We start from the raw sequence: 128,624 nt of genomic DNA, 5'->3' as shown, positions 1-128,624 counted from the left end.
TCCCGACCCGAAACGTCAGCTTTCCTGCTCCTCTGATGCTGCCTGGCCTGCTGTGTTCATCCAGCTCTACACCTTGTTATGTCAGACTGGATGGGCAGTTCCTACTATCTCTTAGAGACAATGTTGCTACCAGTCTTAATTTCTATTCTATTCAAGATGCTTTCTAGTATTTGTGATGAAGGGTGAACCACAAATAAATTCTGGAAGAAGTAGCTCTTATCTTAGATAACATGATAAGGTTTAATACATCTGTACAGTTATGTAATACTGATGGTTATATGAAGAGTAGAAGACGTGACTATCTCCAAATAACTGCCCAAAACTACTTAAAATTCGTCTGAACACTCCTTAATAATTCTTAAAGTCCACCTCCCTCTCCCGAGTGCCTGTGGCACATGTCAGGGTGGGCAGAACTTCATCTAGTTTCTGTATTAACCCTTTCTTAACCAATGTCTGAGAAGACAAGGGAGTTCCAAACAATTCAGTGGTAACTAAACAGAACATTCGAATGGCTTAGTTCCTTTCTCCTTTTCCTCTCTCCCAAATGGGTTAGGATAATGATTGCAGTATAACTTAGCTCAGTTGAGGGATTGATGATCAGGAACTAAAGGAATCCAAGGGACCACCCGATGTCCCACCACTGATCAGCTTGATTTGGTAATCGGCTGCACATTCACACTATCCTTGCTCCGGGTGCCTCAGATATTGCTCACTCCTACATCCTTTGACGTATATGTGCCAATCTGCTTCATGGGTAAGCAAGGTGCTGCTCATTCCATTGGAGAAGTAGAGGACACGTTCACTTGTTCACTTGCTCTCCAGAGTAGATGATGCCAATGGGCTCCAAATTACAGTGATCGCTGCTCCGAATATGTGTCACTATTCCTTCTAGCTGGGGAGTAGACTCGGCAATGAAGCAGGTAAAGTGATTTGGTTCTGCCTGATGGGTACACACCTTCTCCAACCAGAGAGATAAAAGCCCAGGCTTGGAACTGCTCCTCCCAACCAGCTGGGCACATGTTAATACATGCAAGCAGTTATGGTTGCATTGGTGTCAGAAGATTCTAGCACATCTTGTGTACCAGAATATTAGGTTATGTAAAGCTCAGGTTGGATAACATCATTCAGTGCTGAGCTCTGTATGTCACTAAGGATATTTGGCCTTGGAGGGTGTGTGGTACCAATTCCCCAGAAGTGGAAAGTTATGAGGGCTAAATAGACTTGTATTCCCTTGAGTAAGGAAATTTTAAAAACAATATTCTGGACAATACCATGTAAGAAGTAATCCCAATGAGTTGTTTATGATAATTAAAGGATTCAGTAGAGTGGATTTAAAAAAAAATCTATTTTCTCTGGTGGAGGAGGCCCCATCAAGTGACATAATCTTAAAGTTAGGATGAGGCTAGTTGAAGGTGATGTCAGGTAGAGATGGTAAATTAAAAACTGAAAGGACTGTGGATGCTGTAATTCAGGGACAAAAATAGAAATTGCTGGAAAAGTTTAGCAATTCTGGCAGCATTTGTGGAGAAAAATCAAAGTTAATGTTTCAGGTCAAGTGACCCTTGCTCAGAACTGTCCTGAGGAAGGGTCACTCGACCTGAAACATTAACTCTGTTTTCTCTCCACAGATGCTGCCGTACCTGCTGAGCTTTTCCAGCATTTCTATTTTTCCACATACAAATGGTAGTGGAAATCTGAAATTCTGTTCTTCAAGAAACTATTCAAACTGGAGGTGAATCACATATTGCAAAACCTGAGATAGGTAGATTTACATTGAGTGAGTATATTAAAGGATATAAATTGAGTTAACATTTAAATTATTCATCACTCAGTTGAATGCAGAACAGGGTCGGGGGTTGAATGGTACCCTGTCAACGAATCACTTCTGTAGTGCAGATTTTGTATCATGATATTCAGGAAAGCATTTTTCTGTGCAATTGTTTCAGGAGAACTAAATGGCAGCAAACACCTGACTTTAATTAATGCAAAACATTTGAAATATGTTGAAAAAATCCTTTCAGTCTTGGTAAGAATAATATAACGCAAACCATTTCCATTTCTTTTCTGAGTTATAGTTCAAGTCAATATTTCTGTAGCTCTTCCAACCAATTTATTCATTTGAATATTATTACAAAATATATACAGTGAGCTAAATATATTTTAATTACATTGCAGATTGGAGAATGTGATGAATGTCTTTCTTCTCAGCTAGATGATACAAAGTGAAATCCAGGTTGAAAAGAGCAGCTGTGTGTATGAATTATACATTCATTTACATTTCAGTGTTGAATTTTCAGAGAAGAGTGCAATATTACACCATGAAATTAAGTATTTGATTTATGAAGATTGGCACTTTGAAATGGATGAATGAGCAATGTTTTCTCCAGTTTTTACTTCTTGTGTTTTCTTAATTAATGAGTCCATCTGCAATGGGCATCAATGATCATTACATGAGTGAATCAGTTTATGAGTCTAATAAGGAGATTTGTAGCTAGACTGGGAACTGCACATGACCATTTAGATGAAGGTGTATTTGTGAACAGGAACCACCTTTGGTATCCATCCCTGCTATATTTGTTTGTCTCCTCTAATCAGCAGTTTTAACCTTGGCTCAGCACCTTTCCCATTTCTGTTTTTGAAGGCTTTGGGTTCAAATCCCACTCCAAGACAAAATTCAAGGTTAGTACTCCTACCAATGGAGTCCCGTGTTGTCCTTCCAGTAGCTGTTAAGACCCTTGTAGTCCTCTAAAGTAATTTATCTCATGGCTGTTTCATTGAAAGTGCACTGATTAGTATTTATTCTTCATTCAACATTGTCACACTACTGTACGTGTGAACTTGCTGAGTACAAATTGGTTGCTGCATTTGTTAGATTACAAAAGGGACCACACTTCGAAGTAAGTCCCATTGTAAGGAAATGTTCTATGCAAGTGCAAGTCTTTTTCAATCCTAATTCTGTACACTATTTAACTTGAAGATTGCATAAATACAAAACCAGTTTGAATTTGAAATGGATTTTGGAAGAAATATCACTTATGTAGAAATTAAAAGTCGCATCATTTGGAAGACAAGGGCTAGGTGCTTATATTATCATAGGAATTAAAGGGGTCTTCCCAATTTAGGAACGCCTGATTTATGAACGAGATCCTATACATGGGTGTAATTTTAAAGATCTGACATATGAACATTTCCAGTACTTACTGGCAGCTGCCTGATATTGTCCTGCAGTGTGTTCCAACAGGCGTACAAATTGACTTGCAAATGAAATCAAGAATGGAACCAATTTGCAACCCAGGGACTGCCTGCAAATTTCAATAAATTTGTTCAGAACAGTTTTCCTATGTTCTATAGGAATTCCCATTAATAATTAATACTTCCTATTAATTTTGCATTAATTTTGCCACTAGCTTTCAAATTAGCCTCATTAACTATCAATAAATAAGATATTCATATTTCAACTCTTGGATTTCAGCTTCTTAGAGGATGTTTTCCTTGGTTGGTAAGATCTAGAACCGGGAGTCATAGTCTCAGGATGTGGGATGAATCATTCAGGACATAGATGTGGAATGATTTCTTCACTCAAAGGTAGTGAACCCGTGGAATTCTTTACCACAGAAGGCTGTGGAGGCCATGTCACTGAATATATTCAAGAAAGAGATTTTTTTCAAGATTTTAAAGGTATCAAGGAGTATGGGAAGGAAGTGGAAATATGGCATTCCAATAGAGGATCAGCTACAATCACATTGAATGGCAGAGCAGGCATGAAGGACTGAATGGCCTATTCCTGCCCATAGTTTTGACATTTCCCTATTATGAGTTCTGTTCCTTGGTTGCCCAATGAGAAAGTGATATTCAAAATGCAGGAAAGACATCTTGTCCAATTAGTTCTTTTTTTTAACAAATCATGTTTCTCTGAACCAAGGCTTCCAAATCCTGTCCTTTTTTTTTGATTTCCTGGGCTACTTATGGAACTTCAGAAGCCTTATGGAAATTCTAAATCAAATGTTAGTGGAGTTATCCAAACCTCTAGCAGCTAGATCTCCAGAAGCCTCCTTGAACACTGGAATCCTCCAAAACCTCTGTTTCTCTAATTCTGGTCTCTTCTGCAACTCCAATTTCCTTCATAGAACATAGAACCTTACAGCACAGTACAGGCCCTTCGGCCCACGATGTTGTGCCGAACTTTTACCCTAAACCTAAGGTCTATCTAACCTCCACCACTACCTTATACTATCATCCGTATGCCTATCTAATAGCCGCTTAAATGCCCCTAATGAGGCCGACTCCACTAGCCTCTCCGGCAATGCATTCCACGCCCCTACCACTCTCTGAGTAAAGAACCTGCCTCTGATGTCTCCCCGATATCTACCTCCTTTCACTGTATAACTATGTCCCCTCGAAAAAGCTACCTCCACCCTAGGAAAAAGTCTCTGGCTGTCTACTCTATCTATACTTCTGATCATTTTGTACACCTCTATCAAGTCACCTCTCATCCTCCATTGTTCTAAAGAGAAAAGTCTTCGCTCTCTCAACCTTTCCTCGTAAGACCTTCCCTCCATTCCAGGCAACATCCTGGTAAATCTCCTCTGCACGTTTTCTAACGCTTCCACATCTTTCCTGTAATGAGGTGACTAGAACTGGACACAATATTCCAGATGTGGCCGAACCACGCTTTTATATAGCTGGAGCATAACTTCACGGCTCTTGAACTCAATCCCTCTATTAATGAAAGCTAACGCACCATACGCCTTCTTAACAACTCTATCCACCTGGGTGGCAGCTTTCAGGGAACTGTGAATATGAACCCCAAGATCCCGCTGCTCCTCCACACTGCCAAGAATCTTTCCGTTAACCCTGTATTCTGCTTTCAAGTTTGTCCTTCCAAAATGAATCACCTCACACTTTTCAGGGTTAAACTCCATCTGCCACTTCTCAGCCCAGCTCTGCATTCTATCAATGTCGCTTTGTAACCTAGAACAGCCCTCCGCACTGTCCACAATGTGACCCACCTTCGTATCATCCGCGAACTTGCTAATCCACCCTTCCACTCCTTCATCCAAATCATTTACAAAAATCACAAATAGTAGAGGACCCAGAACAGATCCTTGTGGTACACCACTCGTAACTGAGCACCATGTTGAATATTTTCCATCCACTACCACCCTTTGTCTTCTAAGGGTCAGCCAATTCTGAATCAAATCTGCCACATTTCCCCCTAGCCCATGCCTCCTTACCTTCTGCATGAACCTACCATGGGGAACCTCATCAAACGCCTTACTTAAATCCATGTATACCACATCCACTGCTCTACCTTCATCCACGTGTTTGGTCACCTCTTCAAAGAATTCAATAAGGTTTGTGAGGCATGATCTACCCCTCACAAATCCATGCTGACGATAAAGCTTCACTTCATTATTGGTGGCAGTACCTTTAGCTAGAATTCTCTAAGTCTCTTCATCTTGCTTGTCATTCTATTAAACCTAGCTCTTTAAACACAATTTTGGTCAGCTGTTCTTGTACATCTTTCTGTAACTTGGTGTGCAGTAATAATTTTGTGAAGTGCCTTGGGCCGCTTTGCTACGTTAAAGAGGCAACATAAAGGCGAGATTCGTTTTTCATCCTTGGTGTCCAATTTTAGAGTTATCTTAAGGCAACAGTACTGTACCGAAAATAGCCCTTTGCAAATCTCTGAGGTCCATGATATTTAGTCAGAAACAGGACAATCCAATGTGTAAACTTCATGAGCTGGATTGTCCAGGTTGATGGGTAAATATTGGCTGAACACATGTGTTTGAGCCCTGCAATCACAGCCATGAACTGTTATGGTGACAGATGGTAGTCCTCAAACCTTTACGGACATATTGAATTTTAAAGTAAGACAGGTTGTTTTGTTTTGTACTAAAAAAGGACATCCAAGTCAGAAATGATTGAAAGTGCAGTTGAGCGAATGAAAAATGTTGATTGAACCCAACATTGAGAGAGACTATGGAATGTCACACCTGGGAGGTGTGTCAAGGAATTTCAAGGAATCACTTCAAAGAAAGAGATGCAATGTAAAGTCCCAAACCATTTCCCATTAGTTATAATACCAGACTGTCAACATTACGTGAAGTATAAGAAAGCGGTCTAGGTAAAAAAAAACATGTCTTTGTGTCCCCCTGCCATGAATACACAAGAAAAGGGGTTAAATAGCATTCTATGTGTGTGTGCATGCTAGTCTAATGTTTGAGTGCTGCTGGGATAGAGTGTACTGTCATGTTTTACAGCTGAGAACATCTACTAGACATCACTGTACTTGTAGATAAAGGATAGAAAATCTCACTCTTTCTCTTTCATCCTGATTGCTGGAAACAATTCTCCAGTCAAAGGACACAGTTGAACAGAAAACCAGACAACTCCATTCAGCCAAACTGCAGAACCCAGAATTGTAAACCTACTGCTCAACAGCCAGCATCAAAATTGCCAGAATCATGCAAATTACCATCTGCAATTTTTCACTATCTAAAATAGCAGTAAAATACTATGTGTATACAGGAAACCTGAAATAAAAACAGAAAGTGTTAGAGAAAATTTGGCACAGCAGACTTGCTGATTTTTTTTTTCTTTTTACCAAACAAGACTAATTTATACATGTTTTTTAAATTATTATCTTTTTACACACTTCTCATTTCTAATATGTGTGGCTGTGTGCTGCATTTTACTTTTTGTTTTGCTTTAGGACCTAATAAACCTTTTCTTTAACTCAAGAAAGCCTATTTAAATTGGCTTCTTTTAAAACATAAGTGCATTGGAATTTGGAAAGCTATCTGAGTGGCATGGTGGCTCACGGTTGCATCACAGCACCAGGGACCAGTATTTGATTCCAGCCTTGGGTGACTGTGTGGGATTAGCATGCTCTCCCCATGTCTGTGTGTGTTTCCAAAAGGTGCTCTGGTTTCCTCCTGCAGTCAAAAGATGTGCGGGTTAGGTGAATTAGACATGGTGAATGTGGAGTTACAGGAAAAGGGTGGGATGCTCTTCATAGGGTCATTGCAGACTTGATGGGCTGAATGGCCTCTTTCTGCACTGTGGGGATTCTGTATCCTTGAGGGGTGGGATTTTTTTAAAATTTAGCTTTTCTGCCACCAACAGAGGGAGGAGCGATCGAATAAAGGAGTCTATTCCTTCCTTGTCACTCGGGAAACTAATGAATCCCTGCTCATTCATGTAAATAAATAACATTACTGTTGGTATTTCAGCTTATATGTCAGCAATTTATACTCTTGACCATGTCTTGGATCACCGGTCTTTCTACTCCCTTCGTACTCCATTTCATTTGTCACATTTCCCCTGAGCTATTTATTTGAGTCAACATTTTTGGTATAGGTTCTACTTTAACTGGTTTCCAGCTGTATCTTATTGATGTTCTTCATAAAGACATGCTTCATAACGATAGATATTGGATTAGATGGGTTGTGTCTGCTACATCATAACTGTGGATAATGAAGTGTAAAACTTATCTTGTTGCCAGCAGCCTCTGTTGCATCCACTTCTTCACTGACCAACTACCTTTCTCAATCCAAACTGAGCAGCAGCATTCAAATAATGCCCTCTTTTTAAATCTGTCTACTCCCACCGAGAATTAAAATTAGTCTTTGGATATGAATAATGTGCTTTGCAAATAGAATTCTGTGGAGTATTTTAAAACATACTTCCTTCAAAGCTATGCTTAGAGCATGTCTAATTCGGGAAAGGGCTCATCATTTCTTGTAACTCCCATCTTCCTCAATGACCTTGTTCGGAAATGAGGAATAGCTAAATTCCATGTCAGAATGCAGAGCTAGCAGAATCAGGGCTAGTTTTTCATTTCCCAGTTCCAATATTCTAGAAATACCATTTTTGAGAAGCGTGGGTGTAAATTCCAAATGAAAATAGATCTTGACCTTAGATTTCCCAACTGAGATATGTTGCTAATTGACAATATCCCATCACTAAAAACATGAAATTGTACTATCAACTGTTTTCTGTCGATAACGGCATCTGACCATTACTATTTCATGATTTAGGATCCAAAACACAACATTTTTGCTATGCTAAATTGTGCCTGTTATGTATTTCTAGCTGTGTCTAACTTTCATTTATAGTGTTTGATTCTTTTGTTACAAGTCAGTATCACTGGTGATGAGATTTGAACCCATCTCCACAAATCACTAGCTTGAGTTCCTGCACTACTAATTTATATTAGCATTCATGTTTTGAGTATTGCTGAAAAAACACAGATTTTGTTGAACGCTTTCATTTTTCACTCATCTGGACAATTCACAAGAATACCAAATCAAGGGGATAACCAAGTTTTATACTGCATGAGAGGAGGATGCTGATTCGTTGGGAAGTGAACTCTGAATGGTAGCGGTGTTGCCATGGAAAATGCAGCAAATAATGATTGACAGTAAACTGCCAAGTTTTGTTTAAATATTAAACCTGGTAGATATTTCATATTTTGTTTCTTTACGGTCATTTTTTTGGAATGCAATTTTACAGGTATCCAGAGTAACTTCAAGCAATGAATTTCAGTACCAATTTCCCCTTTCTGTGAGAAAAGGGAAGAGAAATCCAGTGACAATAAAGATTTATGGCTTCGGATTTTTTTTAAATGGATATGGAGCAGGAATAAGATTGCTTGTGGCTATGCATAAAATAAAAATGTAAAACTTGAGAACTCTGGGTGGAATTAATGCTAAATCACAACTTTCAAAATATAATTAACTTGATGAACAGTCTATGCTAGTAGAAGCACCAAGTGGATCAATTATATCATTGTGAATCCAATTAACTTCAATGAAGCTGAATGGTGTATCGTCATAGCACTACAAGCCACTTTTGGGCTAAGCTTTCTGAATGCCAACAAGCTAAAATCACAATGGTCCCATCATCTTTTTAACAAAGTACAGAATTCACCATTGCAAGAGGAAACATCATATATTAATACTGATGATATCTTTTTTCTGCATGATATGATGTATGTGTGCAACAGAGCTCCAAGTTTATAATGTTGAACTGATCTAATCAATATTGAATTCTCTAAAAAATCAAACACAATGATCAATTACTTCTTCTGCATGACAACTGTATAGAATAAACTACTGCAAGTGCCAGTCATAAAGGATAATTCATATAGATCAAGTAGAGTACAGAAACATTTTCATGCGCTTTCATGACTTTGCAACAGAACTTAACATTGTGACCAATGCTTTTTGCCACTTTTACTGTGAAGGTAAACTGTTGGAAATCATGTAATAAGGCTTACCAAGCATTTAGGATTCTGTGGAAAATACTGTCTATTTCATCCAGAATTTCGAATTTTTTTAGTAACAATGTCATTTGGCCAATGAAATGTTTTTGTTTTTCATTTTGCACCATGGTAATTTGGCTTCAATGTAATAATTGAATGTTCTGGCCAATCTTGGGATGTACTTGACATATTTAGATCAATTCCAGGAGCTCTGCGGAATCATCAAAATTTTATTGACTTGAGGTGGCATCAAGATCCAAGCCTTTTCCATCCAATAGTTGGGTGCAGAAACACTTTTTGGACAAAGAAGACTTTATGAGGAATTGTTTGACCCAAACAAGGAACTTTACATTTTTAAAATTGTGATCATTTTTGAAATCTGACTTTTTTCTCTGTTTCCTACATTTATGTGGCTCAGTTAGTTTGTTTCCACTTGTTGAGGCAGCAAATTTGGATAATTTCCACTAAAAAGTAACTGTTGACTAAGATCTCAGAGTTTGGAAGACACAACACATTACTTTGGGATGCCTGTCTTTTAAGTTTAAGCATTTTTGTCTTTGTTGACAGAATAGCTACAACTTATTACTGCTGCGAGAGATAATCTGGGAAATGACAGGCCAATGATCCTTACAACAGTGGTAAGGAAATTATTGGAGAAGATTCTTAGGGACAGGATTTACTCACATTTGGAAAAATATGGACTTATTAGTGATAGGCAGCATGGATTTGTGCAGGGAAGGTCTCACAACTTGATTAAGTTTTTTGAGGAAGTGGCAAAGATATTTGATGAGGTCAGGGCAGTAGATGTTCTCTATATGCACTTCAGCAAAGCCTTTGACAATGTTCCTCATGGCAGGCTGATACAAAAGGTGAGGTCACCTGGGATTCATGGTGAGCTAGCAAGATAGGTGCAGAACTGGCTTTGCCATAGAAGACAGAGAGTAGCAATGGAAGGGTGTTTTTCTGACCAGTGGTGTTCCACAGGGATCAGTGCTGGGACTCCTGTTTTTTGCTATATATAAATGATTTGGAGGAGAATGTAAGTGGCCTGATTAGTGTGTTTCATTCATATGTTTTTTCACTGACCCACTGCCCTTTCCGAATCTGTGCTTGAGCGGTGAAGAAATGCCACACACTGCCATAAAAATATCTGAAGTATAATAAAATACCCCCCCAAACCAATGAAATTATATAGATTAATTGGAATATAATTTCAGGGAGTAAATTCATTGCATCAGATTATCTTAATTTGTCAAAGTTTCCTCCAACTTAAATGAACTGGGCTGCTTTCTATTCATATTTCTTTCTGAAAATTCTTCTTGGAATTTTTCCAGATGTGGATTTTCAGGCCCTGATATCCTTCAGTACCCCACTCTCAATTTTTTTCGTAAAAGGATTAATTCTCAGGAGATGGTCATCACTGATAAAACTAGCATTTATTATTTATTCCTTTGAGGAGTGGGTACATTTAGGTGGCTTCTTGAACCTATGCTTATCTATGCTCATTCAAATATTCTTGATATGGAAAGCTGGAAATGAGTGTCAACAAACTTCCCAACTCTGGAGGACTCTTTAGCTTCACCCAACACTAACAGCATTCCAGGTTCCAGCCAAAAAGAAAATCCTTGAGTCAGCAATGGGAATCCTTGAAGCTATTTTTCCATTCCAGAGGAAGGATACTGAGACTTCTTTTTTGTTACTTATTCATAGGATGTAGGCATCGCTGGCAGGACCAGCAATTATCACTCATCCCTAATTGCCCGAGTGAAGGTGGAGTGAGCTGCCTTTTTCAATCATTACAGCCTATGTTGAATAGGTCCATCCACTGTATCCTCAGGAATGGAAATCAAAGATTTTGACCTTGTGACAGTGAAGGAACAGTGATATAATTCTGAGTCATTATGCTGAGTGGCTTGGAGGGCAACTTGCAGGGTGTGATGTTCCCATGCGTTTAATGCCCTTGTCCATCTAGGTGGTAGAGGCCTTGGGTTTGGAACGCGACATCAGAGGAACTTTGATAAGATACTGCAATGCATCTTGTAAATGGTACACAGTTGGCACTGTGTGTCGGTGGTGAAGGGGCAAACATTGAAAACAGTGGCTAGGGTGCCAATCAAGCGGGCTGCTTTGTCCTGGTTGGTGTCTAGCTTCTTGAGTGACTTTGGAGCTGCACTCATCCAGGCCAGTGGGGAGTATTCCATCACACTCCTGACTTGTGCCTTATAGATGGTGGACAGGCTTTGGAGAGTCCAGAGGTGAATTGCTTGCTGCAGGATTCCTAGCCTCTGACTTGCTGTTGTGGCCAGATTATTTATATGGCTGATCCAGTTTTGTTTCTGGTCAATGGTAACACTCAGGATGTTGATGTATTGTAGTCAACCAACTTCTGACACCAAACTATCACAACTTATGACACTCCAAGGTTCTCTATCTCTTCTGCATATGTGAAATGAACATGTTGAAACTTACATCTTTAATTTGACTTGATTCAATTGCAGTTTGGTTTGGTTTACATCCCAAAAAGCCTTATGCTATTCCCAGCTTCAATGCATTATCTTTAATAAGATATAAATAAATACTGACCAGACTTAGTTGCAGTTGTCCTAAGTGAACACTAATTCTCGGTTTTGAATCCTTGATTTGAAAAAAAAACTGCCCCAGACAACTAGTCCATAATAATTCAAATAATAAAGTTCACCTTTTTCATCCAATATTAAATTCAGTAATTACATTCAAATATAACTCTTTATAACCTGCTATATTGGATCACTATTTCTCATTGGTCTCACTGAGAGGGGAGGTTCATGATTCCTCAAGTTAATGCTCTTGAGTGGACGAGATAAAGATGTCCTTAAGAGTCTGATGGTGGCAATCATTTTTGTTTTCTAGTTGCCTGTCCAAAGCTCACCTGTCCACTGTGCTACCAGGTAGCCTCATTCACTGACCTTAAGGCAGTGTTTGGCAGTCATGGGAATAGTAATTACATGGAAATTTCTAGCCATGTGGATGGACTTATGTTACATCATGCTATTGACTCTCAGTTTTGAATGGACAGATGACATCAGTTGTAAAGAGGGATAAAGTCCCTTAATATCTTCAATGATTCAATTTTATTTTCCATGTTCTTTTTCCAATCCACAATGGCACATAGTATAGATATGGCTCTTTTGTAGAGAAGAGCAATACAAAGTGTGACATTGGTGAAAAAAGCCATCTCTGTACACCTCCATGGTGCAGCTTTGAAGAAATGTGGCACAACTACATCCTTTGGGCAAATTCTTCAGCAGTGGAGGATTTTGATGAAAGCTTTTCTGAACTCCACATTGAAGGTAGTGTAAATGATTGGGTTCACAGCACTATTGACATATCCCAACCAGGTGACAGCACTGTACATTGCTGGAGAGATTAAGCATTTTGTGCAATGCATGTTGAGGATATGGGTGATGAAGAATGGCAACCAACATATAACAAATACACCTAGAAACAAGAGAAGCAGAGATTAATATTCAACATTGACAGCAAACTACATTTGAAGTCCAATGACACATTTGCGGGAACTTTATTTTTCAGACTCAATTCTAATGTTTTCCTGAGCAGTCTCCCACTGTCCCGTCCCCATGAACTGAACTCAGCCAAAACTCTTTTGCCCATTTTCTAACCAAGTTCTGTTTAACTATGATGTGGAGGTGCCAGTGTTGGAATGGGGTAGATAAGGTCAGAAGTCACGCAACACTAGGTTATAATCCAACAGGTTTACTTGAAATCACAAGCTTTCAAAGTACAGCTCCTTCATTGTCTCATCCCTCCATTTCCCTGTAACCTCCTCCAACCTCTACAACATTCCACAAACTTTTTGCTGCACTAGTTTTGGCCTCTTGTGTTTCCACAATTTCATTCACCGAATTGCAGGGAGCAATGTCTTCAGCACCTACGTTTTAAAATTTGGCATTTTATCCTTAAATCTCCACCTGTCTTTTTTTACAAAGACAGTCTCTTTTGTCTTGATGGGTCTACACACAAAGCAATTCAATTTTAAAACTGCACGAGGATTAATAGAGACCCTGTGTAAATTTCCCTGTGTAAATTTATTTAGATAATGAATTAGATTGTAAGAAGGGACAGCTCTTGGATATGATGTCTGAAGGATGAATGGAAGGTAAAAGATCCAGAGGGAGGGAAAAAGGATGCTTTCAGACTACCTGAGGAATTGTCACCAATTAAAAAGCAAGACTTGTATGAGAAATGTTCAGATAATTTAGTCTTGACAAGAAAGTTGCTTTTAGCAACCACTACTGATCAGAATACACACAATAACATAGTGTTTTGAAAATGAATAGCGAGCATCATCTAAGTGCCTCAATATACCTTCACTATGCGTCTGACTTTGCTATCATTTAGTTTTTGTTCCATCAGACGATATATGAGTTGCTGGCAGGGTGAGCATTTGTTACCCATTCCTGATTGAACTGCTATGGTTCATCCTATTACAGTTTGTTACAATTGAGTGGCTTCTCAGGCCGTTTCAGGGACTAGATAAGAATCAACGACATTGCTATGGGTCTGAAAGACATTAGTGACCTACATAGTTTGTTTTTAATGACAATCAATTGATAGTTTCACTTTTACAGAAACCAGCTTTCAATTCCAGCATTAATAATTCATTGAATTTGAACTCCACTAGCTGCCAGGGTGGAATTTGAGCCCATGTCCTGTGACCCAGTGGATTATCAGTCCAGTGGCATTACCACTGTGCAACCTTCACCAACACAACTTGGGTAGTCTTAGCAAACCCTGAATTTAATGATGAATTTAATAATTTAACCCATGATGCATAAGTTAGAGGGCTTTGGTGCCCATAACTGCTCTGGTAAAGGTCTCTGGTGAGGATTGAAAGTGGCAAGTGTTTTCTTAAGTTTGACTTTCCGATTTTAATCTTAAAGCTCCAATCTTTTAACCCATTGAATCAGCTGGTTCATTTTGTGGACAAAGCTTAAAAGTTTTCCTGTGTCTGAAAAATGTTATGATTGGTTTTGTACCTCTGAATCTGTCAGAAGCAAGGAACAAATTGTAATGCAGTTTATTTAATACCTGTGGTTTCTCACTTACAAAGACAATATGAAATTGCTCATTCAATTTTTATGATGTGACTGAGTACATCTTCATAGTCATGAATAACAGTCATTTATGTTTGATCTCCTCTATCTGAAACCTGAGTCTAATTGAAATAGAGAGAGAGTCTGTGCAGAGAAAGTAAGGACAGGAACTCATTATGGAGTCTCTATTAGAATCACTGGTACATAATGGAGTGTTCCAGTGCCAAATTTCATGTGACAGTTAACCAGTTGAACTATATGTTTAGTTTCTACCACTTGGAGAAGACCTTTCTGAGATGTTCCACATCCTCAAACTGTCACAAATTACTGCCTGAGCATTGAATTGCTTCTGAAATTCAATCTCCGTCATTTTGTAGAAAGTGACAACAGCCGATTTTACTTGCAGATGCCACAAGCAGTCAGGTATCTAAAGAAGGGTCCCGACCTGAAACGTCAACTTTCCTGCCCCTCTGATGCTGCCTGGCCTGTTGTGTTCCTCCAGCTCCACACTGTGTTATCTCTGACTCCAGCATCGGCAGTTCTTATTATCTCTGGGTATCTGAATAGTCGATGTGTTTGGTGTTCATGGCTGAGGGATAAATATCAGCAAGGACACCATGGACAACTCTTCCTAAAGCTACGGTGAGTGTGCTGAACCAAGCTGAGGGCTTAAAGAAAACAAAATACCGAAATAACTGCAGATTCTGGAAATCAGAAGCAAAAGCAGAAATTGTTGGAAAAGCACAGCAGACCTGGCAGCATCTGTGGAGAGAAATCAGAGTTAACGTTTTGGGTCCAGTGACCCTTCTTCAGAACTGACAGTAGCTAGAAAAAGGTTGGTTTTTATGCAGAAGGTACGGTGCGGGGAGGGGTTAAGGAATAAATGATAGGTGGAGATAGAGCCCAATGAGAGACAAGAACAGTTGGACAGACAAAGGAGTGGATAATGGTCAGCCGAGGAGAATGAATAGCGGCGAGTGGGCACAATTAGTGGCTAACGATGATTGGTGTGTAATAGCAGACCATGCGATAACAAGGCCTGGTGTGTGGGGGTTTGGGGTAAGGACATGGGAGAAGGTGCTTCAAGCTCTAAAATTGTTAAACTTGGTAATGAGTCCAGAAGGCTGTGGAGATCCCAAGTGGAAAATGAGGTGCTGTTCTTCCAGCTTGCGCCGAGCTTCGCTGGAGCACTGCAGCAAGTCTGAGACAGAGATGTTGGCCAGGGAACAAAGTGGTGTGTTGAAGTGGCAGGCAACTAGAAGCTCAGGGTCTTTTTTGTGGAAAGAATTCAAGTGTTCTGCAAAGCAGTCACCCAGTCTATGCTTTGTTTCCCCAATGTAGAGGAGACCACATTGTGAGCAGTGAATGCAGTAGACTAGATTGTGTGAACTACAGGTAAAGTGCAGCTTCACTTGGAAGGTGTGTTTGGGTTGGATACTGAGGAGGAAACAGGGTCGTCCCAGAGGGAACGGTCCTTGCAGAAGAGCGACAACGGAGCTTACTTTCTTCACATTCTCACTTTCTCTAACTTTGTCTCTCACTTCCTTCAGGTCAGAAGAGTGGTGATGGGTACCTGCATGGGCCCCAGTTATGCCTGTTCTGATGATACCAATTTCAACAAGGAAGCCTCTGAAATGTCGACTCAACCAAGGATTTGCCAGCACCATGGTTGACAGATCCTTCAGCCGGGTCTGACCTCCTTCCCGCCCTCACCCCCTCCCTTCCTTCCCACAACAGCAATAAGGCCCTCCTTTCCTCACCTACCATCTCACTAGGATCCACATCCAGAGGATCATTTGCTGCCATTTCCGCCACCTCCAGCAGGATAACACCATCAGACACATATTCCCCTCCCCTACCTCGTCAGCCTTCCACAGGGACTGTTCTCTCTGGTATACTCCTTCTTCACTTCCAATGTCCTTACTCCAACACCACCATCCCCAACACCAAGTCTTGTTATCAAATGGTCTGCTTTTACACACAAACCATTGTTAAGCCACTAACAAACACCAACATCAGCTATCCATTATACTCGGCTTTCTGTAATCCATTCCTTTGTCTGTCTAACTGATCTTCTTTCTCTTTCATCCTCACTAATTATTTGCTCCTTACACCCTCCCCCCACCCTATCTTCTGCATAAAAACCAATTGTTTCCTAACTACCATCAGTTCTGAGTCTCAAAATATTGACTCTGATTTCTGTCCGCAGATGCTGCCAGGTCTGCTGGCTTTTTCCAGCTATTTCTGTTTTTGTTTGAGGACTTAAGGGGTGATGTAATGTTAATGTTGTGAAGGGGTTTGGTAGAGTTGGCAAAGGAAGTGTTTCAATGTGGACAAAATTAAGGGCCATAAATATGAAATCGTCATTAATAATCTAAAGAAGAAGTTTAGAGAAATCCCTTTTATCCAAGCAGTGATGTTTTGAGCTCAAGTTATTGTACAAAGGCTCTTGTGGTGCAGTGGTACTGTCTCTACCTCTGGACAAGGAGGCCTTGGTTCAAGTCCCACCTGCTTTAGAGGTGTGCCATCTCTGATCAGGCTGATTAAAATGATTTACCCAGGCAATCATTTGAATCTTGGGCGTGCTACCGCAAGAAGGATTTAGATAAATATTACCTTGAAAGGGGAATGTAATTAAGCATGTGAGGGAGAAAAGAATAGATGGATGTTCTGATTGGGCATGATGAAATAAGCTGAGGCAACTTTCACGCAGTGAAATGCAAAAGACACTGACATAGACCATAGGCCAGTTTCTGTCTAGCCATTTCTACATAAATGTGAGTTTTTTTAAATGACTGACTTAATTTGAACTTTAAAACCATGTTGCCTTGTTTTGGATTCCTCTACTCAACATAAATCACTTCCTAATTTCCTTATCAATTTATTGCATCATTTTAGCACCACAGTCAAATGATTTTTTTTAACCTCCTCATCCATGGAGAGTGATTAGAGCTAAGATCCATTACTGAATCATTTTTGTGAGACCCATGCCACATTTTGTTGGAAAATAGACTGGTCACAGGGAACAGGAGTATCTTTTAATCCCAATCCAAAATCTGTTAGTTTTAAATTCTTCTATATAGGTTGCAACATTAAATAGGTACATGGAAACATGGAAACATAGAAAATAGGAACAGGAGTAGGCCATTTGGCCCTTCAAGCCTCCTGTACCATTCAATAATAATGGCTGGCCATCCAACTCCGTAACTTGTTCCTGTTTTCTCCGCAGACACTTTGATCCTTTTCAGCCCCAAGTACTATATTTAACTCTTTCTTGAAAACATTCAATGTTTTAGCCTCAATTGTTTTCTGTGGTAGTGAATTCCACAGACTCTCCTCTCTCTGGCTGAAGAAGTTTCTCCTCATCTCAGTCCTAAATAATCTACTCTACATCCTTAGAATGTGGTTTCAGAGATAGTAGGAACTGCAGATGCTGGAGAATCTGAGATAACAAGGTGTAGAGCTGGATGAACACAGCAGGCCAAGCAGCATCAGAGGAGCAGGAAGGCTGATGTTTCGGGCCTAGACCCTTCTTCAGAAATGGGGGAGGGGAATGGGGGTACTGAAATAAATAGGGAAAGAGTGGGAGGCGGATAGAAGATGGATAGAGGAGAAGATAGGTGGAGAGGAGACAGACAGGTCAAAGAGGCGGGGATGGAGCCAGTAAAGGTGAGTGTAGGTGGGGAGTTAGGGAGGAGATAGGTCAGTCCAAGGAGGACGGACAGGTCAAGGGGGCAGGATGAGGTTAGTAGGTAGGAGATGGGGGTGGGGCTTGAGGTGGGAGGAGGGGATAGGTGGGAGGAAGGACAGGTTAGGGAGGCGGGGACAAGCTGGGCTGGTTTTGGGATGCGGTAGGGGGAGGGGAGATTTTGAAGCTTGTGAAGTCCACATTGATACCATTGGGCTGCAGGGTTCCCAAGCAGAATATGAGTTGTTGTTCCTGCAACGTTCGGGTGGCATCATTGTGACACTGCAGGAGGCCCAGGATGGACATGTCGTCTGCGGAATGGGAGGGGGAGTTGAAATGGTTCGCAACTGGGAGGTGCAGTTGTTTATTGCGAACCGAGCGTAGGTGTTCTGCAAAGCGGTCCCCAAGCCTCCGCTTGGTTTCCCCGATGTAGAGGAGGCCACAACGGGAACAGCGGATGCAGTATACCACATTAGCAGATGTGCAGGTGAACATCTGCTTGATGTGGAAAGTCTTCTTGGGTCCTGGGATGGGGGTGAGGGGGGAGGTGTAGGGACAGGTGTAGCACTTCTGGCGGTTGCAGGGAAAAGTGCCGGGTGTGGTGGGGCTGGAGGGGAGTGTGGAGCGGACAAGGGAGTCATGGAGAGAGTGATCCCTCCGGAAAGCAGATAAGGGTGGGGAGGGAAAAATGTCTTTGGTGGTGGGGTCGGATTGCAGATGGCGGAAGTGTCGGAGGATGATGCGTTGGATCCGGAGGTTGGTGGGGTGGTACGTGAGGATGAGGGGGATTCTGTTTTGGTTGTTATTGCGGGGAGGGTGTGTGAGGGATGAGTTGTGGGAAATGCGGGAGACACGGTCAAGGGCGTTCTCAACCACTAAGGGGGGGAAGTTGCGGTCCTTGAAAAACGAGGACATCTGAGATGTACGGGAGTGGAATGCCTCATCCTGGGAGCAGATGCGGAGGCAAAGGAATTGGGAATAGGGGATGGCATTTTTGCAGGAAGATGGGTGGGAGGAGGTGTATTCTAGGTAGCCGTGGGAGTTGATGGGCTTGAAATGGATATTGGTTTCTAGGTGGTTGCCAGAGATGGAAACAGAGAAGTCCAGGAAGGAGAGAGAGGTGTTAGAGATGGTCCAGATGAATTTAAGGTTGGGGTGGAAGGTGTTGGTGAAGTGGATGAACTGTTCGAGCTCCTCGTGGGAGCATGAGGCGGCGCCGATACAGTCATCAATGTAGTGGAGGAAGAGGTGGGGGTTCAGGGCTGGTGTAAATACGGAAGAGAGATTGTTCCACGTAACCTACAAAGAGGCAGGCATAGCTTGGGCCCATGCAGGTACCCATGGCCACCCCTTTTGTCTGTAGGAAGTGGGAGGAATTGAAAGAGAAGTTGTTGAGGGTGAGGACGAGTTCAGCTAAGTGGATGAGGGTGTCAGTGGAGGGGGACTGGGTGAGCCTGTGGGACAGGAAGAAGCGGAGAGCCTTTAGGCCATCTGTATGGGGAATGCAGGTGTATAGGGACTGGACGTCCATGGTAAAGATGAGGTGTTAGGGACCAGGGAATTGGAAGTTCTGGAGAAGGAGGAGGGCGTGGGTGGTGTCACGGACGTAGGTAGGGAGTTCCTGGACCATGGGGGAGAAAATGGAGTCAAGATAGGTGGAGATAAGTTCGGTGGGGCAGGAGCAGGCAGAGACAATGGGTCAACGAGGGCAGTCAGGTTTGTGGATTTTGGGAAGGAGATAGAAGCGGGTGGTGCGGGGTTGGGGAACGATGAGGTTGGAGACTGTGGGTGGGAGGTCACCTGAGGTGATGAGGTTGTGGATGGTTTGGGAGATGATGGTTTGGTGCTCAGGGGTGGGGTCATGATCAAGGGGGCGGTACGAGGAGGTGTCTGAGAGTTGGCGTCTGGCCTCGGCGATGTAGAGGTCAGTGCGCCATACTACAACTGTGCCTCCCTTGTCCGCGGGTTTTATGGTGAAGTTGGGATTGGAGCGGAGGGAGCGGATGGCTGCACGTTCTGCGGGGGAGAGGTTGGAGTGGGTGAGAGGGGTGGAGAGGTTGAGGCGATTGATGTCTCATCAGCAGTTGGAGATGAAGAGGTCAAGGGAGGGTAGGAGGCCTTGGGGTGGTGTTCAGGAGGAGGGGGTGTGTTGGAGGCAGGAGAAGGGGTCAGTAGAGGGAGGGTTAGGCTCAAGGTTGAAGAAGTAAGCGCGGAGGCGGAGGAGGCGGAAAAACTGTTCAACGTCCAAGCATGACCAGTATTCGTTGATGTATGCGTGGAGGGGGACAAAGGTGAGCCCTTTACTGAGGACTGACCAGAGGGACCACTCTCTCCATGACTCCCTTGTCCGCTCCACACTCCCCCCCCAGCCCCACCACACTCAGCACTTTTCCCTGCAACCGCAGGAAGTGCTACACCTGCCCCTACACCTCCCCCCTCACCCCCATCCCAGGACCCAAGAAGACTTTCCACATCAAGCAGATGTTCACCTGCACATCTGCTAATGTGGTATACTGCATCCGCTGTTCCCGTTGTGGCCTCCTCTACATCGGGGAAACCAAGCGAAGGCTTGGGGACCGCTTTGCAGAACACCTACGCTCGGTTCGCAATAAACAACTGCACCTCCCAGTTGCGAACCATTTCAACTCCCCCTCCCATTCCTCAGATGACATGTCCATCCTGGGCCTCTTGCAGTGCCACAACGATGCCACCCGAACGTTGCAGGAACAGCAACTCATATTCCGCTTGGGAACCCTGCAGCCCAATGGTATCAATGTGGACTTCACAAGCTTCAAAATCTCCCCTCCCCTACCGCATCCCAAAACCAGCCCAGGTCATCCCCGCCTCCCTAACCTGTCCTTCCTCCCACCTATCCCCTCCTCCTACCTCAACCCCCACCCCATCTCCTACCTACTAACCTCATCCCGCCCCCTTGACCTGTCCATCCTCCCTGGACTGACCTATCTCCTCCCTAACTACCCACCTACACTCACCTTTACTGGCTCCATCCCCACCTCTTTGACCTCTCTGTCTCCTCTCCACCTATCTTCTCCTCTATCCATCTTCTATCCGCCTCCCCCTCTCTCCCTATTTATTTCAGAACCCCCTTCCCCTCCCCCATTTCTGAAGAAGGGTCTAAGCCCGAAGTGTCAGCCTTCCTGCTCCTCTGATGCTGCTTGGCCTGCTGTGTTCATCAGCTCTACAACTTGTTATCCTTAGAATGTGGCACTGGTTCTGAACTCCCTGGTCATTGGGAACATTCGTCTTGCTTTTACCCTGTCTAGTGATGTTAGAATTTTATAAGTTTCCGTGAGATTCTCCCGCATTCTTCCCAAATCCAAAGAAAAGGTCATTTAACTCTGTTCCAACATTACACTGTAGCCCTAATGACCTGAGCAACCACCATTCCTCCCTCCCTGCCCCATCTACTGCTACAGCTGTTTAATTTATCCATTTAGTACGTTAGTCACATAACACTTCTGGTTGAGACTGGCAACCTAGTTCCAAGTAGTAAATACTCCCTATCATGTAAGTGTTTCATTCAGACTTTCCAATCCAATTTTGCACTGGGCATTTACAGTGGGGGAGGGAGATGTTACCGTAACCTCTATTTTGCTGGTGGGGGTCTGCCTTAGTAAATTTCATGAAATGATTTCTTCTCTCTCGAGTCAGTCAAGAATTGACCTGAGTTGAACTATCTCCCCATTCACAGAATGTGTTTGCCAATGGCTGGGTCAGCATTTACTGCCCATCCCTAATTGCCCAGAGAGCAGTTAAGCATCAACTACATTGCTGGAGTCACATGCAGGCTCGGCCAGGTAATGTTGGTAGTTTCCTTCCCTAGAGAGCATTAACAAACTAGACGGATTTTTCCAACAAACAACAGTGGATTCACGGTCATCTTAGACTCGTAATTCGAGATTTTGTTCTTTTATTATTGAATTCAAATTCCACCATCTGCCACTGAGGGATTTGAATTCAGGATGCCAGAACATTAACTGGGACTCTGAATTAATAGCCTAACAATAATACCACCAGGCATTGCCTCCCCAATTCTAATTTAGAAAAACACAAGGTGCCAGTAAACGGTCGGCAAGGAAAATGAGAGATCACACTTTGCATCAACCCCTGCTAAAATAAATGAGAGAAGCAAGGCCAGTACTAACCAAGGACAATGGCCAACATCTGAGTTGCCTTTTTCTCCTTTTGCTGGGACAGCTTCCTTTTGCTCAAGCTCTTCAGTGAAGTTCTTGTTTTGCCATTTGGCAACGACTGGATTTCGAAAGCTTTGGGCGCTTTGGTTATGTCTTTGGGGTGTCCATTCTTCTCACCTTTTACCGGGCTGCCTCCGGGCATTGGCATGCTCGAGCTGGCACCTTGGTTAGATGGAGTAGGCACCGTTAGTTGCCGGTTGACCATCGCTAATTTGTGCTTGGCCTTCTCCAGTGGTGGGCTGGCTGATGACATCATGTCCATCTCCATATCATCCTGGTGGTTGACCGCTTCCTGGACCAGGATCAAATATCCAGAAACAAAATCAAATAAATATGCAATGTGCATGTTGGGCTGCTGAAAATGAGTCTCAGTGTGAAAGGACCCAGTAAGGATATTGATTAGCAAACCTCTGCCAGAATAACACACTGTTTCTTTTAAACACGTAACAGGATTATGCCATTCAATCCTTTGTGCTACACTAGCGTTCAGTTATGTCAATGCTGATCTGAGCCTCACTTATAAATCCTTTGATAGAGGGTCTTGTGTTACAGTGGTAGTGTACCTACCTCTAACCCCAGGAGTTCCAGGTTCCAGTTCCACCTGCTTCAGAAGTGTGTAATAACACCTTTGAACAGGTTGATCAGAAAATGTGAAAAAAAATCCTTTGATATCATCTTGTAAGAAAACTTGACTGACCTCAGTGTATAAAGTGTTAGCAGAACTCCTGTGGTGCACTGGTAGTGTCCCTAATTCTGATTTTCCCTCTAAAATGGATTAGTTCTAATATTCACTGAATGTCCCTTCCTTCTTGATCCATGCAACAGTGAAGTAATTTCTCTGTATTTATATTATCGTAGGAACACAGGACTTAGGAGCAGGATTAGACCATTCAGACTCTCGAGCCTGCTCTGCAAATTCAATAAGAACATAGTTGGTCTGGTTGTGGTATCAGCTCCACTTTTTTGTTTAGATCTCATGACCCCTGACTCACATTTATTGAAAACCTATCTAACTTAGCCTTGAATAAATTCAATGATGCAGCCTCTACTGCTTTCTGGGGAAGAGAATTATACAGACTAATGATTCCTTGAGAGAAATTGGCTTTTTTATAATCATTTTAAACATGTCAATCAGATCATCCCTCTGACTTCTATCTTGAAGGAAATACAAACTCAGTTTATACAGCCTCTTCCCATCACTTAACCCTTTAAGACTTGGTATCCACCTGGTGAATCTGCACTGAACCTTCTCCAAGGCTGATACATCCTTCATCAAATGCGGATTGTTTTGGGAAGTCTTAGACCTGGAAAATGATTTTCATGGAAACTGCCACAAACAACACTGGATGATAAAGTACAACAGAGATTAATGCCTCTGATTTTCCTTTGCTGACTTACATGCTGGATCCTAGTTCTAGAAACTTCTCACATGACATTTGCTTTAAAATTCATTCATGTGATGTGGGCACCTCTGGCTAGGCCAACATTTGTTGCCCATCCCTAAATACCCAGAGGGCAGTTGAGAGTCAACCATATTGCTGTGGGTCTGGAGGCACATGTAGGCCAGACTAGGTGAGGATGGTAGATTTCCATCCCAAAAGGACACTAATGAACCAGATGGGTTTTTACACCAATCGGTAGTGGTTACATGGTCACCACTAGATATTTTAAGAAAATGTGAATTCACATTTCACCATCTGCTGCTGTGGGATTCAAACCTATGTCCCCAGAGCATTAGGCCAAGGGTTCTAGATTACTAATCCAGTGACATTAACAATATATCAACCTAATCTCTCTTCATAGCTGGCATGCACAGAACTAGGCAGCATTCTGGTGAATCTTTTCTGCACCCTCTCCAATATAATCACATTCTTCCCATGACAACCAGAACTACGCACAGTACTCCAGCTTGTGAGGCAATGAACAAATGTACCCATTTACAGTTCATTGCAGTAACATCTACAAATATCGCATGATCAATATTGCATAATTAAAACCTTCAAGCACAGATTTAATTTGAGTTGCCTGAAATATAATGCATAAAAAGAGAAAGCAGCACCTCAGAACTGATCTAATCAAAGCTCCACATAATTTAAGTATAACTTTTTAAAAAATCATTTTTAAGAAATTCTTTATTTCTACAGTTTCTCACTGACCTTTCCTGAGCTCATTTATGGCTGATATTTGGATAGACAAAAGTGTACACTTACAGGTGTATCTTGTATTTTCCAACATGTATGTCACACTGGTCTACTATTCATAGCTGAGGTATTACTGCAACAAGTCAACACGATGATACGATTATTGACACTCACCACTTTCTTTTTATTGACTGGGAAACTTCCATTTGATTTCACAATTACTGTGCACAGCTTCACATCCTCCGGATGGGTACATTTATCCTAAGTATACATAAGGAACATTTATTTTGACTCAGAAAGATTTCTACACATTTTATTTCCTCATTCTGCACAGTCTTCTCCACATTCCACCACTTTATTGATAAGTTTCTATGACATCATAAAAAGCTTAAAATACAAAATCATATTCAACATGATGGGAATGATGAGCAACATTTGCTAAAATGCACAACCACCCTTCAAAATGGCTCGTGCAAAATGTATTACTGAGGCGTGCAGTGTTGTTATTGAGGTCAGGCCTTCGCAAAATGGCAAGCGGGATCATGAGCCGAGATTTTGCCTCCACAAGCTTTGAGGCATCAATTTCTGCTGCAGATCACACCATAGTTAACAGAGCTCCAGCAGGATCCTTGCTCTCTCAGCCCCTACTCCCTGCTCTCTCCCTGTTCTCACTGAGGGGTCGTGACAATTTTCAAATCAGGGTCACGAGAAATGCTTGGGAAACAGTGGTGTCAGCAAATGAGACAGCAATTTCTGAAAAGTAATAGCTCAGTTACTTGTTTTTGATAAAGTTGGTTGAGGGAGGAATGTAAATAATGGTTGCACTTTGTGATTGTTCTGAAAGAGTTAATATTGAAGATGTATTAAATTCCACCCAATCTGATGTCACACAGAGTTTGGGTGGAGGAGAGGCAGTCTATCGTGAGATCCCGATGGAGACAAATATGTCATCTCTGACGTCTGATCATCTTTGGAATCATGCCCAACTGGTCAACATAACTTAGAGTCTCGGAGGCTTATGCAAAGAAAGAGGCCCTTTGGCCCATTGTGTCCATGCCAGTCATCAAGTGCCTAATTAGTCTAGTCCCATTTTCCAGCACTTTACCCATAAGCTTGTATGAAATAGCTTTTCAAATGGCCATCTAAATACTTCATAAATGTTATGACAATTCCCTCCTCTACCATCCTTTTAGACAGTGAGTCCCAGATACCACCACCCTCTGGGTGAAAAGACTTTTTCTTTAAACCCCCTCTAAATCTCCTGCTCTCTGGTTATTGACCCCTTTACTATGGGGAAACATTTCTTCCTGTCAACTCTCATAACTGTGTACAGATCAATCAGATCCCCCCCACCCCCGACTTCTGTGTTGTAAGGAAAACAACCCCAGTCAGTCAAGTCTCTCTTTACAGCTGAATAACTCCAGCCCAAGCAAGATATTGATGAATCTCTTCTGCACCTTCTCCAGTGCAATCACATTCGTCCTAGACTGCTGTGACCTAAACTGCATACAGTACTCCAATTTGTTGCCTCCCTAACATTATATGCAGCACCATCATAATCTGCCGCTCTTATATTCAGCGCCTTGACTAATAGGGATAAGTATCTCATTTGGCTTCTTAACATCCTTACCTACATGTCCTGTTGCCTTCAAACATCTATGGACAATCACACCAAGGGTCTTTCTGATTCATTGTACTTCTCATGGTCCTACCATTCATCATGTGTCCCCATGTCTTGTTAGTTCTCCCTAAATACATCAACTCTCAATTTTTCAGATTATATTCCATCTGCCACTGTTTTGCGGCTCTGATCAGCCATCGATATTGTCTTGTATTCTATTGCTTTCCTCCTTGCTACTTAGCACACTGCTAATTTCCATGTCATCTCTGAATGTGTTGATCAAACCCCCAACATTTCTGTCCAGATCGTTGATGAGCACAATGAACAACAAGCAACCCAGCACCAAACTCTGCATTACACCACTGGGTGCAGGCTTCCAGTCACAAGAGCAACATTCAATCATTATTCTCTGCCTCTTGCCATGAAGTCAATTTTGGATCCAATTTGCTAAATTGCCCTGAATCCTATGGCTTTTACTTTCTTGACCAGACTCGCATGTGAAACCTTACTGAACTCCATGTAGACTAGATCAACTACACTATGCTCATTTACATATCTAGACACCTCCTTGAAAAACTGAATCAAACCTGTCAGACATGACACCCCCTCAACAAAGGCATGCTGACCACCCTTGATCAAGTAGAGATTAATTTTATCCATCATAATATTTTCCAGACGTTTCCTCACCACCGATGTTAGACACAGTGTTTTATGATTCCTTGGTTTATCCCTACACACTTCTTGAATAACGGTTGCTTATCAGCTCTTCTGGCACGTCTTCTGTGATCAAAATTAATGTCAAAGTCCCTGCAATCACGTCCATTGCCTCTCACAGCATGCTGGGATAGATGTCATTTGGCCCTGGGATCTTACTTGATTTTAGTCCCATTTAAGTCACTAACACCTCCTTTTACAAAACCTGTAGCTGTTACTTTTCGGGCACTAAGGTTCAGCTTATTGTTAAAACAGTGCCTCTTCTCATAAGGAGTCAATAGTGGTTTATCCTCAGCCACTGCTAATTAGATAAGCCTTTAGACTCTGTATGAAAGAGATGATCCGTTGGGATTGGGGTACATCATCATCCCTGACAACAATATTTTTGAATTAATTTTGATAAGTTTCCATTGATCTCCTGATTTTTTGTTACAATGTTTCAAGGGGTTATCTGACTTGGTCACCATTCATTTAAAAGATTAGAAAGGAGGACTGCAGCAGTGAACTACCCCAACCACAGGCTACCATTGACATACAACAGAAAGCAGGATAATTCTCTGATCTTCAAATAATGCCACAGGGTCCATTTAACATACAGTAGACCCATGGGAACATGAAGTCAGCATTTTGACTTAATATCCTGTCAGAATTATGTTACTTCTATCATCATAGCTCTTATTAAATACTACTCTGGAGTGTCAACCTTAAAGTTGAGCCTAAATCCTTGGAAGGAGTTTGAACACAAAACTGTGCATTCGATATACAAGAAATCTGGACAAAATGCAATCGTCATGTTGCCACAGCAATTTACCTTTAATGGTGCCTGGATTTCAGAATCAAACCTACTGCTTCTCTTCGTGTTCACCCGCTTCCTCCTTTTCCGCAGCACTACATAAATCTGGATATACACCAGCAGCGTGACAATGAAAGGGATGTAAAATGAGAAAATGGACGAGTAGACAACAAAGTCTGGATTGATAATGGTGCAGATGGTGTCATCCCTAGTGTCTGTAATTTAGAAATAATTGAAAGGTTATTTTCACTGTCATAGAATAGCACAGTTGGATAATTTTGCACTAAGTTTGGCTCCTTTGTGAAAATGTAACATGTGAGACCACCATTGCTAGACTTGTTCATTATATTCTAAACCAAGAATCCTCTTAGTTTTGAACACTGTTGCATCCGTTCAGCATCTGCTCCCTTCATTCACTTCAGAAGCAAAATTGACAGGACAATAATTTTTTTTTGTATTTTTCATTAAAATCATCAATGTGAGGACGTTCAATTCTCCAACCATGAAATGTATTCATACAGCACTTTTCACAACCTCGGCATGCCCAGAGTACTTTATATCAATTAAATATTTCTGCAGACCCTGTTGTAACGTGAGGAAACACGGCAGCAAATTTGCAACAACAACAATAATGATCAAGTAATTGATTTATTTCAGCATTTTTTGAGGGATAGATATTGATGAGGACATGCTGGAATTAACTCCCCTTTCTCTGCTTTAAAATGGTTCCATGGTATATATTGTATATATTGAAAAGGGCAGACAGGGACTTAGTTTAAAGTTTCATCCGAAAGGTGGCTCCTCTGACAAAGCATCATTTCCTCAGTACTACACTGGCACATTAGCTTGAATCCTGTTTTCAGGTGTTTGGATTAAGAACTGAATCCACAAGCTTCAGACTGGGAAATAACAGTGCCACATGGCTAGCCCATAGCTGACGCTACAGTAGGACCTGGTGAATTGGAACTAACACTGTTGTATCTTCAGGCAAAGTGAACTGAGATATCCAAGATCACTGGACCATTTCCATTTGTAGGAAATTATTTTGCACAATCTTAGCAGCTGTTTATTTTACATGGATTCAAGCAGAATTAAAATATATGAATTTTTGTTTAGCACTCATGGAACATGGCCATCCCTGGCTGGCCCAGCATTTATTGCCCATCCCTAGTAGCCCCTTGGTGGTGAGCTGCCTTTTTGAACTGCTGCAGTCCATGTGCTGTAGGCAGACCCTCAATTCTCGTAGTGAGGGAATTCCAGTTATTTTGACCCGGTATCAGTGAAGGAACAGGGATATATTTCCAAGTCAGAGTAATGAGTGGCTTGGAGGGAAACTTGCAGATGATGGTGTTCTTATGTGTCTACTGCCCATGTCGTTCTAGATGGAAGTGGCTGTGGGTTTGCAGGGTGCAGTCTTAGGAGACTTGGAGAAGATCTTGTAGATGGTACATGAAGTGATTGTAACAAAGTCAGCGAGCTGGACCTCATAGAATATGAGTTGCCTGATTCAGGCTGTTAATCTGGTCTAATCAGGGAGCCCTGGCTGATGGATAAAAAAAAAGGAGTGTCAGAGATTCTGGCACTCTGAAACTGACTCTGAAGAAGCATTACTAGAGTCAAGGACTCTCCATGTGGAAATACAGGGTGACTTGGTGACAGGATACTGGCTTCTGTGGAGTTATTTCAGTACACACTGCTGCTACTGACTGCCAGTGGTAAGGGAAGTGGATGCTTGTGGATGTGGTGTCAATCAAGCAGTCTGCTTTATCCTAGTTGGCGTCAAACTTCTTGAGCGTTGTTGGAGCTGCACCCATCCAGGCAAGTGGGGAGTATTCTGTCACACTCCTGACATGTGCTCGTAGATGATGAATAGTCTTTGGGGAATCAGGAGATTACTTGGTGCAGGATTCTTAGCCTCTGACCTACTCTTGAAGGCAGTTTATTTAGTGAGGATTTCGTAAGGGCTTTTGTAAGGGCTATATATTTATTACCTTGCTATCAGGGAGATTTAAAAGTCATAAAGTAATGAATTGAGAGGCTTTAAGTTGCATGTGATAATCTAACATCATCATAACTTGAGCAAGTGAAATTATCAAATTAAAATCAGCTATAGGTTGTTTGTTTCCTCTTAAGAAACACTTGACCTCCCATTTTGCAACTTTCCCCAGTGATATAATTGAAAGAGATTTTAAGTATCATTTGTTTGGGCATTGCTATCACGGCAGCATTTATTGCTCATCCCTGCTGGGTCTTGAGAAAGTGGCAATGAACCACCTTCTCAAACTGCTGCAGTCTATGAGATGATGGTATCACTTGGTGAATAGGAAGTTCTGTGATTTTGATTCAGTGCCAATGAAGAACAGTGATGTAGTTCCAAATAGGGAGTGGGTATGACTTGGAGAGGAACTTGCGGGTAGTGGTGTTCTAGGTGGTAGAGGTCGTGGTTTGGAAGGTGCTATCAAAGTGATGAGTTGCTGTGGATGATGCTATGTTGAGTGTAGGTTATTGTGGGTTTTATAGGCTCATGGAAATCACTGTCCAGCAAGATGACATTTAGCCCATGTCAGCAGTGCCAATACTAGCACTTTAGCTGATGCTCTATTATCTAACCTCATTTCACACCTTGCCTTTTACAAACCTCCTGCTCAGATACTTCAAATTAATCCTTGCTACATAATTTGAAGATGAACATCTTAGTGCACTCCCTGCAGGAATAGAATAATGTTCCAAAATATGAAAACAAGAACTTGCATTTTTCAATTAAAGCATGTTGCTACCTGAGTCATTCAGTCCAAATAATAATGGGCAGGATATGGCAAAGGACAAAGCCCAGACAATGGAGATCATAACGGTGACTCTTCTCTTCGAGCTATACCGGGTATTATAAAGCATTGGCATGGCAACAGCAGTGTACCTGCAAAATGAAACCGTACAGGGGAGTCGGTAATGAAATATTTAAAAACATCATGTACAACAAGTACCTGACTCCCTGCCCTATTTTGGTTGTGCTGTTTTATGTCAAGACTTTTTAAGTTGTAAATATTTGACTGCTTGGAATTCAAGTTTTACCTTATGTTCCAATTATAAATTAATATTTAAACATAAGTGCTATCATTCTTCACTTATGAAGCGATATACAGAATGAGAGAGAGAGGTAGAGAAGGCAAAACATGCGCAGAGAGTGACTAAGACATACAAATATACAAAAGAAAAGCACACAGGCAGAGCCAATTTGTCAATATCCACAAGGAAACAAAGTCATTCAAATATTTGAGACAGAGAAACAATTGGTTATGTGTGACTTGAAGAGCATCATTCTGTAAGCATGGGGCAAGGGAGGTAAGCAGGCCTTCATAAATTATCAATAGCTAATACAGGAACTCAAACCATACCATTGTCATCATTCAGCATCACAGGCTAGCCATTAGCCAACTGAGCTAACCAACACAGATAAAGACACAGCCATTGACATGCAAACTGAAGAACAGTGAGACAGCAGGATAGATTGAAACATGCACAACTCAATGGACATCTAGGGTCAATTTCCACCTTCACCCCTTGGACAGTGTCTGTCTGAACAGATCACCCATCTGTTAAGGACCCCATCAGATTTGGAAGGACAGAGGGAGGACGATTCAATCTCTCATGCTTGTCCCAATGAATTGGGTCAAACTGATCTATATTTCAATTCCAGTTATCCACCTGAAGTCCATTACCCTGAATTCGCTTTCCTGACCAAAAAAAAATCTCAATTTTTAAATTTTCAATTCATCTTCAGCTTCAACATTCTGTGTTGGAAATCTAAGGTTTTCAACACATTTTATGCAAAAGTCTGCTTCCTGGCACCTTCCTTTAAATGGCCTATTTCAAATTTAAAGGACGTTCCCCTTGTTTTGGAAACCTCTCTCTTCTCTCCTCTTCCCCTCACCAGTGGAAATGATTTCTCTTTACCTCCCCTATCAATTGAATCATTTCAAACACCCCAGAGAGATCAATAAGTTACAAGTCAGCTGGATTGTAACATGAGCAGATGCATCGCTCCAACATGCTACTGCCAATGTGGTGGAAGTGAAATTAACCGCCTTGAGCTTGAAAGTTGCATTCTCATCAATGATTCGCCAGTCACTGTTTGTTCGATAATTGAAAAATAATAGGACTCATACTGTTTGGAGTCAGTGATATGTTATACCCATTTTGTTACTACTGGGGATTCCTCAATTAATGCTAACACAAAATATAAACTTATAAATGCCATTTTGCAGATGGCAGTTAGGACCTGATTGGTTTAAGTGAAAATACAAGATAAGATCTGCCATAACTGCCTCCAGTACATGTCAGTGATTTTCCTTAATGTTAACAGCCTGCAGCTAATTTCAGCCCTAATGTCTCACAAGAAACTACCATGTATCTTAGATGCAAAGTCACCGGCTGCTCTACTATTCAATCAAAACCATTACAAGTTGAGGTGAGTATGGGCATCCTTCCTCACTTGGTGTCAATGACTCGATTAATGCCAATAAGATGGATTAGTGGTGGTGAATCTATCCAAGACATCCTAGATCATAATCACCATTATAACATAGTGACAGCAGTGAGGAGTTTGCCGATTTTGAGACCATTTATCTGAAGTGGTTTTGGTCTGTGATAGTCCCCTTTCAATTCCAGGTTTCTGTGAGATCTAAATCATGTGAGTTCTTAAACCTGTGGGTAATTGCAATGTCTGGTGTTGTCCACTGGGGATCCTCTCATCGCTGGTATAACCAGGAATTAACCAAACTCAAAACTTAACAACATCTGCATGTTAATTTAAATAGATTAAATTTGGAAATCCGTAATACATTAACAGTGTTGAAAACTTTATTCATTTATAGGATGAGGGTGTCACTGACTAGGCAGCATTTATTGCCCATCCCTAATTGCTCAGAGAGTAGTTAAGAGTCAACCACATTGCCGTGGGACTGGAGTCACATGTAGGCCAGACCAGGTAAGAATGGCAGTTTCCTTCCCTAAGAGACATTAGTGAACCAGAAGGGTTTTTCCCCAACAATTGACAATGGATTCACGGGCATCATTAGATCCTTAATTCCAGATATTTATTGAATTCAAATTCCACCAACTGCTGTGGTAGGCTTCAAACCCAGGTCCCCAGAACATTATCTGGGTCTCTGGATTAACAGTCTAGCGATAATACCACTAGGCCACCACCTCCCCTTGAATGTGGCTTGAGAATCTGAATTGAATTTTAAAAATCCGGAAATAAAGAAATAAAGTAATGGTGATCCTTGAGATTATGGTAAAATCTGAATTTCACCAAATTTAGGGAAGAAAATTCTTTAACAGTCAACCCAACTCCAGACCCACTCCAAAGTGGTTGACTGTTAAATGTCCTATAAAATAGCCTATCAAACCATTCAGTTTTATCAAACCTTAATCAACAATTTAAGAAAACAACATTCTCAGGAGAACCAGAGATAGGTAAGACATGCTGGTTTGCTTGCGACAGTTGCACCTTCAGAATGACTCAAAGATTTATTTGCAAACCAGCTGCACAGTCATACCTGTCACTGCACTCAGCAGCCACTGGATTGTGTTTATTGTAAGCTGCAAAACCCAATCTGCACTGTAACTTTATATTGTAAATGTCTACATTACCTGTCGATGCTAATTGCACAAAGGTTAAGGATACTCGCTGTGCACATCATGACATCCAGAGTTACGAAAATATCACAATGGATCCTGCTGAATCTCCACTCCCCCACCACCTTGGAACATACAAAATAAATTCATATCTCAGTAGAAATGAAGCAGAGGCATTAATTAAAAGTATTTCATTTTATTTTGCATCTCATCAAATTCAGGTGCTTTGAACAATACAAGTGTAAATCCTCTTTGTGTTGGCAAACACAGCAGCCATTTTGGTCCCAACAATGCCCTTCACACCACATTGAATCAAGTCTGCCCTGGTGGTGCTGTTCTCCTTCAAATAACCACCACTTAACCACTCGAATCAGCTAACAGGGCCCTTTGATTTAGTGGCTTGTGAGAAAGGTATCAATTCTGGAACTGTGGAAACCCTCCATGAAAAGAAAGGCTTGCTTTTCTAGAGTGAACTTTTATGACTGTAGGATGAACCATGACCCTTTACAACCAATGAAGTAGTTCTGTAACATTGTCATGGCTGTGAAGTAGGAACAACAGCATTGAATTGGTGCACAGCAAGACCCCTCAGAAATAATGAAGTAATCATTGTACACTTGTTTTAATTGTGCTATTTGAAGGATAAATTATAGTCAGGATACACAGGGTGAACACCTTTGGTCTTCTTCAAAGTAAGCCCATGGGAACTTTTCTATTGAGCTAAGAGGGTGGGAAGGATTAGCACCTAATCCAAAAGGCTGCACCTCTGACAGTACAGCATCGGAGCATCAGTGAGTTATAAATTCACAACCTTGCTGCACAGGGGTGAAGGTGCTACCATTGGGACTCTAATGAGAGTGCTGGAATCTCTGGATTATGAAGTCAAAGCCTTGCACTGCATTAGGCAGGATATCATAGATTGTATGATCTTATGATCTGAATCTGAAACAAATTGGTGTGTTTTTTTTTCCTTTATTTGGTCATGAGGTGAGGGTGTCACTGCTAGGCAGCATTTATTGCCCATCCCTAATTGCCCAGAGGGCAATTGCTGTGGGTCTGGAGTCACATGTAGGCCAGACCAGGTAAGGAAGGCAGTTTCCTTCCCTAAAGGACATTAGTGAATCAGATGGGCTTTTCCCCCAACAATTGACAATGGTTTCACATCCAAATATTTATTGAATTCAAATTCCACCATCTGCCATGGCAGGATTCGAACCCGGGTCCCCAGAACATTATCTGGGTCTCTGATAATACCACTAGGCCATCACCTCCCCTGCTGCAATTGAGTAAAAGTGGCAAGATATTCAAAACTCTTTGATTTGACATGAAAGGTACAAGACTAGAATCCTTGTCACTCCGCTGAAGCTTAGAGACAGGTACTGGGAAACAAAACTGTGTTTGAACGTGGTCCTTTCAACTGTGAGATTTAATGATTGCTGAGGGACGTTCTGTAGAATTGGCTGCATAATTCATTCTCTTTCTTCATGTTTTATGCCCTTTATATTTTTGGCTTTCATTTGTACAAAGTTGTAAGACAATGAGCAATAAAATTAGTTTCCAGTTTGACTTTTGGAATGAGCAATGGCCCAAGTATTAAACATTTCTCCTAGTTCTTATTTTCACTGAAGTTGATGGGAGAAATCTATAATGGACAGAAGATCTAATATAACTTGATGTAAACTTATGCTCAAAGTCAAGGCTTTTACACAGGTGAATTCAGTCATAGAGTCATACTGCATGGAAACAGACCCTTTGGTCTAACCAGTCCACGCTGACCATGTTCCCAAACTAAACTAGTCCCACCTGGTTGCACTTGTCCCATATCCCTCCAAAACTTCTGTATTCATGAACTTAACCAAATGTCTCTTCAACATTGTAACTGTACCTGGATCCATCACTTTCTCAGCCAGTTCATTCCACACATGAAGCACTCTCTGTGCAAGAAAGTTGCCCCTCATGCCTTTTTAAATCTTTCTTCTCTCACGTTGAAATATGCCCCCAGTTTTGAACTCTCAAACACTAGGGAAAAATCCTTTGTCATTCACCTTGTCTTTGTCCCTCATGATTTTATAAACCTCAATAAAGTTACCCCTCAACCTCCCACGCTCCAGTGAAAAAAGGTCCCAGCCTTTCCAGTCTATTTTAATATCTCAAACCTTCCATTCCTGGCAACGTCCTGGTAAATCTTTTCTGAACCCTCTCCAGTTTAATAATACCCTTCCTAAAACAGGGAGAACCAGAACTGCATATTGTACTCCAGAAGAGGCCTCACCAATGTCCTGAACTACCTCAACATGACATCCCAACTCCTATACTCAAAGGTCTGAGCAATTGAATGAAGGAGGCAGGTGGCATGGTGGCTCAGTGGTTAGCATTGCTGCCTCACAGGGTCAGGAACCCACGTTTGCATCCAGCCTCAGGCAACTGTCTGTGTGGAGTGTGCGTGTTCTCCCCGTGTGTGTGCATGGGTTTTTGCCGGGTGCTTCAGTTTCCTCCCACAGTCCAAAGCTGTGCAGGCTACGTGAATTGGCCATGCTAAATTGTCCCAATGTGTTCAGGGATGTCTAGCGTAGGTGTGTTAGCGATGGGAAATGCAGGGTTACAGGGAAAGTGTAGAGGAATGGTTCTGGGTGGTTTGCTCTTCGGAGGGTCAGTGTGGACTTATTGGGCCAAATAGTCTGTTTCTGCACTGTAGGGATTCTATGACATGACTGTGAGTAATTTGGAATTATATTCCACACTCCCACGGGATAAACTTACTACCTGGCAGCATGGGAACTTACATGCCCCCATAAATTCTATCTTCTTATTGATTCCTATCACAGGTTTCTTTCCTCCTGTTCACAGTGTCATGTTCAAATGACTTTATGTTATTCAGTCTCTAGCTATACATCAGTGAAGGAATCACTATGGATCAAGTTGCTTTATCTTGAATTAAGTTACATTCTTGTGTGTAGGACTTCAAAGTAAATTAGTGTGTTATCTCTCTCTCTCGTTGCTACCGTCTTGGCTTTGTTCCTTCTCTTTTATCTCTCCTTGTCAAATGCTCAGACATGGATATGATGGGAAACCACAAGAGGAAGATAACAATTGACCTGGGTCTGGAAGCCCCGTCTGGTTGGAAGGGACGGTTGAACCTGGGTGCAACTGAGGGCCAGAGATGCAATCCTGAAATGTTGTGTTTGGGGAGAGTGAAATTTTGAGGGATGGTGGAAACAAGCGGGTGGAAAATGAGGTATATTTAGTTGCTCTATTGAATGCCTTCATATTTTCTTCCCCAATTTCCTTTCTTATTCAGGAATATGTGTCATCTTAGGAACACTTGTAGCAGAGTGGTTGTGTCCCTAGCTTTGAGCCAGGAGTGAATTGAATCGCTGCACTCACTGAGGTTACTACGAAGGATTCTCTTTCTCAGCTCTTCCCTCACCTGAGGCATGGTGACCCTCAGATTATATCATCACCAGTCATCTCTCTCTCAGTGCGATTACGGTGACGTTACATTTATCTTCACATTTCAAAAGTATCTCATTTGTTGCTTTGGAGTTGAATCACTGAGGATGATGTTTGGCCTTTCAACTCTCCCCCAGCAGTTAGGTCAATGTCCTGAAGTTATTCTGTGGATCGATGTAACATTAGGCTACTTGCTAGTTCAATATCTGTTCCTAAAAGCTGAATCCTACTCATTAATGAATAAAAATGTCTTATCCTTGTGGCATGTTCTCATATTGTTGAAAAATATGATGTTAGATGGCTTAGAGTTGGTGGCATGTTTGTCTCCATGAAGGGCTATTGGATGTGAGAAATATTTCTGTATTGGTGTGCTGTGAGGTGTTTATATGGTGTTGCATAAATGCAACCATTGCTTTCATTCATACTATCACTCAAGGGACATCAACAATAAGGAGTCATCTCAGGGTGGTAAATGAGACTGTGAATTTAGACTCACTTCAACACTGATATAGAGCCATTGAAGTTCAGCAGTACATTCTATCAACTGAGATGTTTCCCCATCAATTTCATTGTGGATTGAGGAGGCATAGCTAAACAAACAAATGGACTGGACTGTTGCCATCAATGCTTGAGTAAGGAAATTTTCCAATTTGGCAGACCTGCCTCCACAGTGTATGTCCCCTGCACACACAATCTTCATTCCTAGGAGGTGGGGTGGGGTTGATTGGGATCTGTCAACATTGATGAAATCCATGATGAAATTGAACGAAAAATATCTCAGGTGATAGAATGTCAACATTGGAACCAGTTGGTGAATGAATGCCAAAGTGGGCTGGTTAAAGGACAACTTAGTTCTCTGGGACTTCATCCCAATTCTTGTCAAAGGTGGTCAGAGGCACAGTCCTCACCTCTCAGTCTCCATTAATACCCTCCAGCACAGTTCTCCAAGTTACGTCCATGCCCTCCTTGCCACCTCCATGATACTTCCATAACTCCCTGCTTTCCCATGCCCACTTGGCCAACATGCACTGTAGAGGCAAGGAACCATATAACAACAAGGCTGAGTTTTGAAATGCATTCAAAAAGCACCTATTCTTTGCTACTTTTACAACTCCATTAAAGCGTCAATCAGATTACATCAAAATCAGAAGTTGTGCCTGACTTTATACATTCAAATAAGAATGCTAGAGAGGTTCTCAGTGAATATCTTGATTTAGGTTAGATTATTTGAAGCTGAGTTAGTTGAATTTAAATTAACAATTTTTACAAAGCCCAAATAAACATACAGACATTGGAAAAAAAAGTCAAAGGAATAGTAAATTATCACAAAAAAAACCCCAAAAGAATTGTGGATGCTGTAAATCAGAAACAGAAGCAGAAATTTCTGGAAAAGCTCAGTAGGTCAGGTAGCATATGTGGAGAGAAATCAGAGTTAACATTTCCAGTCAGTTCTGAGGAAGGGTCACTTGACCCGAAATGTTAACTTTGATTTCTCTCCGCAGATGCTGCCAGACCTGCTGGGCTTTTCCAGCAACTTCTGTTTTTATTAGTAGCTTAACGACAACTTAATAAAGATGTCAATCAATCAAAGCAAACACATCACTTCCACTAGTGAAAATAGAATTCAGCTGAGTTAATTCAATAGTGTGTTTTGGAGTCCACGCAAGCATTCATAATAACTCTTCCGATGACTGTATCAACATAAACAGATGACATGGAAAAGGTATGAAGAGTACATGGAAGAGGCTCGGTAAGTTATTTGAAACATACCTTTCTGAGGGCTATGAGATATGAACTATATTTCACAACATCTCTGAGGGGCTGTAAACCATGTAGCCATAGGGAGGCCACCCCTACTTCATGAAAATTGCAATTGGTGCTCCTGGGAATGCAGGTCAGGAATTAGGTCCCAGCTGACTCTGTGATTTTCCATTATATCACAGTTGTAAAAGTAGTTTTCTTTCAATAGGCAGTGAAGATGTGCATTGAACAAAGAAAAAACTTCTTCCATACCCTCCATTGAACTTTGCAGATCCTAATTTGCTGAAGCTGGAGATTATCATGTTTCACCTAAAGGGGAGGCAATACTCTAGTGGCATTATCCCTAGGCTATTAATCCAGGGGCCCATATTGTGTTCTGGGGACCTGGGGTCAAAACCCACCATGATAGATAGTGGAGTTTGAATTCAATGCAAATTTGGGATTAATCGCTTAGTGATGACCATGAAACTATTTCACAGAATCCCTACAGTGGAAGCAGGCCATTTAGCCGATTGAGTCCACACCACCGCTCTGAAGAGCATCCCACCCCCACACTGTCCCTGTGACCCGGCATTTCCCATGGCTAATCCACCTAGCCTGCACATCCCTGGACACTATGGGCAATTTAGCAAGGCCAATATACCTAACTGGCACATCTTTGGACTGTGGGAGGAAACCAGAGCACCCATGGAAAACCTACACAGACATGGGGAAATTATGCAAACTCCACACAGAAATCAGGCGAGGCTGAAATTGAACCCCAGTCCCTGGCGCTGTGAGACAGCAGCGCTAGCTAATTATCAGGGGAAAAGCCCATCTAGTTCACTAATGTCCTTTAGAGAAGGAAACTGCTTCATCCACATGACTCCAGAGGTACAACAATATGGCTGACCCTTCAACTGCCCTCTAAGCAATTAGGAACTCCACATTCTGTGAATGAATTTTAAGAAAAAACCTGCTTTAAAACAGAAGGTTTCTTATTTTCTTAACAATTAAGTGTGAAACTGAAAGAAAGTACTCATCTGGGAAAAGTGGTTATCCATGAGAGGTTCTCAGTGAATATTTTAATTTGGTTTGGATTATCTGAAGCTGAGTTAGTTGAATTTAAATTAACAATTTCCACAGAGTTTAGATAGTTTGGATGGAGTAAGAGAGAGTTGTAGACCACTGATTGAAATTGTTTTTATATGACAGGAAGCCTGAAAGAAGCAAAATTAGCTCACTCTGATTGGAACATTTTCACTAATTATATTTCAAAATCTTAAGGTTCTGATAGCTGCCTTAAGTCAGTAGTTCTGTGTATTTCCTGCGTAATGTTACGGCTCCCTTTAAATTGCAAAACTACCTCTCCATGAAGTGATTCTGTAAAAACTTGGGTTCCTGGTTCTGTAAAATTCATTGCAATTACATAGTGACATTTAAGAAATGTACTTTCCAGCTCCAAACCCTACTTAAGAGAAGTATCTTTCATGCAAGAAAAGTGCCATGAACCCACTGCATTCCAACCCCTAAATGTCCCAATATTAAAAGAAAAGTCTTCACAAGCCAGAATTGTTAAATTTATATCTCAGGCCTGTATGAGCGTTTTGGAAATTTGCAGAGAATAGGTAAATTAGCACCTTGAACATCCACTCTGAAAATTAGAGCTTTGAAGGGATACGGGAAGTCGGTTTTAAATGGATCACCGCATCACCAGCTGAATTTTCTTGCAGTTACCAGTAAAACAAATTGTCTAGCAAGATGTCCAAGGATATTGCTGCTTTGGTGAACAGTTTTGTGATATGATCTTCACAACACCGGTGTCCCAGATGTCATGTCAAAGACAGTGGTAATTATCGGGAACTCAAAGAGATTTTAGTGACTCTTTTTATTCTCAGTACACTTCACAGAACGCATAGTGAAGTTGGAAAGGCTGTTCGGAATTACACGTTGCTTTTCAGATGCAGTAATGTTTAAAGAGCAAATAAAATTGTTTGAATCTTGCGGCACCAGATTCTAATTTTGCCTTTCAATAACCATTCTTTGTTGAGTTGTTATTACATATAGTGACTGACCCTGTCTAACTAACTACGCTGAGGCCTCGGTCTACACCACAACATGCCTCCTGCAATCAGTGACTCTTTATGACAGAAGCTTCAGGCCTGTGAACATTTGGGATTGCAACCCTGGATTCTAATTACACCGTGTCATTTTCCATGAGACTTCACTTTACTACAGGCTAATCAAGGCAGACGGTGAGGTGGGGGTGGGTGTTAGATCAGGGAGCACTTACCATGTACAGTGACTGCTCCAGAGCTGAGAAGAGTCAAAAGTAAAATTAATTGTGGAGGAATGTTCTATCAACTCGATAGTGTTGCTTTTAAATCTTTTGGAAGCGTCCCAATTTTTTGCCTCAAATTAGCTTGGTAAATATTCATTTTGTGACATGCAAAGGTGCAATGGCACAGATTGACATAGAATTTGCAACTCAGAAACAAGCCTTTGGCCCGATTAATCTATTTTCATGTTTATACTCCATGCCAGCCTCCTCTTTTAAAATGCATCTGGATCAGTATATAAATAGGGAGGGTTTAGCAGGATATGAGCCAAATGCTGGCAAATGGGGATAGGTTAATTTAGGATATCTGGTTGGTACAGTCAAGTTGGACCGAAGGGTTTGGTTCTGTTCTGTACAACTCTATGGCTTAATGACTCTCAGCCTGTATCATCTCGCCCATTCAGCACATCCTTGCCCTTCCTTATTCCGGGTATGTTAATTGAGCCTCCCCTAAAATGTATCCATGGTATTGATCCGAACCATTTCTTGTGGTAGCTGGTTCCACATTCCCACTATTTCTCTAACAAAGTTTCATAGAAACATAGACGATAGGAGCAGGAGGAGGCCATTCGGCCCTTGAAGCCTGCTCCGCCATTTATCATGATCATGGCTGATCATCCAACTCAATTACCTGATCCTGCTTTCTCCGTATAATCTTTGATCCCATTCACCCCAAGTGCTATATCAAGACGCCTCTTGAATACATTCAATGTTTTGGCATCAACTACTTCCTGTGGTAATGAATTCCTCAGGCTCACCATTCTTTGGGTGAAGAAATGTCTCCTTACCTTGGTCTTAAATGGTCTACTCCGAATCCTCAGACTGTGATCCCCCACCATCGGGAACATCCTCCCTGCATCTACCCTGTCTAGTCCTATTAGAATTTTATAAGTCTTTATGAGATCCCCCCTCATTCTCCAGCGAAAGCAATCTTAACCTGGTCAATTTCTCCTCATACGTTAGTCCCACCATCCCTGGAATCAGCCTGGTAAACCTTCCCTGTATTCCCTCGAGAGCAAGAGCATCCTTCCTCAGAAAAGGAACCAAAACTGCACACAGTATTCCAGGCTTTATGAATGACTTGCCTTATATTTATAGTTCTTAATTTTAAACGATCCGATAAACTCCGCCAAAATGTCAGCTGGTGGAAAATAAACTCTATTAATACATCTGCAATATGAAGTTAGTTTCAGTAATGCTGACAGCTGTCATTGATTGTTGTAAAAACTCATCTCGTTCACTAATGGCCTTCAGTGAAGGAAATCTGCCATCTTCACCCAGTCTGGTTTATCTGCCATTTCAGATCCACAGCAATGTGGTTGAATCTCAAATAGAAGCCAAATACTGTGGATGCTGGAAATCTGAAACCAAAACAGAAAGTGCTGGAGAAATTCTGCAGGTTTGGCGGCATCTGTGGAGAGAGAAGCAGACTTAATGTTTCAAATCTGGTGTGACAGAAGAACTGAAGAGGAGTCATATCAGATTTGAAATGTTAACTATGTTTCTTGTTCCACAGATGCTATTTTCTGTTTTGGTTCATGACTGAATCTCAACTGCCCTCTGAAATGGCCCTCTTGAACTCTCAGTTCAAGAGTAATTAGGAATAGGCAAGAAAATAGAGTCATAGATTTGTACAGCATGGAAACGGACCCTTCGGTTCAATTCGTCCATACCGAACAGGTATCCTAAATTAATCTAGTCCCGTTTGCCACCATTTGGCCCATATCCCTCTAAACCCTTCCTAATCATATACCTGTCCAGATGCCTTTTTAATGTTGTAATTATACCCCCCTCCACCACTGACTCTGGCAGCTCATTCCATAGACACACAACCCTCTATGTGAAAAAAATGCTCCTTAGATCCCTTTTAAATCTTTCCCATCTCACTTGCACTCCCCTACCCTGGGAAAAAGACTTTGACAATTCACCCTATCTCTGGCCTTGCCAATGCTGTTCAAATCCCATGAAAGAATTAAGAAGAAAGATGTTGAAACATCTTTTCTACATCTACTCAATTGAACCTTTTCGTTGCTTAAAGACCCTAATCACATCTATCCCCAGTCTATTCAAACCTTCCTGAACAGTATTATCATTATCCCTCTCTGCGTGGGATAGATTGTGAGGGGGACACCACCATCAGCAAATTCCCCTCTATGCCAGTCACCAGCCTGACCTGGAAATATATCAGTGTTCCTTAGTGTCGCTGGGACAAACTTCTGGAACTCCCTCCCTAGCCTACAACAAATGGATCGCAGTGATTCAAGACGGAAGCTCACTACTACCTTCTCGACAGTAGCTAGGTATGGGCAATAAATCTTTGTCCAGCCAGCTACTCCCACAACGTATGACTGAATGAAATAAATATTACTTTTTGTATCTCCTGCAGTATGCCAGCAATTTTTTTGATAATTTGGAAAATGGAAATATGCACATCATACCAAGTGGTTCAGCAACATTCCAAGTAAAATTAATTTAATTTTCTTGCCTTTGCATTCTATTCCAGGATACACTTCCCTGTCAATGTTGAAACTTCCTTAAGCAATAACAACATCTTAAATTTACATAGCACCTCTTACATTATTTAACATCCTAATGTGATTCACAGGAGGGAAGTTTGATTCCTGGGTAGATATTTGGATACATGCCCAACGGCTTGGTTGAAGGGGTGAGTTTTATAGAACATCCTAAAAGAGGAGAAAAAGATGCAGAAGTTTAGGGAGATAATTCCAGAGTTCAGGCCTTTGGCATAGCCAGTACTTGCTCTAAGCTGCGAGGCTACGTAGTCACTGTGAGGTTTTGTCCATGCCGATTGGCAGTGATCAGTGAGCCAAAGGATTGTCTTCTGGTTTCAAAAGTTGTTGCCAATTATGTATCTCAGAGGTCCATGCATCAAAGCAAATATAAGAGGGAGTGTTGGAATGGTGGAATAATTAAAATTGGAGATGATTAAGAGGCTGTAAGAGAGTTCAGGTATCCAGGTAGGCTGTGTAGCTACTTGAGGAGAGTGCAAAAATAGTGGGGAACTGAGACTATGGAGGAATTTAAAAAGGTGAATATTTTAAACTTGGCACATCAGAGCTAGTGTAAGTCAATGAGCTCAGTAGTATTGGGTCAATAAGATTGGATGTGAATGAAGAAAATGGCTGCAAGAGATTAATCTGACTTCTGCTTTGTGTAATGTAGGCTGCAGAAGGCTGGCTGGGAGTACACTGGAAGAATTAATAGTTAACGTAAGTTAGAATGAAGGGTTCAGCAGCAGATGAGCTGAGGCATGGAATAGAGTTGGATGGGTTTACAGGATGTTATGAGTTTGCTGGTACCTATAGGAGTAATTGTAGAACATCAATTAATTCAGACCAGACCACTGAACTTCAGACCTCTGGACCACATTCCACTATATCACAGTCAAAGCCACATCCAGTATGGTGAACCTTCTCGTGGTAGATATTTTGTAATCAACCTGTTCAGAGATACTATTACACACCTCTGGAGCAAGTATGATTCAAATCCAGACCTCCCGGCATCACAATAGCCCTAATTTGTTAGAGTATGTAGTTTCTAATTAACTAGTTCATAGATGCTATGACACACATCTGGAACAGGTGGGACTTGAGCCCAGGGCTCCTGGCTCAAAGGTAGAACCACTACCACTGGACCAAAAGTGCCCTAAGCCTTTACACATATTCATAAAGTCCCAACAGTGTGGAAGCAGGCCATTCACTCCTTTAAGTCCACACCAACCCTTTGAGGAGCATCCTACCCAGACCCAAGCCCCCTGCCCTATCCTATCCCTGTAACCTTACATTTCCCATGGTTAAACCCCCTAGCCTACATGTCCCTAGACACCAAGGGGCAATTTAGCATGGCCAATCCACCTAATCTGTACATCCTTGTCCTGTGGGAGGAAACCAGAGCAGCAGGAGGAAACCCATGCAGACATGAAGAGAATATGGAAACTCCACACAGGCAGTTGCCCGAGGGTCAAATGAAACCCAGGTCCTCGGCACTGTGAGTCAGCAGTACTAACCACTGAGCCACCATGCCACTCTAGTTGAAGTCGTGTTAAAGTTCCTGTTTTAAGTTTGAACTGTTGTGTGACATAATGGAGGTAAACATTTTACATGATGTATATAAGAACCATTTCACGTTTCCTTAAGTATTTATGAAGTTGGGTAGCGTATGTGCCTCTAGGCCAGAACTTTTGGGTTTGAGTCCCACTCCAGGACTTTTGGCCAAAGAAGCTGTGCTTATAACATGGCCAGAAAGGTTGAGTATCAATCTGGAAATCCTTCTAACAAACACACCAGTGGCTGTGGAGCTAGTCTCCATGTGATGATCAGAAAACTGAAGGCTCTTCCATCATTATTTTTAACGCTAGACTACAACAACAAAGGGTGCATATCTTGAGAGCAACTTGGACTCCCTGAGTCAACTTAAACCCATTAAGTGTCTGCGCTACCATTTACTATGGGCACATCTGCATTGAAATCTACTGATGCTGAACTGATCGACACACTATGTTCTTTCTTCATTTTCACTTCAGACTATTTCAAATTTCACCTCTCATTTGTCTTCCATCCATGTATTGATTGACTTCAGAAAGATGCAAATCTATCTTGTAGCTCTCCAATTGTTCAGTACCTACAGGGTTAATGCTTTAGCCAAGGTAGCATCTGGATCATTCTCTCCCTGAGCTTTACAATAGGAAATAACTGAGCAAGCAGGCTTATATACAAACAATGGAGTGAGAGGGGGGGGGAGAGAGAGAGAAAGACGGAGAAAATCTGTGAAGGCAATAATCAAACAATTTTATACACAATCTTTGCACCTCTTTAATTGGATAGCATTTTATGACAGGAAGTATTCAAGTGGCAAGATAAAGCACCATAATTTGTTAAAATCGAGGCAATCTTGTCTGAAATTCCTGTCTTTTGTAACACAGTTGAATCCATTAGTGGTTGATGAAGCTGTCAAATGTAAATCTGCTCATTCTTTCCAGTGAGAACATAGATCCATCACTCAGGAAACAGCAAGCTTAGTACCTACATCCTGCTGTGAGAAAACGTGATTCAAGTCTAGGTTTTGAGCCTTTTTCTTTTGTTAAATGTTTTCTGCATGGCCTTGTGCTGTACAATTTGAGTAATAGTTCAGAGCTTTGGTGTTCGATTACCACAACAGACTTTCTTTTCTGGCACTTAGCCACCATCTCCTGATTTTTATTTGCCTATTTTCAATTCTGAAGCAACTGGTTTGGTTAACTTAAAATTTCCAGCTCCCCTTCAGAAGTACACTGTCACTGAAATTAAAATAAGCAAATAACAAGTTGCCTGGTTGAAGTCATTTGGAATGGAGAAAGCTACTTTCTTATGATTATTGAGTTGGAGTTTGGCCTGTTTACCCTGTCTTCTGCTCCAAGTGTTGAATGAATGTGCTACTAACAGCTGTTTAGTACCGTGAGCATTTGCCTCAGTGGGAAGTGTACTGGAAACAAAAAATGCTGGAAATCACAGCAGGTCAGTCAGCATTCATGGAGAGAGAGCAAGCTAATGTTTTGAGTCTAGATGACTTTTCATCAGAGCTTCCTTAGTGGGAGGTGATGGCCTAGGGTAAACTGAAGGATTAGTAATCCAGAACACCAAGCCAAAACCCTGGCGATATGAATTTGGATTGCTCCATGGTAGGTGGTGAAATCTGAATTCAGGTTTCAGAACAAAAAGTCTAGAATTAATTGATTATCATAAAAAGCCAGCTGGCGAAATCTGCAAAACCTTACCTGGTTTGACCTACATGTGATTCCAGACCCACAGCAATGTGGTTGACTCTTAAATGCCCTCTGGGTAATTAAGGATGGGCAATAAATGTTTGCCCAGCCAGTAATGCCTACATCCCATGAACATTTATAAGAAAGCTGTTCTGAAGAAGTGTCACTGGACTCAAAATGTTAAATCTATTTTTCTCTCTACAGATGCTGCCACACCTGCCAAGTTTCTCCTGCAGTTTCTGTTTTTGCTTCAGATCTTCAGCACCTGCAGTTCTTTATTTTGTTCCTTTTAAAGAAGCACCTTTATACATGATGCCAGTCAGTGTGGAAAGATGGGGGTGAGTCTGAGAATGCTCCTGTGCTTTCTCTTTCAAAGTCTGGTCAAAGTGGTACTTCATAGCTCCATGATGAGCACATCCTCTCTTGAGCATGATATCATCTGTGCTTGTGTGACTGTCGAAAGGCTTGAGGTCTTCTATGACTTGTGGGCAACACAGGATGGAGAGCTCCTGACAGATAAGCAGAAGGAGATGAGGTGGAATAATGGCAGTATCTTTGGGCTTGTAATCTACAACTCAGGCTTGTGTCCTGGATCATGGTTTAAATCTCAGGTACAATTTAAGTTCAATGAAGAGCAACTCTAATGATTATTATGTGACCACGGTACAATAATGCCCTTTAAGGAAGTTATTGGCTTGGCCTACATGTAATTCTAGACCCATAGTGATACATGGATGGCACTGTAGCTTAGTGGTTAGCACTGCTGTTTCACAACATCAGATGTATGGGTTTGATTCCAGCCTCAGGCAACTGTCCGTGTGGAGTTTGCACATTCTCCCCGTCACTATGATGGGGCTCTGGTTTCTTCTGACACAGTCCAAAGATGTGCAGGCTAGGTGGATTGGTCACGCTGAGTTCCCCATTGTGTTCATGGGTGTGCAAGCTAGGTGGATTACCGGGAAATGCAGAGTTATAGGGATAGGATAAGGCAGTGGGTCTGGGTGGGATGCTCTTCGGAGGATCAGTGTGGACTGAATGGGCCAAATGGCCTGCTTCCACTCTGTGGGGATTCTATGATTTGACTCTTAACTGCCCTTAAAGCAATTAGGGATGGGTAATAAATGCAAGCCTAGACAGGGATGCCAAAATCCCATGAACAAAATAAATAAACATCATTGAGTTTTGTCAGCTTCCTTTCACTTTTCAATTCAATTCTATTCAATGCACATCTTTGAAACAAATGACCATGCAAATACATGTTATTGCAGTAGATCCTGCCTGATTCTTACATAATTGTTGGGCTAAGGTATAACAGGGTCTGGAATAAGTGGAAGAAGCATCTCATCCCTCCCGAGATCACTCAGTGATTGGGGAGAGGGTTGATTCCAATCTGAGATCAGCTAGCTGATCAAGCTCATCTCATATCAAGGTAGAATTCGTTCAGTAGAATACACTTAATATCTGAACAATGAATTTCTGAAATGAGCTCTGCTTCTCTCTCTCTGGGTGACGTGTTTGCTGGGTGACATTGAAACTGTGTCAATGTGCAGGAGCTGAAAGTTTATGAACCCACTTAGCCCAGTGAACTAAACCTGCCAACAGTCAAAGCATCATGCTCAATAAATTAGATTTATTGACATCAAATGGTTCTTTGCATTAACAGATGATAGTAAATCATGAAAACTGGCCGATAAACAAAATGGGTGGATTTGGTCTGTGGCAGATCTCAGTCATGTTAGTTTCCTAGGCTCTTGGATTTACAAGTAACTGAGAGGTGCATTGGAGAAAATCACCTTTGTAGGTACAATACAACAGTCCTCTGGTTTTGTCAATTTGTAATTCAGGTTCATGATTAGCCTTGTAGAAAACTCAACTCAAATCCCATCATGACAACTTTAATAAAAATGAAAATCAGGCAGTGTGTAACTAGGCTGTCTGTATATTTTCACCCATTTTACACTGCCAGTCAAAATGAATTTCTAACGATCTCCTGATCTCTGTTCCCTGAGAATTTATAATTCTCTCTTTATTAGAGTGTGGAATTAAATTTTAATATTCAAATCCTCCTCTCTAAATCCCTCCAAGGCCTTGGCCTTTTTTTTTGTCTCCTCTAGCCCACACATTTCCAAAATGTCATTTCTGGCTTCCTACACGTGCCAGACTTGCAGGGCAATCAGTAACTATTGGTTGTGTCTTCACATGATGAAGCCTTGTGTCTGGGATTCCTCTTCTAAACCTATCTTCCAAACTTCTTCTTCAAAGCCCACCTTACCTTTCCTAATGTTGCCTCATGCAGCTGTGTGTGAGATTTCCTTTGATACTCATTCCCGTGAAGTGCTGTGGGATGTCTCTCTATATTGAAGGTGCTATACAAATGCAAGTTGTTCTAAGTAGGACTTTTTCTAAAATATTTAAGCCTTTTGCAAAGGGATTCATTCTGGATATATCAACTAAACATGGACAATAAAGACTGCCTTGATCATAGAATCCCTACGGTGTGAAAACAGGCCTCTCGGCCCAACAAGTCCACACTGACCCTCAGACCCATCCCTTATAAGCCACCTAATCTACACATCCTTGAACACTATGGGCAATTTAGCATGGCCAATCCACCTAGCCTGCACATCTTTGGACTGTGGGAGGTAACCCACACAGACACAGGGAGAATGTTCAAACTCCACAGAAACAGTGACCCGAGGGTGGAATCCAACCTGGGTCACTGGCGCTGTAAGGCAGCAGTGCTAACCACTGAGCCACTGTGCTGCCCTAATGGATGACTTCCAGTTGTTCCCAATATACTATTGGCCACCTTGCTATGCACTGTGAGGTAAATGATTAACATGGGACTGAATTGTTTTTGGCTAAATGCTGGTTGCATCAGGTTTTTTGGAAGGTTATTCACTGCAAAGTCCCAGAAGTTTTCTTGCTGTATTGCTCTCATTAATGACCTATCCTAGGGTCCCTATTGTTGGATTCTAGCCTGATCTTACCATGTTCAATTCCTCAAACAACCTGCCACTGCTGGGATATCCTGGAATTGACAAGAATCTCTGGTGCTGGCATGGTCTTTGAAAGGCTCAAGCACTGGTAGTCTGGAGCTACCTTGCACGGTTTGTGACGCTACGCCAGGGCATGACAGAAAAGGAAAAATTGGCACCATGCATTGCAGGCAGGGACCTGCAGATCCTGCTGCGTGGGATGGTACACAGGAAGGATGCCCACTTCGTCCAGGATCAGCAGAGAAGGCCACAATTCAAGATCATGCCAGTATGGTCTATGGTTGCCACCAGGGTAAATGCAATCTCACTTGTTCGGAGGAATGCACAGCAATTTAGGAAGAAGGTCAATGCTCTTCTCCACTCCTCCAGTGTAACTGCCAGCATACTCTCTCTGTTCCTTCACACTCACTCTATTCCTGCTGCTGTGCCCACCTCCAACCAAGGCTCATGTTCTATCACTCTCAGTATTACCTGCAATGTCTTCCCTTACTCACTCTCACCCACCCCAACCCTCGACACCATTAACTCTGCAAGCCCTTTGTGCTGCCTATTCACTTTCGTGGGTCAGCTCTTTATTGCAGCAACAAAATTATCAGCTGTGCCACCAAATTTCACCTTTCTTAATACCGGCTTCTCTCTCATTCCAGGAGTAAAAGACCCCACAATAAGGCAGAAAGTGTCATGTCGGGGGATGGGCTGACAGATATTCAGTTCTGTACCTCTGATGTGGTGTCTCCTGACTCTTCCTGCCCTGAGCAGCAAACTGATCAGATCCAACCTCATATAAATGACTTCCCTCGACATGCCCCCACCCCACCCCCCTGGAACAAAGGCTATCCCCCTTGACTTGACTGAGGACTGTCTCAGACAAGATCCCTGGCTTTGGGTCTCTGCTAAATGCATGGCAATACAGCAATACAGTGAGCCGTGTATCTCTGGCTGAGGAGGAAATGCGCAAAAGTGCAAGATAAGGCAGGGATTTAACGAGCATCCATGTAGTTTCAGAGCAAGTGATTGCTATTACAGCAAGTGAAAAGGTCGGAGATGCAGCCTAGTCCAGTCCATGAGCTGGGTGTATGTCCCTGAGTACACAGTGTGCTTGCAGTAGCACTACAGTGAGAGGTGCTGGTGCAGCACTGAAGTGCTGAAGGGTGCTATGAGTCGATTGGAGATGCACCAAGAGGGTTCTTGAGCCTGGCACATGTCAGATCTCCAAGCCCCTGGATGTGGGAGTCGGAGTGTATGGCCAGTGCCCACGGAGTATGCCCTGAGGTGTTCGTGCTTGATGTCCAAAATGGAGATTCTTTGGAGCAAGTAGCAAGTTAAAGTCACCAGGTACCCACCCTGAACTCCATGTTGAGATTTCTCAATGTCTAGCTTGTTTGATGCATTTGGTAAGATTGGAAGCTGAATGTTAAATAGGCAAGTTAGAGGTACACAGTCAGAGAATTTTACAGCATGGAAGGAGGCCTATCGGTCTATTGTGTCTATATTGGTCAGTGAGCACCTATCTCTTCCCATCCCATTTTCCAGTACTTGGTCAGTAACTTTATATGCTATCATGCTTCAAATGATTACCTAAATACTTCTTATATGTTGTAATGGTTTCTGCCTCTACTGACCTTTCAGAGAGTAAGTTCCAAATGCACGTCAGAAAATATTTCTTCCTTTAATACCCTCTAAATCTCTTCCCTTTTATCCTTCCTCTATACCCCCTAGTTATTCATCCCTCTAGTCGCAGAAAATATTTCTTCTTATCTACCCAGTCTATGTCACTCATAATATTGTACATCACAACTGGGTCTCCCCTCAGCCTTCTCTGCTCTCGGGGGAACAACACCAACCTACATACTTTCTCTTCAGAGCTGAATCACTCCAGCCAAGGCAACATCCTGATGAATCTCCTCTGCACCCTGTCTAGTGCAATCATATCCTTCCCAGTGGAAGGGTGACCAGAACTGCACAAAGTGTTCCAACTGGGGCTGAGCTAACATCTCATACAGGTCCACAATAAAGTCCCTGATTGTGCATTCAGAGCCTTGATTAGTAATTGCAAGCATCCTCTAAGCCTTCTTAACTACCTTATCCATCTGTCCTGTTGCTTTATTGGATCTGTGGACATGTGAACCAAACTATGCCATTCCATTTACCATTGCTCTGCCCATCTGACCGGTCTGTCAATATGTCTGCAATCTCAGTTGTGGTGTTAATAAGGTGTTTTTAAGCTATAATTGTTAACATGCTGCTGCCTAGTGAGAAACATGCCTTGCTGCTCAGCGCATGCATAAAAGATGCAGCGAATTACTCTAAATGTCAGAATAGTCCTCGCTGAACCTTTTCTTTGATTGCCCCACAAATCTAGGCATACTCCAAGTCATTCAGCCCCTTATAACATTCCACCCATGGTTTAAATCCAAATTGCAATCCTGAAAAGGTTGCATCCATAGTGTGCTGGTTATACGTCTTGGGTGACTATTATGCCTCATTTGCTAAGTTAACAATCTTTGTAATCTTCAAGATGTCGTATCATTCTTAACTATATGGGATGCTTAAAGAAAACTATCTATCTATATTAAAAGTGATAGTTGGTGATTTATCACTGCAGAGTTTGCTGGGTTGAACAAGTATCATTAAGACAAACATACTCTGTCGTTTGCTGTATATTTTACAAATACTGCCTCTCAGAACATTGTGAAAGCATTTATTAAGCTGTAAAAGAAAATCATTGCATTTTGCCTCTTGATGAGGTAGAGATTCAGCTATTGTGCATTAGTGGGTTTTTATGGTTCCTCATCTTTCAATGAAGTTATCTCAGATCCTCTTCTTCATGGTTTTCTACTTTACAATAGTGACAATACATCAAAAGTACTTCATTGGCTGTAAAGTGCTTTGGGACATCATAAGGTCATGAAAAGCGCCAAATAAATGTAAGTTGTTCTTTCTTTCTTTAACTCTGTTGTGCTGACCAATTTGAGTTCAGCTTTGTGAAAATCTTTCCAGCTCTTTTATTTGCCTGGTGTATCTTTTGAGGGCAATAAACAGATATGCCCGAAAATGTCTCACCATCACGATCACAGAAAACAACTGGGGGAGTCCAATTAGCCAATTCCAGTGCTAACGCTCTACCTGAACCTGCATTCATTCCCCTTCATCTCACTTTATCAGCACATCCTTTGTAAAGATTTTTCTAAACATCATCAGAATATTACATTGGGATTTTAAACAGGAGGGGATGGAAGTTGATTGTTGTTAAGTTGGCACAGATTTAAGACAATTCATAGAATCCCTACAGTGTGAAAACAGGCCATTCGGCCCAACAAGTCTACACTGAACCTCAGAGCATCCCACCCAGGCCCATCCCCCTATAGCCTACCTAATCCACATATCCTTGAACACTATGGGCAATTTATCATGGCCAATTCACCTAACCTGCACATCTTTGGACCGTGGGAAGAAACCGGAGCACCTGGAGAAAACCCATACAGACACGGGGAGAAGGTGCAAACTCCACACAGACAGTCGCCTGAGGCAGGAATTGAACCCGGGTTGCTGGCGCAATTGCTGAAATAAGAAAGTGGCATATAAAGGAGAATTTCTTTGATAGGATCCCTATGGTGCAGAAAGAGGCCATTTGGCCCACTGAGTCTGCAACAATTTTCTGAAGAGCATCCCACCCAATCCCTGCAAATTCACATTTTCTACCATGACCAATCCACCCAACCTGCAAATCTTTGGACTGTGGGAGGAATCTGAAGCACCTGGAGGAAAGCCCTGCAGACACAGGGAGAATGTGCAAACTCCACATGTGGTTGGCCTGATGGTGGGATTGAACTTAGGACCCTTGTGGTGGGAGGTAGCAGTGCTAACCACTGAGCCACCGTGCCACCCAAATGCAGCTGGTGAATTCAATGAGTTGTGCTAAGGAAAGCAATCCCTGAATGCATGCGGTAGATTCGATAGTTGCTTTCAAAATGGTTAGATACTTTGAAGGGAAACAGCTGCAGGGCAATGAGGAAAGTACAGGGGAGTGAGAATAATTGGTGAGAGCTTTTTCGATGGATATGGCACTGATAACATGGGCCAAAAGGCCTCTTTCTGTGCTGTAAGATTCCATAAACAGGAACCCATGGCAGTTGAGGGAATTGGAATATCCATTACAGTAAAAAAAGTGGAAAGTTTTGTGTGCCTCAAAGGCACTTTTATTGGTACTTTTGTCTCTTAGATCGCTTCTAACCTTCCAAACCCGAGCAAATAGAGCCTAGTCTTTCCAGCCTTTCCTGATTAGACAACCCACCTCTTCCAGGTTTTGGCTATGAAACATTCTCTGAACTGCTCCCAATGTACTTACATTGTTCCTTTAATGGGGAGACTAAATCTGTACACAGTACATCTGGTGTGGTCTGACCAGTGCCCTGTATAACTGCAGTATTGCCAATCTACTCTTGTATTTGTTTTTCCTCGCATTAACTGATAATAATCTCCTTTGCAGCAGCCATGGGTAAAATGGCATACTTTTGTCACAAGGATAAATTCAGTGATGCCATAAGACATAGAAGCATAAGTAGACCATTCAGCCCATTGAGTCTGCTCTTCCATTCAATAAGACTGCGGCTGATCTGATAATTTTCAACTCCACTTACCTGCTTTGTCCTTATAATCCTTGATTCCCTTAATGATTAAAAATCTGTCCATATCAGCCTTGAATCTACATAACATACCAGCCTCTACAGCTTTCAGCAGTAAAGAATTTCACAGATTCACCATCATTCGAGTGAAGAAAATCTTCTTCATCTCTGTCCTAAATGAGCAACCCCTTATTCTGAGATTAAGTCCTCTGGTCCTACACTCTCCCACAAGGGGAAACAATCTTTCCACATCTACCCTGTTAATTCGACAAAGAATCTTGTATGTTTCAATAAGATTTCCTCTCATTCTTTTTAACCCAGTGCTCTGTGCTGATGCTTTATTGTCAATGTAGAGTTTTTCTACACCTGAAAGTAAATAGTTCCTTCCCTGGAAAGCAGAAGAGTCTGAGTCATTGAATATATTCAAGGGCAAATTTAGCAGATATTTGATCCATAAGGTAGCTGATGGTTTTGGAGTCTACCATCAGGAAAGCAGTCAGATCAGACATGATCTTATTGAATGGACCATGACTGCCCTTATTTCTTATGATGTTACCTTATAATTTTACCATTCTGTGGGGCAGGATTCCATGTCGGAGCTGCGCCATCACTGAATTTATCCTGTCATTCCACAGCAAACTCTAGGCAGTCACATAAACATTGGGAACATAGAACATTAGGGCTGATCTCATTAGCTGGCCAGAAACTTCATCTATCAACAAATTGGAAATTTGTCAAACAAATCCCACAGTCATGATTTTCCTTATCAGTGATAGGTAAAGCATAGTTAGCACTTCCGGGATTTTCTGGTAGACATTGCTGATGGGCATATCTCTCCATCAATCAAGAAGATCTACCCTCTTGGTGGACTTCAGCAGAAACCTCACTTTCACATCTCTGCATAAAAAATAATACTGGATAAAAACGTGAACCTTACCTCCACATAGACAACCCATGGCATTACCAAAGTGGCCACAAGAAGGTCTGCCACCGCTAAACTGACAATCAGATAGTTGGTGGTGGTCTGTAGGGCTTTTTCCCTGGATACAGCTATGCACACCAGCACATTGCCAAATACAATCACAAAGATGAGAAGTGTCAGGAGCATGGCATAATAGTTGTACTGATATTTTTGCTCGGCCTCTGTGCCATTGATCGATCCAGTCCAGTTCCCTTCGTAGGTTTCATTGGACCCAATCATACTAAAAGGATCCATGGATGATGTGTAGATCCACCCTTGGGCCTGGAATAGAAACAGGAGAATCAATTTAGTGGACCAAGAAAGCTCTGTAACCAGGTGAAGTGAAGTCACTCCAGTGTTATGATTTTATTTTGGGAGGAAAATAGGTTCATTTTCAAAATGCAATGTGATTATATTTAATCATATTGAAAAATGGTCCTTTCTCTCAAAAAGACAATTGATTCTTTTTTTCACTTTTCCTTCAAAGCTACTGAAATGATAAAACCAGAATGGACTGTTTTTGGAACCTGTGCTAAATAATTTCTTCCTGTGCAGTGGACCCAGGTTTGTCTCTCATTGCATTGTGTCAATAAAGTCATGAGGCATTATCATTATTGTTGTTGATTAGTCCTATTGTCTCTTTTAATAATGCTGACATTTTGCCAAAGTCACATGATGTGAAGAATGAGCATCATGGCATAATAGTCCATTGATCAGATCTCCATTAGAAATAAGCCTCGTCCAATTGACCAGTCTTCTGCAGAAATTCCATAAATGTCACCCATCAACAACAGTGGGTGTTCACCCAAACTTAGGGATTAAAAGGATCGGATGAAGCAGAATAGACCACAAGACAATAAAATGTTGGAGAAGAAAAAGGCCGTTCAGCCCATTGAGTCTGCTCCGGCAATCAATGAGTTCAAGGTTGTGTAGAGTTTTGGTTTGCAATTAGTTAATTCCTGATTTTTAAATGGTTTGAACCACTCCCAGGCCCCTGGTTCTGGACACTGGACTTACTTAGGGAAAGTGAAGTGAAGAGGCAGTAGACAGGTATTTCAGGGCAAAAGAATATGCTTATTTAAATACAAAAGTTAAGTATAATACAAGGAAAATAGGTAAATGCAATAAACAAGGAAATTAATACAATCAATATACAGGAGAACAGTAGTACTTTAAGTACACTATTAACTAGATTACTGGAACACTATCCTAATGACACAAAGAAAACAACAGTGGTCAACTTCAGACTCTTTAATTGGAATTCCTACCCTTGGGGTCCCAATGCACTGACAGCACCCACGTTCCCCTCCTTGCTAGCTAGGTCAGAATTTTGGGTTCTCGGGAGTTTATGCTCATCACTCAAAACGCAGTTTTGAAGTACGCCTGGTTGCTGAGGTTCTTGCTGTCATTTCTCTTGGTTCACAACACGCTCGTGTCTGGTAGCTCTTGTTTGGGAAGCTCCGATTGGCATCCCCCTTTTGGATACATTTTGTTCCGAAGGAGCCCTTGGTTTAGCTTCCCCGTTCTTTGTTCTCAGTTCAGCCTCTGTGGTTCTCGGTTCCAAAGCTGCTTCTTGGGGGTGGAAGCCTGTGAGGAAACTGTTCATGCAGAACCTTATTGTTGAGAAAAGCTCTCTCCTCTGGTGCGATCGGGGCTCGCAGTTATACTGACCATGTGCCCCGTTATCTCCCCTCAAATCTGGAGTTTGTCTATTGTGTTTCTGGAGTTTCCTTCTGAAATCTATTGGTTTTCCAATCATTAAGAGTATGTGTGAATGGATTTCGAGTGAAGTTGAATGTCCAGCATCTCTGTGAATGGATTTCAATTGAAGTTGAATGACCGGTATCACTGTAGGCCCTATACTGTCTGTGCTGAGTAGCCTGAGGTATAAAAGCTATCTTGGGCCAGAGTCTGTTTCAGTTGATTGGCCTTTTAGAGTCGAGATGTAAATTGAAATTCCAGACTGAACAATAGTCCCCATTTTGATGCCTCTGTCGTGTGCTTGCTGCAGCCTCAGTTTAGGGTTTTGAAGAGTATTTTAGATATTGGAAAAGTCCAGGGTCTTGTCCAGTATTTCAGATGATGGAGATTTTTGCTCGATCCTACTGTTGATCTTATAATATTCAACTCCTCTTTCCTGCCTTTTCATCACAAACGCTGATTCTTTTACTGATTAATAATCTATCTCAACCTTGAATGTACCTAATGACCCAGCCTTGACAGCCCTCTGTGATAAAGAATTCCACAGATTCACAACCATCAGAGGAGAAATTCCTCCTCATTTCTGTCCTTACTGGATGACCTTTTACTCTGAGATTATGCCGAGACTCTCCTAGAAGGGGAACAATATTTTCACATTTACTATACAAACCCACTGAGAATCTTATATATTTTATAACATTCACCTCTCATTCTTCCAAACTCCAATGAGTTCAGGCCCAATCTACTTAACATCTCCTCATAAGAAAAATTCCTCCATACCTAGCATCAGAGGGTACATCTTCTTTGGACTGCCCCCAGTGCCAGTATATCTTTCCTTAGAAAAGAAGACAAAACTGTTCAAAGTATTTTGGGTGCAGTCTGACTAGTGTCAAAGAAAGCACTGCAAATGCTGGAGATTGGAAATAGGAGAAACATAAATTGCTGGAGAAACTCAGCAGGTCTAGGCAGCAGCTGTGGAGAGAAAACAGCATTAACATTTTGAGTCCAGTGACCCTTCTTCAGATGCTTCCATATTTTAGGCACCATTTCCTTTGAAGTAAAGGCCAACATTCCATCTGCCTTCCCTATTAGAAAATACATCTATTCTGTAGCTGGTCTGAATTTGTCCTGAGGCGCTTTGTAATGCTTCTGTTAACTGTGAAGTGAAAATATCCTCTGCATGTCCCAAAGGATCATAGACTGCTCTCTCATTAGAGAGAGATGACTGGTGATGTGTCTAACCTGAGGGTCACCTAAGTAGAGACTGTTAACATTCACCAATACAGGCATCTTTGGAAATGGGAGGAGAAGTAGGCCTATCAAAACTGATCCACCATTCAAGTGGATCATGATTGCTGCTCTACCTCGACATCATTTTCCTGCATTATCTCCATTTGCCTTTAATACTAAGAAATATACCAATCCCTGCCTTGAACATAATGAATGATTGATCCTGCACTGAGCTATGGGTTACAGAATTTCAAACATTCATAACCCAATGAGTGAAGAAATCCCTCCACATCTCAGCCCAAAACAGCCTACCCCTTAGCCTGAGACTGGATGCCTTGCTTCTAGGGACACAGTAGTCAGGAGCAACATCCTTCTGTGTCTATCCTGAAGAATCCTGTAAAAATTTTGCATGTTTCAAGGTGGTTGCCTCTTATTCTTCTGTGCTGTAGAGAATGCAGGGCCAGTGCTCTTAATCTCTCCTCAAAAGACTATTTTGCCATCCCAAGTTTGAACATACAATGAAGAAAGAAGAGAATAATGCGCATTTATAAATGTTTTTCAAGACAATTGGGCATCGCAAAATGCTTTACAGCCAATTGAATACTTCTTAATGTTATTACTGTAATATAGGAAACACAGCCAGTTTGCACAGGAAGTTCCCACAATCAGTGACATGGTCATAATCAGAGAATCTGTTCTTGTAACATTAGAACAGTGGTGACAACTCCCCAACTCCTTTTCCAGATAATTCCATCGGAATGCTTACTTCCACCTGACAGGTTAAGCAGGATCTCAGTTCAATATCTCAGCTGAAAGTTGGCCCACTGATATTTCTCAGTACTGCACTGATGGACAAGTTTGAATTTTGTACTTAAGTCTCTGGCATAAGATTTGAATCCGCTCTCTTCTGATTCAGAGGTATCAGTGCAACCAACTGAACTACGGTGCATATTACAGAGCCCAGTGGCAAATAGCCCAATTAATCACTGAATGCATGACCATAAAATTCAGAGAGAGCAACGTTTACATTTAACTCATTGTTAGTATTTGTAGTGTATCTTTAATCATAGAATCCCTATCATGTGGAAGCAGGCCATTCAGACCATCAAGTCCACACTGACTCTCTGAAGAGCATCCCACCCACCTATCCCTGTAACCCCACATTTCTCTTGGCTAATCCACTTGTCCTGCACATCGCTAGACACTATGGGACAATTTAGCATGGGCAAACAACCTAGCCTGCATATCATTGGACTGTGGCAGGAAACCCACACAGACACGGGGAGAATGTGCAAGCTCCACATGGACAGTTGCCAAACCCAGGTCCCTTGTGTTATGAGACAGCAATGTTAACTACTGTGTCACCCTGCAACTCCTTTTAACTCCTGCAAGAAAGGGTTATATTGGGCTGAATCTTACATATTCTTGGCTAAGTGCTAGTTGTGTTGCATATTTTGGAGGGTTTTTTGCAGTGGGGCCAATTGAGATATCGTGCAACACCTTAACAAAATCAGCTCATTAACTACCCATCCCAACTTCAAGGGGTTGCTCTCATCTGATTCTAGCCCCATCTTGCTATGCCACACTCCCAGATCAACTCACCATTTAAGAGACTTCTGCTGAAAAACAACACCACCTGGCACCCACCTTATCTTTAAAAAGCTGCTGTACAATATATTATTGCCCCCTTACTGGTAATGTAATGGTAAGGCAGCAACAAAGTGGACTTTACATGCTTCAAAATCTCCCCACCCCAACCTAATCCAAGACCAGCCCTTCTTGTCCCCACCTCCTTGACCTGTCCATCTTTTCTCTCACCTATCCGCTCCTCCCACCTTACTGAACAACCCCCACTCCCACTTCCTACCATCTAGCCTTATCCCTGCCTCCTTGATCTGTCCATCTTCCCTCCCACCTACATGCCCTTCTCTCCTCACTGACCAACCCCCATCCCAACTCCCTACCTACACTCATCTGTACTGGCTTCATCCCCGCCTCCTTGACCTGTCCGTCTTCTCTCCACCTATCTGCTCCTCTATCCACCTTGTATCATTGTCTCCCCCTCTCTCTATTTATTTCAGAGACCCTTTCCCCTCCCCCATTTCTGAAGAAGGGTCCAGACCCAAAATGTCAGCTTTCCTGCTCCTCTGATGCTGCCTGGCCTGCTGTGTTCATCCAGCTCTGCACCTTATTATCTCAGACTCCAGCATCGGCAGTTCCTACTATCTCTGAGCAACAAAGTCATGCTTTCTTGTCACATGGCTGACTCTCCCTCACACATACCACCTGATTCTCCCACCCTCATCACTGTTAAACCACGGGACATACAGTTTACCTGTCCTTAGCTATGACCCATCTGAAGACCCTGTCTATTCTTCACTAGTCTGTACCCTGTGCCCACTGGTCTTCTGCAACTTGTCATTGTCCAGTGCGGAAGCATCACATACGGGCTAGTGATTCCAAAGATGAGATTTTATTTGCAGACAGCAAAACTGAACACTAATACAATGAGTAGAGGCTAAAAGTTCACCTCCAGAATGCAAACCAATGGCTGACATGATCACAAATAAATATTTACTGTCCACAGTGATCTGCTTCACCCAGCTCTCATTGACCGGAACCGTATATCAATCAGGTTCTGTCTGGCTTGGTGTGCCCAATGCAGTTGAGCTCTGTCCCACAAGGAGACGCTGACTCTGTCCACCTCGGGAGGTTGGCCCAACCATTTTCCATGTGCATTTTCAGTCTAAACAGTAACAGGGAATGTAGCTCACAGTGGATACCATCAGCACTGGGCTACCCCTGGTTGCCAGGTAACAACTCCATCAAATGCCTCCCCCTCTTCAGGCTACCCTGGCAGCCTATTTCTCCCCATGCCCTCCATGTGGTGCAGTGGCTCAACGGCTAGCACTGCTGCCTCATAGCGTTGGGGACCTGGGTTCGATCCCAGTCCTTGGGCAACTGTCTGTGTGGAGTTTGCACTTTCTCCCTGTGTCTATGTGGGTTTCCTCCAGGTGCTCTGCATTTTCCTCCCACAGTCCAAAGATGAGCAGGTTATGAGGATTAGCCATGGGAAATACAGCGTTACAAGTAAATTGGGGGGAGGAGGTGGAACTGGGTAGGATGCTGTTCAGATGATTGGTGTGGGCTTGATGGGCCAAACTGCCTGCTCGACACTGTAGGGATTCTGTGATTCTATGTGGAGACATGCCACATTTAACTTTGCCTCAAACTGTCTTCCTTGCCTCCTGAACCCTGAGATTACACATTAATGATGTGCACTCTGCTCCTCTAGGCTCCCCCTGTGGATGTCAGCATGGTGGTCATTGCCAATATCCTTGCCTACCATGCCCTACAATGTTGTCCCATCTGCCTCCCACACAACATGGGATTCCACCTTTCACTGTCCTTGTCTTCACCTCTACACATGCCTCTTCTTTAACTCCCACATAATGTCCCCACCCCATCTCCCCAGATCCCAGCCTTGACTTCTCCATTCCTTTGGCAGTGAATCTGCAATATGCGAGACAAAACATGAATGCTGTAAGCATGCAGGTAGTCACAAAGGGAGTGATGCTAGGAGAGCAAGCAAGCAGTTCCGAGATATAGCCAGATCCAATCCTTGAGCTGGGTATCTGTCCCTGCATGCCAAGTAACCCTGCGACTGAGATTTAATTGAGATTGCACTCATCAGATATTTCACGAGAAATGCAGATGTAAACAGAGAACAACATTAATACCATTAGCTGAGGAGATTGCTGATTGGCAAGTGAACTCTTATTAATTCAGTTGTGGTCATGGAGAATGCACCAGTGAGATGATGATTTACTTCCAGATTTGTTTAACTTTTAATCAAGGCAGGTTCACTGCAATTGGACAAGTCATTACCCTGAGAAATGAACCAGTGAATGGTTGTCACCTAATTTGTTGATTTGAAAGGGGTGCAGTGTGTGCATGATTGCTTCTGCCCGAAATGAGCAGGGACCTGTTTATTAATTACATATATCTTCGATTATTCTAACATGCACTACACTGTGAGGCTGATTGATAATCCTGTATCGGTAGTCAGCATAATTTGTCAGCATTTGACATTATTTAACAAACGTCGTCCAATCACAGAATCACATCTAATGTTCAACACTGTTTTGAGTTTTCCTTTCAGGGCTGGTTGGCCTATGAATCTGGATTTGCAAGTGAATTTCAGTCATGGTGACCATGATAACTAACATCAATTGCTGCAAAAAACCCATCAGTTCCTTCCTTAAGGGAACAAATGTTTTGAGGAAGGGTCAGCAGACCCAAAACATTAAGTCTGTTTTTTCCTTCACAGATGCTGCCAGACCTTCTGAGCTTTTCCAACAACTTTGTTTTTGTTCCTGTCATTCTTACTGGTCTGGCCTATATAGACCCCAGACCCACAGTAATATTGCCCACTGCAATTTCACATTATACTACTCAGTTCAGGGTATTTTAGAATTGGCAACTAATACAGGTCTCTCCAGCAATTTTCACAGCCCTTGGACAAGTAAATTGTCCTGGCTGATGTCCCTCCACCCAGCAAAGGAGCTAACTATAAATTCTCAATTAATGCTCTGGCAAACTTTAGATAATACTTCACAAATCCAGACCTGAACCTGGGGATTACTGGTCTGTTGGATCCGTTCTATGATTTGCTTATGAACTGACAGGTACTTCTATCCAAAACAAAAACAGAAAATGCTGGAGAAATTCAGAACTGAAGAAACAGAGTTCTGAAGAAGAGTCACACTGGATCTGAAATATTAACTCTGTTTCTCTCTCCGCAGATGCTGCCAGACCTGCTGAATTTCTCTAGCATTCCCTGAGTTTGTTTCAGATTTCCAACATCCACAGTATTTTGCTTTACTTTGGGTACTTTTATTCATTCATCTTAACCCAAACTCTGACAGTAACTTGTTTGTCACTGGATGTAACATTCTATTAATAATTGATTAACATTGAAATTATACTATTTAAATTAAACTGATTTGAGCAAACACCGAATTAGAAAAGTTAAAGTAAGATTTAGAAACATAAAATAATTTGAAATCAAAGGAGATGATGACATTGTGAATGAATCATTGACTACTTAGAGAATGCCCTTTGAGTTTTCAAATACTAAATGTGAAGGTAACATAAGCCAACATGTATAATTCCTTCAGTTAAACTAGTTATTTCCCAACAACTATATAGCAAAGTAACAAATCCAGTCAGTGAAGGACACTCAACCAAGTTCATATTGAAGGGATAATATTGAGAAGTAGTTTTAATACACATATTTGAAAGGAAGGTATTTTGAATAACACATTATATGCACTGTCAGAAAATGATTTTCATTCTTTATTGCCATATGCCCCAGGAAAAGAAACCCGATTGTAAAAACATGTGACATTTCAAAACATTATACCTCAAGAGGGGGCTTCATCTGCTGAGTTGCTGCATAATTTGAAATGTCATGAGGGGAAGATGCTGATTCATTTACAATGTTTTGTCATCACTCCTTGTTGTCCTGCTTCCAGTATTAATTATTGGCCAAGGACATGGAAGCAGAAAACTCTTGTGTCAAACAATACATCGTGTGGGATTCTAAAGCTCTGCTTCAGTGGCATTTGGAAAGTCTTATTTGTGAAGCCGTTGGAGGAGAATGTCAAGAAGTCACAACGTGTGAAGCTCTACTTATAAAGTCTGTCCCTCAGGTCCATGAGGTGGTGTCTGCAGCAGTGAACTTGTAATTTTGCCTGTATCTCGGTTCCTGTGGTGTGCAATACTCCACTGAATTGCAGCCCAAATTGTTTGGGATTGTGATAACAATCCAGAACCTCACTTGATGGAAAAACGGATTGATTGGTGATCCCAGTCACCTTGCTGAATTTTCCGTTGTTAATTTCAATTACTGGAGAATCGGAAATGAGCCATTTTAGATGCTGGCATCTGTTCCCGACTCACTAATGCCAATTGCCTATTGAATATAAGTTCGCACTGGGAGTTGAATCTCAGAACACCTATGCAGAAAGCCTAATTATTTCCTTAATATTAACTTGCATGCCATTGCAACAAGTCTGGTTTATCACTTTCAGTCTGACAGAATTACCTACTCCCCCATTCTCATTCATTCTATAGAAACATAGAAAATTGGAGCAGGAACTTCAAGACTACTCTGCCATTCAGTATGATCATGCCTGATCATCCAACTCAGTAATTACAACATTTAAAAGGCATCTGGATGGATATATGAATAGGAAGGCTTTTGAGGGATATGGGCCAAATACTGGCAAATGGGACTAGATTTATATAGGATATCTAGTTGGCACGGATAAGTTGGGCCAAAGGGTTTGTTTCTGAGCTGTATATCTCTATGATTCTATGACTCTATGGCTCTATAACTTGCTCTCAATTTCTTCTCATATGCTTTGATCCCTTTATCCCTAAAAACTATATCGAACTCCTTCCTGAAGACATTCAATGTTTTGGCCTCAACTGTTTTTTTTGTGACAGAGACCCCTCTTTCTGGGTTCTCTGGTCATCGGAATGTCCTTCCTACAATTAACTTATCTAGCCCTGTTAGAATTTTACTGGTTTCTATGTGATCCCTTCTCATTCTTCTAAACTCCAGTGAATGAAGTCCTATTCAATCCATTCTCTCTTCATACATCAGTTCTGCCATCCTCCGAATCAGTCTGGTAAACCTTCATTGAACTCCTTCTGTAGCCAGAACACCCTCCATAACTTGAGCTGAGATTTACAAAACAAACACAGCACCGGATCAATGTTAGGACTCAGTTTCTTTATCGTTCTCCGTTTGTCAAGGAGAACTTAGCTTTTTCTTCATACACTCCACACAGGCAAAATTCCTCAGGACAGTGAATTGCACACCAAGGTCCACTTCATGGTTTTAAAGACAGTGGCTTCTTGGCGATTTTAAGTCCTCACTACATTTCTTCGTGTGCTCTTCAGATTTTGTTTTTAGCATCAAAATCTGGGAGAAGCCTGAGGAGAAATTTGAACCTAAAATATTCAGGTAAATTCAGGGATTAACTTTTGTTTGAACCCCACTGAACTTCTGAGATATAAGCAATAAACCAAAAAAAGCACAAGTTTGGTTAAACAGCAATGCAAAATTTCTTTTGCAGTTCATAGACACCAATATACTACTTTAATAAGCAATTTCAAGGTAATGTAACATATGTTTTCATGATCATAAAATTGTGTCAAGTTTCTTTAGCTCTACATAGACTGAGAGCTTTGTGAGTGTCTTTGAGCTGTGAACTATCTGATACTCCACCACTATTGTATCGTGAGGCACAAACATTCCAATATTGTAACTGAAACACACAATAGTTGATTCCAAAGATTAATTTTACAGAATTACAGTAAATCATCTGTATCTGTAAAATCATGAATCGTGAATTCACCTATCCAGGCCAAAAATTACGTAATAAAAATAGCATCTGTGGGAAAAAATTGCGTGTCCAAAATTTTTAACCTCTTTTTAAACAAGCTCCACACTCACAAATTTCATCATTTGTGGCTGTACATTATGTGCATTTTGAACATTACTTTCAGATGCTGGGTGATATTCATGTAGCGCTGGCCGCTCTGGATATTAACTGTCAATGATATAATGTGGCACTGAAGCTACTTGTACGCCAATTTCAAGAAGTTAGTTCACTTTCTTGAAGGGCATTAGTGAATGATTTGAGTTTTTAAAATAGGATGGTAGTTTTCTTAGAACTATTTCCTCTAGAGGTTCACTGTGTTATCAATTCATATTTAGAGATTTCTTGTTGAATAATCAAATCTGAGTTGACATAAGAACATAAGAAATTGGAATGGAATAGGCCACATAACTTCTCAAGTCTGTTCTATCATCAATAAGTTAATAATTTAAATTTTATGTCAACTTCACTTTCCAAACTTTGCAGCACCTGTTTAAATGTAAGCACATCATTTCTTAAGTAAGAAGGACAGGTAAAGTGCCACCAAAGCACTTCATAACTTCTTATTGTAGTTGTCAATGGCTGAATATGACAAAATGGCTTTTAGGGGTTTACTTTTTATCTGACACAGACAATCAAAGGAAACTGTGGCTGATGTATCATTTCCTATCGCTCATACCATGGCCTTCACATTCAGATAACAAAATGCCCCTGAGTCTCAGTAAAATGGGACTAGAATGCAAACAGTAAGACACTGATAAGGTAGTTCGGTTGAAAACCATCTTATTTGAGATTTCTGACATTTATATGAAATGGAAAGGGAAAGCTGATCTACCTGATGAGGCTTGTTAAATAATTATAATTACATATTAGATGCATATTCATACAAGAATATAAATTTAAATTTATTAAATATTGGGAGCTAAATTTCTGAAGGCAGTTAGCCTTAGATGCAGAGACTAGTTTTGATAAACATCTTGAAGAAAGTTTCTTCTGTCAGCAAGAAGATGAGAACAACAAAAAGGTGTAAACAAGGTAACGTCATAAGAGTACCAAGAGACAAATAATGTAGCAAAGAGGCTAGAAACAATTTTGAAACAGGATCACGATGGCCTCGAGAGAATAAACAACTGCCATTTTGCAAGTTGGATAAAAGGAAAGCTGCTTTCGAAATTGTTGGCTTTGTTACACAATCATAGTATTAGGCTTTACTATGTATAACTTTATAAATAACTTTATATTAGAGCTGATATTACAAATATGATAACAATTGGTAGAAATTAACATTGTCTTTAATCTTCTGCACTAAGATCAGCAAGGGATATGAATTGCATATACATTTGAAAATTCATTCATAATAAACACGTAAATGATGCGGCTGGCAAAACTCGAGGAAGGGGACATAACAATCGCTGTTAGAATGTGGCCAATAATCTTAAGAGCCCAAGGACAGCTGATGGAGGGCTGGCAAACATCATGTGATGATGGGAAGACCTAATGTGGACCATGAAGTTGCCCATCATTGGTCGTGTATTCACAGGATTGGATGTGTAGTTTAGAGGGGATGTGGCAAGCCTTGATGTCAATGTTGCATGTAACCATTGTAATGCGGTATCTGTAAATATCCTCTACTTAATTGGGAAGGGTAGAGTGTCATTGACCTCTGATCTGAGCAGTGATTAAGAGGGCAACTGGACCCCACATGAAAGCCAGATTCTGATTAGTCTTTGGCCTCTCCCACACGTGTGGTAAAGGAGCTCCAAATAAAGATTGATTTGTGCTATTGAACACAGGACCCAGACTCCTCTTTAAAATTCCTCTCCAACAATTCTTTAACCCCTACGCAATAAAAGCTAGCATAACAATTACATTCATAATACTATTCCCTCACCTATAAAAAGTAATGATTTTTCATCCTTCCTATCAAAATTGTAAATTGCATATTTGTCTACCTTCTACACCATTTGTCACTGCCTTGCCCAATCACTTAACCTTTCTTTGCAATCTCTTTATGCTCACCTCACAGCTTACCTTTCATCCTAGCTTTGTCATCAACATTGGATTTATTGCACTCTGTTCCTTTCTCTACATCCTTGACAAAATCTAAAAGCAGCTAAGGCCCATGCGCTGATCCTTGGAGTATTTCACTAGTTACACCCTGCAGTACTGAAAGATAACCTGTTTGGTCTTCAAAGTTGCCCTTTAGCACACTTATATATCTTTCCCCTCTCATCTTTAACCTATGCCCTCCAGTTTTGGACTCCCCTACCTTGAGGAAAAGACCTTGACTATTCACCCTATCCATGCTCTTCATGATTTGATAAACCCCTATGAGGTCACTACTCAACCTCTGACACTCCAGGGAAAATGGCCCCAGCCTATTCAGCCTCTACCCACAGCTCAAACCCTCCAACCCTCACAACATGCTTGAAAATCTTTTCTGAACTCCTTCAAGTTTAACAATCTCTTTCCTATAGCAGGGAGACCAGAATTGCCACAGTATACCAATAGTGACCTAACCAATGTCCTGTACAGGACCTCCCTACATGACCTTCCAACTCCTCTACTCAATGCACTGACCAAAATAGGTAAGCGTACCAAACGTCTTCTTCACTATCCTCTCTACCTGTGACTCCACTTTCAAGGAAGTATGAACCTGCACTTCAAGGTTTTTTTCTTTGTCAATAGGAACAGGACCTTACCATTGAGTGAATAAGTCCTGCCCTGATTTGCCCTACCAAAAAGTAGCACGTCACATTTATTTAAATTAAACTCCATCTACCACTCCTCAGCCCATTGGCGCATCTGATCAAGGTCCAGTTGTATTCTGAGGTCACCTTTTGTCATGTCTACTACACCACCAATTCTGGTGTCATCTGCAAACTTACTAACCATACGTCCCTCGTTCACATCCAAATTATTCATATAAATGACAAAAGCCATAGAACCAGCACCTATTCTTGTGGCTCACCGCTGGTCACAGGACTCCAGTCCCAAAAGCAACCCTCCACCACCACCCTCTAGTTCTCCCTGTATTCCATGTGATCTAACCTTGTTAACCAGCCCACATGTGGAATCTTGTCAAATGCCTTACTGAAGTCCATATAGACAACGTCGACTGATCTACCTTCATCAATCCTCTTTGTCACTTTTTCAAAAACTCAATCAAGTTAGTGAGAAATGATTTCCCATGCACAAAGCCATGTTGACCATCCCTAATCAGTCCTTGTCTTTCCAATACACGTAAAACCTATCCCTCAGTATCCCCTCCAACCATCTTGCCTACTGCTAATATCAGGCTCACTGGTCCATAGTTCCTTGCCTTTTCCTCACAGCCTTTCTTAAATGGTGGCACCAGTTACAAAGAGAATTGAACCTCTGGCAACCTAAGTGAGCAGCTGGAAAGCTGTACTGGTGGGGCATAATGTTCCACCTTTGAGTAGATTGAACAGAGTGAAGACAGAGGGTATAATTTCTGTTAATGGTCATGTTGCCAATGGTCTTAGCCACAGTAGTAATTGAAGCCATGGTATCAGTTATCATCGATATTCTCACACTTGGTTTTTATTCTGTGAAAATCCAGTGTCTGTTGAAATTGGATAAGATGAGGACCATTCTCAACTGTGATGCTTCTTACAAACTACTTCTTGACATTTAGCATATAACAGAGAGACATCAAATGATTACTTGTCGTCTGTACTGTGCCTCAGCAGAGGAGGTAGCTACTGTGGAAAAACTGCATGTTCTCCTAAGTGCAGTGAAAAAAATATTAATTGTAGCAGCATACAATGTCATTGTGATTTTCCTGAACAGATATAACATCTCCATGAATCAGAGCAATGACATTATGAAATTCACAAACAATTGTGTATTTTGCTATGAGCACCAGAACAAAATTACTGCTGTGAACTCTCTCTATCGCATTCTAACACATTTATCAAAGATAATTCATTTGACAGTTTTAGAAATTTCATCACAGCCTCTCCTCTTATGGAATTTGGAATTTCCATAAGTACCTTTAACGGTAAAATTTATATATCAGTTTCCCATATCTACTCCACCTACCTTAACTTCAATACTCTTTGCTTGGCATTTAAGCACATGCAAGTATCTGCATTTACAATTTATGGCACGCTCAATAATTTCTCCTCCCCAGAATATTTGTGCAAGCATATGTGAATAAAAATAGGAAACATGGTTTTGGAAATGTTTTATTGCAAATCAAGACATTGTTCTCAAACAATGAATTACAAAATTTAAGTTTATTTCATATTTGGTCACATAAGCCAACTTTTAAAGGGCTGGCCCAGCATCTTATCTCATGAATAATTTTTACTTATAGGAGGAGTGAATTGAGAAAATGGGCTAAAAACATGGCTTAGTAAGTAATAATTTGTCTTCCATTAATTAACCCTTTATTTGCTCTATTTATCCATACAATTAATGTTACAGTAATCGATTGTAGATGTAAAATGGGAAACCCCTACAAGTTGGTTAATGTGAGAGGTTAAAGTCAGCAATTTCCCTTTCAACATTCTCCCCTCCTCCTTCCATCTACTTGATTGTGCAAAGAGTTTAAAATATCTCAATCGTATTTCAAGTGGTAACAAGACCAACCATAATTGGATATAATTGGCCAATTTCACTCAGAGAGGCCAAAATTACACACTTTTCCTTTTGCAGAGCCTAGAATAACATCTGTTAGTGTCATATGGATATTCAGTTGAGTGGGTGGTACTCTTCTGAGATTAACATTAAGTGAAACATATTTGAAGATCACTGTCGAGCAGTATCATACCACCACTTAAGACAATCCTGAGATAAAAGTGTTGTAATTCATCTTTGCTGGTGTATGGTCAATTGGAAAGAGAATTTGAGATGTAGAATGAATGCTTAGAAACAGAGCTGCAACATGCCTGTCTGTTCTCAACGTATTTTTCAATCAAGAAAACCTTTTGCTATAAGCCACAAGCTGTCAATTAAACAAGACTGAGGACTAAAACAAAGATCCAAATCAGCTATAAGGAACAATGATTAGTTTGAACATTTATTAAACAGGCAAGCAACAACATCATTAATCAAATTACAAACTCATTTAGCTGTCCAATCATTATACATTATTATATTTTAATGGTTATGTTGATTTTTCCCTGATTGCTTTGATCATCTTTCAAGAGGCTCACTATGCATGATGTTAGAGGTGTTGTCTATCATCCACAATAAGACACAAAGCTTGCTGTTTAAAAATTGGAGTACCTTGTTGAAAGATTAGGTAAGGGCAACTGTGAAATATGTGAAAGTTAAAATAAGGGAAGGAGGAAACATAGTAGAGATAACAAAGCAGTATCAAAGTGAAGTCAGGCTTGGAAAGTTAAAGAATGAAAATAGTAAGTTCTGAAATTGTGGTAATTTTTCTAACACAGTATGCCTATGAACACATGAAACTTTGCATTTATATAGTGCCTTTAAATCAATTGTATATTCCAAGACACTTCACAGGAAAGTAGTCAGACCAAAACTGACATGGACCAAAGTAGAAGGTGTTAAGACAGGTGACTAAATGTTTCCTGAAGAGATAGATTTAAAATAGTGCTTTAAGAGAGGAGAGAGGGGTAGAGTGTCTCAGAGAACTTTGAGACTTACTTCAGCTTAGATTCCGAAGGTCGGCACATTTCTGACATTACATCCTGGCACTGGAAGAACAAAAGGAGCCAAACAGGCAATGCGAGGAAAGGTGAGGTTTGAATTCAAGGGTTACACTGCAAACCCAGCAGGAGCAAGATACCAGAAGGACATCCAGAGGCTCAGTCATGGTGTGGAAATGGTTTGAAGTGAATTGCAGTCTTGACCCACATGTGTCATTCATGCAGTTACAGATCAGAAGTGCAATGAGATTGGTAAAAAAAAATACATCGGGAAAAATGCTGTGAAAAATTGAAAGTAATGTAACTACAAAGCACAGAATGGGCTGAATCTTACTGTTTTGGCTAAGTGTCAGTTTCATGGAGGGTTTCTCCCACAAGCCCCAGTGAAAACTCCTGTTTCATCTTACCAAACGTGCCTCATCAACTACATACCCACCTCTGTGCCACTCCTCTCACCTTATTCTAGTTCTATTGTACCGCTTGCCATTCCCAGAACAACTTGTCCCCAAACCTGATCCTTGGTGTTCACATCATCTTCCTGATGAGTTCCAATTCAAGCTTTGGAAACTCTGTGCTATCCTTCCCTGGCAACTTAATGGCAAAACAACCACAAAATCCCACAGCTCACAGCTCATAGCCAGCATGGCTGACTCTCCCCTAAACAAACAACGCCATCATCACAGACAACAAGGTGCAGGGCTGGATGAACACAGCAGGCCAAGCAGCATCATAGGAGCAGAGAGGCTGATGTTTCGGGCCTAGACCCTTCATCAGAAAAGGGGGAGGGGAAGGGGGCTCCGAAATAAATAGGGAGAGAGTGGGAGGCGGATAGAAGATGGATAGAGGAGAGGATAGGTGGAGAGGAAACAAACAGGTCGAAGAGGCAGGGATGGGGCCAGTAAAGGTGAGTGTAGGTGGGGAGTTAGGGAGGGGATAGGTCAGTCCAGGGAGGATGGACAGGTCAAGGGGGCGGGATGAGGTTAGTCGGTAGGAGATGGAGGTGCGGCTTGAGGTGGGAGGAGGGGATAGGTGGGAGGAAGACAGCGTAGTCACTGTTTAATTACCAAGCTACATTGTTTACCTGGCCTTACCAATACCTGCCTAACTACCCTTTCTAAGTCAAAGTTACTCTGTCACCAACACTAACTGGATACCTGCACTTTGTCATTGTCCATTAGGGAGAGTCACAGATATGCAAGCAATTGGACCATTGTGATGATGAGCTTTCACTTACAGACAGGAAAGCTGAACACAAACAAAACAAGCAGAGGCTGCATTTCACCTCCACAATGCAAGTCAAGTAGTAAAATGACTATTTTACAGTCGACAAATGCCCGCAGCTCTGATCTACAAGAACAGGGTATCTGTCAGATTCTGTCTGGCTGTTGCACCCAATGCAGCTGCACTCTTTCATGCACAAGGAGAGCTCCCTCCTCCCCATTGCTCTGCAGCCCCATCATCTGCTCCACCACAGCCCTGGTCAAAGCATGGGCAGCATTATATCTGTGCTCCACATTCGTCACAGAGATATGCAATGGTGCCATCAGTCATGGTCACAGAGGGTACCCCTGGTCCTCCTATAACCAACCTTATCAGGCACCTGGATCCTCATCCACAGTGAGCACAAGAGAGTGTTCCAGGATGTATAATGATGCCAGGATAGTGGGCACACATCTCCAGGAAGTGGTCGTGGAGATCACCTGGGCATTAATGAAATGGAATTCCTTCCTGTTGATGAATTCTGCAGCATTGTGATGTGGATCTTTCAATGCCACATGTGTACAATCAATGCCAGCCTGCACCTTGGGAGAGCAAGCTATGTTTCTGAATCTTCCTGCTTAGGCTGCAGCACTGACCTTGTCATGGGGAAATAAAATGAACCAGTGTGACTTTGCACAGATGGCATTGGTCAGTGACCTGATACATTATGTGGGTGTATGACTGATAGCCGCAATATCCTTAACCTTCAGCTACATCTGCATCCTGGTCTGGAACCTGGGCACATTCTATTGGGTAGGTAAATAGATTCAGGCAGAATTCCATCTTGTTATATCTACTGACACAAGAAGTTGTCAGCAGCTGGCTTATTTAACATGATACAGTGATTATATGCACAAATATTTTACAAAGGCAAACTCAAGCTATCTGTCAGGCTCTCAATGCAACCCACTAGTTTTTGAATTCAAATGACTCTGTCTTGTGGACTCTGCTGTAAAACAAAATGGGATAACTGGTTAAAACCCAGCTACTGATAGAAATCATTGGAAAGCACAAAAGTAGCATAAATATAGCCAGTGCTTAGAACTCCAATGCCAGCACAGGAGCAAACAGCTTAAACTAAAACATGTGAAGTGTGACTTCCAATTTTGTTTCAGGTATTAGTGTTAGTGCTGCAGAATCTACCAATTTCATGGAGTGTCTGATTTGGAGAAGTGATGTGTGGCCGCAACAAATGAAACTGAGATGGAAGTGGTCACCACCTGCTCCAGAATGGATGAAGGGCCAGGAAGTCTGTTTCCATTTTACCGTGGATTTCTAGTCCAATAATCTGTTGGACTGGAATGCCATTAGGTGTGTTCAATGTAAACACAGGGCCCACATTATCAATCTCTGTGTTCAGTATAGGCTATCTCCATGCTATTAATCTGTGGATATAGGTGTGGTCTGCTCTCTTACTCTCTGCATTCAGCTTAGTTGATATCTGTACTCTAAATCTGTGTGCAATATAGTTGGGATCTGTAGTGTAAATCTGTGTTTGGCAATGGTGATCTGTGCTGTTTATCTCCCCGTGTTTAGTGCTTTGTAGTTGGACAGTTTGCAGCCTCTTTGCAAAATATAATTACCGTGATTGCATCATAAAATTGCAAAGAAACATTGTGTCTCATATTTTGCTACCTTTTTGATTTGTGCTTACAGTCGTCAAACAATGTGTTTCTTTGATATCAATGAAAGAACTGGAACAAAAGAAGGTTAATGGAAGAAATGATGCTGCTCTACAAAACATCTTGCAGTCCTAAATAGACAGCACTGCATACATGCAGATGATATTTTGAAAAGGCAAATAGTTTGAGTCCTTATTTTTAGTGCTGTTTGACTCCTTGTTCTTCCTCAGATAGCTGTCCTTTTTCTTTTATTTTGTGCGTTGTTATTGCCAAATTGACAATTTGCTTTTCCTAATCATCCACAATGATGGAAAATTATTTATGTTAGGGGGTGGAGAAAGAGATCTTAGAGGGTTGTAGGGCTGGGCAACACAATAGAGTTAGGGAGGAGAGAGGCTGTGAAGGAATTTTGAACACGGACAAAGTTCTTAAATTTCAGGTGTTGGCAGACTAGGGGTAGGTGGCATCAATTTAAGCCAGCGAACATGTGCAGTCTAGGATATATCAGCAACAGAGCTCAAGGTTATGTGAGCTTGGGTTGAGCTCAAGTCTATGAATGGTGAAAAATGGGCAGTTGGCTGGAAGTGATGAAAGCTTCAGTACAGTTGTTATGTAAATCAGTTTTGTAAATAGTGATAAAGATTAGAGGAATGTGGCTAGCCTTTGATATGATATAATGTGGTATCTGTGAGTTATAAATGGCTACTTCTGCCATCCTGGGTCACATGTCCCCACATGGTTTTCTGTAGATGGACTGGTGGAATTTTTACATTAGCAAGGTAGTCATTTCTGATGAGATGATACTTAAGTTAGCTCCTGTAACATTAGAATAAGACACAGTATTGGAGTGCTGAAAGATTCAATAAACTTTTATTACAGCTTCTGGTATCTACAGATATTACATGCAAAGGCACTTGCCTGTCTGGGTTAAAGGTAAGGGAAAAGTCACTGCGGTCTCTCATTTGAGACCGTAAGAGACAGCTGGTGGTGGTTTAATTTGAGGGTCACCATGCCTCAGGTGAGGGGAAAGATTGAGAAGGAGAGTCTTTGATGGTAACCTCAGAGAATTGAACTCGTGCTGTCGGCATCACACTGCATTGCAAATCAGCCATCCATAACTGAGATATAAACTGTAGCACACTTCCCTCAACATGTCATGTTGCAGGAGGACACAGTAAGATGGAGACTGAGACTTGTATATCATCAGGTCACATGCCGTGATTCAGTGATGATATCATGAGAACATCCCCTAAAAGTACATTGTATATTTTATGTAACACAGAACACGGTATTGTCCTTTCATCCAAAGAAAAAATAAATTCTAAACAGAAAAATATTATTGTACGTTGGCACTTCTTGTCAATTCAATAATTATACAAACAGGTAGAACAGAGTTAACAAGATTAGCCATTGAAACTTTAACATAATGTTTTGGAAGTTTGACGACTCATCCCGATCTAGTAATCAAGTACCTGTCTGGAGAGCAATGTGTTATTCTCAGTTAGTCTTGCTTGACTGCTTGCTGTCACTCAGCATCATTGCACAGTCAGCTGAGTTTTCTTCCTCATTATCTATGTATATGATTAGCGTGTCGCGCATTGGCCTGAGCTGCCTTTGCAAAGCAGTAATGACTTCATATGACCTGGGCTGGTTTCATATTTTACGAACTTTTACTGGTGTCTGGATATTTGTGACTGGTTTCCTGGCCCACATTCTCTGCCCAGTGCACAGCATTTGTAGTGTATCCCTCTTATTATCCCCTGTTTTTGAATGGAAAGTCCCGCTCCTCTTTTCTTCTCACGAGCAGGGGGTGTGGTTTCAATCTCATGATTGGTTAATGTTGCAAAGCAAAGGTTGACCACCTCCTCTGATAACTAAAACCGAAACACCCAGAGAAGCTCACCTCACTTCGTAATCTATTAAAGGAAATGTGAAAAATAGAATAGCCTGCCTCTCACCCCCAAGCCGTTGTAAAGGAGCGATTAAAAAAAAGAAATCCCTGATACTCACTTTATAATCAGCAAGAAACAATTTATGTATCTAACTTTAACAGTAAACAAATTAATAGAACTACAAATAAACCAAACAATTCCCTCTTAGCTACTAACTATTCCTAAATAAAACAAAATTCTAATGGTATGCTGTTCCAGTCCCACGTATATAAACCAAAGTAATAAGAAAAATAAATTAAACTTAGCCTCTCAAAACTACAGCCAGGCTAAGTCTTCCGGAATTTTCTTTGCCTTCTCCGCTGTTGTCCAGTTGGGAACGCCTTTCTCCATTGAATTCCTCTGTCAGGAACATTAGCTTAGAGTGCCGCTGTACTTTTCATTTAGATGATGGTTTTCTGAGAGCTTAGAGAATTCTGTGAGAGCCAGTGATTCTTTCTTTTATAGTTGAGAGCTGTTCTCTTGGCAGATGACAGTTGATTCTCACACTGATTTTCAAATGTCCTCTTCTTTTATACCCTTGATGACCTATTAATTTCTTATAATAAGATTGATCCTCGGTTGTGAAAACCATCAGAGTTAAATTTAATTGGGTTTTGGTATCCATGTCCTGGTTTAAATTAATTCGCTAAATTCAAAAACTTGTTGTCTTGGTAAAAATGTTGCTTTGTCTGCTAACACTATAGCCTTTGGATACAATCTTTCATTTTCAAGAACTCTGTACATCTGCTGCTGCCTGCAGACTTTTTAAAATCTTCCTAGCCTAAAAAAACACATCATCTTTTAAAGAGACCACTCCCTCTAGACCGCCCCCCCACCACTGCCCCTATCATTTTACAAACATCAAATTCTAACATCCTGCCTTCCAATCCACAAACACTCTACCCAACTTTACAACATTACTATGCTGAGATTGGTGCATACTGCTAGTCCTGTCACTGCTGGATCATTGGTGGAAGATCTCACAAATCCAGGCTGAGCTTGTGTTTTGACGCTGCAATGCTTGGGTCTAGGAATGGAATTAGTGATCTTTTCTCTGTTGTAAGATGGTGTCTTTTAAGTTGTATCTCAATGTGCCGGTTGTTAAGGTAGGTACCTTTTAAGATATGTAATGGTAATATGTTGGCACGAGCTCCTGTGTCAGTTCTGGTTTTTCAGGATGTGTCAACCTGCCTCTGGGGGACAAACAATACTGATGGCCATCAAAGCTTCGATTACCTTTCACCACAACATGGGGTGTGTGAGGTTCACAAATGAAAAGCTTGCTCATCTTCCAACATTTGCTTTTCACAATGGATACTTTGTTGGTAATTCTTTGAGTCCGAGCATATTTTTTAATACTTTCCTTGGCACCAACATTGTACTGTCCAGTTGGTCACATGGATCCTGTTCTAGAGTGTGAGTTGGCTTTTTCTGCATAATGTCCTTTGCTGCCACAGGATTTGCAGGTATGAAGGAATGCCAGACAACCTTTGGATAGATGCGACAAACTGGATCTTGCTTGTTTCGCTGCACTGAGCTGACTACAGCAACAATGTTGATACATATCAAATCCTGTCTGACATTTGAGATTGTGTCCTGTGAAATGTTCTGGGACCTTTACCATGTTATATGGACTATATAAATACAGGTGTTGTTGTTAATTAAAAATATCTGTGAGATTTGATTAAAAGCAACCACATACATGATGATGATATGAAATACTGTCATACCTTAGCAAGTTTCTGATTCTTCACTCCTGACTTGGAAGTTTTTGGCTCTTATCTGCTTTTGAATGTTTTCTGCTAGAGATAGGGTGCAGTGTTAGATAAGAAAACTGTCCTTTCAGCTCTGGGACTTGGGTTTGTAAATGATGGGGAAAGGTGGAATTCTCATCTGCTCTCCTTCATGGTTGACATTCTGTTCGAACCTGAACATTGCAAGCCCAATTCTGAATCCAGTGATTGCAGTGAATTGTCCGTGAGTCAGCACCGTTTAGCACAGATTGCACTGAGAGAGCAGATAGATGGCTGCTGAAGGAGATCAATAATGTTGCTTTTGTGTGATTTGCAGTGGTGATTTGGTCTGGCTGCAGGTGAGGTATATTCCTTTCAAAGCGCTGAGGCACCTAGCACTGAGAAGGACATGGAGAGTAATAGGGAAAAGAACATCCATGTCCTGTCATTATGTCAACAGCACAATATTATCCAGATTGTTATGTTACAGCTGAGCTAAATTCATTTATTGCTAGTTGATCCATTTACATCTAGACAGGGGCTAGCTCAATCCCACAGCCTTTTATAACCCAGTGTTAATTTGAGATTTATCTCAATGTCTCTCTTTCTGTTTTTAACCCCTGGCATTGGCCTATTTTTTGACCCTGGTTCTTTCACCTCAAGTTTCTCAGTCAAAATGCAAAAAATAAACAGGAAACATTCCCCGGAAACAATTTAATCAACCTACAAACAGTTAAGATACATGGAAACAATTGGCAGTAGGTTAAAATCCACACATGGTCCCTGACAGAAGAAATTAATTGTTTTCACTTCTCCAGTGGGATTTTTTCTGTTCTGCCTTGTTGCACAGCACCTGCTGGAACGAGTTGCTGGTAAAATTCCCATGGAAATTAGCACACACTACAAGACTCTCTCACGCAATGATGACATTACATCGTTCAGACTCTGCTCCAGCCATCACTGGTGTCACTTCCAAGCAACGTTTCTATGTTATTTTCCCAGATGGCCACTCCTCATCCTGTTTGCAATCTTCCACTAGCATGTGGTCTTGGGGAAGGGTTGTTTGGGATAATCCACTGCAGCTAATCATCCTTTTGTTCTTTGCCTTGTCTTGTGCATATCTAGTGATTAAAGGATACATTGAGTATAAGACCATAAGACATAAGAAATAGGCCATTGAGCCTACTGAGTATGTTCTTCCATTCAATGAGATCGTGGATGATTAGTCTGACCTTGGTCATTGGTAAGATTTTAGAGTCCATGATTAAGTATGAGATTGTAGCGTACTTGGAAGTGTATGGTCAAATAGGACTAAGTCAGCATGGCTTCATCAAGGGGAGATCATCCCTGATTAATCTCTTAGAATTTTTTGAGGAGATAACAAGCAGGTTAGATGAGGGAGAACCAATGGATGTGATGTGTTTGGATTTCCAGAGGGCCTTTGACAAGGTGCTGTAAAAGGAGGCTGCTAAGTAAGAGACCATGGTGTTAGGGGCAAGGCATTGGCATTAATAGAAGATTAGCTGACTGTTAGAGAATATGAATAAAGGAATCTTTTTCAGGATGACAGCTAGTGACTAGTGGAGTTCTGTAGGGGTCTGCATTGAAACCATACTATTCACATTATACGTTAACGATTTAGATAAAGGAACTGAGGGCATTGTTGCTAAGTTTGCAGATGACACAAAGATAGGTGGAGGGACAAGTGTTTTGAGGAAGCAGGGACATTGCAGAAGGACTTGGACAGGCTAGGACAGTGGGCAAAGAAGTGGCAGATGGAATACAATGTACGAAAGTGTGAGATTATGCACATGAGTAGGAAGAATAGAAGCGTAGACTATTGTCTAAACTGAGAAAGACTTTGGGAATCTGAAGCACAAAGGGACTTGGGAACCCTAGTTCAGGATTCTCTTAAGATTAACATGCAGGTTCAGTTGGCAGTTAGGATGGCAAATGTAATGTTAACATTCATTTCAAGAGGGCTAGAATACAAGAGCAGGGATGTATCTGCTAGGGCTGGATAAGGCTCTGGTCAGACTGCATTTGTAATATTGTGAGTAATTCTGGGAAGGATGTGCTGGCATTGGAGAGGCCCAGATGAGGTTTACAAAAATGATCCCAGGGATGAAGGACTTGTCATATAAAGAGCGGTTAAGGACTCTAGGTCTATAATTGATGGAGTTTAGAAGGATGAGGTGGTTTTGATTGAAACTTACAGGATACTGAGATGCCTGGGTAGTGTGGATGTGGAGAGTCAAGGACCTGAAGACAGTGTCTCAGAGTGAAGGACGACCACTTAGAACTGAGACAAGGAGGAATTTCTTCAGCCAGAGGATGATAAATCTGTGAAGGACTATGGAAGCCAATCATTGAGTATATTTAAGATAGAGATGGATAAGTTCTTGATTAGTAAGGAGATCAAGAGTTATGGGAGAAGACAGGAGAATGCGATTGAGAAACATATCAGCCATGATCAAATGGTGGAGCAGATTGGATGGGCTGAAAGGCCTAATTCTTCTCTTATGCCTTATGGTCTTATCATAATCCTCAACTTCATTTTCTTGCCTTTTCCCCATTACCCCTGATTCCCTTACTGATTAAAAATCTTTCCATCTCAGCCTTGAGTATACTTGATGACAGAACCTTGACAGCCCTCTGCAGTAAAGAAATTCCTCCTCATCTCTGTCTTGCAGACCTCTTATCCATAGAAGAAGTATTGTTTTTAGATAACAAAAAGGTTTATTGATGATGACAATAAGTACAACTACATTTGGTGAGACATAAATACAAGATGTTTAGGGACCTGACACAGTCACATCTGTTCCATCTGAAAGCTACAGTAGGACTCCTTGTGTCCACCTTCAGACTGTGTGATCACAATAGAATGGCTGGAGCTAATGTAACATGAATATAATCCAGTTGTGTTTAAGGTTAATGCTCCCAGTAGATGGAGAAGCGAACACACATGAGCAGAATTTGAGCATTTCATTAGGTTGCGAGACAAATCAGGGCAGGACTTATGCACCTAATTGTAGAGCCTTGGGGAGTGTTGCTGAATAAAGAGACGTTGGGTGCAGGTTCATAGCTCCTTGAAGGTGGAGTCACAGGGAGACAAGGGAGTGAAGAAAGTATTTAGTACACTTGCCTTTATTGGTCAGTGCATTGAGTATAGAGGTTGGGAGGTCATGTTGAGCTGTACAGGACATTGGTTAGGCCACTTTTGGAATACTGTATTCAATTCTGATCTCCCTGCTATAGAAAGTTGCCAAGGTTGGAGGATTTTAGCTAAAGGGAGATGCTGAATAGGCAGTTTCCCTGGCGTGCCAGAGGCTGAGGGGGTAACTTTTATAGAGATATATAAAATCATGAGGGACATGGATAGGGTGAATACCCAAGTTCTTTTTCCAAGGGTGGGGGAGTCCAAAACTAGAGGGCATAGGTTTCTATGGGGAAAGATATAAAAGGGACCTAAGGGACAACTTTTTCACGCAGAGGGTGGGATGTGCATGTAATGAGGTATCAGAGGAAGTGGTGGAGGTGGGTACAATTTAAACGTTTAAAAGGCATCTGGATGGGTACATGAATAGGAAGGGTTTACAGGGATATAGGCCAAATGCTGGCAAATGGGACCAGATTAATTTAGAATATGAGCATGGACGAATTGGGCCAAAGGGTCTGTTTCCACGCTGTACTCTATTAGAGCTGCAAGCAAAGGAAATATCTTGCATTGAACGTAAAGTGTTTCAATTCTAATCTGGAATTTATGATGCCTTTTAATACACAAATTTCCATATTTTTTGAGTTGTACAAATTGCAATGTCCCACAAACAGTCTGGTCATGTACCTAGCACTTACTTGGCCAACAACATTCAGTCCATTGGCTTCAAGGTTCAGAGATCACCTTGAGTGAGAAACCACAAATGAGGCTACAATATGGAAGCAGGGGAGTGATGCTGAATGTTTCTGAAATGCTGATCAAACCCCAGCTGGAGTACGATTGCTCCTCCACGTACTCAGGGTCATACCGTCAACTTCACACAATGTGCAAGCAGCTCCAACTGGTCATCTTGAACTCTGCCGTTGGGAACACACACTCCATCTTCAGAATGTTATATAAAAGTTCCCACAAAATGAAAAACAACAAGAAGATTGCAGGCTTTGATAATCTGCTGGTGCCCTGATGTTTTCATTTGATCTGCATGAACGGACTCTTGGCTGATAAGCAACTGAGACAAGAGAAGTCAAAATGGCTTTGTTTGTGATTGAGAGCACCCAGTGAGACTGAATATTCCCTTTCAGCTCAAGACTTAGTATTACAGACTTCTTAGTGCTGATAGCTCCCTACAATAAAACTCGGTGAACTTAGTCAAAACTTCTCCAATTTAAAAAAAAACATTCTGCAGTATTGCGGTCAGTTACAGAAAAACTACCTTTGAACAAAGCTAACAGATGCATCAAACTATCATGTAGGTAGCACCTGACAGTTTATTCAGGTGCACAATAATAACTTCCAACTCCATCTCCTCTTTGTCTCAGCTGAATCATGCTGGCTTCCAGATGCACCACAATTACAGCTGCTGCCTGCAACCACAGCAAAATAGTCAATCTTTATGAGGTGGTCTGGGCAGTGATGATTAAAGACAGAAAGTTTTGCATTTATATACCACTCCATCTGGGACATTAACATGTTGCAAAGTGCTTCACAGTCAATGGAAAATGATATAATATAGAAAACATGTCAATTTACACACAGGAAATTCCCTCCCACCGTAATTCCACAACCACAAAATGATTTGATGTCGTAGTGATGTTGATTTGGGAGGGAGGGGTGAGGGGGGTGGGCATGTTAATTGTTGCCCAGGATGCCTAGGGGAACACTGCTGCTGTTATGCAGAACACAACCTTTTTTTTAAGGCCATCTGAGAGAGCAGGCAGATCCCCAGTTTAAAGCTCTCAAAAGTCTCTATGACTGTGAGGTGGCTCTGACTGAAGTGTGTAACATTGTGAGGGGCATGGGCAGGGTGAATAGGAGGCAGCTGTGCCCCTTAATTGAAGGGTCAATACCCATCAAGTCCTTCCTGCACAGCTGGTCTATCTGCACCACCACATTCTGCCGTCGATGTGGCTGTGGTGAGGAAGAGACTGTCTTAGGCCGTCTTCTGGAATATTCCTTTGCATAGAAGGTCTGGAAAGAAATGTTTTTGTCGAGTTCATTCCCAGCAACTCTGTGATGCAGGACTCTGTGGTCTACAGGCTGTTCCTCCAGGTGCAAACTGAAGCAAATATTGACTGTTCCTGGAGAACCATCAACTCAGTGAAAGACACCCTTTAGTCTGCCCAAAGCCTGTTGGTCTTCCAGAGCAAACAGCCGGCCTCAAACGAGTGTTGCAGACTGGCACATTGCAAGGTCCAGGTCTACATGTTGAGAGACACTCTAAAGCTTGGGCCAGCTGCTGGGAAGGTGTACTAGTGATAGCTGCCTAAGGTCCTTCTGCCAAAATGTAATGAGCGTCCGTTATGTTTCAAGATACCCTCATAGCTTTAATTGGAATGTGAATCATTTCCTATCACGTTTAGAAAATGCCTTTTTGCTGCAACTGGATTGAAGCTCTGATGAGGAACGTCAGAATTCCATTGATTTGTGCAAAGTCTGTACAGACATGTTTTGTACTTGGTGTATTTACTTATAGATAATGTATGAAAATAGAATATTTTTGAAATAAAAATGTCAATAACCAGGAAGCGTCATTTTATAGTGAAGGGCACAAGGTTTAGAGGGGATTTAAGGAAAAGAAATTTCACCCAGAGGGTGTTGGGTGTCTGGAATGCACTGCTTGGAAGGGTAGTTGAGGGAGAAAAGCTCTCGACTTTTAAAAAGTGTTTGGATCAACATTTGAAATGTCATAACATTCAAAGCTATGGTCCAAATGCTGAAAAGTGACATTAGAGTAGAAAGATTGCCACAGACTCGATGGGCTGAAGGGCCTTTTCTGTGCTATATGACTCAATGATCTCACTCTCTTTCTATAACTCCATGTAGTCAAGTCCAATCCTTCTACTTCTGCTTTCTTGTTTTCACTGGCTTTAGTAGGAGACTGAATCCTGCCTGATTTTAGTGGGCTATAAAGAAGACTTTCGGTAAGGTCTTTGACAAAGTCCCTCAAGGCAGATTGGTGCAAAAGGTGAAGTTATATGGTATCAGGGGTGAGCTGGCAAGATGGATACTGAACTGGCTTAGTCATAGGAGACAGAGGGTAGCGGTGGAAGGATGCTTTTCGGAATGGAGGACTATGACTAGTGGTGTTCCACAGGGATCAGTGCTGGGACCTCTGCTGTTCATGGTCCGCATAAATGATTTAGTGGAAGACGTGGCTGGTCTAATTAGTAAGTTTGCGGATGATACAAATATTGGTGGAGTTGCTGATAGTGAGGAGGATTGTCAGAGGATGTAGCAGGATATAGATCAGTTGGAGGCATGAGCACAACAAAAGGCAGATGCAGTTTAGTCCCGACATTTGTGAAGTGATGCATTTTGGAAGGTCAAGTACGGGTGGTAATTATACAATAAATGGCAGAACCCTAAAGAGTATTGCTATGCAGAGGGATCTGGGTCTGCAGGTCCACAGATCATTGAAGGCGGCAGCACAGCTAGATAAGGTAGTGAAACCGGCCAATGGCATGCTTGTCTTCATTAGAAGGGGCATTAAGTATAAGGATAGGCAAGTTATGCTGCAGCTTTATACAACTTTAATTAGGTCATACTTGGAATATTGCATACAGTTCTGGTCACCACACTATCAGAGGGATGCAGATGCTTTTGAGAGGTTACAGAAAAGATTTACCAGGATGTTGCCTGGTATGGGGGATTTTAGCTACGAAGAAAGGTTAGATAGACTGGGTTTGTTTTCACTGGAACGCAGGTTGAGGGGTGACCTGATAGAAAGTTTATAAGATTGTGAATGGCTTGGATAGTTTGGAGGCTTTTTCCCAGGGTGGAGGGGTCAATTACTAGGGGACACATGTTCAAAGCATATGGGGGGAAGTTTAAAAGAGATGTGCGAGGCATATTTTTCACAGAAAGGGTGGTGAGTGCCTGGAATGCATTGCCAGAGATTGTGGTGAGGAAGCAGACACAATAGCAACATTCAAGAAGCACCTGGATGAACACATGAATGGGAAGGGAGTAGAGGGATACACATCCTGTAAGTGAAGGCAGTTTTAGTATGGAAGGATAAAATGTGTCAGTGCAGGCTTGGAGCGCTGAAGGGCCTGTTCCTGTGCTGTATTATTCTTTGTTCTAAATCTTACTTTAGCAGGAAGCAAATTTAAGAGATATCTAAGACTTTTAACAGGACCCTTGCTACTCTGAAAGGCTCATTTCTGCACCAGGGAATGAATACTGTTCTAAATTTGAATTGTGAAACGATCATCCAACTGTTGACACTACAAAATCTCAAGCAGAAACTCAGCTCAAAATGGGCATTGTCAGTGGATGAAAGCACCAAAATTAGTGGTATGCGCTTTCAGCAGCTCTCTAATTGCATTGATCTGCATCTCACCAAGAGTATGACTGGTTTGTTGCCAAGCGCTTAGAAGGTAATTCACAGAGACTAGTTAGAAATGATCAATTCTGAACCCATTCAATAATTAACATAATTAACATAACATAATTGAGCTGCAAACAACTGTTAAATTTTTCACAAAATAGTCAAATTCTACAATATGCAAGATTTTATGTTGAAAGATTTGCATTTATATAATACCTTTATAGATGCCAACGTATCCTAAAGTGCTTTGCAGTCTTGCAGTGTACTTTCTTGTACTGTAAAAATCAAAAGAGCTGTGGATGCTGTAAATCAGCAAAAAAACAGAAATTGCTGGAAAAGCTCAGCAGGTCTGGTAGCATCTGTGGAGAGAGTTCAGAATTAATGTTTTGGGTTGAGTGACCCTTCCTCAGAACTCTGAGAAAGGATCACTCAACCTGAAATGTTAACTCTGATTTTGCTCCACAGATGCTGCCAGACCTGCTGAGCTTTTTCAAGCAATTTTTGTTTTTACTTTCTGAAGTGTAGTCGCTATTGCAATGAGAAGTATTACAGCCAATTTACACACAGCAGGTTTCTGCAAATGTAATATAGTAATAGCCATCTAATTTTTTTTGAAATAATCTTCATTGAGGGATTAATACTAGCCCAGGAGACTGGTGAGAAATCTGCTCTTCTCAATGCCCTGGGATCTTTTACAACCACCTGAGAACAAGTATTGGTCTTGATTTCACTTGAAAGCCAACACCTCTGGCAGTGTAGCTCTGCCACAACTCTGAATTGTCTGCCTAGATTTTGTGTTCAAAAGCCTGCAATGGAAATTGAACCCATTATCCTCTGACTTCAATGTAAAAGTGCCTCCACTGAACAATGACAGAAACTCATTAATGATCTGCCTACCATGTTATGGGTGAGCTCATTGTGCAGAGGTAGTTAGGACTGTACTCCATTATGACTTCAAGGGCTTGCTCGTTTTTTTTTTTAGACAGTGCTGAATATGATATTGGTGTCACTGGTCGGGCCAGCATTTATTGCCCATTTATAATTGCCCTTGAGAAAGTGATGTTGAAACACCCTTTTGAACACCTGAACCCACGAGGGATGAGTACTGTTACGGAATTGCAGGATTTTGACTCAAAGTGAAGGAACATGGATATAGCTCCAAATCAGGATGATGTGTGAATTGGGATGGATCTTGTCGGGCATGGTGTTACTGATCCCTTTATAGGATCAAACAGAGCTGAAGAGATTGTTCAGCTGGTTGAACTGGCACCTGCTCTTTGGAAGAGCAATGCACACAGTTCTACACATCTAAAATTTCTCCAGATCCCTTCTTTTCTCAAGTATTCATTCAACTACCTTTTGATGATTACTACCTCAGCCTGAAGTCCAAAGATGTGCAGGTTAGGGGGTGTGTCTTGGTGGGATGCTCTTTGGAAGGTCAGTGCAGGCTTGATGGGCTGAAAGGTCTCCATCTGCACTGTAGGGATTCTTCTGTTCCTAAAAAGCTTTGTCAAACTACTCTATGTATGATAGATGTCAATCTGAGGTGGGAGTTGTGGTTTACTTTGGAATGATCTTTCAAATGACAAGTTCTTGAATGTAATATGCAAATATTTCACTTAGAACATCAGCAACCTCCATTTGTATAGTGCCTTTTAGGTAGTGAAATGTTCCAAGGTACTTCACAAGAATGTTATCTGACAACACTTGATACTGAGCCAATAAGGTAATATTAAGCCATGTGACTGAAAAGGGTCTAGGCCCGAAACGTCAGCCTCTCTGCTCCTATGATGCTGCTTGGCCTGCTGTGTTCATCCAGCCCTGCACCTTGTTGTCTCGGATTCTCCAGCATCTGCAGTTCCTACTATCTCTGACTGAAAATCTCCTTATTTGGTGAGCTAGTGTGTGGAAGATAGAAAGTATTGGTGTAGTTGGGTCTGAAGTTAATAGAAACTTGGATGAGTGTTTGAGGAGCAGATGGGTTTAGCAGCACAGATTATAAAGAAGCTCAGGAGACAATCTGTGGGTTCAGAGGCTGAGTTCAGAAAAAAGAACCAAGGTATAACATCATAAGGAAATGGTTAGGTGAGTATTTCCTGGTTTTTAAAACTGAACCAAGGAATAGACTTGTGAGATTTCAGTATTCTTTGATAGGATGTGGGCATCATTGGCAAGGCTATCATTTTATGTCCCCAAGAAATACATAGAACATTTCAGAGGGAAGTAAGGAGTCCATTACATTGCTCTGGAGTCACTTGTAGGCCAGATCTGATAAGGATGGCAGACTTCCCTTCCATGCAAGTTCTTAATGTTGACGAATGATAAATTCATGGTCACCATTGCTGGGACCAGCTTTCAATTCACTGACTGTTATTATCACCTACTGTAGTGAGATTTGAATCCATTTACCCCCAAATGGTCAATCTGGACCTCTGCATTACTAGTCCTGTGATGTTGCCACTATAACACCATCTCCTTCTGTTTTGAAAGTAAGGCTTACTACTATTGGAAAAGTCATATTAAGCATTAATAGGGTTTATCAGTGTTAGTAATGTTTATTAATATTGATACAGTTAATTAGTAGTTGTAGTTTTACTGGTAGTGGTAAAGATTAATTATCAGATTATTGATTATTAGAGAAATAACAGGAACAAAAAGAGAAATTGTTGGAAAAACTCAGCTGGTCTAGCAGCATCTATGGAGAGAAAGAAGAGTTAATGTTTCGGGTCCAGTGACCCTTCTTCACAACTGAAGAACCCATTCTGAAGAAGGGTCACCAGACCCAAAACATGAACTTTGTTTGACTCTCCATAGATGCTACCAGACTTGCTGAGTTTTACCAGCAAGTTTTGTTTTTAGTTCTGATTTCAAGCATGCACAGTTCTTTGGGTCTTTTCTTAAGAGAAGTGGCAGGTCTGCTCAAACCTCTCAAGTTGTAGGAACTCTAGGATAACTATTTGTTAACCATTTGCAGGAATCGTCATCAGTTACAACAACCTGAGTTGTGGATTTCAAAACCTGAGTAACAGCTGACATCTTTGTGTTGCATCTGAGCAGCTAAAGTGAATGCAGGGAGAGAGGCATTTGTTTAACAAGAGATAGTTTATTGCTTGATAGCAACAGGTAAAAGAGGTGTTAGTAAGCCTAAAATTGAATACTTTCCCAAGCCCAGGTGAGATGTATCCAAGGCTGGGGAGAGTGAGAGAGAGTGAGACCAACACAGAGGAGAGTGAGCCCAGCAGGGGTGGGGGTGAACGCGTTTGAGCTCAGCATGGTGGCAATAGAGATCCCTCAGCATCCATGGCAGCGGTGGAAGCAGGCAGCCCAAGGTCGCCCGGTAACTGTGGCAACGTCAATCACAGGGGAGATTGAGCCCAACGCAGAGGAGATCGAGCTCAGCACAGAGCAGGTTGAGCCCTTGTGGGGAGTGGAAGCCCAGCATTGCTAAGCACTTAAGATAAATAGCAATGTTGAACTTTTAGCTTTATTTTTCTACTTTATACTAAGAAGGACTTTAATGTTGAACTTTCAACTATATTTCCTTATTTTTCTATTTTGTACCTAAGATTTTGTACCTTGGTACCGTTCCACCTCAGGTGGCTCTGGGAATGGCAACATTGTACACTTTTCACTGTATTCCTGCATTCCTGTACCTGAGTACATGTGACAATAAAACCTAATTCTAATTGGTTGAGGCATTGAATACAAGAACAGGGAAGTTATGATGGAATTGTATAAAGTTATCTGGGCCACAGCTAAAGTATTATGTACAGTTCTGGTTGCCAGGCTTTTGGAAGGATGCGATTGTACCACAGAGAGTGCAAAGGAGATTGAACCAGGATATTGCCCGTGCTACATCATACATAGAATGGGGGTGTTTTCCTTAGAACAGAAATGCTGAGGAGGGACCTGACTGAGATGTATAAAATTGAGTGGCATAAATATTGTAGAGAGGAATAAACGTTTCCCATGAGTAGATGGATATACAACCAGGGGTTATAGACTTAATGTAAAGTGCAAAAGATTTAGAAGGAGTTTAAGGAAAAGCTTTTGTTTTTTTACCCAGAGGGCTGTATCTGGAATTCACTGCCTGAAAAGGGAGCAGAGGTGGAACATTTTAAAGTATTTTGGTGAACACTTGAAATTCCATAACGCACAAGGCTATGGACTAAGTGCTGGAAAACTGGATTAGAATAGTTGGGTGCTTGATAACCAGCAGATATGAAGTGCCAAACGGCATCTTTTTAATGCAGTAAAACTCAATGACCTCCAACTGTGCAGCTCTCCCTTGGAACTGCACTGACAAGGCAACCTAGGTTCAGACCTAGGTGCTTGAACTGGGGTTTGAACCGCTAAGATTTTGCCTTTAAGGTTAGAGTGTAGCCACGGAAGTAACATTGATACACACTCAAAAGTCCCTGGTTCTGTCAAGGATCCATGATGAGGCTTTGAATGGAGATATTGGCAAAAGAGGAAGGGAGAGATAAGGATAGTGTATTTCCTTGTGTTTATTTAAGGCTGAGATGGATGGATTTTTGATCAATTGGGGAATTAGGGTTTATAGGGAAAGGAAGGAAAGTGGATATAAGTACCACATTAAATCAGTCATGATGCTATTGGATGGTGGAGAAAGCTCGACAGGCTAAACACCCTACTCCTGTTCCTATTTCTTATGGTCTTGTTGTCTTGCGGTGAGTTGATTTTTATACAGCAAATTATTAGGATCTGGAAAACACTGTCTGAGTGGCAGCAGATTCAGTAATTTCCTTTCAAAAGAAGTTGGGTAATTACTTGAAGTGAAAAGGATCACAGGCCTAAGGAAGGAGAACAGGGTAGTGGAAATAATTAGTGGCTTTTCCAAAGAGCTAGTACAGACACTATGAGCTGAATGGCCTCCTTAGGTGTTTATGATTCTATGATTGAGAGCTGCAACATCAGTCATTTTAAGCCAAATTAAGTGGAGAAACAAAATCTAAATGGATCCACTTTACAGCAATAGCAGGCAATGAATCCCCAGCAAAGGGCATTCTGCAGTGGACAGAAACTCACATCAAAATCTAACAGAGCAGAGAGAGAGAGAGCTGATTTTACTGAAATACCCGACTTCTGAAAGTGCAGCAAGTGACTATAAAGAAATCATTCCGCTGTTGAAAGTGTGTCAGAAAGATAATGTCAGAGACGTAGATTCCTGACGGTGTGGTATGGCATGGCTCATTTGAAGGATATGTATTGTCTCCCTTATGATGGATTGGGAAGAGTGAATAGCTCAAACTTTGCAAGTAGCGTGACAAACTTTAACACATGTCAAGCATCAACTGCCTTGGGCTCTAGGAAACTAAAGAAGCAAAACAGTCTGAGGCATTTTCACAATCTGATTTCCAACTCCACTATCTCTTCAAATCACACACTAGTGTACCATTGTACAAATGTGCCCATCTGAAACTCCTACCCAACCTCTTCTAGCAGAGATGATGAACAATTATTTTAAATGGTATGAGGAATTCCAGGTGCCTGCTTTAAGTGTTCTTATCCCCAATATAATCATTGTTCCCCAAAGAATGCTCTCTCATTAGAGAGATGATTGGTGGTGAGTTTAAGCTGAGGGTCATCACATCTCAGGCAAGGGGAGAGATTGAGAAAGAGAGTCCTTTAGGGTAACCTCAATTGGTGTAGGAACTGAATCCATACTATTGGTATCATTCTGCGTTGCAAACCAACCAACTGAACTAACTGACTCCTTTAGAGCATGTTTACTGCTCCGCGCTGATATTACATCAACTCTGCAGTCCTTGTATCAGCCATTTGGAGGTAACCAGACATGGTTTGCCATCCCAAATCATTTCCCTTCTGAGAAGGATAGTATGGTTTCTCATTCTCCCATCCAAAAATTGACAGTTCGCTAACATTCTCCCACTGACACTGAGCCTCTTGAATGCCATTATGAATCCAATTCCCCATTTTAGCAGCGACTGTACTTAGAAATTAAGCCTCCTGGTTTGTATCTTTACTATTTCAATCCAGCTGACTCCCCCTCTCCATTGCCTGATTTTAGGTTCAACTCCCAACCTGGAATTTAATCATGTAATTTAGGTCTGTCGCCATGTTGAGGGAATGCTGCACAGTCAGAGCTGCTGTTTTATAGATGAGATATTAAACTAATTAAGTGCCACTTGCAACTTCTGGTGGTTAAGGTGGACATAAAAAAACCCCACATGACATTGTTTGTCAAAGACAAAGTTGTTTCCTCATTTCTTTGCCAACATTCTTTCTTCAAGTACAACCATGGCCAGTTAAGCAGTCATTTATCTGATTGCTATCTGTGAGATCATACTTTTCATTTGTCAGTTTGTGCTTTACCACAGGACAACAAGACTAGACTTTATTTTAATTGGAATCCATCCACTTTGAGATGTCTTCAGCGCTATCAAAATCCAAGGTCATGCTTCCCTTGAGATCCTGTAACAGGACACTTTCTCACGAAGCATCACAGGATACAACAACATGCCATCTAATCCTGTGACAAATGGCAGAATATTACAAATTCTGATAGAATGTCATCCTTTGAACTCTCAGGTTAATTTAGATAGCCTCAATACCCAAGCAAGAATGTTTCAGATGAGTTTGCAATGTCTTCCCACATGCCCTCTCCATATCTTTCAACTTAATGGTTCCAAAGTTTTCAATTGACTTACAAAACAAGTTAAAAATGTACATGTTTCTAGCTTGAAAGCACGAGCCATTCATGGGATAAATATAGTTCGCTGTGGGACACAGAACTTTATACAATCCCCATAACAGGAATTCAAGTGAACCAGTGGTTTCTCGTTTCGAAAATACAGTTTTTAAATCTACGTTCACCCATTAAACATCTCAGAAGACATGAATCAAGAATATTTTTAGAATGCATCATTGCAACAATATATTTTACCTTCTCTGCTGTCTTTGGCCTGATGTTCTGAAGTGAGAATAAAGGCTTGTCCTGCACCAAAATCTCCATGTATATTTTCCCTGTGACTCTCAGAGAAAGAGATGAAGAGATCATCGATTGCAGTCTGGCATTGAAAAGCATTGACAATGTTTCAGACAGCCTTTGCTGTATGTAACCTCCTGCCTGTCCATTCCCTCTCCACATCCCACCCCCAATCCACCTCCTCCCCCACCTTCTCCAAAAGCAAATGCTCGCCTGAGAAAATCATGACATTATGCTAAGGTCAAAGTACATCTCCAGTAATGCCATGAACTGGAACTGTCAGCTAAGGAAATACAATGTCACTTTTCTTAAAAGCTAACTCTAATATGTATTGATTTTTCCATATCAATTTTACTCAGTGGGAGGCATTAAAGAGACAGCATTTGGAAATTACTGCTTTTGTAATATTTGTTTTTCTTCTCTAAGGAGGAGAAACAGTGAAAGGGAGCTTTCTGCAGTTGCTGCATCTACTGTTTCTGTTAAGCATAGGTTTAAAATGTTTCTCTGCTCTAACAGTACACATTACTTTCATGACAGCACCCAAAGGTAAACTATTGCCTTGTCCTGTACCAGCCATCCTAGAGATCTCTAGCATTAGAAATGTTCACTGGATATTCTCTGCTATGAACATTTGTACAAGTGTTCAAGGAAGTGTTATTGGACATCTCAAAGCATTCACAATCTATTAAGTATATGTGTTGAAGCACACCTAGTTTTGTTGGGTAAAGGTAAAAGGTAAAGCCACCCAATATTCTCATTAGAGAGAGACAACTGGTGGTGGTTTAACCTGAGGGTTCCTATGCCTCAGACAAGGGGAGAGGTTGTGAAGGCAGGACCTTCATTGTAACATCAGCTGGTCCAAGAACTGAGCCCATGCTGTTGGTGTCATTTTGACAACCAAACCAGCTACCCAGCTAACTGAACTGTAAGAAACATTGCACACCAGGGACATTTTCCCTTGATCTTCTTCAAAAGTACAGCCTTTGGAATCTTCTTCGTGTGAAGAAAGTGACCGGGACCATAGATCGACAACTCACCCTCCAATAGTGCAGCACTCCCTCAGTACTGCTTTGGATCGACAGACTAGACTGTTCATTCAACTCCCTGCAGTGGGACTTAAACTTACTGACCTAAGAGGTGGGAATGTTACCAATGAATTATCGATGGCACTTAGAAGTGAGATTTGATTAAGAGTGGTCAAACTCATTTATCAATGGTGAAGAGATTTTAGTTTTGACTTGCAGTAGGATTCCGACGCTGTATTTTCACTCAAGTTACTAAGCTTGATGGACAAACTGGATATGTTACCTGGCTGAGACACTCAACGTACAGGGCAACATCTCCCACTTCCTGGTGTGGTGTAATTGAAAGAATATAGGGAACATACATTACAGTGAAAATGAAAAATATAAACAATGCAATGTCATAAAAATTCCAGTTATTTAAAATGGTGCCTTAAGAATCTTGCCACTGAGCAGTGACCCCCTTTTTCCCAAGCATTATTCTTTTTTTTTCAACTTTTCTCTCCTTTGCTGAGAAGCTAGAAGCTAAGAAGCCCCGAACTGCAAAAGACCAGGAACCTTGAGGCTCCCACTTGTCAGATGCTATCTTAGCTGCTACTCAACATCTCCTTCACTATAATGTCCCTACACACTCCATGGAGACCATCCTCCCTGACCTTCCATCCACACCAGCCAGCATTAACACACCATCAGACTCACCACAACATTATGCCTGCTCTCGGAACAACTCCCACACCACCTCAATCCTTCAACAATTCACTCTGGAGGCCACTTGTGACAGTGGGAAGCTCTGAACAGCCAAGGAGGTTGACATGTCACCATGTGTCACTGTGCTACGCCAATGTAATACCTGAGTTTGTACCAGCAACTTATACAGCAGACATACTGCGTGGGCTTCAACTGGGTGAGGAGATGGTGGTGTAGTGGTAACAACACGGAACTATAATCTGGAGCACTAGCTTAATATTCTGCGGATGTGGATTCAAATTCCACATATGACAGAGGATGAAATTTGATTTAAATAAATTAAAATGCTAGCCAAAGGTGACCATGTAACTATTGTTGATTGTTGCTAAAAAAAAAATTGGCTCACTGATGTACTCTAGTGAAGGAAAATCTGCCCTCTTTGCCTGCTCTGGTCTACATGACTACAGACCCACGGCAAAGTGATTTACTCTCAACTGTCTTCTGAATAGTTAGGTATGGGCAATAAATGGTCGACAAAGCCTGGATTTTATGAATTAATTTAAAAAAAGACAATGCCTGAAAGTCAGAGGTGAGCAGTCCTTAGTGAGGATATGGGGATCTACAGACAATCAGATGCTTGGTCCTACTGGAGTCTGGGGATCCATGTCTTTACAGTCCCAGGATTGAGCCAAGATCAGGCCTGCAGGTCAAGTGCAAGCAATCCAGGGTTTACAAGTAGATCAGCTGAGGAGCCATGAAGACATCAGTCTGGGGCCAGTTTTACAGCAAGGAAGCAGTGGAAGGACTGGAGTGTGATGAAAGTAAATGCAAGAGCCATCATTATATTTTCTATAAGCAGGAATGATGATGAGGTATCCCCAGTGAGTAGGAAACGCAGAGGCAGGAAGAGTTAGCAGTTAGGGAGGGTGAGATGGGGGAAGTCTTTGAGTGGACATAATGCATGCAGCATAATACTGGGTGTTGCAGTTCAGGAGTCTTGGTGTGCAGTGACAGATTTAGAGTCAGAGGTGGCCCTGTGAGTGTGAGATGTCAGAGAGAAGGCAGTAGCACTTAACTTTAGAGAGTGCAGAAGATTGTTGATCATTCTCCTGCACTGCTGAGCATCCCAATTCCCTCCTAACATAGCTCTGACCTGGGCTGCAATCTGTGCTCAGGCTTTCTGTGTGTCTGGTTGCATGGCCTGGTGTGGCAGATGGTTGAGAAAAGTACTGCCACATCACCAAGATCTTCAGGTTGCTGTCTGTGAAGCAAGAAGTCAGTCTTCCTTCTCTCTGGGCAATACGCTGAACATTGAAGCTCACACACCACAGTGTGAGGGGCAGTTCTGGGCGAGCAGTGTTGTATGCGGGACTGTGCAGCTGGGCTTTAAACGTGAAGCTAGCCATGTGAAAGTTGCAAAGTACTGAAAGTAGCGAGCACTTTTGCTTCTCTGGCTGTGCTGTCACCCTAAGAAACGTACCTGAGAGGCCGTTGCATCATTAATAAGGTGAAGAGCATACGATTGTGCAACAAAAGATTGAAAGACGAGGCAAAATGCAGGAAAGAGATTGCGTGCTTAGTGCCGTGGTGTAAAGACAACAGTCTGTCCATCGACATTAGGAAAACGAAAGAGTTGGTCATTGACTTCAGGAAGAGGAGTGGAGGACATGCTCCTGTCTGCATCAATGGTGATGAGGTTGAGATGATGGACAGTGTCAAGCTCCTAAGAGTGATGATCACCAACAATCTGTCCTGGTCCAGTCACATTGATGCCACAGTAAAGAAAGCAAAACAATGTCTCTACTTCCTCAGGAGGCTAAGGAAATTCAGCATGTCCATAAAGGACTCTTACCAATTTTTACAGATGCACCATAGAAAATATGCTATCCAGTTGCATCGCAGCTTGGTATGGCAACTGCTGTTCCCAAGTCCGCAAAAAACTACAGAGAGTCATGAACACAGCCCAAGCCATCCTGCAAACCAGCCTCCCATCCATTGACTCCATGTACACTTCCCACTGCCTCGGGAAAGCAGCCAACATCATCAAGGACCCCTCCCACCCTGGTTATACTCTCTTCCACACTCTTCTATTGGGCAGAAGACATAAAAGTTTGAAAATATGTACCAACAGATTCAAGAACAGCTCCTTCCCCGCTGTTATCAGACTTTTGAACGGACCTCTCAGATGTTAATGTTGATCTTTCTCTCTGCATCTTCTCTGCGGCTGTAACACTGTATTCTGCATGCAGTTCTGCTACCCTGTTGCTATTTTGTACAGAACGATCTGCCTGTATAGCGTGCAAAACAACAGTTTTCACTGTATCTTGGTACACATGACAACAATAAATTAATCAAGGAATCAATCAATCAATCAATCAATCAATCAAAAGCAAGTTTGAACTATACATTTCACTCAAACAAAACAGTTCATTGGAAATTAGGAAAATTCTACCTTTCGAAACAAACATAATGACCATTTCTACCACATTCCTTGAATAGCATCTGATTCCATTAGATTATTACATTTGTTGGATTTGTGCAGTGTTCACTCGCTGGTGATGTACGGAAAGGTGAACACATGATATCCAAATATGGCTGATAACTCTCAGAACTACTGCTGATCTCAAATAATTGTGATTACAACCATTCAAACAGACCATAGACAAAACCGATGTAATATCTTGTGTATTGTGTAGTGTTGGAGGAGAATGATGTGCAACTTTCTTCACACAGCGAGTAGTTAGGTTATGGAATGCATTGCATGGAAATGTGATGGGGGCATTCAAGAGATAATTCAGATGGTTTTCTGGATTTCCTGTAGTGCAGCTCAACATTCCCCTGCTTCATCAATTCGCTGTTACCGTAGTTACGTTAAACTGGGTGCATGCAAGGAAAAAGCCTTTTTACTTAATTCAAAAAAATAAGCTATCAATCATGGAAAATAATGAATGTCTAACAGTGAATGCAAGGAGGTAATTCAATTCTGTGGGTTTTACTGAAAACTGCAGTTTTGCTCTCACAATTGCTGATGTCATCAGGGACACGATTGAATTTGCGTTATGTAGCCATGCAGCACTGCATCGTGCATTGTACAACTGTTTAAAATGGAAGGAATCTTTTGTACTGTACTCTGTCATTACATGATTTGTCTTCTTTAATTATTGTGTTTCATAGTTAAACTAGTAGTCTAGCTGACTGGATATTGTCAGTGCTGCTAAAGACAAACCTAGCTACAGAACACACATTTCCCTCCACTCGATTTATTATGTATGATGAGACGGCACCTTGGTTCCAATATTGGTGTGAGAAGCATTTGATGTATTCCGCATGGCATTTCACAGCATATAAACTAACCAGACAATTAAAAGTAGCACTAATGTCAACACAATCTTTGCAAGATTGTCCATTGTGTCATTGGTTACGTTGATTGAATGATCGCATAACGAAAAGATTGATCCTGAGCTGACTTATGACAGCAGTCAAACTGGATAAAGCCATTCAATCTTTCGAGCCTTTTCTGTCATTCTAATTGATCAAGTGTGATCTGTACATTAATTTCATTAACTTGTCTTTCCTCCATAATCTTTGGTAGCATTTGTTAACAAATATTTTTCAGTTTCAATTTTTTTATTTCAACTGACCCCCAATCTTTGAAGGATTAAGTGAAAGAGTTCTAGTATCCTTTGAGTAAAATTAAAATTATGCCCTTTTGTTCTGTCTTCTCTCACCAGCTGATTGAGAAGTTATTTCAACAATTTTCATTGTGATGGTAGGTGAATTGTTTATATTGCGAGAATGTTATTTGTCAACATTTTTCTGACAATATGTACAGCTGCAGAAATTGTAGCAAATATAGCCCTGAGGGTAAGAATTTCTCTGAATTTCTCTCTTGTCCTTAATCATCTGAGAGCTGCTGAGTGCTGTCCTTGCTGCTGGCTTTGTTATTATTTCTTGTTTTTCCAAAATGAACCTTTGATTAATGACCATGGAAAAGCATAAATGGTTGGCTGGACTATGTTAAGAGTTTGCTTGTGAGGTAGGGAAACATTGCAAGCGGAGAAATCCTGAAGGATTGAAGAAGGAACACTTTTGATGAATGCAAAACAAGAATCAAGAACTGTATAATTAAATAGCACCTCTATTATAATGAAAAACCCCAATGACCTTTGTGGGAAGCTGGCAAATTTGGCACTGAGCCACATGAGGAGAGGTAACACGGAAGCTAGGTAAAAAAGGTAGGTTTAAAGATATACAGCAGTGGAGAATTTTCAGGAGCGACTGAAATAGAAGAAGATCAAGAACCAGAATTGGAGGAACACTGAGTTCTTCGAGGTTTGTAGAGGTGGAGGAGGTTACAGACATGAGGAACAAGGAAGGCAGTGGAGAGATCTAAAATAAACATGACAAATTTAAAATTGAGGCCAGGGAGATAGAGCACTAAATACATATATGGACAACAAATAAACATGGGACATTTAGAGACTGGTGGGCACCACAGAGGCTGGATAAATCATCACCCTGGACTATATTATTTGGATTTGATAAGTTTCAGCTCCATTTTTATAAATTTTCATTGACTGTTTGATTTTGTTCCTGTTACAGTGCAACCCTAAGGGCAGTTTAACCTGTTTAAAGTTTTGATTTAAAACATGACAGTTTCAGAAAGGGTTGAAGATGAAGAGATAAACATGTTGATGGTCCTTGGGATTTATCAGGTTTCTGCCTGCTTTGTTTTGCAAAGTAATTAATTAGCTATAGTCAGCATTGTGAGTCAGCATTATAGTCAGCACTCCCTTGGTTTTATGCTGCAGTATGTATCAATTAAATACTGTTTTAATAGATTGCCTTTCTGAGAATGGAATCACAATGGGAAAGAGAAAGGATTATTAAGCACAAGAATCCCATTGCTTTTTTTCAAAATCCTGCTTGAAAACAGACACTCAGTCTCTTTTTGAGAAATTCTCCTTTGTTTCCTCTGGGTTAAGGTCGGAGTTTAACTCCAAGTAAACTTAAAATCAATTGGAGGCAAAGAGTCACAGAGATGTACACAGCACAGAAACAGACCCTTCGGTGCAACTCATCCATGCTGACCAAATATCCTAAATTAATCTGGGCCCATTTACCAGCATTTGGCCCATATCCCTCCAGACCCCTCCTATTCATAAACTCATCCAGATGCTGTTTAAATGTTGTAATCATACCAGCCTCCATCACTTCCTCTGGCAGCTCGTTCCATGCACGCCCCACCCTCTGCATGAAAACGTTGCCCCTTAGGTTCCTTTTAAAACTTTCCCCTCTCACCTTAAACCTATGCCGTCTAGTTTTGGAGTACCCCACCCCGGGGAAAAAGACCTTGGCTATTCATCCTATCCATGCCCCTCGTGATTTTATAAACCTCTATAAGGTCAGCCCTCATCCTCTGACGCTACAGAGAAAATAGCCCCAGCCTATTCAGCCTCTCCCCGCAGCTCAACACTCCAACCCTGGCAATATCCTTGTAAATCTTTTCTGAACCCTTTCAAGTTTAGAAACATCCTTCCTATGGCAAGGAGGCCAGAACTGAATGCAGCATTCCAAAAGTGGCCTAACCAATGTCCTGTAGACCCACAACCTGACATCCCAACTCCTATACTCAGTGCACTGATTAATAAAGGCAAGCATACCAAATGCCTTCTTCACTATCCTGTCCACCTGCAACTCTACTTATTATGACCGCTAAATGGTTTCTCATCGCAATTTCACACACTGCTGACTTGCATGACTTTCCTTCCTACTAATATTTGAATTATCTGTTTGTTTTTCCAATCGTTCTGATGGATGTAGCTTATTTTCATACCGACTTCATACAGTTGATTTATTTTTTAGCTCGGACCATATTGATGTTGCTATGCAGTAAGTGCGGACAATCAATGCTCTGAACTGAAGTGAGTGTAGATGAGGAAATGAATTATCAATGACACTCTTTGGTGTCCATTCAGTTGCCAAAAGGTATTTGGATATTGTAGCTAAAGCAGGATCTTTTGGCAAAACTACAAAAAACAGAATACAAAAATAAGTAAGGCAGCATTTTTCAATATGGTCACTTTTAGATACCAGATTTCTTACTTGTGGCCGCAGATTTATGCCTATATTTTGTTGCATGTTCTCTCAGATCAGTCTTGCCCAAATAATAATTTCTGAAGCAGTTCTTGTAATTTAATTCCAATATAAAATAAACAAGCCAGGCACAATTCCTTGCATCTAGTGCCGCTTTCATGTTAATGATTAATTGCTTCCAATTGGAGAGTCTTCTTCTATATTTTGTGCCAATGACCTTCTCAGATAAGCGCTATCTTTTGTATGCACAAATTCACACACAGTGGTGGTAGTGCCTATGTGAATCAATGTTATTGAAGGCTGAAAACCATGGGAAAGTTGTGACATTGCAAATCCAGAACATCCTGTCTGCCAGCAATCCTCAGTGAATATCTGAGCATGTCTGTCATCATGCCCTACTGTTGTACAATCGTGTCAAACACAAAATGTGACATTGCCATCATTTGGTTTGAAGTTGTTTAAATTTGAAGTCACTGGCATGTGTTATGTTGAGGTTGCCTTTGATATCTGTTTCCAAAATGGCTGCTATTCTTTTCAACACTGCTGTGATACCCCTCAATATCATTTGCACCAAAACCAAAAACAAAATGACCAACATAGCCATACAAATTTTGTATATAATTTCAAAGACCTGATCTATTTGGCCATTTCAGACTGCTCCACCTGAACTAAAATCTCACTGAGTTCCTTCTGCTAAGCCAATGCTAGCTTCAGACACTACAAGATTGGCAGGTATGACTTCAGTCATCTAGAACCTAGGTATTTGAATTCCCTTGATGAATGACTCAGCCTCTCTACCTCATCCTCCTTCTTTGAAGTACTCCTTAAACCGTATCTCATTGACTGAACTTTTGACCAGCCACACCAGTGATGTGATTCAGTGTTAAATCTTGCTGTTGTTAATTCATCTTGCATGACCAAATAAATTGGATGATTTTGATCTGAGAATCCATTTACACTCGACCTCATTTTGAAGTTGACAAGTGCAAATCGTGGGCTTGAAACTTATCAGAGCCGGAACTGGAGAGGTGCAGAGACTCCTTCAGAAGACCGAAGCTTTCAGTGGTAATGATGCCAGAATTTAAATTGTTATGTTTTGTCTGGCACAGAAACAGAACAGTCTTTGAAGCCAAGTTCCAGCTAATCCATATAAATGACATACAGTACACAGAACACAAACAGGCCATTCTGCCCAGTGCTTCACTGCACTCTCATCACATCTTCTCCCATTCCACTTCAATCTCTCAGCGTATATTTCTGTGTTCTTCTTTTCTCGTGAATTTTTATAGTTTCTTGTTGAAAACATCAGAGCTTTTTGACTTATCCATTTCCTGTGTAGCAAGTTCATATTGTAACCATTCCCTAAGACCATTTCCCCCCCCCATTTTGCTGTTACATTTATCAGTAACTATTTTTCACTCGTAGACTCTAGACTTTAATGTCCCCACAAATGGAAACATATCTGCAGCGACCTACCCATTCATAATTTTAATCACCTCTCTCAGGTCACCGTTAATTCTTCTTTTCAAAGAAGGAAAAAGAACCCATCTGTTCAATATTTGCCAAGAGTGTAATGTCTTCATTTTGGCAAGTATTAACCTTCTATTTCTATTTGTATCTTCTCCTGTGTTTCTATCTCCTTTACATAATATGCGGACCAAAATAATGTACAATATTCTAACTGCAACTGGACCAGTTACACAAGTAGATTATAGATTATAACTTCACAAAGAGATGTAAAAACCCATGAGTCAATCCAATTGTTTTATTGCCATCATATAGAATCCCTACAACATAGAAGCAGGCCATTCAGTCCACACTGACCCACTGAATGTCACCTGCTCTCAAGACCCAGCCCCCTGCCCTATTGCTGTAACCCTGCATTTCCCACAGCTAATCCACCTAATCTACACATCTTTGGACTGTGGGAGGAAACCCATACAGACACAGGAAGAATGTGCGAACTCCACACAGAGAGTTACCTGAGGGTAGAATCAAACCTGTGTTCCTGGCGCTGTGAGACAGATGTGCTGACCATTGCACCATCATACCCACTGCTGAGGAACTGTGACACCTCTAGTGTAATTGGGGATAGTCTGTCCACCAATATCCATTACAAACCCATTGACTCTCATTTCCTGGCTACAGGGCTATAGTTCATCGCACTATGTTTTTTGTAAGAATTCCATTCCATTCTTCCATTTTCTCAACCACTAATATGCCTCCAACATGTCCTCAGTTGTACAAAGACAAGGACATCACTTGGCAATCGCAAGAACTGCAGATGCTGGAGTTAGAACAACGCAGTGTGGAGCTGGAGGAACACAGCAGGCCAGGCAGCATGAGAGCAGCGGGAAAGTTGACATATTGGCTCGAGACCCTTCTTTGTTCAATCCATTGTCTTCTTATGCTCACTTGTTCACCCGTGTTAGCGTTCTCACTTTGGGGTTGTGTTTGACTATGTGGAACTTGCTGGAGTTTGCAGTGACTCAAAATGATATAAAATATTGACTGTTAATCTTTGAATCCCATCGGACAATTTAATACCTGGAATTTTCATGGTCTGAAAGAGTTTTAAAAAGGGACAAAAACACCAACTTAAAATGTCATTGCCTGACTCAAGTTTTATGAACTGACGTGGATTACACAAAAGGCGGAAAGTAACATTTTTACAAAATGGCAGTGAAACATGTGTTGCAATAGTAGTGTCCCTAGCCTTGAATTGAGAGACCTGGGTTCAAGTCCCACCTGCTGCAGAGGTGTGTAGTAATATCTCTGAAGAAGTTGGTTAGGTTAAGTTTAATATCCATTCTGATGTTAAGCAACTATTTTAGTGGCACTATTATGAAAATCATCACATGTTGGAGATGAAACATCATACACAATTATCAAGCCTGGAAGCAATGAGCTTAGCAGAGAGCATATGATTTATATCATCTTGACACATTGCAAACTCCATCAAGATTGACATAGTCAAATATATTTGTTTCAAGGGTTTTTTTTGGCAAAGAAAAGGAGATGGAGTTTTAACTTCAGGGTGACTTAGACAAATTGAGTGAGTCGGCAAATATATGGCAGATGCAGTATAATGTGGATGACTGTGAGGTTGTCTATTTCAGCAGTAACAACATAATTGCAGGTTGCTCATGAACACTGGTCATTGAAAGCAAGCATGCACAGAAAGCAAGTAGTTAGGAATACAAATAGTTTGTTGACTAAAATTGCAAGAGGGTTTGAGTACCAGAGCAAGGAAGTCTTACTACAGCTATACAGGGCCTTGACAAGACCACACCTGGAGAAAAGATATACTTGCCATACAGGTAATACAGTGAAGATTTACTGGTGTCTTTCCTAGGATGGCAGATTTGTCATAAGATGTGAAATTGGCTTGACTGAGACTGTATTCATTGTGGTTTAAAAGAATGAAGACAGATTTCATTGAAACATGTAAAATTCTAATAGGGCTGAACAGACAGAATGCAGGGATGATAGTTTGCCTGACTGGGAGGTCTAGAACAAGGGGTCACGGAATCATGATGTGTGGTAGGTCATTTCAGATTTAGATGAGGAGAACCTTCCTCCTACACTGTGAACCTGCAGGATTCTCTACCACAAAAGGCTGTGGGGGCAAAGTCACTAACATACTTAAGAAAGAAGTAGATAGATTTCTAGAAAATAAAGATGTCAAGGGATATGGAGAGAGAGTGAGATAATGATGTGAGATACAGGGTCAGCCATTATCATGTTCAATGTGAATAGGGTTTGATTGGTTAAATGTTCAATCTTCTTTTATTTTCATTATTTCTGTAATTTCAGAACTGACCACAGTCTGGAGAAGGCTCTTTCCTCTTATGTCCTCTGTCTAACTGTCAAAAAGAAAAGAACCTGATGACTACACTTTCCGAAAAGAATCATGACAAAATGGAGGACTTAAAAGATAACTGCAAAACTGGCTATTGTTGAAGGTCCAAGAAACCAACTAGCCCTCATGTCTCATGTTAAAATTTTATGCCTCAAGGTCATCCAAAGGGCTAGAAATTGCATATATTTTCACTTCCTTCTGTACTGGACATTATCCTAGTTTAACTTTATAACTGCATGTGTGTAAGGACCCAGGTGACTGGAAAAAAACCACAGCCTTGACATTACATATTTATTATTTTCTCAGGTTAGCAGCCTGTTTCTCTTTTTAACTCAGGATAATCTTGTAATTGGCTCTTTATTGATTACAGTAAAATAAGTCAATGACATGTGAATTGGAGAATGGTAGAAACTTTTGCTAAAAAGAGTTTAAAACCTTGTTGTGAGAAGGTTCGTACAAAATGGCATCCATCTCACTTTGTTGTAACAAAGGTTCGAGGATGATCAAAGAAAGGAAAGCACAGTGGATGATGGAAAACTGAAATCAAAACAGAAAGTGCTGGAGAAACTCAGCAGGTCTGGTAGCACCTGTACAGAGAGAAACAGAGTGAACATTCCAAATCTAATATGGCTCCTCTTCAGGTCCTCAACACATCTAAAAGCTACAAAGAATTGTCATTGGACTCAAAAAGTTAATGCTGCTTCTTTCTCCACAGAAACCACCAAACCTGCTGAGGTTTTCCAGCACTTCTGCTTTCATTTCATAAGTTGCTCATCCTGTTTGCACAGACCAGGTAAGTGCGAATGTCACATTGAGTCTCTCTCTGATACTGACATGTTAACTGGAAACTCTGTCACTCACCCTCCTGCGTAAATGAGGGTAGGTGCAGAAGGGGATACATTTCTCAACCCTGTAAATTATATCTACAAAGCTACAAATGGAACTTTGTTTCGACCAACCACCGATGTAAAGGGTTAATATATAAATTCTATTGCCACTTCAGACACTCGAGAAAGATGATACTTTGTGGTAATTGCCCCAAAAGAAAGAAATGACACAATAAACACAGGCTATTTTATGGCAGAGCTCTTTCTGTCAAAAGGCTTTGATTTTCTTTCCACAATATCTGAATTCAATCTACCGTCTCGTAACCTGGGCTCCAATAGATTGTTTGACTGTATTTGTCACGGAGCTCAGGAACTGAAAAGAAACAGAAGGCTGAGCAGTGAACATACACCTGATTCATCTGTCTGATTCTCCTTTGAAAATGTTGCAGAAATCCTTTATATAGATATATAGAAATAAACATTTTTGTGTCTCTCAGGCTCTTTTTGAGTGGCTTCACGAATTGGATTTCTACTGGAGGAGATGCTTCATTTTCCTGCAATTTTCTTTTAGAAAGGCCGTTAAGAAAGGCAGTGGAACAGTAATGGAACAGGAGTGTTGTGATATTAGATAGTTGTGAATTGCCACATATAGGATTAGGAATGACTTGAATTTCTATAGCATCCTTCATGACCTCAGGGCATACCAAAGCACTTTACGACCAATGAAGTACTCTTAAAGTGCTGCTTGTCTGGTTGTCATTTAGGAAAAACACAACACCCAATTTGTACACAGCAAGTTCCCACAAACAACAATCTCTCCCTTGAAGCAATTTGGTTATTTCACTGCAGCAAAGACACCATACTAAGTGCTGTGATAACAACCAGATAATCTGTCTTGGTGATATTGAGGAACAAATATAAATCAAGTCAACAGGGAAAACTCCCATGCTTTGTCTGAAATAGTGCCATGGGTTCATTCATAACCTTCTGAGAGGGCAGAATAGGCTTTAATTGAAAGACAGCAACTCCTACAGTGCCGCACTCCCTCAATTCTGAGAGAAATATCCACTTTATTCTGTCACAATCACTGAAATAGGGTGTGAATCTATGGTGTCCTGACTCACTTGTGAGTGCACCAGTCTCAGCTGCTCCTGACATTGTACTGCTAGGCCATTTAACTAGTACTTGGAATGTCACCGCTCTTTTTTAAATTTCCTACTGGTCTTTCAGTTTTTAATCTGTAAATATTTTTTCTTATTTACCTTCAACCTAACAGTAACTGATAATAGATAATTTACTACCAACCAGTGAACTAATGGTTTTCCTGTGATGTCACTCTTTGTTTTATGCTGAGCCCCTGATTCTGAGTTCAACTAATCATTTTTCAAAAGATCTTATAAATTATGAACCAAGAAAAGCAAAATAAAACCTCTTCCCCTATGCACCAAATTCCCACACTGCTCCAAATTCTGCAATATATTCTCACTCAGGCTGTGCCTTATCCAAATGTGACCTCTCCTTCCTGACCTTGTATAGCTTACTAATTGTGTTCTGCTACAAACCAATACGAAGTGAATGGCTGAATGATGATAGCTGGCTTTGCAATTGCCCCACCTTTTGCTGAGTCGACAGTAAAACTCGTATGGGTATCTCAATGACATTTTCAGGACACTAAATTCCTATTTAAATCAGACCTCTTTCCTCTGGTGGGGGGGGTGGGGTGTTGGGGTGGGGATGACGTTCCCTTACTTGACATCAGACTTGTTAAAATGGTAGGAGCAGTGATCTTACCATTTCTGTTCAGTGAAATTCCCCTTCCACAGCACATTTCTTTGGTCTACATTTGTATTTCAAATAATTTGCATTGACTGTTCCATTTATAATTTAGACATATCATGAAAACACATTGGGATTAAACGTATTTCTTTTCTTATCCATTGATATGAAATTATTGAATATTTTTGTTTAAGCAATAATGATACCTTTGAACCTTAAACAGGTACGATCGGTCTTTGATGGAATGAATTGGGGCAATAGAATATCGACAGTCAGTTCTATAACTTACCTGAATAGTCTTGCCCATTATTCTCTAGCACTGCTTAGAGAAATAACATTCACATGTAGCAGCATGGGCCATATTAAATGAGCACATTAAGTGAGCAAAGGCATTAATGTTTTCAGATGTAAAATAGAGTTGATATCTGAATGACAGAGAATCATATGGATATTCCCTGGATAGATACGAGTATGCTTAAGGTATTAAAAAGGAAAGAACTTGCATTAATAAATAATTTTTTGGGATCTCTGAACATTTCAGGGCAAATTACAGTCACTGAAATACTTTTAAGGTGTAGTCACTGTTGTAATGTAGGAAACGTGACAGCCAGTTTGTACACAACATTAATTGTATCAGTTCCTTGTTACAGAAGCAAATGTCACTTGGCAACACATGTGTTGAGAGTCAAACATTCTTTAATGTACAGTGGCATACTACAGCCTCAGAACTATGTGCTGTCTCTCACCCCCTTCCTCCTACTGCCATCTATTTCATCAATCTTGACTGCTTGTGACTGCAAGATCTGAAGACTAAAAACAGCAATTAAATACACAGCTCCTCTGAACACACCTGCCTGCTGGAGGACCATAGCCCAACATCTGTGATTTACAACGTATGGAGAAGAATGGGCACCAGGCTCATGGGAAAAGGAGATGGTATTGAATAAGCTGTGGGTTTGCTAGCTCACTCTGCTCTATATGTTGTGCTCATGATTAAGGCTGCTTCCATCATCCTCCTTAAGTGGAAGAAACTACAGGGGCTGCTTGGTTTAGTGTGATAAAGGAAAACCACTTCCTGGTCTAAGTAGAAGAGTCTCTTGTAGTTAGTAAGAGAACGTTTATTATATGTCATAAGGCACATGGTTACAGGTTACATTGATGTGATAGACATTGGGCAGAAAGTTATGGTGGGGGCAGATGGCTCACCCTTCCAACATGGAAAAGAAATTGATCGGAGACTGATGTTTTGCATCTGGAAGCCAGTTACCTCCTACAAGCTCACCTCACCCTGTCGCTGTGCTAAGTTAGTGACCAGTGGGACTTTCACTCCTCAGGATCAAAAACAGAAGTTGCTGGAAAAGCTCAGCAGGTCTGGCAGCATCAGTGAAGAAAAAGAAAAATCAGAGTTCTGGTCTGGTGACCCTTCCTTAGAACTGTTCAGTCCTTTTGGTTTTTATTTAGACTTTCACTCCTCAGTCTGAAGTTCCTTAGGAATTTCCAGCCAATCTCTAGAGCTGAGTTAACACTGCAGGGTAGAGCCAAAAGAGGAATAGAGCTTCACGAGAAGGTAAATTCCAGGGTTGCAGAGGCTGGATGGTTTCTAGAACCCAGGAAAGGGGGAACATGCAGGTTCTGTTGGACAGGTGACACAGAAAGGGTGGCATTCATGTGGAGATGGTGTGACCTGATGCACATAGATCACCCCACCAGCCATATTTTGTCATAGGCACTATATTATCAAGGTCAATTGAGTTTGCAAAAAGCTTGACCCATAGTTAATTATTTACGTTTTATTCAAGTTGGCACTGCATGATTTCTCCATCTGTGTTACTCTGCAGTTCATAGCAGCACTACAGTAACAAGTGAAACTCAGAAAGTAAGCGATGGAAGGTCATGACATCCCTGTCTCCAAATTTGCATTGGCCCAAGTCTAGAATTTGACTGCCCTTTATCACCTCCTTCACTGGAAAATGGTACTGGATAGAAAGAGACAAAAGAACAAGTACCATGTGAGTTTTAATCAGTGTCTTGCCCTCTGTATTAAGGGGGTGAGTTTAGGGTGCATGGGAAGGTTGTGGGCTGGCTACCCCTCCCATTTTACTTGCCTTAATTGTCAAAAACACACTCAGCAGGAGCCTTTGTATCCAAATCATTGTTACAGAGAATTGAGGAAGACCAGGTGTTAGGTTTGACCCCTTCAAGATCCTAAGCTGTTCTGCTCACAGCTCCATTTGACATCATCATCATGGTTGCTGCTTATAGCACTCATAAGTATTAACCCTTTCAGACTAATATACAGCAGATGGGCCAATCCAAAGATGAGTTGGCAAATGCATTTAAGGGGAAATCTTCAAAAGCAAGACACCACTTAAATCAGATAAAAGGGGATAGCAATGGATGGGGAGTGGTGGTGGAGTCTTGCTACCCAATGTCCTGTATGCAATTAGAGGAGCTAGGTCCAAGTAAGTAAGAAGCGAAGACCATAATTAGCTTCCAATCATATCTCTTATAAAATATCCAAAAAATAGTAGCTGGAATAGCCTATCGATTCCTCAGACCTACTACAAAGTCCATTTTCTTGCTTATCCTTAATTCCCTTGATTCCCTTTGTGTCCACAAATCTATCCATCTCATTCTTGAATATACTTAATTACAGTCCATGAGGATGCCAGAGATGAACAATCCTCTGGGTAAAGATATATCTCCATATCATAGTCCGAAATCCCTTCACCAGTCACCACATCTCTCATACAAGATCCATGAAATAATGAAAAAATTAAAGTACTTCTAAAGACTAGTAGGATTAACAGTCTTGTTCCTTCAGAGGCTGCAAGTCAGGAGAGATTGGAAAATATTGCTGAAGAACAGAAACTCAAGCAACACTTTCTCAAAACCTCATTCTCTTCCCTGCGTTCAATAGTCCAGAGATATCCATTCCTGGTCGTTCAGAACAGTAGCGTTGAAGAAGTGCTGATATATGAAGAGACAGCAAAGCATCAGGGAAGTCAAGGACAAGGAAAACAACAAATGCTGGAGATCCCAGCTGGCCAGGCAGCATCCATGGAGAGAGAGCATCTGCAGTAATTTACTCCTACAGGAAAGTCAAGGACTCTGATACAGCAGTGAATCCTGATTTGACTGACTGGAGATGGGAAACAGACAGAATAAAGTGATGATGATGTAAGGGATCCCAAGAGAAAGATGTTCACAGAAACTTGGAGTTTACACCTGGTAGGGGACAGGAGCAGAGTGGCTATATTCCTGGGTTAGCAGTCTAACAACCTGAATTAATTATTCGGAGCCATTGTATCATGGTACCCAGGAGAATTTAGGAAATCTGGAATTAAATGCTAGTCGTATTAAGAATGATGACTATGAAACTAGCAGATTGTAATTAAAAGCCCATGTGGTTTATTAATAACCTCTGGGGGGCATGGTGGCACAATAGTTAACACTGCTGCCTCATAGCGCTAGGGACCCGGTTTGATTCCAGCCTTGGGTGGCTGTTTGTGTGAAGTTTGCACATTCTCCCCAGGTCTGCATGGACTTCCACCACATACTCCAGTTCCCTTCCACAATCTAAAGAAGTGCAGGTTAGGTGGATAGGCCATGCTAAATTGCCCTGTAGTGTCCAGTGATGCGCAGCTTAAGTGGATTAGCCATGGGATGATATGTGGTTAGAGGGATAGGGTGGGGGAGACTGGTTCTGGATGGGATGCTCTTCAGAGGGCCAGTGCTGACACAACGGGCCAAATGGCTTCTTTCTACACTGTAGGGATTCTTTGGGAAAAATATCTGTTGTCTTTGCCTGGTCTGGCCGACACATGACTCTAAATTCACAATTATGTGGTTGATCCTTAATTTGCCTCTGAAATGGTCTTTGTCATTGGATGTCTCTTGATTCCAGAATGAGATCTACTCAGGGCCACATGTTCCTGTCACACACTGAACCAAGCAATTTGTGAATCTTCCAATCACAACGTCCTAATAGATATAGAGTGCAGCTATACATGTTTTTCTTTCCTTCTTTGCTGATGCTCTGCCTTGTCATTAAGGAATTTGGGCTCAAATCTTCAAATGGTGTCAGATGCCACTCAGTTATTTCATTCATAGTTAATAGAACCCCTACAGTGTGGAAACAGGCCCTTCAGCCCAACAAGTTCACACTGACCCTCAGAGCATCCCACCCAGACCCATCCCCCTAATCTATACATCCCTGAATGCTATGGGCAATATAGCACGGCCAGCTCACCCAACCCGCACATCTTTGGACCGTGGGAGGAAACTGGAGCACCCGGAGGAAACCCACACAGACACGGGGAGAATGTGCAAACTCCACACAGACAGTCACCCAAGGGTGGAATTGAACCCGGGTCCCTGGTGCTGTGATGCAGCAGTGCTAACCACTGAGCCACTGTGCTGTCCATGGATTCATGGTCATCATTCGATCTTTAATTCCAGATATTTTATTGAATTCAAATTCTACCATCTGCTGTGGTGGGATTCGAACTCAAGTCCCCAGAATGTAATCCAGGTCTCTGGGAGGCAATAACCTGGTGGTATTATCGCTGGACTGTTAATCCAGATTCTGAGGCTATATCCTTGTGCCCCAGTCTCTCCTATTAGTGGAAACATCTTCTCCACATCTACTCTATCCGGACCTCTTAATGTTCTGTAAGTTTGAATCAGATTCTGTAACCCTCGCCCCTAAAATCCTTCTAAACTCCATCTAGTACAGACCCAGAGTTCTCAACCGCCCCTTATATGACAACCCTTCATCTCCAGGATCATTCTTGTAAACCTCCTCTGGACCTTCTCCAACACCAGCATGTCCTTCCTTAGGTATGTGCCCAAAACTGCTCACAATGTTCCAAATGCTATCTGACCTGAGCTTTATACAGCCTCAGTAGAACACTTCTGCTGTTGTATTCTAGCGCTCTCAAAATGAATGCTAATATTGCATTTGCCTTCCTAATTGTCACCTGAATCTGCATGTTAGCCACAAGAGAATCATAAACTAGGACTCCCAATTCCACTTGTGCTTCAGAGTTCTGAAGCCATAGACTATTTAGAAAATAGTCTGTGCCTCTATTCTTTCTATCAATGTGCATTCTACCTCACACTTTGTTACATTGTATTCCATCTGTCAATTCTTTGCCCACTTTTCCAGCCTACCCTTGTCCTTCTGCAGACTCCCCATTTCCTCAATGTGAGTTATCCCTCTTCCAACCATTGTGTCACCTGCAAACTGAGCAACAATACCTCAGCACCTTCATCCAGATCGTTAATGTTCAATGTGTGTAGTGCTCCCACCACTAACCCCTGCAGAACTCTTCTATTCACTGGCTGCCATCCTGAAAAAGAGACCTTTATCCTCATTCTCTGCCTTCTGGCAGTCAGTCAATCCTCTGTCCATGCCAATACCTTGCCCCCAACACCATGGGCTTTTACTTTATTTAACAGCCTCCTGTGTGGCATTTTGTCAAAGGCCTTTTGGAAGTTCAAATAGATCATGTCTGCTGGATCTTCTTTGTCTAACTTGCTCATTACCTCCACAAAGAATTCTAACAGAAATGTCAGGCATGATTGCCACTTGATGAAGCCATGCTGACTCATCTATTTTACCACCCACTTCCAAGTACTCCACAATCCCATCCTTAATAATGGACTCTAAAATCTTACCAATGACCTAGATCAAGCTAACAGGCCTACATTTTCCTGTATTCTGGCTCCCTCCATTGTTAAACAGGGATGTTACATTCACCATTTTCCAATATTCTAGGACCCTTCCTGATTCCAATGATTCCTGAAAGATCACCACCAATGCCTGTACAATCTCCTCAGCTATCTCCTTCAGAATGCCGGGGTGTAGTTCATTCAGTCAGCTGATTTATCCACCTTCAGGCCTTTCAGTTTCCCCAACACCCTTTCCTTAATGATGGCCATTGCACTCATCTCTACCCCTGAATCTCTTGAGGTTCTGGAATGCTGCTGGTGTCTTCCACAGTGAAAATTGATGCAAAGTATCTATTCAGTTCCTCTGCCATTTCTTTGTTTCCATTACTACTTCTTCAGCCTCATTTTTCAGAGGTCCAATGTCTACTCTTGCCTCTCTCTTACCTTTTAGATACATAAAAAAGAACCCTTGCAATGTTCATTTATATTACTCGTTAACCTATTCTCATATTTCTTCCCTTACTGCTTTTTTTTTGGTCAACCTTTACTGGTTTATAAAGGTTTCCCAATCCTTTGGCTTCCCACAAATCTTCACCACATTGTATGCTTTTTCATTTGCTTTTATGCTGTCCTTGACTTCCCTTGTCAGCCATGGTTGCTTCACCCTTCCCTTAGCATGTTCGTTCTTCATTGGGATCATTTCTGATGTGCCTCTTGAATTATCCCCAGAAATACTTGCCATTGCTGTTTCACCATCTTCCCAATCAACTGTGGCTGGCTCCTCCCTCATGTCTTTGTAGTTACCTTTACTCAATTGAAGTACCGTTACATCTGAATCAGTCTTCACTGTATCATTCTCAATGAAGAGCCCACATGTTCAGGAACGATAGCTCAGTAATCGAACAACAATGATGATGTACTTATTCTCCTTTGATTCATGCTCCTGCTTTTTAAATCACTAAGGGCGGATAAAAGTATTGTCGTGTGTATCATCACCTGATTACTGGGCAATGCACTCCAGAGTTGATGGCCAATCCACGTATCCATTGACACTGTGCTAATTGGAAAGCAAACAGTCTGCATGTTTCGCATGTTAAAGAGCCTTTTTTCACCCAAGTTTAATACTTTTACAACTAAAAAGCAAAAATATTTAAAGCTTCAAAATAAACACTCTTTTTTCATGATCCTATAATTTTGCTCCTGGGTTATTCACAATGGCGTCCTGAAAATTAATTTAGAAACTCCATGGAGATGGGTAACTTTTGATGCATTTCTTGTTAACATAGAAAGTGAAAAATATGCTGTCAAAATTCACACCAATCGTTTCAAAGTTTCTGATGCCACTGTTGGGTATCACACAGGATGTGTTAGTGATTGTCTGCATGAAAGAAAAACTATCAGATGGGAAACAGCAGCCTGAATCTCTAACTGTGTTGTTATATTTATCATTGTAAATATGTGGAAATTACTTTTACAGATGTTCCTCAAAAACAAACAAAATGTACTTAGACAGATGAATTATTCATTACAATCACAAAGCTTCAGGACCACACTGGAATTTTTACATTTTCTGTTTTTCTTCCATCTTGGATGTGATGACCCACTATGAATTCCACAGAGGTTAAGAGATGTCTGTAATTTCATGCAAGTAGCTGTTTCTCATATCTGAGCCTAGACAGTGCGCTGTGGAATTGCAGAATTTATCACATTCAAGACTGATCCAAGCTTCATTTGACATTCACATTCCCCAAATGACTTTGAAAGCTTGGGGTCAATTGAAATCTTCAAGACTGAGAACACCACATTTTGATTAAGTCAGGATATTGTGGGCTGTGGATCAAGTAGAGCTGATGTACAGATTGATGATGATCTAACTGAAAGTCAGAACACGCTTGAAGGGCTAAATGGCCTACTCACGTTCCTATGATCGAGAAACCTTACTAATGCCAAAATTGCCTTCAAAATTGCTGCCTTGTTAAATTAGCTGATGCAGTGTGAATTTAAGTGGGATCTTTCTGATCTTTGCTCAATTCCATACTGGGTTATCAGCTCCAGAACTGACCTCTTATGGATCATTCTCACTGTTTTCCAAGTTTTCCATCTCACCAATTGTTCTCTGTTAGACAACGCAGCTCGGTATTTGGCGTTTCTTGACTCAGATGCTGGAATCTAAAAGCAGCCTATAGTTTGTCACTCTCCAAATACCCCCAATCCCCTCCCACACCAGTTTTCCCTACCGCAACATCAGGAAACATCCCACATCCACTTACACTATACTATTCTTTCATGGGGTGTTGGTGCCATCAGCTAGGCCAGCATTCATTTCCCATTGTTAATAATCCTTGAGAAACGTGAAAATGCATGTCGGAGCTACGACATGGCAATATGCATAGTCAAGCCACATTGCAAATAAGACAGAATGAATGTTATTATATCTTTAAAATGTCAAAAGAATGGATGGTGATTGGAGTACCTGTACATTAATTGTAAGTAGTACTGTACACCCTGTTGTTCATCAGAGGTTGGTTTTCTCCCATTAATCTGTGAAGGCTCACTGTAGAAATTGCAGCTACAAATTCAATTTAATGCTATCCTGACCATCAGCAGAGCTCATCAAGAGCCAATACATTATTACAGTGTCAAAGAAATTCACAAAAATTGCATTACCTTCTTTAAGGCAGAAAGTGCCGGAAAAATTCAGCCGGTTTAGCAGCATCTGTGGAGACCGAGACCATTCCAAAGTAGAGTCATATTAGACTCAAACCGCTAACTCTGTTTCTCTCTCCACAGACCTGTTGAGTTTCTCCAGTACTATCTGTTTTAATATCATTCACAGTCTTTTGCTTTCACCTTAGTGTAGGAAGTCAGTCTGAGCTAATGTAATATCTCACAAATGGAAGCTGAATTAAAGGATCATAGAATCCCTACAGTTTGGGAGCAGGCCGTTCGGCCTTTTGAGTCCACGCTGACCCTCCAAAAAGCATTCTAACTCAGACCCAGGCCCCCATATCCTATCCCTGTAACCCTGCATTTCCCATGGCTAACCAAGCTAGCCTGCACATCCCTGGACAATATGGGCAATTTAGTATGGCCAATCCACCTAGTTTGCACATCTTTGGACTGTGGGAGAAAACCAGAGCACGCCCACGCAGACACGGGGAGAATGTGCAAACTCCACACATCAGTCGCCCAAGTGTGGAATCAAACCTGGGTCCCTGACCACTGGGCTACTGAGGCATCTTGGAAGGAACGTAGGACTTAGGAGCAGAAGTAAGCCAGTTATCCCTCCAAACTGTATATCAATTCTGGTTTATATGGAGGAGTTGAGCATCAAATCATGCTTGGCCACAATTAAAATGGTAGCCGGCAGAGACACATGCTTACAATGGCAGTCAGTTGTATTCAATGGAATTTCTGCCTGAGAAGGGCTTTTGTGTTGGTTATGAAGCCTACAGATATGATCTCTCTCTTCTACCTTCAGAGCTACCTTCTCACCATTACACTATGACTGTCAAAAATTAAGACTATTATTAGGAAACATTTAACCATACACTGATTTATTCAAATTGTCACTGCATAATTTCTCCACTGGTGTTACTTTTCATTTCACAGTAGTGCTGTTGTAATAAGTGATACTAGGAAAATTAGGAATGAAAGGTTTTAACTCCCCTATTGTCCCTTTCCCCACTCCCCCAGAACAACATTGGCCAAGGCTTAGAACTCGATTGCCCTTCATTCTCTACTGCAATAGAAAATGGTGCAGGGCAGAAATAGACATAAAGAGGAGAGCAATGTGAATTTTAATCAGTTGCTCACTGACAATTAGTGCCCTCATGACATAAGAAACATTAGTAAATGTTCCAAGAATCTTAATGACTGTTCAACTCCCCCTTTGACGACAGTTTCACTGCAGTCTCAGAACACAATAATTATGCACTGATTTGAATAGGATCTACTCAAAGATGAGACAAGTTGAATATCTATTGCTACCTACATTCCTTTTGTGTCTTGCAATTATTCTCCACCTTAAGAATCAATGCAAATTGAAAATATGAATTTCACATCATATGGACTTAATCTCACCATTAATTCTCTCAGTACTGAGTATCTTAGAGAGCATTTAATTTGTATCACATGGTTCTCAAACAGTGTACATTATTCTTGATCAAATTAGGTCTAAGTATCCATTGAAAATGCCATTGGAAAGAATTTGAGGTGCACAATTTACAGTGAATCAACCACAAATTAATCCACGGCAAAGAACAGCAAGTACAAGGTGAATTATTTACGGACAACTAGTTGAGGAGCTCAAGACAGGGAAACAGCTGTTGGTCCTTTCAGAATGGGACTGCCACATTAATTTCTCTAGTACAATCTTCTTACTAATGTTGATTTTTTTGGACCCCTGGTTTTGGGAGATTTCTGGTATTTTCCTCAGTGAAAAGAGCTATAAAGCAATAACTTAGTTTTTCTGCTATTCCTCTATTATAATTTTTCCTGACTCTGCCTGCAATAGATCCACATTTATTTCCTTTTATAAAGCTTTTACAGTCCATTTTTATGTTTTTGCTACATCTCCTTCATATTCTGTTGTCCCTTCCCTTATCAGTATATTTTTGCTCCTCCGTTGTATTCTATAAACTTCCAATCCTCAGCATTACTGCTATTCTGACAACTCTCTAGGATTTTTCTTTTAATTCTTATGCAATTCTGAATTTCCTTTGTTTGCCACAGTTAGCTGACTTTTTTCAGTTTTTGCAAAGGAATGTACAGTTGTTGCAATAGTTCTTCAAAGTCTCTCGATTGCTGATGTATAGTCATGTCTTTTAAGGTATTTTTCCAATCCCCATGAGCCAATTTGTACCTATGCATTTTTAATTTCCCATATTCAAATTTACATAAGAAATAGGAACAGTATCAGACCATCTGGCCCATCGAGCTTGCTCTGCCATTCAATAGGATCATGGCTGATTTTCTCATGGGCTCAGCTCCATTCACCTGCCCACTCGCCATAACCCTTAATTCCTTCACTGCTGAAAAATCTATCTTTGTTTTAAAAACATACGAGGTAGCCTCAACTGCTTCACTAGGCACGGAATTCCACAGATTCACAACACTTCGGATGAAGAAGTTCCTCCTCAACTCAGACCTAAATCTGCCCCCCTTTATTTTGTGGCTATGCTCCCAAGTTCTAGTTACACCCACCAGTGGAAACAACCTTGATGCTTCTATCTTGTCTACTCTCTTCATAATTTTACATGTTTCAAAAAGATCCATAAATCTATAAGTTTGCTTGCTTCAGAATGAACGACCTTCCTGTCAAACATAATATAAAATTGTATCATTTTGTGGTCACTCATCCTTAATAGTTATTTTACAACGAAATTGGTCTGGAAATCCAGGCTGATGTGCTCTGGGAACATGGTTTAATTCCCACCATGGTAAATGGTGAAGTTTAAATCTGTTCTAAAAACAAATTTGGAATTAAAAGCTAGCTCAATATTACCTTTGTTGATTGTTGTACAATCCCGCCTGGTCCACTAACTGAAGGAAATCTGCTGACCTGGCCTATGTGTGACTCCAGGTCCATGACAATGTGGTTCACTCTTGACTGCTCTCAGAAATGGCTTACAGAGTCAATCAGTTTAATAGCCACCACAGATTGGCAACAATGCAGACCTTGCCAATGAAGTCGTCATCCCATACAAGTACAAAGAAGGCAGAACAAACATTAAAGCTAACTAATACCATTTGTAAAAATAAAAATGAAATCCTGCTGCATGACAAAAAATAAAATGTTGCAAATGGTGTTTACCTATCAAATGGAAGGTGAGATGAATATTGCACTTACGTGAGGTTCAGCCATCTATAAGTGAACACAAGCTGTTGCTGATGGCCTACAAAAGATTTATGCTTTTTACTAACAATTATAAAACAAAAAAATGAGCCTTTTTAAAATGATACCACAAAATAGAAAATTTTGATTATTAATATTTTTAGGGCCATTGGTAAACTGTCAACCTAATATCACATCTTCAACACCGACAGTTTAATTACTCTTTGGTGACTGAGTAAACCTTCCTCATGCACATAATGAACACATGAATGACCATTACTGCAGAGGGATTTGGTGATATTTAGTTCCCACAGCTATCAATATGTCACATTTCTGTTTTCTTCAGAGCATAATCCAATTTATGCATCTTATCTTCTCATGAAGACACCAAGCCCTGTATTGGCTGACTTGTATTAATTCCTGGACCAGCAATGCCTCAATATTAAAATCCTTATTCTTGGGTTCAAATCCCTTCAGGTCCTCCACACTTCCCTATCTCAATAACATTTGAGATAATTTATGGTCCTCTGAATTTGGCCTCATGGCGGCTGTTCATCAGTTGCATACGCAATAATTCCCTTACTGCCTCTATTTCTCCCTCCCTTCTTCTTTAATTTGGTATTTAAAATTTACATCTTTACTAAGCTTTTACTGTGTCAATATCTTATTATATATTCAGTGCCAAATTTTATTTGACAATACTGTTGTGTGAAAAAACTTGGAATGTTTCATCACATTAAAGTCACTATAGGAATCCTGTTGTAGGTCATTGTGTCCTCTATTCATTTATCAATCATTTTCCTCCTCCACATTAGCACATCTACACATTTTGCCATGTTCCCTGTGCTACAATAAGCACCAAGGGATCCTTGTTGTCAATTAAGTCAAGGAGTGTTGATGGATGGACGTAAGCTAGAAGTCCAAGCACTCTAGGTTTTCTGGAATTGTCCTCAGCTGGTTTTACAGTGAATAAGTGCCATTAACACAGATGTGTAATACCACTGCAATTGTTGATGCTATTCAAATTCAGCTAATCTCTGGATAGTCAGCAGTATTGTGAATTGCTTTTTTTTCATCATTTTTGCAAGCTGCAATTGGGTCTCCAGTTGTAATTATAAGAGCATAACAAGACTAACTTCCTTTTAGCAATGAATTTTGTGGCTTTAAATGACCTTAGTGTCTAGAACAAAACGAAATAACAAATTTTCAATAGATATAGAGCAGTAAGAGGCTGCTGCTCGCAGTTGATGTTAGATTGTATACAGTGAAAGAGATAATACAGTCTAATTAAACGTTTTTTTATTATTCACTCAGGGAAAGTGGGCATCGCTGGTTGGGCCTGCATTTATTGCCCATTTTTAATTGTCCTTAAGAAAGTGGTAGTGAGCTGCTTTTTTGAACTACTGCAGTCCATTTGGTGTAGGTATAACACAATGTTATTAGGGAGAGAGTTCCAGGTTTTTCAGGTCCCAGGGACAATGAAAGGATGGAGATATATTTCCAATTAATGATGATGAGTGGTTTGGAGAGAACTTGCATGTGGTAGTGTTCCCTGCTATTCTGTTACTCTTGTCCTTTTAGATGGATTTGGACACTGCTGTCAAAGGAATGTTGGTGATTTTCATGGGGGAGCTGACCTCAGCTTCATGGGAAGGAGTGTGGGAATGAATAGTTGGGAGAGAGTTGTAGTGTCCTGAGGCCTATTCAGTGACATTTATGATGTGTATATGTGAAGGTGAGGCCACGATAAGGTACATTTGTGATGTCATCTCCTCTATAGCTAAACTACTTGCTGTTGTTTCTTGAGCAGAGAGACAGACAGACACACACACACACACACACACACACACACACACACACACACACACACACGCACACACACACTTCTTGCTGTGTATTTGCTGCTGGTTGTGGCTGTCTCTTTATCTGAAATCAGGGGTGACAAGGATAGTCGTGTCTGCTAGTACTGAAACTTGCATTCTTTCTTTCTCCAAATCATTCAAGTGGATAGCCTGGAAACAAAGGCATCTTGGCTACAGACTAAGAAGCAGCCATTTACTTATATAACCCTCCTATTGTGGTCAAACTTGTCAGTTTATGACATTTGTAAAGTCAAAGCTATTGTATGCAGAACGTGTATGAGTGCAAAACATTCATAATCTGAGAAAACTGCACAGCTCTCCCATTCCCTTGCTGGGAAAGTGCCCAAGGGAGCAATACTTCAATTGCTGGTTTGTGAACAGCAACGCACATTTCCATGTTTTTATCATTTAAGACATGTTACTAACTTTGAGATGGATTTTCCCACAAACTGCACTTTGATTCAATATTAGATTATGTCAATATTTTTTTAAACCTGGATTCAATTCAGAAAACGAGAGTGGATTAATGTCTCCTGTCATATAAGTGCCCCAAGAGTCCCACCTGAGTTTAAGCGGCCTTTATTTATTTCCCTGCAGGCGTGTTTACAGCACAATGCTATCAATACATTAGGTTCTAAATTATATTAATCCATTCACTTGTTTTTGAAAGGCTACAGGAATGGTAAATGCAGGAATTCATAATGACATCAGAAGATTCTTGGCTGCAAATGGGATTAAGCAGACTCAGGAAACTGCAACTTGGTTCTCTCGTAATAGTGAAAGTGAACAGGATAAGTTTCCAACTCCTTCCTTCCAGTTGAAATCTAAAATGAATTGGTTACTGTTACCACTAAACTAATGTAAAGAGATAATTACAATTTGTTTTTGTCCTTCATTTTCTAACTTTCTTTTTCTTTCTCACTTTTAGGCCTATAATATTCTTGTGAAAATACAGTAACTTAATATTTTTCTGTGTTTTTGATTGAGGACTGAAATGGAAAAAAAAGAACAGGTTTAAAAGCTGAGGCTTGTTGAAAGATCGCTGCACTTTTTAAAAAGTAATTTACTTATTGTGCATGCTATTTACACAGCTGTTGATTCAAGCAACAAGGGAAAGCTTAGTTACAGATGAGCTGGAGCCAGGAGCTGTGTATGAATAGAGATTTGACTGGCAACAGGTAGCTGATTAGTCTGTAAAATAGTGACCAGTTAGCAATGACAAAGACTGCCTGCCCGTCAGTGGCTATGTGATTGGTTCCCTGATGGCAGAACAGCTTGTGGATGTGCATGCTTCAACTAATAAGTCAGAGACACTTATAAGTGTGAACCAGGCACCCTGTGCCTTCTGTAAGCAAGTAAAAGCATCTGGAAAAGGGAGATAAAGAGACAGATTTCTGATCAGCATGAGGAATATCTCAGCAAAACCTATGGACAGGAATGAAAGAACTGCCTTCCCAATCTTTCCTTCTGCACATTACACCCATGTTTATTTGTGTTTACCTGTTTCTGTGTGTAGAGGGGCAGTTTCTAAGTAGGTTAGAGTTTTAACTATTAGAGTTATGTGTCAAAAATTCATGATTGTTTATATGTAGTTAGAATCTACTCCTTTGTGATGAATAGTAATTTTGCTGTGTATAGAATTCTGGCCTGTGCTTTCTATCAACCTAGTCTGAAAGATGGGTAAATTGGGGAATTCTGCAAACTTCTTGAAATCTTTAACTTTTGAGATGACTCCACAAATGGTGGAGACTTGATTTCAAGTGTGCTACCCCAAAGAGGTGTAACACTAATTAGTGCTCCTCTTCATTTAGTCTCCTTCTTTCTTCCACCTTCAAAATACCAGATTGTTCAAACTATTTCCTCTCTGTCTCCTAATTGTGTTGTACTCTTCTAATATTGTTTTTCCAAGAGTTTGAAGCTGTGGCTGTCCTCACTACTCATCCATTTTCACTTTCTCTAAAAATGTACAGGCTGTTAAAGTCCAGGTTGCCTATCACCTGACCTCACCTTATCTTTCTTTCCACAATACAGTCCCCTAGCAGTTATGTCATTGGACTAGTAATCTAGAAGCGTATTCTAATGATGCAAACAGAAGTTTAAATTTCAACATAATAACTTGGAAATTTAAACTTAATTGAACAAGTCTGGGAAAAAATGTTGAAGTTGTTAAGGGTAACCAGGAAACGAACCAATTGTCATAAAAACACATCAGACTCAGTAATGTCTTTTTGTGAAGAAAAACTGCCTTCTGTATTTTGTCTGACCTAAATGTGACTCTAGATATACGATAAAGTGGTTAACTCTTAGCTGCTTTCTGAAATTACCGAGCAAGCTACACAGATGTATTCATGGAGGTGGCTCAACAACACCTTCCCAAGAGCAATTAAGGATATGCAGTAACTTTCAGTCTAGATATTGATGTCCACATTCCATAAATTAATATTAAAAATGGTGCGTGGGTCTTAGCCATCCATGTTAGTAAATTATTGTACCATATCTGATTTGAAATTGGCCACAGATTTTGGCACATATATCCTTCTTACTGTAAAATAATGCAAGCAGTCAGAAAGACAAAGATACTCTTGTATCTCTTCCTACTGTGTACAACTTAAACATAGAAGCAGGTGTGCACATTCTGTGCAGTCACATGAACAAGAACACAGACACAGCTGTGAGCACTGTCACACACATGAGCTGCCCTATAATCTGCAACATGAATTAATCCTACACTGCATTTATCATAAGCATGAGAGTAAGCTACTCAGTTCCTCAGACTTGCCTGACACTCAAGAAGATCATGGTTGATTTACAATTCAATACCATTTATGTCCCTTGTCCCTCAATTCCATCACTGAAGAAAAGAAAATTATCAATCTCAGTCTTTAAAACTTCAGTTGTTCCAGCATCTGAGGGAGCAAGGGTTAGAGTTCCAAATTTCGACCATCCTTTGTATGATAAAGTATTCAGGCTTCCTACCTGAAAAGCCTGACTGTGATTTTAAGATTATGTCCCCCTGTTCTTGCTTCTCCTATGAGAGAAAAAGGTTCTTTCTGTCTACCTTATCAAATTTGTTTAACCTTTAAAACACCTGAATTAGGTCATCTCTCTTTTTTAAAGATTGAAGGAAATGTAAATCAAATTTATGTTCTCTCATGATTTAACCCTTTGTGCCCTGCACTAAATCAAGCAAAAGAATTTTAAGATTTTTACTTCATACAATGTGGGTATTGCTGCCAAAGCAGCAGTTGAACTGATTAGACAGGGCAATTTAAAGAAACAACCACATATCTCTGCTCATATATAGGCCAGATCAGGTAAGGATGGCAGATATTAATGAGCCAAATGATTTTTGACAACAATCCACTTGCAGTCACGGTCTCCATTACCAAAACTGGCTTTACATTTTTATTATCTTGATTTAAAGTCCACCAACTACTCACTCAATTCCACTTCACCCCCCTCTCTCCCCCTATTCTTTTGGCATAAAAACAGTAACTCTGTAATTTCAGTTCAATATACTTTTTCAGATAGCGCTGGTGCTTTACCATATCAGAACTTGCCGAGCTTGCACTAAAGGGATGAGAGAGACATCCTTGAAGATTTCATGGTTTGGCACATAGCACATAAATTTTCTCTGCTGGGACATGCATTAACTGGTTCTGCATCTCTTTCTTGTCACACACAACATGATGAAACTTGAAGCAGTCTTGGCTCAGTGGTAGCAATCTCATCTCAGTGCCAGTAGGGCATGGATTTAAGTCTCAGCCTGCAGGATCTGGGTACAAATTTAAGACTGATGCTCAGAGCAGTACTGAGCAAGTATCACAAGCTTTCGGGTGTGAGATTAAATCAAGTCCCTGCTAAAGACCTCATGGCACTGTTATGAAAAAGAGCATAGGAACTCAGGCAATATTGATCTCTCATACAATGCCATTAAACTACTAAGATGGTCTAATTATTGCTGTTATAGAGTTATACAATCATAGAATCATACAGCATGGAAACAGACTCTTCGGTCCAACTGTCCATGCCGAACATAATCCCAAACTAAACCAGTCCCACCTGCCAGTGCCTGGCCCATATCGCCCCAAATCTTTCCTATTCATATATCTAACCAAATATCTTTTATAAGCTAAGATAACAAGGTGTAGAGCTGGATGAACACAGTAGGCCAAGCCAAGAAACAGCCCTTCTTCGGGTCTAGGCCCGAAACGTCAGCCTTCCTGCTCCTCTGATGCTGCTTGGACTGCTGTGTTCATCCAGCTCTACACCTTGTTATCTCAGATTCTCCAGCATCTGCAGTTCCTACTATCTCCGAAACAATCTTTTATAAGCAGTTGTGCAGCAAGTTGGCTACATGTGAATAGCACCTATATTTTCTATAATATTTATTGGCTGGAAAGTGTTTCAGGATATCCTGAAATCATAAAGGTGCTATATAAACACACAACTTTCTTGTTTGTTCCAGCTCTTTTTTGAAATGTCCTAGTAAATATCTTTCTTCAGGCAATTCAAAATAATATTGGTAACTTCAAAGCAATGTAATTTCTTAAATCATTTTTATGTTTGTTTTATATTTCATGCATTTCAAATCTACATTAGTTATTGGGGATACTGAATATACATTATACACAAGTTCTGAAATTCAGTATTGTTCAGTTTCAACAGTGTAATGTTTTTCTTCTGAAGGCTTATTGTAATTATAGAGAAGTCATAGAATCCCTACAGTGTGGAAACAGGCCCTTTGGCCCAACAAGTCCACACCGAACCTCAGAGTATCCCACCCAGACCCATGTAACCCACCTAATCTACACATCCCTGAACACTATGGGCAATTTAGCATGGCCAATCCACCTAACCTGCACATCTTTGGACTGTGGGAGGAAACCCCTGCAGACACGGGGAGAACGTGCAAACTCCACACAGACAGTTGCTCGAGGCTGGAATCAAACCTGGGTCCCTGGTGCTGTGAGGCAGCAGTACTAACCACTGAGCCACCGTGCCGCCCCATTTGAATTTGAATTTCATTTGAATTTATTAAGCAATTGTGAAAATAAAACTTTGAGGAAAAATTAATTTAGTGACCAAATGATCTTCACAAATAAATCCCAAGTGGTATTTTTTAAAAAAAAGCTTGTGATATTCCTTTTTCCAAAGGTAGTTGAAACTCTGTAATGTAGTTCCTTGAAGTCTTTCTTGTTGTAATCTGCATTGTATCAAAATATTTCCTACACAAGTCACTTAACACAAAGTGAATGTAACATTCTGTGTCAACCGTACCACCCTACAATGTTCAATGATATTAGGAGCATGGTGATTAATTATTTGACTTTTTGCTAGATGTATTACATTTCTGGGTTAAAAACTAAACTCCCCATCATATAGGATACCATTTAAATGCTCATTCTTTGAAGTTTGACAATCAAGGAGTTAAAAATCAGAATGTTGGTTTTACCTTAACTACTTATAAAGCAAGAGGTGGAGAATAATAAGCGATAACAGGCAAGTGGTATGATTTTTAAAAAAAAACTATCCATTCACAGGATGTTGGTCACCACAGGACAGCGTTTAATTGTCCTTGAAGGGGAGAAGGGGCGAGGTTGTTTGGATAGCTAAGTTAGTTAGAAGGCTAGAGTGTGGTGCAGAATGTTGATAACAGGATGGGTTCAATCCCTGTACTTGGAGGCCGTGACTCCTCAACTTGCCATGTTGTTGAAATGGCATGGTGACTCTAAATCTGTACAAGCAATTTTTGTCTGTCTAATGGGGATAGATGCCTGTGGTCCTTCCTGGATTGCAACCAATTAACAATTGCCCTTGAGAAGGTGCTGGCAAGCTTACCAGACCACTTCAGAGAGCACTTAAGAGTCAACAACATTGCTGTGGGCCAGAACAGGTCAGGATGATATAGTTCCTTGCCTAAAGGGTATTAGTGAACTAGAATAGACCAATACAATTATGTCTTGATCATCTTTAGTCAATGAATAAATTACCTGAAGTAGTAATTGGAACCAGGGACCAATGAGATCCTTGATTGTAGTTGTGAATCTTAGCCAATAAGGGAACTGCAGCTGACAGATATAAACAGGAGATTCATAGTGTCTCCTCAGTCTAGGGAATGGCTGTTCGGGGTTCCTGTACTGTGCACATGTAAATAAAGGGTGACTTGGTGACAGGATACCAGACTCTGTGCAGTTATTTCACCTGAACTTATATTTCCAGCTACCATATTGAGATTTAAACAGAAGGCTATGTATTGTTTGCCCAAGGTTACTAGTCCAATAACATAACCATCATGCCACTTTACCAGAGAGCGCCTGTCTTGATATCATGCCCATGAGAACAGACCAACTTCATTTTGGATGTAAGATATGATGGAAAGAAGAAATCACTTAAGTTGAACACATTCTTCCCCCTTCACCCTCCACAATCTTATGCTTCCTCCACTTTTCCCAGCTCCACTGCAACATAATGCATAATTAATGTTTTGTTCACAGAAAAATTTTCAAATAAATGATCACCTTCATCTCAAATATGCTAGGTAGAAAGCAAAAATAGATAAATACACAACTGAATGGGTGTATAGGTAGGAAGGTGTCTATAATTTGATCCTCAAGTACAAAATATAGATGTATGCACAACATACATAAGACATTCTATTTTTTTATATAAAATTGCCTCGTTAATAAACTCTTATGAAATCCATTGGTTTCTAAGCCATGCCCTGACAGTGTTCATCAAACCTATATGAAACTACAGACTGTACAAAAGATTTGATGGATTCTCCCTACACTAGACAGAATTATATTAATATTCTTGTCTTAAATCATGACAAATAGAAATTGTTACAAATATCTTTATTCTTATTTAATGCATAAATCCTTCTCCTTGCCTTCTCAATCCTTTTCACAACGCTAAACCTTTACAAGCACAACTTTTCAGCAACTGAAATGTACAAATTGGTCTTCAAACCCAAGCCCATTGTATTCACAAGGCAAATTTGGAACATGGAAACTGCGTAAACATGGCAGCTTTCACTGCTGACAGTTCCAGGGTAGATTTGAGCAATAAATACCCTTACACTGTCGATCTATAAGAATTTTCAAGCTTTTTCCAAGCAAAATTTGTTCCTGGGACGTGGTCAACACTGGCAAAGTTGGCAATTGTTTTTTATCCTCAATTATCAAGAGAAGTGAGAGTCAACATTGTTCTATATTACAGGTAACCCAAACCTGATAAAGCTGGCAGATTCCTTTTCCACAGGCAGTCATAAACAAGGTGGGTTTTCACAATAATCTGTGTTTATTTTTCAGAGTACTTTTATCTACTGCCAGCACACAAAATTACCACACTTATTGCATGATGAGATTTCAACTCATAACAGCTGAAGTTTGTTAGTCTAGTTCCATAGCCATCTGGCTGTTGTGTACATCTCAATGGTTAGAAACTGGTAATTTACCTTGAAACAGCTTATGTGATGTGTCTGTGCATGAGTTGCTTACAAAATAAAAACCATTGCTCTTCAAGGTCAGTCACTGATTGTGAACGGTTTTTAAAATGCATCATTTAAGGTGACATGGCTAGCTGAACCAGCTGTTAATGAATCATATGGTTCTTGTGCTTTATAAATAGGGGCACAGAGTACAAAAGCCAGGATGTTGTAATAAACCTGTATAAAGCGTCATAATGGTTCCACGAATGAGGAACTTCAGTTACAATGATAGATTAATGAAGCTGTAACAGAGAAGAGAAAGGTGAGATAACTTGATAGAGGTTTGCAATATCATGATGGGTTGGGACAGGGTAGCTGGGGAGAAATTACTTTCAATATTGGAAAAATTGAGTACCTGAGGACACAGATTTACAGTTTTTGGCCCAATTAAGCAATGCTAACATGAGGAGAATTATTTTTATACAATGGTTTATTTTGATCTAGAATGTATTGCTTAGGGAGGTAATAGAGGCTAGTTTACTCATGGCATTTAAAAGGGAATTGAATCACTGTCTGACACGGAAAACTTTGCAGGGAAAAGACAGTCATGTGGGACCATGGGAATTATTCTTGTAGGGAGACAGAACAGACACAGGGGGCAGAATGATCTCTTTCTGTGCTGTACTTATTCTATGATTCTATGTTCCTAAGAAATGGGAGAAGATGGCATATATGCAAATATTTATTTTCAACATGGAAACTATCTCAGGAGAATCACCAGCCTGTAAATACATGATTAATAAGTTGACAAGACAATCTGTTCTTCATTATTTTCTAAATATGCAGAGATTCATTAACGCTTGGCCAACTAAAACAATCTATCATATTGCTATGCTTCCAGCTGAGTGTGCGACAAGGCATCACAATGCTTAATGGGTTTACCCCATTAAATAATCAGTATGGGGTATGTCTTTCCTTGTATTTCATTATGAAGCAACAGGAAAGGAAAGTTGGACAGATCAAATGCTGAAACATTTGGCTCCCGATTAGAATCTTTCAGCTTCCAGCCCTGGAGCTGCTTTGTATGACTGTGCCTCATTTTTTCTGAGCTTGGTTATTCAGTGTAATGCCATTTGGAACATCTTAGAAAGTAAGAGGAGTGGAGTGTGAATGACTGACACAGCCTGTCTCGATGTTACTGAATTATGTTCCAAATTCGGGTTACATAAAAGCATGTGGACTGCATCACCGAATTATTAGTGTCTAAAGAAGATCACTTGATGTTGAATCAGAGATAGTAGGAACTGCAGATGCTGGAGAATCCGAGACAACAAGGTGCAGGGCTGGATGAACACAGCAGGCCAAGCAGCATCATAGGAGCAGAGAGGCTCTCTGCTCCTATGATGCTG

The 128,624-nt window shown here is 41.0% G+C and overlaps 1 protein-coding gene across 1 annotated transcript; it reads right to left on the bottom strand.

Annotated features, from left to right (window-relative positions):
• Positions 1-12,464: 12,464 nt before the first annotated feature.
• On the bottom strand, positions 12,465-92,228 carry LOC109922220 (D(2) dopamine receptor A). The gene is given in 9 exon segments (XM_048615487.1): positions 12,465-12,748; positions 22,219-22,572; positions 24,584-24,668; positions 27,554-27,750; positions 30,313-30,449; positions 33,188-33,297; positions 55,023-55,328; positions 92,098-92,196; positions 92,199-92,228. Coding segments are annotated over 9 exon segments (1,515 nt in total). The 3' UTR covers positions 12,465-12,551.
• Between the last annotated feature and the right edge of the window lie 36,396 nt (positions 92,229-128,624).

The sequence above is a fragment of the Rhincodon typus genome, chromosome 32, assembly GCF_021869965.1.
Source record: "Rhincodon typus isolate 14 chromosome 32, sRhiTyp1.1, whole genome shotgun sequence".
Classification (NCBI taxonomy): Eukaryota; Metazoa; Chordata; class Chondrichthyes; order Orectolobiformes; family Rhincodontidae; genus Rhincodon; species Rhincodon typus.
Note: the sequence above shows the minus strand (reverse complement) of the source record. Positions and strands in the feature narration are given on the sequence as shown.